Source organism: Panthera tigris, chromosome B2 (assembly GCF_018350195.1).
Source record: "Panthera tigris isolate Pti1 chromosome B2, P.tigris_Pti1_mat1.1, whole genome shotgun sequence".
Taxonomy (NCBI): domain Eukaryota; kingdom Metazoa; phylum Chordata; class Mammalia; order Carnivora; family Felidae; genus Panthera; species Panthera tigris.
This window is the reverse complement of record NC_056664.1, coordinates 82567089-82711267: the sequence shown is the minus strand read 5'-3', so window position 1 is coordinate 82711267 and position 144179 is coordinate 82567089. Positions and strand designations below refer to the sequence as shown.

Below are 144179 nucleotides of genomic sequence, written 5' to 3'. Positions count from 1 at the left end.
CTAAGAGTAAACCTGACCAAACTTACTCCCCAAAAGCATAAAAAAATGGCCTGTATGCTATTATTATTATTAAATGTTTTATTTATTTTTGAGAGATAGAGTGTGAGTGGGGGAGGAGCAGAAAGAGAGGGGGATAGAGGATCCAAAGTGGGCTTGTTCTGATAGCAGTGAACCTGATGTGGGGCTCAAACTCACAAACTATGAGATCATGACCTGAGCCGAAGTTGGATGCTCAACGAACTGAGCCACTCAGGTACCCCAAAATTCACCTATTTAAAAATGTTAGTAATGGGTTGTAACAAAAAGAGATCTCCTCTATGAACAGCACAACTCACATAACCTTACTATGGCCTCTAGCCTTCATTCATATGACTCCAAATTGCAAATCTTTTAATTTAGTTTAGAGCTAATTGTTCCTGTTAACTGATGCTGCCAGTGGATTTACAGAAATAAATCAAATCTTCTTTACAGAAATCTGCCTTCAAAAGCTTCTCAAATTATTTTGTTGGAGACTGTTACATGAAATACAAGGTCATAGTCAAAACTTACAAAATACAAAGGGAATGAGTTACCATGAGCTCTAGCCTGCAGAGGAATCAGAGAGAAAGGTCAGAACTGACCACTAATATCAGAAATAGCAAATATGTAATTGAATTATTTTGTTTAAGGAAATAAACACACTGAAAATATGAGCAAAAACAAAAAAACTGATTTAAATAACCAAGTATGTTTGAAGAAAAATGACGTAGACACTATTAATAAAATATAATCATTGAAATGAAAAATTGAGTTATGACATAGCTGCATAGTACCGTAGTGAGCTAAAAGATGTATCTGAAGAAATTTCCCTTTATGTAGTGGAGCAGAAGTATGATAAATGTGTAAGAGTTATTAACAGACAAAAGGATATAATGAGAAAGTCTAACTTACGTATATTTAAAATTCTATGATAAGAGGTGAAGGAGAATGAGGCAGAAGCAAATCTGAGGGGATAATGGATTATAATTATGAAGAAATTCATTTATTCATCCCATAAATATTTATTCAAGGTCTTCTATAGTACAGGGTGCATAGCAATGGGAATGAAACAGATACAAATCCCTCTCTACTATCTTGAAATTCATAATCTAGTCACCAGTAGAAGATAGGAGCCAATGGGCAAATGCTTTCCTCTTTTTTTTCTCTGCTAGATGATCCCGAGTTATATTTTATAAGACTTTTCAATAATGTCATAGCCTGTCGCTATAGCCAAATTGGTAATGCATCCTTTATATTATGCGTCAGTCGCTCTTTCCTTCATTCCCGTTCCCTGCAAGCATATTTCCATAGAAACTACTTGCACATGTAACTTTACCTATAAGCCCTGATTATAGGGAAAATCTAGGCTGATATAGTTTATATCAGAAGTGACCCTAAAAACTGGGCCCTCAAGACGGGACTTGGAACTGGTTCATTTACAAATTAAATGGCAGTAAGACCCAATACACTTAATAGTAAGTAAACTGCTAGGGAAAACAGTGTGGAGGTTCCTCAAAAAGTTAGAAACAGAGAGGGGGGTGCCTGGGTGGCTCAGTCAGTTAAACGTCCGACTCTTGATTTTGGCTCAGATCATGATCTCGCCGTTCGTGGGTTTGGGCCCCACATCAGGCTCTGCCAGAGCCTGCTTGGGATTTTCTCTCTCCCTCTCTCTCTCTATCTCTCTGTTTCTCTGTAGCTTGCTTTCTCTGTCTCTCTCTCAAAATAAATAAGTTAATTAGAAAAAAAAATTAAGTTAGAAACAGAGCTACAATGTGATCCAGCAATCTCACTCCTAAGTATTTTCCAAAAGAACTGATTGCAGAGATATCAGAATTCTTCTATTCATTGCAGCATTATTCACAACAGCAAAGATGTGGGAACAATCTAAATGCCTATTGACGGATGCATGGATAAAGAAAATGTGGTGTATACACACAACAGAATGTGTTTCAACCTTAAAAATTCTGCAATATGAAATAACATGGATGAGACTTGAGAACATTATGCTAAGTAAAATAAGCCCAATCATAGAAAAATAAATCCTGTATTATTCTACTTATATGACATATCTAAAATAGTCAAATTCATAGAATCAAAAAGTGGAATGTTGGCTCCTAGGGCTGGAAGGAGGGAGAAATGGGAAATTACTAATCAACAGGCATAAAAATTCAGTTAACCAGGATGAATAAGCTCTAGAGATCATTTGTACAATATTCTACCTGTAGTTAACAGTTCTGTATTTTACAGCTAAAAATTTGTTAACAGGGTTGATCTCATGTTTAAATGTTCTTACCACAATTAAATAAAAATTTTTTAAAAGCACAAAACCAAAAAGTGGACAAATTTAGGTTTTTCTGCCTTTCTTGATTAATGCTGGGAAAATTGATTAATCATATATAAAAACATTAAAGGAAATTCTTCACTCACACCATATACAAAAATATATAACAGGTACACCGAAATTTAAACAGATAAGAAAATTTTTGAAACCTTTAGAATACAATGTAGGGCAATATCTTCATATTCTTTGAGTAGAAAATTATTTATGAGACAGAAAACACACAGTCCATTAAGGAAAAATTGATAGAATGTACTTCATTAAATTAAGAAATTATGTTATCTAAAGGCATCATAAAATTAAAAATGTAAAATAAACTGAGAAGTTACATGTAACCTTTATAACTGACAAAGGATTAGCATGCAGAACTCTTCCCAATCAATATAATTAAAACAAACAACCCAGTAGAGAAAGTTTTGAAGTGTCATTTCACACAAGATGAAACTCAGCTAGCACGTAAGCCTATAAAAAGATGCTTGTCTTAATTAATATTTCGGAATCTTTAAAATGAACCTACAATGAGCTCTAGTTTCACTCTCAGTAGTTTTGCAAAAATATCATACCCTCAACAGTGTCAAAATTTGGGAAGAACGTAGAGCAATGATAATCTCTCATATGATACTTGTAAGGTATAAATTTGTACAAACCACTTTAGAAAATCATTGGCCATTACTTAATAAATGTGAACATCCATTCCCGACTATAGACCTGAAGAAATTCTTTCAATTGTGAACCAGAAGACATGAGTAACAAGGTTCATAGCAAAATGTTTAATATAAACATCAAAACATAACTGAAAACACAAGTCAATATTAATAGTAAAATGAAGAAAAAAAACCTCTTGGCATAGTCATGGAGTGGTTTGCTATTCAATATAAAAAATGCATTAATTTCAACTCCAAGAAACAAGGATGAAACCTTAGATCATAATGCTGAGCAGAAAAAAACAGTCACCAAATTCTATAAGCAGTACAACTCCATTTATGTTAAGTAAAAAGTTATATATAAGTAAATAGTATATATTAAGGAATACAAGTATAGATGATATAGTATAAAGAAAAGCACAGAAATAATTACAAAAACTCAAGAACATGCATACATACAGAAGGGAGATAAGTTACCTGGAGAAGGACACACAAACCACATAAAAATTAATGGTAATGTTTTTTTCTTTCTTAAACAGAGTGATAGGTCAATGGCTCTTTATGATGTTTGGTAATATATTCATATATCTACACACACTTACACATTTAAATACTTTTATTAATTCAGCAGTCAGTAACTGATTTTTGAAAGGAAACATTTTCTAGCTTCTAAATCATTCATCTCTCAGGATCTCATTTCATTGCTCCATAGTTATGACTCTTATGCATAAATTTCTTCTGACATAAAAAGCATTATGCCAATTTGGGACAATAAAACCACAGAGACCTTGGCAATAGAGTATAGACAGTTCAACACAATCAATAATGCTCTAGGTGTCTACGTGAACTAATTAAACTTTCTAAAGAGACTCAATCTAGAGAAAGGGTAATTTAAGTCTTAAAATGACAATATTCAAACTGGCGTATTCATTTTTAGGTCTTCCTTTTTAAAAAACTGATAAGGGCTGGAGTCAATGAATTAATACAGCACGGCAACAACTTCATTGGTACTTTCAAAGCAAGCTTGATTTCTCTCATCTCCTAGGTATCTATGATGAATCATAGATGATGGAGATCATTAAGTTTAAAATTATAAAGTAATTTTCAAATGATCTCCAACTGGATATAATAGACTGGATACACCAGAAATGCAATTGGGTCATGGTTAGAAAGAAGGGACCTTATTTTCTCTAATTTCTGAAACAGGCTACTCACCTGTTTAATTTTAACAGGAATCAATGACTTGACCTCTTCATGAATTCTAGAATGTGGAAAATTTATCTGACTTCAAAAGCATGGTGAAAATCAATTTTGAATTTTCCCTTAGATCAGGTAAATGTATTACATCGACACAGAAGACACATCTATCTGTCTTGTTTTCTGACTTAACCCAACCGAAAACAAGCAAGTAAATTGAATTCTGAGCTGGGCAGTGAGACAGGGGCCCCTGCGGTATCTAGAGTTATTTGAAGCTCTTTCTCTTTCTTTAGGGGCCTTGGGGCAGTGGAAGCCTTTCTCAGCAAGCTTTCCTTTAACTATTCCTTCCATTTCTTACGGGATCAACTCATTTATCCTTGAAGAGCATTTGATCTGGAACCATTTTTGCTGTGTGTCCATATGCATCTAATCACCCAAAATGTTTTAGTGCTGATAGCAATATTGGCATATTTAAAATTCTGCTGTTTAAATGCTCAACTTTTTCCTCTTTTTTTTTTTTTTTTACCCTCTAGCCTTGCAGGTTAATCAAGATTGAATCTCACTTTTAATAGATTGAATTTATAATTAGCCCCAGTAGGTATAGCTTTGCTTCATATTGTCACATATCATTGGGAAAAGATGGTGACAGTGAGGGGTTGGAGCACATGTTTTAGGGAAAGAAAAAAACAACAACTTGATTTGGAGACAGATGTTATAAAGTAAATATAAAGTGTGTAACAGGAAATAACTATTCTTATGTGGGTCACTAACTTTGTATCACCACTAACCTCCAGAAATATTTGGGCAGTGATAATGGAGAGTTGGAATTAGGAAAGGATTTTACTTTGCCCTTTGTATTCACTTAGGTTGTAGGGAAGAAGGTGCATCATTAGGATTGCAGCCAAAAAGCTACTCAGTCATTAACAATTTAAAATACTTTTCCTTGAAAATATTTCAAATTCTTTAAGATGCATTTTTAAGTTCTAGCCACATTGGCATTGTAGATTATGCTAATTTTTGTTTTGTTTCTTAAGATATTTTAAAAAGTTCTGAGATCTGAGAGCAAAGTAATGAGGAAAGCATGGCTTTTTTTTTTTTTTGGTTTGTGTTTGCTTTAGTTTCCTATAGCAAAACTGTGTCTATATGATTTTTAGGTGAAAATCCAAATTCAATGAATTAAGAAAAAAAAATGTCCTAATCATGTCATTAAAAACAGTTAAAGCTCTTTCTCCTCTCCAGTGAGAGTATGCCAAATTGCCTACAAGACTGAGCTTCCAGGTTTTCAAAGCTTGATTAAGCATATCCCATATTAAGAGTTGTGTTTGATTTGTTATATTTGTTTAATATGTTCACAGGTGTTAATTAAAATACGCATTAGTCATGCATGTGTTTACCACTGGAAAGAGTGATGTGAACTCCATAATCTTTCTCCTGTTCTATTTTAGTTAGATGATCTTCTGTGATTAGATTTAGATTTTGACTGAACCTGTTCTGTGAAGCACTCTAAGACTTGAAACCATCAGGTGAAAGTTAAAGAATGACTTTTAAACCTGATTAAGTGCTGACTGACCAGTGAACCACGCTCTGCAGTATATTCTGCCATACGAGTTTATGATTTTGAAATAGTTAAAAAATGTTTTATCATTTTGATTTTATCCTAACTCAGAGCCACAATCATTTAAAGACTCCCAGTTGGGAGCAGTTATAGTTAATGTTCAGCTCATGAGGATGTAAGCATGATTGCATATCTTGGGCTAATTTGTTTTGCTGGAAATGTGTCAGCTTAGTAATTGTTCTATACCATTTATCACATTTTTTAAATGTCAGGTAATGACTTGGATAATCGTTTAATTCTTCACATTTCTTGTGCAAGATATTTATCCATGATAACAGAAGAATTACATTGGTTCTTGGTTACTTGTAAGACATGACGCTTGGTGGCAATCACATAAGGAAAAAGAAGACAATTTAATCAAAGAAAATAGATGTTTCAGAGCTCTTAGAACTTTATATTATGTATAAGTACACACATAAAATTAAGTTTATTAACTAGTTATGCTTCCAAAAATGATGTATAACTACTGTATCCCATTTACACAAATATGTTCAACATTAAGCTATTCCTAAATCAATTAGGATATAAATAATAAAGCGTTAGAGAAAAGGTGATAAATTATGATGACTCTAATGCTATGATGTTTCTTCTATCTTAGTCTGCTATTCTAAATTTTTTGAAAACAATCACTTTTAAACCGTTCTCTTAGCTAAAACAGACGCTCCTAACTTTCTAAATTCCAAATATAAGGGTGTTCCTCACAGCAAGACTTTTCTCATTTAACCCATATACTAGGTCTTACTGTTTCTCTACTAAAAACTCATTTAAAAATTTTTTTTTAATGTTTATTTATTTATTTTGAGAGAGGGCACAAATGGGGGAGGAGCAGAGAGAGAAGGAGAGAGAACCTCAGCTGTCAGTGTGAGTCAGATGCGGGGGGGCTCGATCCCACAAACCAAACCCATGCGATGACAACAACCTGAGTCAAAATCAAGAGTCAAAATCAAGACGCTTAACCGACTGAGCCACCCAGGTGCCCCAGAACTCTTTTTAAATGGTTTGGCATTGTAGCACTTTTTACAATAGAACTATACTTGACAAGTTCCAAACTGTACATACTGTCTAAAGCTGCTCTTCTCAATAGGTTTCTTATTTCTGTGTGGAATTTCATATTTTGCAGTGTCCTGTAAATAAACATTAAAAAAAAAATCTGTTCTTCAGAGCGTGTTTAATGCACTGAAGATATTGTTAAAACAAGAACTTTAATGCAGATTCTTTTATCCAGAAGATTCTTTTTAGTTAGTAGAGTCCAACATATTGAAACAAAGTAAATGCATTAAAAGCTAGACAAAATATTGGAATTAATTTTGTCATTAAACTATTGTTGCCTGACATTGAAGGTACTATTTTAGTAGATAAGCAATCTCTTTTTCATTTTAATAACAGATGATTATATATTTCAGCAGATAAATCTAAGAACTCTAATAATTTTTGTTTGATAGATATAAAGAGTATTGGCACAAATTCTTTTGTTATGATTATTAACTGAGAAGTGCCTCTAAATGGCCTTTTATCTCTTTGTCACATTAAGATACATGTTAATATATGCATGGATACGTAAATGAATGACATTATATGAAAGTCAGTAAGTGGTTTTATAGTTCAAATCTTGCAAAAATATTCTGCTCATGGCATAGCTCAATGACAGGTAAAATCTTGGTTGCTCCCCAGAGACTAGCAAATTTTCATATAAACTGATGGCAGATCCTTCCTTCTTATGCCCTTACGTTCCTCAGAAACATTTTACATTGAAATACAAACTATAGAAGGATAATGCAGTATTAGTTAAAACAGTCACAGAATCTTGTAAGCCTTCGTGAAATTTATAGTCGAAATTTGTAATTTCCTGAAAGTATGGAGACTGGTATTCATACATGATTAAGGCAGCAGGAAGAACTGGCTGCATTCAAATGTCAGCTTTCACTTTCTTTACATTCCTGGTACACATGTTTTCAAGAAAGCCATGCCAATCCGTAAAGCATGAGAAAGACCACCAGATTCAAAATAAGGGTTTGGTTCTGATAATATTTAGCTGTACGTCATTAACACTGTTCTCTCACCTCCCAGGGAACATAGTTTTCTCCTCTGTAAAATCAGAAAACCATATTCAACATTTAAAAAAAAAAAAAAACAACTCTGCTGGGGGCACCTGGGTGGCTCAGTCAGTTGAGCTTCTGACTTCAGCTCAGGTCATGATATCGCTGTCTGTAAGTTCCAGCATCCGGCTCTGTGTTGACAGCTCGGAGCCTGGAGCCTGCTTCAGATTCTGTCTCCCTCTCTCTCGGCCCTCCCCCACTTACACTCTGTCCCTCCCTCTCTCAAAAATAAATAAACATAATTTTTTTTTAAATCTCTGCTGGCTGAAGTAATTATTTAATTCTAAATTTTGTGTTCTCAGATGGTAATGCCCAATTAGACCAAGAACTAGAAATTTTGCTTAATATATAATGATAATATCATAGTTTCATATGCCAGCATGAAATCTGACATCAACAAACAGTTACATGGATTCTAGCAGTTGACATTTTGAAAGGACAAGTGGAAATTACTAACCAAATAAGAGTGGATCTGATTGTGAGGCTGACTGGTTCACAGCATACATTTAATGAAGTTTGAACTAGAATTGCTGTTGTTGTTTCACAAAATTGAAAATTGTAAGTTTCTGGCTTTCAAGCCAGGGCCCTCAAGGTCAGCAGAGGGATTCCAGGGTCATCTTACCCAGTAAAGCTGAGAGTGGGCAATAAAGTCTGGGATGCTAGCCCAGATTCAACCAGCGACATCTTTAGTTGTTCCTCACAAGAGCATTTTACATTCAGTGTATGTGACAAGTGCTAAGGATCCTAAATAAAAAATAAAAAATTAAAAAAAATGTTTATAGATTACTGCAGTAGTCAATATTCCAGCCAGGTGAGTATTGCTGGAAGTATGTTGCTTCATGCATTGAAGACCACCATTGAAGATGCCACCCTATGTTGGCATCTTTGAACTAATATCAGTCAGCTTCTTATACATGACTTTAATGAAGATACCCAGGGCACTTCATGAACTGTGCAGCTGACATGACCGAAAGAAGGAAAATGCACAGGTTTGGGTTAGAGAATCAATATCCCAACAGCTCTCAGTCAGCTTAGCCTACATCTAATAAGATGAAGTTAAATGAAGCCATATTTAGAGGTTTGTTTTTCAGATTCAAAATGAAAGACTGAAAAATAAATTAATGAAAGAAACTAATAGTATCAATACAGAATGAAAAATGCTTAACGGCAGCAATTTAGTATTAAAACTAAGTGAAGTAAAAAGCAAAATAAAAATACTAGCAATTTTCATTGAATATATACTGTTTTAAAAAAAAAAGTGAATTGTGATGATTTATACCAAAAACAGGACCTTTGCCTACATCAATGGACATGCAGTATCTGAGCACAGACGTGGAGGAAAACTGATCAGATCACACCAAGAATATACTATATATAATATATATACTATACTATATATATATATATATACACATATATATATACTATATACTATACTGGACTGTGTTTAAATGTACATGACCAGGCTGATGAAGGGGTCAGACACCAAACCATAATAGGGACTAGGGGGTGTTTATTCGATCCCAGGGCAGAGGGTAGCTTTCTTTAATTATTTGCAGAAGTGACCTAAAGACAGAAAATTAGAATTGCTAGAAATAGGACTTCACCAAAAAGATTCAAATCATGCGTAAGGTGAAAGAACTGGCCCTGATATAAAGATATCGTTAATATTCAGAACTCAATGAAGATGGAACAAGTTTTCAGAAATCTCAGGTTCCCGTACCTTGAAATATTCAAAACTGGAGTTTGGGACACAAATTGGTGAGCTCAGGGAGTTATTGTACATAATATTTAAAGCACTTTATTATTACGGAATGTATGATAATATGACTGAAATATTTCATTTGGTTTCAAATTTTATGTATTTTTGCCTAACATATCAAAGAATTAGAAAACCTCTGCATTGTTTACTGAGCAAAATGACTTCAAAATTTAATGATTCAACAGAATTTTACAGAGCTTTACAGTAAACATTCATTGCCATTGAGAAATGTTTGAGAAACGAATGAGCATTTTATGTGAAGCTAAAGAATACTACTTTTTTAAATAATTTTTATTTAATTCCAGTCAGTTAACGTACAGTATAATATTAGTTTCAGGTATACAACAAAGTGATTCAACACTTCATACAACACCTGGTGCTCATCACAACAAGTGCACTCCTTAGTCCCCATCACCTATTTAACCCACTCTGCCACCCAATTTCCCTCTGGTAACCATCAGTTTGTTCTCTGTAGCTAAGAGTCTGTTTCCTGGTTTGCCCCGCTCTTTCTTCTCCCCTTGCTCAATTGTTTTGTTTCTTAAATTCCACATGGAGTGAAATCATATGGTATTATCTTTCTCTGACTGACTTATTTCACTTGGCATGATACTCTCTAGCTCCATCTGTGTCATTGAAAATGGTGAGAGTTCCCTCTTTCTTATGGCTGAGTAATATTCCATTGTGTATGTGTACCACAACCCCTTTACCCATTCATCAGTCGATGGACACTTGGGCTGTTTCCATAATTTGGTTATTGTAGATAACACTGCTGTAAACACTAGAGTACATGTCTCCCTTTGAATTAGTGTTTTTGTATTCTTTGGGTAAATACCTCATAGTGCAATTGCTGGGTCATGGAGAGTTTTATTTTTAATTTCCTGAGGAACCTCCATATTGTCTTCCACAGTGGCTGCACCAGTTTGCATTCCCACAATAGTGAAAAAGCGTTCCTCTTTCTCCACATCCTTGTCAGCACCTGTTGTTTCTTATATTGTTGATGTTAGTTGTTCTGACAGGTGTGAGGTGATATTTCATTGTAGTTTTGATTTGTATTTCCCTGGTAACCAGTGATGTTGAGCATCCTTTCATGTGTCTATTAGCCATCTGGATGTCTTCTTTAGAAAAATGTCTATTTATGTCTTCTGCCTATTTTTAATAGGATTATTCATTTTTGGGGTGTTAAGTTATATAAATTCTTCATATATTTTGGATACTAACCCTTTATCAGATATGTCATTTGTAAATATCTTCTCCCATTCCATAGGTTGCGTTTTAGTTTTGTTGTTGTTTTTTTTTCTTTTGCTGTGTAGAAACTTTTTATTTTGATGAAGTCTCAATAGTTGATTTTTGCGTTTGTTTCCCTTGCCTCCAGAGACATCTAGAAAGAAGTTGCTATGCCTCATACAAAGAGTTTACTGCTTGTGTTCTCCTCTAGGATTTTTATGGTTTCAGGTTTCACATTTAGGTCTTTAATCCATTTTGAGTTTATTTTTGTGTATGGTATAAGAAAGTGATTCAGTTTCATCCTTTTGCATGTTGCTGTCCAGTTTCCCCAAAGCCATTTGTTGAAGAGACTGTCTTTTTCCTATTGGATATTATTTTCTGCTTTGTCAAAGATTAATTGACCATATAGGTGTGGGTTTATTTCTGAGTTTTCTCTTCTGTTCTAATGATCTATGATCTACTTTGCCAGTACCATACTGTTTTGATCACTACAGCTTTGTAATATAACTTGAAGTCCAGAGTTGTGATGCCTCCAGCTTTGCTTTGCTTTTTCAAGGTTGCTTTGGCGATTTGGGGGTCTTCTGTGGTTCCATACAAATTTTAGGATTGTTTGTCCTAGCTCTGTGAAAGATGCTGGTGGTATTTTGATAGGGATTGCATTAAATGTGTAGATTGCTTTGGGTAGTATAGAGATTTTAACAACATTTGTTCTTCCAATCTATGAACATGGAATGTTTTTCCATTTCTTTGTGTCCTGCTTAATTTTTTTCTTCAGTGTTTTATAGTTTCCAGAGTTCAGGTCTTTCACCTCTTTGGATAGGTTTGTCCCTAGGTATCTTATTGTTTTTGGTGCAACTGTAAATGGGATTGATTCCTTAATTTGTCTTTCTGCTGCTTCATTGTCAGTATATGATAATGCAACAGGTTTCTGTAGGTTGATTTTGTATCCTGTGACTTTACTGAATCATTGATCAGTTCTAGTGGTTTTTGGGTGGAGTCTTTTGGGTTTTCTATATAGAGTATCATGTCATCTACAAGTAGTGGAAGTTTTACTTCTTCTTTACCATTTTGCATACCTTTTATTTCTTTTTGTTGTCTGATTGCTGTAGCTAGGACTTCCGGTTTTATGTTAAATAATAGTAGTGAGAGTGGACAGCCCTGTCTTATTCCTGACCATAGAGGAAGGACTCTCAGTTTTTCCCCATTGAGGATATTAGCTGGGGGTTTTTCATATATGGCCTTTATCATATTGAGGTATGTTCCCTGTAAAACTACGTTGTTGAGGGGTTTTATCATGAATGGATGTTTTACTTTGTCAGATGCTTTTTCTTCATCTATTGAAATGATCACATGGTCCTTATCCTTTCTGTTACTGATGTGTTGTATCATGTTGATTGATGTGTAAATATTGAACCATCCTGCAACCCAGGAATCAATCCCACTTGATCATGGTGAATGAATTTTTTAATGTATTTTTGGAATTGGTTTGCTAGCATTTTATTGAGAGTTGTTTTTGAATCTATGTCCATCAGGGACATTGGCCTGTTGTTCTCTTTTTTCGTGGAATCTTTATCTGGTTTTGGTCTTAGGGTAATGCTGGCCTCATAGAATGAATTTGGAAGTTTTCCTTCCTGTTCTATTTTTTGGAATAGCTTGAGAAGAAGATGTATTCACTCTTTTTTAAATGTTTGGTAACATTCACCTGTGAAGCCCTCTGGCCTGGACTTTTGTTTGTTGGGATTGTTTGAAGCCACCAGTCAGAGTAAGCAAGACCTCCAATCATGAGAAAGTCCAAAATTGTTGCCATGAAAGCAGAACTGGTGAAAACAGTGCCTCCTTCTTGGGAGCTATAGCAACCGGTAGGGCGAATGTTGTGAAGGAATGGGATCACCCATCATACCTAGTATTCTCTCCTGAGCACAAAATGTCCTTCTCACCTTGTGACTAAGGCTTATACAATCATGTCTTCCACACGTGAACCAATAACAGTTGTTTGAATAAAAGAGTTCAGAACGTCCACACCCTTGACATTAACTTTTGAAACTAGATTCTGGATTCTGTGATAAAGATGACTGACTATTAGAACTAAAAAAAAAAAAAAAAAAAAAAAAAAAAAATCGCACTCCACTCACCCAAAGAAGTGTGTTTCTGTGTGAAATATGAGTTTTATGTGACTCCATGAGGCAATATGGTGAGTGTGGTAGGCAGAATAATCATACCCTCCCCCCACGTCCCCAAATACGTCCATATCCTAATCCCTGGAAGCTAGGGATATGCATATGACATGGCAAGGAGGAATTAAGGTCCACAATCAGGTGACCTTAAAATAAAGAGATTATCCTTGGTTATTTGGATGGGCCACTCCGACAAGTAAGGAGAGGCAGATGAATCAGGGTCAGACTGATGTGGTGTGAGAAATACTCATTGATCACTGCTGGCTTTGAAGATGAAGGAAGAGAGCTGTGAGCCAAGGAACGTGGGAAGCCTTTAGAAGCTGGAAAAAACAAGGAAATGGATCCTGGTTTAGAGCCTCCAGAAATGAACACAGCCCTGCTGACACTGATTTTAGACCAGTGAGATCCGTGTCGGACTTCTGACCTCCAGCACCGTAAAACAATAAATCCGTGTTGTTTTAAGCCACTGAGCTTGTGGTAATTTGTTACAGGAGCTATGGGAAACTAATACAGTGGGTAATAAGAGCACAGTGACTTAGGGTTCTGTTCTGTTTTGTTTTGTTTTTCCACTTTGATTTCTTTTCTAAGAGACTCTCTTAAGTTTTTTTCTGTAGCCTTTTTACCAGTGATTCACTTGACAGCAAGAGAATGTTTTACAGCATGGATTGTCTACTAAACAACCTAATCAAAATATTATTAAACAATTACACTGCAGTAGGCTGTTTAATGAAGTGTTTTCAGTGTGGTTTGAACACTAATAGCAACAGTGTTAAGCTGCTTTGTGCTCTGTGTATCAAAGAGCTTGTAGTAATGTGAGTCGACTAAGAGCCAAATAAATCTTGAAGCACCTTTGACAGACAATATACTTGTGCCAGTCTAAATCTTGTCAGGTATTGTTATTGTGCATGAAAATGGGAAAAAACATAAGACTATCAAGAGCTTCCACATACTGTATATCATTTTAAACACCATGATAACTAGGTGCTTTCCAAGCTTCCTCCCATAGGATGACGTATCTATTGGTTTGATCTGAATTTGAATATATTTAAAAGAGCAACAATCTAACATTAGAACACATGCTCTTGAATACCTTCTGCTTCAGAACTTAATTTAGAAACAGTGGTACCCATAGTGGATTGAAAAAAAAAAAAACCTTTTCAAACTGAGGAAATAAAGTATAATGTAATTGATAAGTGAATTTAAATCAAACAAATGCAGATCTGCAGAAGTGATTGCAGTGTGCTTTGGTTTTTAATTGGAAAATATCCATTGACCAATGATATATATATATATATTTTTTTTTTTTCTTTTCTGCTTCTTTGTTTTTTTTTTTGTTTTTTTTTTTTGTTTTTTTTTTTTTAAATAAGTTCCTGGTCAGAAAGCATTATTATTGTATTTGCTCATCAAAAAGGCCAAATATGAATTTAAGGATAAACACAATATTGATAGTCGCAGAGAAGTGGAAAAAAGGGGTGAACTGAAAGTCCATGCAAATGGCTTTCAAATTATAAAGTTATCTCTGTATTTCTTTTTCCCTGATAGTTCTCTTTATGGACATGAGACTACAGTAGATTTGCTACCCTAAAGGCAAAAAACAAAAAGCCTTCTCTGAGGGAAAGGATCTTCTTCTCTTGTAATTGTTTGTAATGGCAGTGACTCCATCAGGAGATGATAGTTTAGGAGAATGGTTTGGAGGAGTAATTGGATTATAGACATCTGAGGTTGAATTCCAACCCAGCCATGGCTTGAACACCCTTCAAGAGGGATGCAGATTGGAGATGTCCCTTTCTCCTGTTGCCTCACTGCCTCACTACAGCCCAAGAAATCCGTGTAAACTGCTTACAGGTCCCGCATTCACTTGTTCTCCAACAGAACAGTGGCCAACACTCCCACTCCTTGCAGTTTATCTGCTCTGGAAAAGTAACAGGAAATTACTGCTTCGAAGACCGTCAGTTCCCTTTGTTTGGCCCTCTTGATCCCTCTCTTATGAGCTATTAGAGTCCACTTATCTGCTCTCACTGCTTCATCTCCACCTATCATTGCCTCTGTTTCTACTTCTTTCACTTGTCATCTTAATGCTGAGGTGTTTTGACAAGTGGGATGAATCCCGATTAGCTGTGATTATCAGAAGTGGACAAGAGAAGTTGAGGGCAGTGGATGACACACTCTTTCACATTGTAGTCTCATCTAATTCATATCTATCAAGCAGATCTGAGTGTTATCCACTCAGCATTCTCTAAATTGAGTCATTTTCCCTAATTGTATCAGTTCTGCTGATGTTTCTCTAAGTCTAGATGATTATTGAGAACCAGGCTTCAATTGTTAATGTGTAACATCTTTCTGCTTTGAGGCTAGTGGAGAAAACTTTTGTTGATTTTTTAAATCAGATAGCTATAGTTTTCCTATATTCTTCCATATCTGTCAGGCTCAACTTTGCTTTTTTAAGTAAATATTAAACTACTAATCCAATAACTTTTTAGTAATTTCTATGAGTAATAGGTATGGTTTTAGAAGAATCACAGATTATTCACTTATGCCTTTGATGTTTCATAACGAAAAAGAAAATGGCTGATTACTAAATGTGAGGGTACAAACTATCTACATAAACATGCCTAGTGGTATAATCTTTCGAGGAAAAAATGGAATGAAACCAGCAAATTTACTTTTCCAGAATACTAAACAAATATATATCATTACATCTTACCAGATGCTGAAGTCTGCGATATTTTTTTGAGGTTTAAAAATATTTACTATTGCTCTAAAGGATCCAATATTTACAAGTTGTTAAGATATATAATTTAAAACATAATTAAGGAATGCCAAAAACCAAATGTTTATTTTATGTATATATTAACTAAATACAATCAGGACTTGAGGTAATGCAATGTCTTTCAGCTTTGTCTTCTTTCCAGGCCTGGTACTCCATGAAATCTCAAAGGAAGAGCTTCTTCATTCCCAATCAAGTCTTTTATTTAAAGTTTTCCACATATACATATAATTTCCTCATGTTTGTTTGCAACTTTCTTGTGTGCTTGTTCCCTTGAAGCTCTGGTGTCCCAACCTTTTTTTTTTTTTTTTTTTTCACTCTCTTGGTTTTGGTTTTTGTTTTTTGGGTTTTTTTGTTTTTTTTGTTTTTTTTTTTTTTTGCACATATCCATCCCATGTTATGTTAGTAACAGTCATGCTTTTGTGCTGGTAGAACTAAAAGATAATTTAATTTTCCAATTGTCTTAAAAGGTTTCACTAGGCAAATACCAAATCCACTAGCTAAAATAAATGTTCTTGCTTTCTTATAGGTCGACGAGTTTGCACAGACCCTAAAGTGCCAATTTTAGAATGAATCTTTGCATGCTCAAAACACGTGCAGCCTAGTTTGTTCTTAAAAGCTATAAGCCCACACCTACTAGTTGCTGTCTGAATATTTGATATGTTCCAAAAATGGCACTCTGTGTGGAAATTGTGATTAGAAGCATTAATTCTTTTTAAAAAAAATTTAATGTTTATTTTTGAGAGAGAGAATGAGTGGGGGAGGGACAGAGAGAGGGGCAAACACAGAATCCAAGGCAGGCTTCAGGCTCTGAGCTGTCAGCACAGAGCCCGACGTGGGGCTCGAACCCACGCGCTGTGAGATCATGACCTGAGCCGAAGTCAGATGCTTAACTGACTGAGCCACCCAGGTGCCCCAGAAGCATTAATTCTTTACAAATGTCAGTAGCAAAGAGTATAGACCACAAAGGAGATGAAGCCAAAGTTCTTTACAGGTTTTGAAATATGTGTCTGGTTTGTATGTGGATAGTTTCTTCTCAAGCAGAAGTACTGTGGAAATTGCACAATCTATAGATTTGTTCAGGTCCTCAAGGACAAACATTAATTGTGGTATTTTAGAAGTAATTGAATTTTTTTTTCATAGTTTGATTTTAAGGATTTTTATTTTAGCAAAGAAGGAAATGGATATGTTCCATTTACTGTCATGATGATTTTGGGTGATAATATTTATTAGTTCCCTTGGTGCCTTAGTACGTTTGTGAACTTTTTGATTTAGATAACAGAATCCAAAATTAAAAATATAAATACAGGTACTTTTTCGAAAGTGGCTAAGACGTTATGAATCTATGTTGTATAAGTAATATTTTTATGCAAAGAAAAATGAGATCTATCAGCAGAACTACTCAGAACTAGAATTGGTGTCTGGCAAAATGTCCCACGTAGATTGGCATGCAGTGATTTTTGTTTAGTTTATGATCTTTAAAAAATTTTAAGCGTAAACTCTTGTGATATTGAAAATATTTTTTAATAATTTCACTAAAGCTTAAATGAAAAACTCCTTTAAACTTTGTCCTATTGATTTTCTGGTAGGTAAGAATAATTGTACTTGTGGCATAATTATTTACTTTAATGAAAATTAGAAGCATGAGCCCAAAGAGGTTGTTTTTCTAGAAGATGTATAATGTCATTGGTTGTTTCTTTTATTACCATGGTGGATCTGACATCATATAAACTAAATACAACCCTTAGTAAAAATATAATAGGATGCAGGCCCAGAGAAATGTGATTTCATTCCTGAAATTATTTTGGAGTTTATATCTATGTCTACAGGGTTTTGTTGCTGTTGTTGTTATTTTTTTTATAGACTGGGCACATTTTCTATTTCAAATATATTAATATTTATTTATTTATTTATTTGTTTGTTAAATGTTTATTTACTTATTTTGAGAGAGTGTGCAAGTGAGGGGTGGAGTGGTGGCAGAGAGAGAGAGAGAGAGAGAGAGAGAGAAAATCCCAAGCAGACTCCATGCTGCCAGCACAGAGCCCAACGTGGGGCTCAATCCCACAAACCATGAAATTATGATCTAAGCCGAAATCAAAATCAACAGTTGTAAGCTCAACTGACTGAGCCACCCAGACGCCCCTTAATGTTTATTTGTATCTTTATTGTTATCATTGGCAAAAGAGATTTTATTCAGAGTTTTTCTTATGGTCTGTTTTATATACTTGAAGATATACTCGTCCACTCAGAGTTATTGGTTTTCTTTTTTCTAAAAATATCTCACAGAATCCTAGATGTTAGAGAATAGCACATTCCATGGCCCTTATTAGCAAATGAGGCAGCCAGGGTTTGGAGATGATAATTTAATGGGCTCCCTTTGTATGGCTCTGGAAGAGCTGGACAGAGCTGGGACTAGAACCTCAGAATGTTAGCAAGGAATTCTTCCAACTACCGTCTTTCTCTAGGAACCGAGTCTCTTATTAAAGGCTGTTTCCAATGCCTTCATTTTGGTATCAGTGTTTTATATTAAATGTGCATTGTTGTTTCTATATGTATTGACCCCCCACACCCATTCCTCTCATTGGCACTCCAGTAGAGGTGATGAATTTTCTTATGAGTCTATACCTGATTCTCTATGTGAAATGTGGTATGACTACTTCTACAAAATCAATTGCCCAATATTAGCTGGTTTGGACTGAGTAAAAAACTTGCCTCTATATTTGTGTGAGTATATGCTTGATGAGGGGCCTCGCTTCGATTCCCCCTTTCACTTCTCCTGGAGACAGTCTCGTCTCTACCTTATCCGTACATTCGAGAAAGAATATAAATATTAGCAAATCCATTTACACCCCAGGACGTTTAGGTGAAAACAAAATAAGTGAGCCTCCAAAAGTTATTTGCATTTTGTGAAGAACTTAGCATAGTTTCCAAGTATCTGGAATCCAGAATGAGGGTTTTCACAATAAAGACTCCATCTACTACCTCAGGAGGTACACTGTGAATTAACTATGCTCTGTCTGGAGGGGTAGGCTCTGTTCTCCTGGATCTCCAGACTGCTCTTCTCTGAGATCTGGTTGACTACAATATGGAAGGAGGTAAATTAAAACAATTTTGAAATATCAACAATTTTTTAAAGAGAAAGATTCTGATGAATTTTGATTACTTTAAATCATTTTTCAGGCTCTGGCTCAAACCTATAACTTTCTGAAAGTTTTGTGTTTGGATAATTGTTACTGGTATTATTTAGTTATGTTTTCTTAGAGAAAATGCAATTCTTTCAGAATTAAGCAAAGTAAGTTATTAACTATATAGAAAATCTTAAATAAAGATTTATCATTGGGCAACTATATTAGGGTTTCTTTTTAAAATTCCATGTAATTCTTGATATTTCATCAGTGTGGTTGTTGGAAGAAGGGAATACATATGTGGATCTTCTATTATATATACTTTCTAGATTTAAAAAATTATAGAGTATCTAGTGACATCGAAATGCCATGATATATATTTGTCTTTGGTGCAGGAACAATTAATAACTTGAAATAATTGAAATTACAAATCTTTTAGGTGGATACTTAGAAAAGGAGGTGGTAGTCTCTATTTTGAATATGAGCTTTTAAAAATTTTGTTTAATGTTTGTTTATTTTTGAGAGGGGGGGGGGCAAGCAGAGGAGGAGCAGAGAGAGAGAGGCAAACACAGAATCCGAAGCAGGCTCCAGGCTCTGAGCTGTCAGCACAGAGCCCAACACAAACCCAGGAACCATGAGATCATGACCTAAGCCAAAGTTAGATACTTAACCGACTAAGCCACCCAGGCGCCCCTTGAATATGAGCTTTTAAAGCTTCACACAACTGAAAGGGAATACAAAAAATGGATTAAAATGATAAACTGAAGAAAGTCACCACTTAAAGTTTCTACAGGTTTTTTACCTCCAGAAAAGAAAAAAAAATAGAAAATGAAAGGTCATTAATCAGAAGAAAAGAAAAAAAAAGCATAAAAAAGTAGAGATAGAAAAATCAATAGGGCAATACTTAATACCTGTCTTGTACATTAAAAATTTTTTTCGTTCAGTTTTAGTAAGATCTAATTGACATACAGGACTGTAGAAGTTTAAGGTGTACAGCATAATGACTTGACTTACACATATTACAAAATGATTACAATAGATTTACTTAAAATCCACCATTCACATACTATACTTTTAGAGGGAGAGTGAGAGGTTTTTGTTTCCTTTTGATGAGAATTTTTAGGATTTTACTTTCTCAGCAACTTTCAAATACACCATAGAGCAGTGTTAACTATAGTCATCATGTCATATATTATATCCCCAGTAAATATTTATTTTATAACTGAAAGTTTGTGCCTTTGACCACTTTCATCCAATCCCTCTACCCCTCCTCACCTCTGCTAAGCACAAATCTGATCTCTGTATCTACAAGTTAATTATTTTTTTATTTCTATATGTGAGTGAGAGCATACAGTATTTGTCTTTTTCTGTCTGACTTATTTAGAAGTTAGCATAGTGCTCTCGAGTTTCATTCATGTTGCAAAAAGCAGGATTTCTTTCTTTTTTATGGCTGAATAGTATTCCAGTGTGTGTGTGTGTGTGTGTGTGTGTGTGTGTGTGTGTATACTACATTTTCTTTATCCATTTATCCACTGATGGACACTTAGGTTGTTTCCATTTCTTGGCTCTGTAAATAATGCTGCAATGAACATGGGGTGACAGATATTGTCACTGGCATGACACCCTGACTCCCTGAAGTCAGGAAACTCCTAGAAGCTTTGGCTAACATTTCAGTTTCATCTTTTAGAAACTAGCAAATTACTGGAATTGGAAAAGAAACATTTGAAGACAACCTCTGTGCAGATAAATCACAAAGTGCCCAACAGTTAACCAGTTTCATTATAATATTAAAATCCCCTCTGAATATTCATCCCAACCAGTAATAAGAGGATCCTGCTTACCCCTGTTCCAGGAGTCATGGCTTTGGAATTTATTTCCCGCATCTCTTTATTTGCTGCAGATAAAGATGATTTTATGAGGCAACTCCTTCTGGTACAGTCTCTGCCTATAACTCACCAAGTAGGGGAAAGGTAACAGTATCTCTTTGACATATGATTTCATTTTTTTTAGGATATATATATATATACACATATATATACACAGAATATATATATGTGTGTGTGTGTGTGTGTGTGTGTGTGTGTGTGTGTGTGTGTGTGAAATTGCTGGATCAAATGGAAATTGTTTTTATTTTTCTGAGGAACCTCCTTACTATTTTCCATAGTCAAAATGCAACAATTTACAATCCCAAAAACAGTGCAGGAGGGTTCCCTCTTCTCCACATCCTCACCAGCATTTGCTGTCTCTTGTCTTTTTGATGAATGCCGTTGTAACAGATATCAGGTGATACCTCACTGTGGTTTTGATTTGCATTTCCCTGATGTTTAGTGATATTGAGCACCTTTCTAGATACCTGTTGACCATTTACATATCTTTGGGAACATGTCTGTTCAGATCCTCTGCCCATTTTTTGGTCAGGTTAGGTTTCTTTGTTTTGCTTTTGTTTTTGCTATTGAGTTGTATGAGCTTTTCATATATTTTTTATATGAACGCCAGCAGAGACATGACTTGCAAATATTTTCTCTCATTCCACAGATTGTCTTTTCATTTTGATTATATTTTTTAATATTTTAATCGTGTACTTACTTCTCCCTTTAAACTGGATTGTCTATACTCTATGGCTTACTATTCTGCTTTATCACAGAAGAAAATAAAGTGGATAATAGTAATTCTGAAAAGAAATACAGAAATACTTGAGTATTTTTCTGTTAAGATGACTTATGCAAAACGTCTTTGCCCTGTTTTGGAGGAAGATGTAACAGTTCTGCTGGTCAGTACAGATTACCTTGCATCAGGGATTGGAGGTGATTCAGGGAGCTTTCCTTTGAAGTGAATTTGTGAATGGCTAATCTTTTTATTACACTTGCTAGGCTGGCACATTGAATATGAGATCTAGTGGAGAAATAAATGCATATAAACCGAACCCACAGATATTTTAATGTCATATCTTTAAAAGAATGAAAATAAACTTTTTTAGAAAAAAAATTAAAATGAAAAAAATTCTCTATTTATGAAGGCAAAGTAGCTAGGGAATTTCTCTTCACATTTTGTTCAATTATGTTTGGAATTTTTAAGTATATATTTTGGTATACTCTAAAATCACTTTTCTTATTTTCACCCACAGTCAACAAGTATTTTGTTATGTGGCTATTTGCCAGGAGGGGCAGAGAAATAATAATGATGATGGTATCTAGGAGGCAATGAACACTTAGCACGTGGCAGGCATTCTGCTCAGGATCCGCTGATGGAGTTTATTTAGAACAGACACCTGGATTGGTTACCTGTTAGGATTATCCCATTTTATGGATACATAATTGAGGCTTGGAGAAGTAAGATCTTTCACTCGTTGTCACACAGTCAGTCAGCATATGGGCTAGATTTGAAGACAGAATTCACCTCACTTTGTGGAAGTAACAGAGGTTTTGAAACTAAAGAAATTATCACACTGCAATGAGATTCCATGGCTCTCTCTTATGAGCTGGTTATGAGCTGAAAGTCTATGAAAATTTCAGTAAATGTATTTTACACATTTGAGACTTAGTTTCTTTATCTGTAAGATGATGAGGGTTTAGAATTGCCCATCTCTTGTGTCACTTCTATTTATAATATTCCAATACTTTTGTTAAAGAAATTTAGAGATACAGAAATAACATTTTAACTGTACTAACAAAAAAAGATAAGCTATTACCTAAAATACATAAATATTTTATTCTATCATTTTATGTGTAGTTATACCTTAAGTGGAGTACAGTCCAAATATATAAATCTGTAAATTCTAAAATTTTTGTATATAGTATATTGAGCTCTTTGTAATATACTCTAATGATATTTTGTAGCTAAAGAATAATTATTATCAAGACCACAGAATTAGTGGTAAATGCAACATTCTAGAAATGGCTTGGATTAACTTGATAATAAGGCTACTGTGCAATTAAAATCTTATTTTGGGCATCATAATCTTCTTATGTCCTTAACTTATATAGTGAAAATTTGTTTTAGGCTGCGGTGGTGAGAGTTAAATCTTTTTAAAATGTGTCCCACAAAATCAAGACATCTCAATTTTGTCTCTATGTATGTATCTATTGGCTTTTAGCATACAACTTTAGCAACGCTTAATTTACAGACCTTTTTGCGAAACCACAAGTTTTCTTAATGAATTTATAGATTTTCCTTCTCAGCTCTCTCTGGAATCACACAGCCTATTAATCTTAGGTGATTTTAGTATCCATATTGACAACGTTGAGGATGGGCTTGGTGTAAATGTTATTTCCCTCTTTAATTCTCTTGGCTTCATTTGGCTCATCTCTCAAATGACTCTATCAATGGAGGGACAGACCATTTCCAACATCACTTTCCACTCACATCTACTAGGGCTATTTGAAGATAAGGCTCTAACCAGCTACTCCACACACTCCCCTAGTTTTACACGTTTTATTTATCCTTGCAATTGAAGGCAGGTTTATTTCTTAGTACCAAATGTTTAATATTCATTCGATTTTGAAATAATCCATCTCTTTTATTGACATTTCAGTCCAAAATAATTGTTGGTTTTCTGTTATGTCCACCCCTAATTCGTCGATAATTCCCATGGTGCGTTCTAATAGGAATGCGGTATTTCTCATACTTTTGCTTTGGAAGAAAAGCTCAAGTCATTTCTGCTATTCCAGGCATTTATGTAACTATGTACTTCAGATTTGCCTGTTCTTTTTCCTGTCTTAGCCAAATAGTGAAAATATTTTGTTGGTGGACATTATACTGTTAAGAATTTACCATTTCAGTTTTCTAATAGAATAGTAAATGTGTCTTTACATTTTGTTTATCTTACGATTGTCAGGAGAAATCGGAACATTTTATGTTAAATTTCTTTATTATAATATACTCACTTTTATATAATAAAGCTTTTATTTTATTTTATTTTATTTTATCAGAGAGCGCACAAGCTGGGGAGAGGGGCAGAGGGAGATAGAATTTTAAGCAGGTTCCACACTCAGCACAGAGCCTCATGTGGTGCTCATACCCACAACCCTGGGATCATGACCTGAGCTGAAATCAAGAATCAGATGCCCATCTAAGCCCTACTCAGATGCCCCAGGAAGGTCTCTTATATATCAAGTTAGTTGTGTGTGTGTGTGTGTGTGTGTGTGTGACTCTGCATGCACACCAGTGTGTAATTTATTTGCAAAATGCAATTACATGCTCATAAGTTTAAAGAATTTTCAGTGGTTCTGTTCCATGTCCATAGTAGAAGAAGTCCAGATGGATGAGGACATAATTTATTGAGTGACTACCACTCATTTCTCAGGAAAAAATAAATCCTGATATTGATGTGTGTTAATCAACAGGGTAGAATTTTAATTCCATCCTCTAAGTACATAGGGAACAATTATTGTTAATCATTATTAAGTTAGTAACTTACCCCAATTCTAAAGTACCTTAATTAACATTTAGAGCCATTATTTTCCCATTACCCTCCTATTTATATTAAGATTTTTATTAAAACATAAAAAAAACAAAGATCACAAGTCACATTCCTTTATCAAATCATCTAAATATAACAAATAAAAAATTCAGGATATTCAGGTTCTAAGCTTCCTTTTCCTACCAGTGCAATTTCTACTGTGCTAATGCTATGAAAGTATTTGATTTTTATTTGATATGAAGTATTAGATCATTTATATGTATTTGAATAATGTGATACCATTTTCTATTTATATAGAATCACTTCCCCCTGGAGACTGCAGAACAAATTTCTAATGTTTTCTAATTTATCCTTACAACATCTCATTGATGTTAGGAACTAATTTTTATTATCTTTATTGATTGGGAAATGTAGCCTTATTATTACTAATATTGTGTTTAGAAGCAAAGTAACTGTCTAACTCTACATAGGCAGGTCTCCAGGATTGAAAAAGAGGAGTTTGGGTGATAATAGTTAACTAAGAATGTAAAACATGTGTATTAGTCAACTTATCCAAAGAGGCACAACCAACAGGAGATTATATATCGCCTATTATATGTATATATCTCCTATTCTGTGTCTGTTTATTTCCTTCTTTGTTTATTGATTTTAGGAATTGGCTCACATGATTGTGGAAGCTGCCAAGTCCGACATATGTAGGGCAGTCTGACAGGCCGGATACTCAGGCTGGATACTCTATGTTGAGGTCTTGAAAGGAATTCCTTCTTTGAGAAACCTCAGTCTTTGTTCTTTAAAGCCTTTAACTGATTGGGTAAGGCGCACTCACCTTATGGAGGGATCTTCTAATCTACTTTCTTCAAAGTCTACTGATTTAAATATTGATCACATCTAAAAAAACATCCCTTCACAGCATCCAATGAAGTTGATGCATAAAATAAACCATCACAACATGGTGTGTTATAGATTATCTTCTAAGCTTGGTGAAATGTTTGATATATTCAGAAAGCTTGTATGATTAGCTGAACAATGTTCTTACAATGTCAATAGCAGTATGCATCTTTACCTTTTGCTGTCTTACTGTGGATATATGTTTAAGGTCATATGTATTTGTGATTTTGTAAGCCCTAACTCATCCACAATAGTTCACGCAATTGCCATTTTCTCAGTCTAATTCATTTAACATATAGGTTTTGAATACCAGATAGGTGAAATCCCAGTTAGAAAAACAGGTGCAGTCCTGCACTCATTGGCCTTGCTGCTCAGCATTCGAGTTAGAGTAGTTACTTAGGTAAACACGTCTGTGCGTCACTCCTGGAAACTCTTTTTTTTTTTTCTCCTGGAAACTCTTTTAAAGATCGGTTACATTCTAGACACCAAGATGGTGATATGTTTAGGTATGACCAATGGAAATACTTTCAGTATGTTTTTTATGTTTTATGTTCAGTATGTTTCAGTATGTTTTTTAACTTTACTTTTTTAACTTTAAAAACTTTCAGTATGTTTTTAAAACACAGCACTGGGGCGCCTGGGTTGCTCAGTAAGTTGAGTGACCCACTTAGACTCAGGTCATGATCTCATGGTTTGTGAATTCAAGCCCTGTGTCGGGCTCTGTGCTGACAGCTCAGAGCCTGGAGCCTGCTTCGGATTCTTTGTCTCCCTCTCTCTCTGCCCCTGTGCCACTCATGCTCTGTCTCTCTCTGTCTCAGAAATAAATAAACATTAAAAAAAAAACCACAGCACTGAGGAGGAATAGGTGTGTTTATTTAACAATCAGAATGTGTGTAACATATTTGTGGAGCTCTTTAATCCTCAGACTTTCCTCTTGTCAGAAAATGTTTTCACCAGGAAACAAGGCATTTTTCTTGATTTTTTTTTAATTGTGCATCTTCTCCTGTATCTTAGCCCTAAGTTGTCTGTTTCTTGGAGCACACTGTGAGCCTTGCTGATTTACCACTGATACATCTGAGCTCCTGCATTCTTTGTGTCTGATTAACTGCCCTGGCCACAGAAAAGCACCAGCCTTGGTTGTTACTGTTGCATTTACTGCCCTTACTCTTTGCCTGGGCTTCTGTGCTACACTATTTACTACTCAGTTCTCCCCTTGGGTTTCCACTTGCTTTGCTTTGACTGGCTTTCAAGTCTGCACTTCACCGGCTAGACCTAGCTAAGCTTTCAAGTATGTGATCCTTTTCAGGAATCACCAATCTCAGCACTTGTGTTTATTATTCCAGTGAATAGTGACAGCACTCTTACTTATCATTACATCTCCCAGAATAACTGGCCTTTGTAGAGTATAGGTATATGGCACCTGTGACCATGCTAGTGTGCATCTCAGGACTTGCTTCTATTTTTTATGCCCAAAGAGACAGCCTTCAGGTAGAGAACATCACTCCTAACAACAGAGCCTCAGAACAAATCTAACAATAGATAATTCTGTGCATTGTCTTTTGCTGTTATGTTTTCAAAACTTTGCTAACTACTATACTCATAGTCAATAAATTATAGCATGTAATTCTGATAGGAGTATAGTTCTGGTTTTTGTCACATCAACTAGTGCTCTTGGCATCCTCTGTTTTCTTCTTTCCTGCCCCGTGCAACCAAAGAAATGGATTTTAATTAATGTTGTGGCAAAACAGAGTCACCTGTACACAAAAAGGTGCTCAGATTCCTTAACCGTCAAGAAATCAAACTTCCCTCCCTGACTAGGATGAGTGTAATGAACAAGGAGAGATGGGCACATACTGAAACCCACATACAATGCTGGTGGGGAAGGAAAGTGGTGCAGCTGCTTGGCTGAAGTCTAGGAGTCCCTCAAAAGGTTAAACAGAGTTGACATTTTATCTAGCAATTCTACTCGTAAATACATCCCAAGAGAAATGTGGACATTATATCCACATAAGAACAAAAAACAAACAAACAAAAAAACTGTATGCAAACATAGCAGCATCATTCGTAATCACCAAAAAATAGAACCAATCCAAATATCCACCAGCTGATGAATGGATAAATAAAATGTGGTATATCCATAGAATGGGCTATTTTTTATCAATAAAAAGGAGTATAGTCCTGATACGTAGAATACCATGAACAGACCTTGAAAAACAATGCTCTAAGTGAAAGAAACTAGTCACAAAAGGCCACATATTATAAGATTCCATGTATGTAAAATGTTCATAAAAGGCAAACCCATAGAGACAGAAGGTAGATTAGTGTTTGCTAGAGAAAGGAAGCAAGGGGGATGGAGAACAGCCAGTAATAGGTGTGGGATTTCTTTTCATGGTGATGGTTGTACAATTCTGTAAATATACTAAGCCCACTGAGATATTTTACCACTTCATAGGTAATATAATAACCTTCAATAGCTCAATAGTACACTTCCTTTTCTCTCATCCTGACCTTGTAATATTGTTGTCATTTATTTCATTTATGCATGTGTTGTTATAAATGCCATATTTTTTCAGTGAAAGATGTAAAAATAAATGAATAAATGAGATGCTATGTATGTAAACTGATTTAATTTTAATCCCCACCAATTTTTTGCCACCTGTCCTAACCCATTCAGGCTGTTATGAAAACATATTATAGACTGGATGGCTTATGAACCACAGCAATTTATTTCTCACAGTTCTGGAGGCTGGAAGTAGAAGACAGAGGTTCCAGCATTGTCGGGTGAGTGGCCTCTTCCAGGTGGTAGGTTTCTTCTCCACCTCTACCAAGGGTAGAGGCAGCCAGGGACTCTCTCATGCCTTTTTTTATAAGGGCACTAATTCCAGAGCAAATGCCTCATGACCTAATCACCTCCCAAAACCCCACCTCTTAATGCCTAACTTGGGCATTACTTGTCAACATATAAATTGAGGGTGCGCACAAACATTCCACCTATAGCATCACCAAGTAGACATTCCACACAGAGCACAAACTTAAAAGGCCTTTTAATTGTTTCTTCCTTCTTTTTTCTTCCATCATTGGGATTCAGATATATGATTAACTTTCATCGTCATTTATTAGGTGCCTACTGTCATAGGTACTGAGGATACAAGAGCAAAGTTATCTGTGTCTCCAAGAAGGGTAAATTGGTGAAGGATCACACAACTAATAGAGTTGGAAGCATATTATTGTAATAGCATTGGATGGGACTTAGGAGAGCTGACTATTTTCCACTCTCAATTCCAGTGCTTGACAACGTAATACTTGGGCAAGTCATTCAATGTCTATTGGCCTCTATTTCCAGATGACTGGACTAAGCAAGCTACGTAGTTTCTTGAGACCTAAAATTCTTTGTCATTTTTACATTGACATGTTTCTACACCCCAAAACTTGAATGACATTTATTCTTGAGTCATGGGTATAGTTATATTTTTATTTATTATCAATAACTATTGGGCATTACTAAATCTTATCATTGAGAAGAGTTCTTTCTACATTTTGTTTTAATGATGGTTGATGTACAGGGATGCACACACACACACACACACACACACACACTCCTTCAGGCCAATCCCAATCCACCAATTTCTCTTTATTCTCACTGCCAACATAGCAATATCACCACTACTATCCGTTACCTAGATAGAATGGCAACAATGATGAATTGTTCTATGTCATTGTTGTCCCACTGGCCATTAGCACATGTGGTCATGAGAACTTAAAATGTGTTCAGGGTGACTGAAATTCTGAATTTTTAAATTTTATTTGGTTTTAATGTACTTAAGTTTAAATGGAAATCGTCATGTGTGTATTGAACAGAGCAGGCCCAGATCCCACTCCTGGCACTCCATTCCACTATTTTTGTCACAATAGTCAAAACATGTTGTTAGTCATAGATTAAAATATATTGGTCATTTGTAAAATGCTACAGTGGCTTCACATTGAACTCAGAGCTGGCTGTTGTTTATGTCTTTAAATTCTGCCATACCGCCCTTCCCCTTTCTTTTTTCCAGCCATTCTGGATGTTATCTATTCCTCAAACACATTATGATCACTTCCATGTCAGGGCTTTTTCTTGCCTGGAATGCTCACCTCATATTTTCATGACTATTTTTATTTAGGCCTCATCTCTTATGTCCTTACTTTGAAGGTTCCCTGGGCCACCTCTTTATCAAAGCTCCTCTCCTTTCGGCCTCACAACCATAACTTATTTTTTTTATTTATCACCATTTGACATGGTTTGTTACATGTTTACTGTTTTTTACCCTCAGTAGAATATAAGCAGCAGAGACCTTTTATATGTTTTTCACTGGATCCCTAACATCAAGAAAGATATCTAGGATATGGGGCTCCTGTGTGGCTCAGTTGGTTAAGCGTCCGACTTAGACTCAGGTCATGATCTCATGGTTCATGAGTTTGAGTCCCACATGGGGCTCTCTGCTGACAGTGCGGAGCCTGCCTGGGATTCTCTCTATTTCCCTCTTTCTCTGTTCCTTCCCCACTTTTACAAACTCTCTTTCTCTCTCAAAAATAAATAAATAAACTTAAAAAAAAAAGATACCTAAGAGAGAGCTCAATAAATATTTCTTGATTGTGTAAACAGAGAATAATAGAAGGTAGATGTGTAAATATATACAATTTGATTCTCTGTAAAGTGTTAATCCCATTCTGAAGTTGACATTACTTATTTTGATTTTCTAACATTGGGAAGGATAAACTTCAATCCTCGACTTGTGCAGTAAACCTGGGGGAATCCTACCATTTTTAATTCAAATAAAATATATCTTTCTTAAGGCTCCATTGTAGCCTCACTTTTGGATCAGCTACAAACCTGAGCATAATAACCTTTTAATTCACAAAATAAAATTAAGCAAAAATAAAGTTAAACCCCTTAGATTATGCCCAGGACAAGTCCTGCATATAGTGATAACCATTGTCTTGTGAAACTCCTTACCTCTTCTCTCCCATCATTTGAATTGTCTTTCTCATTCATTTTTAATAATGAGATTGACTTAAATATTTAAAGTAGCTCTCAGAGAGCCAAGAAGGTAATTGTTTGCCAATTATAGATTTTGTCAAATTGTTACGGTCATGGTTTAAATTTGTCAGACAAATGCTTTTTCATTGAAGATGTGGAACAATAGCAGGGTGACTGGTTGCGTATGTCTTAAGGGAAGGACAGATTGCTGCCTGTTCTTCTATTGATGATCTGACACTGAGCAGACTGTCTGGCCGGCACTGGCTGCGACTCAGGTCAGCATCACCATGTCTGATGGCACTCACACTGACGAAGTGCATATTGTGAGGAAGGTATTGTGACAATATTTTCAGATCTATACGTAAATTAAGTGGTTCTCTGGCAAGCCTATATATAGTCTATAGATAATGTTGGCCAATGCTCCATATAAACAATCTATAAACCAATAAAAATTCGACTCATAATAATGCATATTTGTTTCTACTATCCATTTAATTTTGTCCCCAAAATGCCATAAAATTGATATATGGTTATCATAATGGTTATCTGTACAAGGGAAAACATTTTACATTTTTTCTTATTTTTCTGATGACAAGTAACGGTTGAAATAAAGATTTGTTTCCAATCAAGAGATCTAACCACAATGAGAATAGTATGTCAGAAGAAAGTAACTATGAATAGGACTCAAATCAGTACAAAAATACTTAAAAGTTTAGGCATTATAACGCATAGTGGTTATGAACCTGGACTCCTGAGTGAAAATGCTCTTGTTCAAACCTTTACTAATGATGTTTTCAAGGCAAGTTATTTAATTTCTCTAAGGCACAACTTTTGCATCTATAAAGTAGCATAACCACTTTTACAGTATTTTTTTCATCAAGCTGAATTCAGAGTCTATATATTAAAAGCCTTTGTACCTTGAACAAAATACATGCTGAATAAACATTAATGATTATATCTGTTGTTTTCAATGTTTTTTCCAAGACGCAAATATGGGACACCAAAAATATCACTTAATATAACAAAGCCAAGTATATTACAAGAGAGTATGTTTGTGGGCATATATGCCTACTACATAGTAATTGGTTAACATTTGCTGAATCAATTAGACAGGGTCTAAGACTATCTCGGATAATGTCTGGCCGATAGCAGGTACTAATTTTAGACTGATAATATTAACTTTGCCTTCAGATTATCAGTGATAAATGATATAATAACATTCTGAATTTGAACTTCTCAGAAGTATAATATGAGCTTTAAGGAGAAAAAAATAAATAAAACTAGTTTAAAAATAGAGCTAATGGCATAGCATTAATATTTTAAATGAATGTTGTCAGCTTTCCTCTAGTGCTATAAGGTAACATATTACTTTATCCATAAATGTACTTAATGAAATTTAGCTACATGACACCCTACTTTGTAGTATGAGTTAAAAAAAAAAAGTATTTTTTAGAACTCTAGACATGTGGCACAGAAGTAGTATGTTTTCCCATCTGAATTATAATTGCTTAGCTTCCTAGAATGGTGACTTCCTAATGGACAGAGGGAGAGATAATCGTATGAGGAACATCTCTATATTTTTGTAGTTAAGGAAATAGCTCGTTGTGTTACTCAGTGAACTTCTGCATGACATATCCTTTAAACACCTATGACATATCCATTTTTCCAGAGAAGCTCACACTTTTTATTTGTCAGATAAGGATCACAATACATCTTCTCCCCTTATTTCTAAACCTTAGGTTCTTGGAGAGTGCTGTGTATGCTATTGTGTCCCTTCTAAATTCATATGTTGAAGCCCTAAACTCCAATGTGAGCATGTATTTGGAGATTAGGCCCTTTGGGGAGGTAAAGTTAGATGAGGTCATAAGGGTGGGGCCTAAATCTGATAAGCCTCCATGCTTATGAGATGGACACCAGAACTCATTCTCTCCTGTTCACATGTTCTCTCTTTCTCCCTGCCCCTCTCTCTTTCTGTCTTCCTCTCTCCCTCCATGAACACACAGAAGAAAGGACATATGAAGACACAGAAAGAAGGAAGCTATCCACAGGACAGGAAGAGAGGCTTCACCAGAAAACTAACTGGTCGTCCCCCTTGACCTGGGACTTCTAGCCTCCACAGCTAATGAGAACATAAATTTCTGTTGTGTGAGTACAACATGCTTTTTTGTTATGGTCACCGGAGCTGACTAATACAGATGGGAGGTGTCACATGGTGTTTCGTTCCCACCTCTGATTGTTGGCACCACCATTTCCATGTTCTTTATCACATTTACATTTATCTTTTTTTACGTCCTTTTTGTTTATGTGTATTCGAATGGCATAAACCACATAGTAGGGGTGGCCAGGATAATGCGTGTGTTCCTGAATTTCCCTTGTCTTACCTGTGGGACTTATAACAGTCCTCCTGACATGGGGTGTTTGCAACACTTGAGATAATCACAAAACACACTTAGTGCCTAGGACATGATAAATATTACACGAGGTTGGTGTTTTATCAATTGTTATTTGGAAAAATAATTTAGTACCTCAAATTATCATCTTGCTAATTTAAGTGATTGATTTTATAAGATAAAGATATGGTATTGGGAAAAAAAAAACTATCCTGGATTTTGTTTGTTTTCTCTGATATCATATACCAAAAATCTTTTTATGAAGATATCAGTGTAGATGATACCCTTTGTCTTTCAAGTGCATGCACACACACACACACACACACACACACACACACATACATGTTAACACTTAAAAGGAAGGGTAACTTTACAGTTAAAATTATTATTATTATTATTTTTAGAGAAAGACAGAGCATGAGTGGGGAGGGGCAGTGAGAGAGGAAGACACAGAATTCAAAGCAGGCTCTAGGCTCTGAGCTGTCAGCACAGAGCCCAAAACGGGGCTCAAACCCACAAACTGGGAGATCATGACCTGAGCTGAAGTCGGATGCTTATCTGACTGAGGCACCCAGGTGCCCCTACAGTTAAAATTATTGACTTTGGAACCAGAATGCCTAGATTTGAAACACATCGCTGCTATTTTCTAGCTGGGTAACATTGGATTGCTTAATTTCTCCATCTAGGTTTTTTAAATCCATGAAACAGGGATAATAACAGTACTTAATCTCTTTGGGAGTATTAAATGAATTAATACATTTAACATACTTTGAATAGTACCTAGCACATAACAAGTGTAGTAAACATTAGCTACTCTTTGCAGGTAAAAGTCGCGACATCTTTTGATGTACCTGGCTTTGGAAGGCATTCAGTTAATTTACTTCTGACTAAATTTCATTAAACTTAGTGAATAACACACTACTTTAAAAAAGTGGCATTTCTCTTATGCAGGAGTTACTGACTAAATGCATTTTATTTATGAACTCAAAGGAGAAAATAATTTTATTCTAATGCATATCTGTGATGCCGCCAACTCGTAATGTTTGCTAATGAATTATTCCAGAATAATGGAAAATACACAGCAGGAGCCTCGGTCTTTGCCAAACTCCCAAGGAAAGCGTTTTGAGTTCTTCCTGTCTGTGCAAGTATTTGGTATAAGAGCATTTGCCTTGTCTAACCCCAATTGAGGCTCTGTTCAAGTGCTTTTTCTAAGTGTGATCTATGTTAGGCCTCCTTGATTATGTTAAATGAATTCCAGTCATCCCTCTAGCCTTAATGTTATTTACTAAAAAGCAAGTGACCTAATGGTCATAGTGAATTTTGTTTAATTGCACTTATTACAGCTTGGATGTAATTTGCAATTATTTAGGGGTTTTTATTGTTGTTATTGTTATCGTTGCTTAGGGCAATTTGAAGAACAGGCTCTGCTACGTGAAATGACATAAAATTATCCAGATGTTATTTTCAGTCCTGAGGTGCGGATGGTGGGGGGGGGGGAGAGACTAGAGGGAGGAAAATTCCACTGACTAGTAAGAACAAGCAAGTTGATTGGCAGAAAACTTTACTGTGGTTACCTGTGATAAAACAAAGCAGTTTGATAATGATCTTGGTTTGGGAGAAAGGCTACAGATAAAGCAATGAGTGCTCAGTAATAGGAAAGGATGACAGGATAAACAATCTAGTTGTTTTCTACCAACACGTGAATGTAGGAGAAAATCGCTAAGTATGATTCTCTGGTTTAAAACTGAAGTTTTTTAGAAGTTTTCCTTTCCTTTTTTAATCTTCTTTATATTATAACTACATAGCACCACCACTCTTGGTGAATTTACGATCTTACAGAAAGATGAAATGTTAAGCACACAGAACGATAGGGAGCAGGGTAAACCTAATGCCGCTGCTCACATAGAAATTCAGCTCTCAGGGATAGACATTTTCAGGTGAAGTGGCCAAGTGCCTTCAGAATATGACTGAGAGACAAAGGGAAGAAATTCTCGCCCACATATATCTTCCAACTTTTGAATTATTTTTGAAACTATAGGGTAGCAGGAGGTTTATTCTCTTGAACTGGAAGGTCAGAAATGCTGTAACTTGTTAGTTATTTAAAAACTGGTGCATTTCTGAAGGTCCATTCTTTCTAAAACATCTCTCGGGGACTCTTCCCAAATGCCAACAGTACGATGAAGTTGGGCATTGTACTTGTTTTGCTTGTGATCTGTAAATTTTTCAAAAAGATAGTAAATTCATCAGTGGTGGGGCAGGTCAACATATAGCACATAGAGCATGGACAAAAATAAATTTAGTATTAAACCACTGGCCAGGGTGCCTGAGTAGCTCAGTTGGTTAGGCATCTGATTTCAGCTCAGGTCATGATCTTGCAGTTCATGAGTTCGAGCCCCGCGTCGGGCTCTGTGCTGACAGCTCAGAACCTGGAGCCTGCTTCAGATTCTGTGTCTCCCTCTCTAGAGAGAAAGTCCCTCACCCACTTGTGCTCTCTCTTTCAAAAATAAATAAACATCAAAAAAAAATGTAAACTGGTGGCCAAATGTAATAAATGAGGGAACTAAAGTCTGACTACTGACCCACTGCCATATTGACGTGTGTCAATACATATTCTATAAAAAAGAGGTAATAATCATGGAAGTATATGTGAAATTTCAGAATAAAGAATATAAAAATGATTAATGTTTTATCTGATGCCAGTGGTCACTTAATATTTTTTGCAATTTTATTCTAATATATCATAGAAAATGTAATTCTATAAGTATGTAAGATACTGACAAAATTGGAATAATACTATAATGCATATACATACCCTGCTTTGACTTATACTCAATAATACATTGTAGTGCCTCATGTCCGTTATTTATTTACCCATATAACACGTTACAAGCTATAATAATTGATCATATAAATATCCTTTTCTTATTCAACTTTACATTTATTGTTAAATATCTATTTATGAATAATTTATTGCTATCACAAATAATGTTAGCTAAGCATTCTTACATACAGATGTTGGTTGTTTTCTTAGGGCAGATGTCTATGAGTGAAAATAGCTGTCTGGAGATAAATATATAATTAAGGACTTTGATACATACCTTAATGTTCCAACATAGTTCGGGAGATGAGTTCATGGATAAGGGGCTTTTAACTGAATCAGAGCTACATGGGCTCTTATAGCATAGACCCCATGGAGATCCTTGCTTGATATCTTATGATGGCAACTGATCTTCCATTATACATGTCTCAGGTCATAGTCTCTCAACTTCCATTCATAGTCATGCTGTGCTTCTAATGTGATATGCTTTGAAATGTCAAAGAATCCTCACCAACCCTAATTCTTCGCTAATCCCCATCTTCCATTTCCTCCCCTATTTCCTGGAAGTTGTCAGACTCAGTCTTTAGCTTAATTGTCTTGACGATTTATAGGTTTATACGCTTTCTTTGTTCCTCTGCTCTACCCACTTTTAAAGTTTTATCAGTTAATATGGGAAAAAAAGAAGTAAATATCAGAATGAAAGACTGTAGTTAAGTAAACCTCACAATTTTAGATCATATTAACTCAGGATAGATTAACGCAAAGCACTTGCGAACAATAGCATTTGTGATATTTTAATTTTCACTGTACAAAAGTACATAGAGGTGTCTGCCTTGCTGATTCTCATTGGCTCAGAACATGAGGTAACAGAACAAAAAATAAATACACATTAAGATTACACTACAAACAATGTATCTACACCTATTTATAGTTATATCCATCTATCTTTCTCCTTTTTAAAGAAAATGCTTTGGAAACAAGTTTACAAATTAACATCGTGAGGTCTAACATTAAACAGAGTATGCCTGCTTTGTCAAAATACTTTGCAACAACTTCTACCTTCACTCCTACAAACAATATGTAAGAGCTTATCCCACTGGGCTTTTGCAAGAATTACTTATTATAGTTTGTTTTGTTCTGTTAGTTTGCTTATTGGCAAAAAACAATAAAAATCAAAACAAGAAAGCATTCTTCTGATGAGTAGTGGTAGAGATTGAATATTTTTCATGCTTATTAGCTATTTGCACATCTTCATCTATGACTGGTGTATTTGTGTCTTGCTTTTTGGTTGCTTATGTTGTAATTAACATTTTAGTGAAGTGCGTGGTGTTAAACTGATCAAAAATTAAGGACGTTAACTCCATGATTATTTTCAAGTCTTGTTAAAATTTTTGTTCATAATATAATAATAAATGTTATAGATTGCTTTCTTAGTCAAATTTATAGAATTTTAATGATATTATAATGTATAAGGGCCTTACATAAGTGTGAGAATAAATACAGAATTACATAAACTTGCTTTTAGTATTTTTCTCATTTTTGAGGTGTAAGGGTCTGGCTCCCCACCATCCAAATAGTCAATGAGATGTTCTTCACATCTGATAGCTGGCGTTCAATACCAGCTTTGAGTTCTACACCATGCTACTTGTCTTTTTCTTTTTCCTCTTCTTCCTCTTTTTCCCTCCTCCTCCTCCTCCTCCTCCTCTGCCTCCTCCTCCTCTTCCTCCTCCTCCTCCTCCTCCTCCTTCAGGAATTCTTGAAGATAATAAAAAAAATATATGTCAAACATTTGTTATGAAAAAGCCAATGAATTGGATTACCAACTCTCCTGAAGTCTGAAAAATAGAAGGTATGGATGATTTTCTTAAGCAATTAAAAAATAGCAAATTTTAATGGTAATGACTCACTTGAACTCACTAATTTAATAATTCCTTTGTATTTGTTCCAAAATTTCTTTAAAAAAAGAAAAACAACTCTACTCCTCACATGGCTGTTGATTTCATATTCCACCCCCCCCTCACCTCCCATAGACTATCTTGAATTCTGTTAGATTCTTTGGTCATTAAATTCAAGCCTAGGTTCTGGCATGTAGGATTTGGACTAGAACCATAGAAAACTCCAATGAAATTACTTCTACCTAGACCCTATATTAAGAAATGTTGAACTATGCAAATAAATGAATTTAGAGACATTTAGAAATAGAAAACTAATCAGGACATTTGCCAATTACAAGCTAAAATCATTTTTATTATATTTCCTTTATAGTAGTAAGGAAATGTAAGTTTTCAGTTAAGATCTGACATCTGTATTAATGGAAATTTTGTGCTCAATTAATTAAATAAATGCATATTACTTCCTCTTCTATTTTTTTCATATATACATACACATACATACACACACAGATATGCATATACATATATATACACATATACATACAGTAAAACCTTGTATTGTGAGTAACTTGTTTTGTGAGTGTTCCACGAGATAAGCAAACATTTCCAATAAATTTTAATTTGATAAATGAGCAATGCCTTGCAATATGAGTAGTATGTGATACCGAATGTCACAGGATCACAAATGAGCCAATACTTCTCTCTCTCTCTCTCTCTCTCTCTCTCTCACTGTGGGATTGTGGGTGATCATCTCCCATACTCAAATGCTTAGTCTCAGGCCATGGTGTTGGCAGAAATCAGTGATTTTTTTTTCAGAACGTTGGAAAGTGTCCAAAACTGACACTAGTGTATCTTTTTGTCACTTCAAAGCACCAATGGACAGTCCTTTGCTTTTCCACACAAGAGTAAGCTTAGGAATGCTTTGCTTCATTCTAGGTGAGCCTGCCTGCAGATATAGAGCCTTTCTTCTGCTGCCTTATTGCCAGTTACATTAAACGCAGGATATGACAAGAGTTTAATACCATATTGTAGTCAACATCCATGAGAAAGTATACAATGTCCCCTAGGCAGAAAAAGATTCCACTGAGCCAATAGATAGCAGTGATTCCATTAGTGATAGTGAAAATCATCCTATACAATAACCTTCCCCTTTCTTGTTTCCCTCACACCAGCCACAAAGGTTTTCAAAGGTAAGTGCAGGGTAATTTGTTTATTTTTCTTTAAATTTTGTATTTTCTTTATTATTTTTATTATATTACAGTACTGTGATAATTTTTATAGGAATATTTTTGGGTTGTGGAACAAATCACCTGAGTTTCCATTATTTCTTCTGGGGATATTTGCTTTGATATACAAGTGCTTTGGGTTACAAGTGTGTTTCTGGAATGAATTATACTCACAAACCAAGGTTTTACTGTATGGAAATCTGGGTGCTGAGTGCCCTTAGTTCTGAAGAAAATAAACATACATTAAAAGAACTCTTCGCAGGTTAAAAGGTTGATCCCTACATTGAGTTCCGTAGCACAAAGAATGCTGATACTAATGAAAGAAAGGAGGCAACTCCAGATGCTTGTCGGAACAGGGGATTAGATAGATAGAAAGATAGATAGATAGATAGATAGATCTAAGATAGATAGAAGATAATAATCTGTCCATGAGAAGGGTAGTTGCCTTCAGCGTCATTTGACACAGGATTCTTTTTTCAACTTTCCAGTTGCATTTTGGATGGGGAGTTATCTAGCGGACGTGGGTATAACTTGAAGTAAGAGAAACATTGTAAACCAGATCATTCCACTCCATCACTGCTGGGATAGCCGCTCACGTGTCCCAGATTTATATGATGACATCAGTAGCAGCTCCTCACCTCACCTCTGTGGCCTTGTCTCCTGTTCCCAGATGGCCTTTAAACTAAAGCCTCCAAGATTCTGAGAAAGGTAAACCCCCTTGGGCCGCTGTAGCATCAGGTGATTGCTCTTTGTTTTGCAGTTTCTTCTAATTTGGGGCCCCTGGGACTTTTCTTCCTGAAAGCTCTTCCTTGTATTTTAAACCTGATTGTTGTATTTTACATAATTTTTCCAGGTTCTTTATTTTTGTCTTTTTATTTTATTTTTTTCTATCACAAAGATTTATAGGTCATCTTTTTTGCTGTGTCTCCAGAATATATGACCTTTTAGTCAATATTTCCTCAGCTATTCATTTAAATATAAGAAGTACTGATTGGATCACATCATTTCCATAAGAAATGTACCTCTAACTTATTGATTTATTTTTAAAGTTTACGGATCTGCCTTTGAGTATCAGCACAAAATGTCTGCAATCTAGGCTCTTGGGAGAGAATATAACCTAGAATTACTTTTGCCTGCTTGGAAGAAACAACATTCAAGGATGAATGCATGAGAAGTAGTACAGTATTCTCAAAATTCAAAACTTTAACCACAGTTTAAGTCAAATCATCAGGGAGTACAAATCTGAAACTCCTTCTTTCAGTTCTCAGTACATTTCATTTTGATATCGTTCTGTCCAATTGTACTGGTGGACACTATAAAAACAACTACATGGAATTCTTCCATTATTTTTTGTAATACAGGAAGGATGCCGAGGTTATTTTTCACAAGATCACTGGGTATGCCTCTTATGAATATTCAAAAGAAATGCATCTCAGAACTCTGTGCCAGGAAAGTCTTCACTTTTGCTGAGCAATTGGTTTTGTTGTCTCATGGACACCATGAATCTTAGAAGTGATCATGTTCTCCTTATTCTTTGCCCATAAAGAAGTCCAACTTCTTTAATTTTTAGGCCTTATAAATGCATTTATGCATTACCAAAATCTCATATTATCAATGCATCTTTTACTTATTGATTGTTAATGTTAATATTTAAAGATGTTTTATGATTATAAATAACTTCAAACACTGCATAAGATGGGGTAGTTATAAGTAAATTAAAATGGTGGCATCATATAACTCTCTTTTGTAACCGAGCAGATACAATCCATTACATACATGTTTTCAGGATAAACCAAACCTAGTGCTCAGTTAAGAGTGATGAGGGAGCCTGGGGCAAGCTGAGGGCAAAGTGTAGGCTAACAGCAACCCCCATCCCCCAGGTGGGACATGTATGATATTCCTGGGACACTCCAGACTACCCAAGAACAGGAAAGGACAAAAAAAAAATGGTTAAACTGGTAAGAGTCTCCACCAGTTTACCGGAAAAAGGCGATCCCATCATAGCCTAAAGTCCAGGAACCCCCTACTGTCTTAATGTGAATGTTTTTCTAGGGGGAAAACCACCTTAGCTTGACAATAGCTAGACCTCCAGTAAGTCTTTAGCATGTGAAAGTTTCTTTAGAAACTCCCTCTTGACTTTATCTCCCCAACTCCATGAATCTAAATTGGTCACCCCCACACACTGACAGTACACCTCTTCCTGCCCACGGGTCCTGTCCCTGTGCTTTCATAAAATCACCTTTTTGCACCAAAGATGTCTTCAAGAATTCTTTCTTGGCCATTGGCTCCGGGCCCCATGAGCCCCTCATCACCCCAAAACTTCATCAAGAGGAATTAACAGCACCATTTTCACCTATAGATCATCCTATCTTTCTCTGGTAACTAGAGTGATGAGCATGTGTTAGCCAACTGGTTTTATCCAGAGGAAAAACAAATTCCATATATATTGACAGGAGGTAGTTTTGCAAGTTGGAGCAAGAAGGCCACCAAAGTTAAGGTTCATACATCCATCAGAAACTGGGAGATAGGGGCACCATCTTCCTTGATGCTTACATTTCAGAGAGATGGCTCCCAGATCCTTGAGACATTACTGGGTCATTAAGTCGACAAAAGACCTATCACTTCTTCAACAGGATACACACATTTCAAAGAGAGGAGGAAGTAGTTTTGAGTCTTCTAAGGTAACTGTTCTAAGAAAAAGAAGGGAGGGAAATATCTTCCCTTATTTTCAACACAGAAAATTAAGCTTCTTATTTTTAACTTGTATTTACCCTTACAAATTCTTAATGAATACATTAAAATAAATAAATAAGTAAATATATGTATTTCAGTTAATATGTCACAACATAAGAGATTATTGATAGTTTCACTATATCATGACTTCAAAGGAAAGCAGTAAAACATAATCCTAAAATTGTCTGGAACACTGGACCCATATTTTACTTACAAATAAGAACATAATCAGTTGATTGGACCCCAGGCAAACCCAAAGATGGTCTAAGCTATAGCTTGAATGAATTATATTAACAGCCCAAATATTCTGGTTCCTAATAGTAGAGACAAATGCTACCGTGGCCAAGTGATAAGGAAAGAAAGCTCCCTTTTTCCTGGACATAAGACTGAACCTGAAAGTGTGACAAACAGAAGTTTGTCACTGGTGAAAAAGACAAACTGAGGCATATTAATATTTTAAAAATGTATTTGAGCAAAAATAAATTCAAATCAGACAGTACCAAACTGGAAGCAGTTAGAAGTGCCCTATTGAGGAGAACAGGGAAAAATCTTTCATAGAGGACATGCAGACACATAGTAAGGAAATTTTTGATTGGCTGTAGCTTAAATCCTAGTTGGCTCTTTGTGATTGGCTGTCCTTAGGTTTCAGTTTCCTAACCTTGGGGTATTTACAGCCTTAGATTTTGGTTTGCTTAAGCAGGTGCCCCGGCTTTAGAGACACATCAGTCTAATGGCCTCCTATTTTAATTAATTTAACAACTTTGCATGCCTCATTTCAGTACCTTGTTTCTTGTGGCCCTAGGCCGAATTCTGTGAAACTCAATTTGTGTCCTACCATCCTCCTTTTAGTCAGTGTCCGTAATAGCTAAATTTACCTGCTACCCTTCTCTATGTTAAATCTTTCCCACTTTGTTCCGTACCTCCATCTCAGCTACCTTTTAGAAGGAATGCAACTTCATTGGACAAATTCAAATACACGTGTGAAGAAGGATCTAGACTCCTCCCAGACATATTTTTATTTTCAACACAGCGTTTGTTACAACAAATGAATTCTTAAGCCTTGAAAAATAGCAGTGTATGAAAGGGATGCAGATGATTCAAACCGTAGGTCAGAAGGTGCCTTCTCCCGGTGGTGTTACTACGCAGACTACTGACTCAATTTGGTGACTTGTCTTGGGGTAAGTTTGTCTACATTATTCTTGGCTTTGTAGTTTGTGGGCATGTGCCTCTTCCCTCCCCATGTCCCTGAAAACACAGATTTGCTCAGGGTTTTACATGTTTGTTTATTAGTTTCATTGTCCCTCCAATGGAGTGGGAGCAAGGCTTGTACAGCCAGAGAATCGGGCAGAGCAAAAGTGACTGTACAAGAGCATTCTTGGTTAAGTGTAAGTAAATGGCTCCTCAAACACATACCCAAGAAAATGAGTTTTTCTACCAAAACATGAGGAAATGCTGGGAGGTCGTTTTTTTCCCCCAGAAAAATTAAATATAGTTTGTCTTCTGTCAAAATTAATTTCACTGAAGAATAGAAAACACTACCCTTCAATTCCACTTTAGAGTACAAAAAATGGTAACTGCTTTCCTTTGTAATTGTCTTTATCACTCATGTTGCAATTAGGTTAGCCTAATCCACCTCTCCCTTATTAAGAGTGGATATATTACAAAGCGGAGAGAAAAGTGCGCTCATGTGTTGAAAAAATTATTATGTATGAAATTAACTGTCTAAATCCAAATTCTTTTGTTTTAATGAAAAAAGGTTAGGTTTCCCTTATTTCCAAAGAAAGAGAAAGATGCTGCTGAGCTTTTTGAAGGTATATCAAGAGGCAAGACTTCATTTCCTTGAACAATTATAAATATTGTTGTGGTGGATGGAAAGCCATGCTAATATAGTTCTTCCCTTGAGGCAAGAGAATGGAAAAAATTAGTGCAAGCTAACGAAGGGTAAAATTCTCACCAATAGAGTTTTTTGTATGTATTAGATACCATATAATGAAAATTGAATTAGAACACACTTTCACTGGTTTAAATTGATAGTGTTTTATTATTTATAGATTTCCTGGAAGTCCACATATTGAGGCTTTTTCATCTGCAGGGGAACTAGCTCATTTTGGTATAGAAAACCTGGATTGAGGTAATGGTTTTCTACTTCTTACCTCGTTTGAATTCTTTTTTAGGGTCCTTTAAAAAAATAGACCTGAAAAAAAGTATCAGAAGAAGGAAATTTTTCATATATGGGTACTAATCTGTGTCTTTTCCAGACACATTTTATATGAAATTAAAGATTTTATTTTAAAATACACAGTGATTTTTGTGTTCTCTGATACGTGGCATAGGCAACTCAGTGAAAATAGTTCCATGCTTTCCTTCTTCCCCTAGAATGTCTTTTATATTCATTAATGATGATGATGATGACAAAAAGAATAAGAGGAGCTCTTAAAATTAAGATCTTCTGATGAGCCAGGTATGTCATTAGACCTTTTTTCCCCATCTCCTCATAGGCAATCCATAGAGGTGGATGTCATCTGTGTCCATAGATGAGAAAACTGAGACTAGGGACATGGTCACCTGAGCAAGGCGACACAACTAGAAAGGAGCAAAGTCTGAACTTGACCTGTCAGTTCTGTTTCCAAGGGACTAGAGCAACCAACAGGCACCTGCGATATTTTTCTTCGAAATTGGAAGAACACAGGTAGCAGTGGGTTCGTTGGTAAACTAAGAAGGAGGGCTTGAATTTTACAGACCATACTGTCATGATCTATAGAACAAATTCATGTTATTTTATTATTTACTTAAAGGGAAAGACAGAACATTTGAATAGACCAACATTTATGTGTCCTTCTTTCATTCACTCAGACGGAGTGACCTATCCATCCAAGGCACTGCAACCCAGGGGACTGGAGAGATGAAGGTGAATTTAGCCCCATTGCCAAGGCCTCACAGTCTACGGCAGAGTGTCTGGACAATGGCAGCATGCAGGCGGCACCGGGCTCCAAAGGCCAGGATAGCCTGACCTCCCGGTTCAGATGTGAGCACACAAGTGCAAGCCAATACTGAGTGTTTCATAGTTTGAACTTCTAGCAAGTTCTTGACCGGCATACATGATAGCTTTGCTTTCTGGGGTGAGTGAGAAACAAATCAGTGAATAGAAGAAATGTGGAGCCTTTAAAAAGATTTTTAAGAGATAGTAAACATTTCTCTGAATTCAAAGAAAATAAATTTCTCTGCAAATTATTTTCTTTTGGAATTACATTGCCCTGTCAGAAAATGTAGCCTTTAGGATGAAAGGGGAGGGAGCTGTAAGAGTACAAACTAATATTAAAGTAAATTTTTAAGCATATAAGTCATGAGGGAATTCCCGATGGAAATGATCAATATATTTGATGTTATAAGAGCATTAAGGTGACATAAATAAAAACAGCACTTACGTATAGCTTACTATATGCCAAGCAGTGTCCTGAGGACTTTACATCTATTAGGTCATTTAATTTTCAAAACAATATTATGAACAAAGAACTGTTATTAACGTCATTTCGCAGATGAAAAAACTGATGCAAAGAAGCATCAAAAAGTATCAAATAACTTGCCCGAGGCCAGCAGTTATTAAATGGTGGAGGTGGGATACAACAGGGGAAGTATGGCTCTTGGTAATGAAAGAGATAAAAACTAAAGCAATAATAATTAATAATAATCTTTGATATTGCTGAAAATATAGGGACAAGAGCACTCAAACTCTGAAAAAAATGAGCTCAAAAACTCAAACTCAAACAAATACATTGACTTAAGTTTCCTGACATGATTCACATTATGATTCACATATGATAGATATTGTACAGCTGTCATAATTACCAATTCCCAAGGTAAAATGTTAATAAAAAAGATTAAAAACTGTGTCTTTAGGGGCACCGGGTGTCTCAGTTGGTTAAGCGTCCAACTCCAGCTCAGGTCAGGATCTCATGGTTCGTGAGTTCAAGCCCCGTGTCAGGCTCTGTGCTGACAGCTCAGAGCCTGGAGCCTGCTTTGGATTCCGTGTCTCCCTTTTTCTCTCTGCCCCTCCCCCACTTGCACTCTGTCTCTGTCTCTCAAAAATAAATAAACATTAAAAAAAAAACTGTGTCTTTAGTACACTCCCAATTTGGACAAAAATATCAAACTTGGGAATATATGTATGTATGTATTTATATACATTTATATGTATAAAACCACAAGAGAATATAGAAGAAAATAATACAATTATCTATTATAGAATTAAAATTTATTTTTTAAAACACTCCCCTTTTGTCTACTATTCCAATCATAGGTAAGGATTGCTTATCAGCAAAAAATAAATTAAATGTAATTTTAAAATAAATCTATTGAAATACTGATTTTATAGCATTACTTGGACTTCTTTTAATATTTTTTATTGGAAAATACAATTTAAGTTTATAAATAGCTATAAGAAAGTCGTTTTAAAATGTTCACTAGGTGAAATTTGGGGTTTGGGGTGCCTGGTGGCTCAATCAGTTAAGTGTCTCTTGATTTTAGCTCAGGTCAGGATCTCACAGTCAGGAAAACGAGCCCCACACTGGGCTCTTTAATGACAACACAGAGCCTGCTTGGCATTCTCTTCCTCCCTCTCTCTCTGCCCTGCCCCTGCTGGCATGCTCTCTTTCTGTCTCAAAATAAATGCATAAATATTTCTAAAATTTTCACTAAGCTATTAAATAAAGCTACTTCTACCTACTATGTGCAAATTACTGTGCAAGATGCAGGGCTTACTTAATAAGCTTATAGAAGGATCTTGCACCTGAATAGTACCCATAGCAAAGCCACATTCAGAAAGTAATGGATAGAGGGCTGGGTGAAGATGGGGGCAGATGGAAAGAAGAGAGAAAGGGGAGAGGCAGAGGGGAGTCGGGGATCAAGGACATCCTGAAAAAAACAGAGATTACATTCACGTAGTCCTATGGAAAAGACAGTGGCTCTGTCTATAGACAAAGACAAAGATTACAGGAGAACGAGCCAGTTTAGTTTATGAAGATGATGACTGTTTTTGACTTTTTAGGTCAAAACTGAGATTCTGGCAGATAATCCAGTTAGAGATATCCACAGGTGTTTGGAATTAGGAGGCAGAGACTCAGGAAAGTGGGTAAATTTGAAAACAATTGGATACTGAGCACTGAACAAGTGAAATGCCCCTAAAGGTACTTCTGTAGTTTAATATGACTTTATTAGATTTCAAGAAACACTTACTTACTGGTTTGTATATAACTATAGGCTTATAATATTTCTGATCCAGTTGACTGACTCTGTACATTCTATGTGTTAATGTGTGTATATGTAAAAACATCACTCTTTTAAAATTATTTTTTGCATTTGCTTTGGCAGGAATTTGGGGGAAGCTGAAATGTTTACGTTAGCTATTCCTAAAAACTTGGATTTGAGTTACAGGATTTGGTTTAATGCCCGCATATCATCTTTCTCATTCCCATTTGCCAATCTACGGATAAATGAGTCACTGTTCAAAACTGCTCAAAAGCTGAAAGCAGCACTTGCCAAAGAGATATAAAAAGATGAACGACGAAAGATGCTATGTTATGCGTTAGTTACAAGGAAAGGGCATATGTTAATAGTAAAATGAGTGAAATGTGGGCTCTATTAGGGGCTAATTGAGGTCAAAACAGCGTGCTTCAGCGTGCTTCGTGGTAAGACCTGAGACTTCCTGCTCCTTCCTGAAGAAACATCAGATTCAGGAAGAAGATTCTCTGCATTTTGAATGTTCTTACAATTCAGCAAAGTCCATATTGTTGTGTAGTGTAGATCTCCACCTCGTTGAAAAAAACTAAGATAGAATGACCCAGAAAGAGCAGTTTAAGGAGGAAATTACAACAGAAAAGGGAAGAGCAAAGGATTTGGCACTCATGAAAGACCACCTCTCTCCTGGGTAATCCGATTTGCACCAGCTTTGTCGAAACTGAATATGCCATATGTGATTGGTAGGTACAGGGTTGGGAGTGCTATTTGTGTGGGTCTTCTAACATAAAACTAATTTTTGTGGAGCCAGGTGCTGTAGGGCACCTGCTCACATTTATTAATAACATGTAACTCATTTGGACTTGGGTAAAATGACATTTTTCTCTCCTTTCTTGTTAGACTTATTAATTCAGGTCTAAAAGAATGTCTTGTTTACATTCTGTGCTTGCTGATATGCATGAACCGACCATGTGCGGCATTTTTCCTCTACCTTTTTTTTTTTTTACAACCCAAACTTAGTTAAGTAAATGTGGTTTGTTTGCCCTTTCTTATTACTGTGAAGTCCTTTCTGCCCCTGAGTCTGTTAAAATATTTTTCTCTTAATGACTCTTCCCTATTGTAACTAGCGTATCTCTCCTGTGTACCTGATACTTTCATTTTTTCCCCTTTGAACTCACAACTCTAAGGGTTGGAATGCAACGGAACTGCACTAAAGGCCATATTTTCTTCACCCTTTCCATGCATTACATCTGACAGTTACTCCATGAGGCAATATGAAAGCACCTTGTAAGCTATTTAAGCTCAACCCTGGGATAAGATATAGACATCAGTTTTCTTTTGCTCTATTATTCCTTGTTTCTTTCTTCTCTATACTTAGATCTTTATTTTCTTATCTTACTTTTCTTGGAAATTAAGCCTACTCCATTTTCTTACTTTTCTTAGAGATTAAAACCTTTGGATTCTTTTTTTTTTTTTCTTCAACATTATGTTCTTAACTCACATTGTCCAAGCATTCAAATCGAGGCATATTTTATTCTAGCCAACTCATGAAAGCGGGCAAACAGAAAATGTGCATCTTGGTTTGGATGGTTGGTTTATATTTAGAAATATAAATACAGTGGGGGGGGGGCACCTGGGTGGTTCAGTTGGTTAAGCGGTTAAGCATCCAACTTTGACTCAGGTCATGATCTCGGTGTCTGTGAGTTCGAGCCCTGCCACAGGCTTTGTGCTGACAGCTCAGAGCCTGGAGCCTGCTTCGGATTCTGTGTCTCCCTGTCTCTCTGCCCCTCCCCGACTCATGCACTGTCTCTCTCTCTCTCTCTCTCTCAAAACATAAACATTAAAGAAAAAAGATATATACACTTGGATAATATATGGATCAATAGATGTCTTTTGGAGAATTTGACCTAATGCACTTAACTAAATTTTCTATACTTGTATAGCCCAGTTTTATCCCTCAGTGAATAAATTCTAAGTCATCTTCAATAGAAACTTGAAAATCTCGTGAATTCCGTATTTGCTTTGTGCAGAAACCGCGGGCTCAGGCTTTAGAACTTCTCCTGAGGCTAATAGCCCCAGTGGGTTTCATATTGTTATTATATTTTAATAAATGTTCTGTCATCTTCATCATTTTTCAATTCAATTTTTTTTCCACAACTGTTCTGCTTTCTCACCATTTTACTGTCACATTATTTTTCCACCGTTAACTTCCTGGACAAATACATGTAGTGGATTTATGCAACTGTGCTTTGGAGCAAGACTGGCCGTTTTGGCCATGACTTGTACTCACTCCTCATTCTGTGAGAAATGGCGTATTCTTTGGCAAGGGTTTCTGAAGCTTTTGTGATTCATCACTCTGACTCAGTATGGTCTCCATCATCCTGATGGTTTTCTGATGATATAGAATGTTGAAATGGAGAAAGAAACAGATAACTAGGAAAAAATGTCAAATTAGAGAACCCTGTACAAAAGTCCTATGCTTATGGCACTTTCGTATTTATTATCATTTAATTAAGAATATTTTACTAATAAAAATCTTTTAAATGCAGTCTCAGATGGAAAATGCTTTCAGCAAGCATTTTAGGAAATCTTTGGCATTATCATTACTTAAAGAAAAACTAACCAGGCCATGGATTTAGGAGATAGAATGTATTCCATTTACATGGTCTAAAGATAAAACATCTGCAAGGTCATTTTCAAGTTTTCTTGAATGTCATTACTTGAGACCCTGCCAAGCCTTAATGTAAATTTCTTAAGACAGAGGGCCCTTAGCTCTACCTCAGAAAGACGTGAATTGGGCTACATCATTTTAAAAGAATCAAACAATATTTTTCTGTTCAGATCTATTATCCATTGCCGTGGATTTGTTTTGATTTTTATCGAGTAAGAAAAAGACAGTCTACCCATGAAGCCAGACAGATTTCAAAACCTTGCAGTGGTTCTTCATCCTTAATGTGGACCTGGGAACATGTGTCGCTGGAGCCCTGATGGTGACAGTTTGCACTGTAGGAAAAGATTAATGACACTGGAACCAGCCAGCATGGTGCTTGCCGTGCGTTTTCTGTATTAAGGGACAAACTGTTTGTTCTCCCTTTTGCATTACTCTCTGCTTCCTGGTTTAGTCAGCAGCATAAGGAAAACAGGATTTTAAATAGCTGATGTGACTACCATTTTTCCTTCATGACCGATGTCCGGTAAACACAGTATTTTCCCTTGAAGGGAGGAGAACAATTTCTATTCCCTAGGAATTTTTAAGAACATGTTTTCTTATCTTCACTTACAAACTAGATCATTAGTAATCTCTAAAGTTACCTGTGAAATCAGAGGAATGATAAGGCTAGCCCTACATGAAAATGCTAGACCCATTCTATCCTTCAATCGATGTAACCAAATGGGTTTGTATCCCTAGGAGAGCTCCTATGAGAATTGGTTTTGCTTCATTTTGGGATGTGTTTTGTGTTTGTGCTGCACTGAAAATGAGGTAAGATACAGAGGGGTTAAGGGGAGCAGATGATCATTGGAAAGATATGTGGAATGTTGAGTTGTGTTCAGTAAAGCTATAGGAGACTTTCTTTAACACATTCTGGTTACTGGCTGCACTCACGTCTAAAACAAACACTGGCCCATTTAGCCACATATTTGCACTTGTAATGGATTTGGTGAGCGGAACAGCATTCCATCTGTATAAACTCAATGGTTTGACAAAACACTGCACACTTGTCACTAACCACCCTTCAGAATTGTAATTGGGAGGGAAGGTTGTAAAACCAACATGACTTTAGATGTCGTAACAGCCAGAGGATGACTGTGACATACTTTATAATAAAGTGTCATCTTCCAAGATACATAAAAATCAGTTGTATTTACTGTGCACCAAATCTTTTTTTAGAACCAACTAAATGACAGTGTCATGCCTGTACTGCTGCATGCATAATTCACATCATTTTTCACAACGTGTTACTCTAGTCAGCCCGAGGTGGGTGGTCCCTCGGGGAGCGCTGCTCTCTCTTTGACCTTGGTCACGAATTACCTATCAAAGGTGAGCCTTGATATTTTAGCAGAGATTGCACAAGGTTTTCCACAAATAAGATCTGGAGAAATCGAAACCATGCCTTTGCATTTCTAAAGCTTTCTGTAAATTGAATTTGGAATTAATCAAAAGGATCATCAGAGCTCCTAGAGATAAACAGGAGAATGCTGTGCTCTGGGGAATTTTTAATACATATATGAATCACACCAAATATCAGTGGCCTGTACAACTGTAGAAAAGAAAATTGGAAAGGAGCGTAACTTACTTTAACACAATTCTGCTCATTTCCTTGCCCTTCTCATTAGTCATACACGAGACTGTTAAGTGAAAGTAAGCAATGTTAAATGACCAACCCAATGCGAATTATGTACCTCTGGTATAAAAAGTCTACTGCATAAAAACAAAAGGTTCTTGTTAATTTTCTTTATTACATGTTTTGGCTTTTAAAAATTATGCCTGTGTTTTTAAGAATTTAATATTTTTTTTTTTTAAGTTCTGGAGTGTTTGAATGATGACATGTAAATACTTGGTACCAAAATCCTACAGATAAGTGGTCCCAAGGTAACTGTACCTTCAGACAGGTATCTACCTGCTATGTACTACTAATTCAAACTATGTTTCTTAAAATGTAAGAACAGGAGTTTAGGGGGACTTGGGTGGTTCAGTCAGTTGAGCATCCAACTTTGGCGCAGGTCATGATCTCACGGTTTGTGAGTTCGAGCTCCGCAAGGGGCTCTGTGCTGACAGCTCAGAGCCTGGAGCCTGCTCCGGATTCTATGTCTCATTCTTTCTCTGCCCCTCCCCAACTTGTGCTCTGTCTCTCTCTGTCTCTCAAAAATAAATAGATGTAAAAAAAATGTTTTTTTAAATATTTTTAAGTTCTATGAGATCACGCTAATAAAAGGATTAGGACTCATTTATATATATACTCATTGTTCAATATGTAATTACCTGACGACTGATACATGTCTTAGTATATATTCATGTTAATATTATTCCATTGTTAATAACTTTATTGGCTGGAAAATATCCATATGGATTAATTAGTAGAATATTCACACCTCTGTGTTTAACAAATTAGGTTACAATGAGGTAGTGTTTAAAAATTCCGGTTTGTACAGAAAAAGACACCATGTGCAAAAATTACTCAACCCACAGGTTATAAAGGAAACATAAATGAAATTAAAGCAATGCTTTCACCCATACTTGAAAAATATAAAAAGTATGTATGATAGCACCAGCTTTAGATGACTAGGAAGAGAGGATTTTTCGCAGTGCTGGTGGAAGTATCAATTAGAACTGTAACTTTGGAGCGCAACTTGTGAAATTCATCAAGTTAAAATTTCACATTCACCACTCAACAGATCACCATTCTAGTTGTCAATGTTTAATATTATTGATTTCCAATACTGCCCAATATGATAGATGAAAAGTGATTTTACAGACTGAATGTTTATATTGACGCCCAAATTCATGTGTTGAGACGCTACCCCTCCAATATGATGGTATTAGGAGGTAGTAAGGATTAGATAAGGTCATGGAGATAGAGCCCTTATGAATAGGATTGATGTCCTTTTAAGAGTCATAAGAGAGCTTACTTTTTTTCTGTCTCTGTCATGTTAGGATACAGCAAGTAAGCCTTCTACCACCTAGAAGATGAGTTTCACCAGAACCTGACTGTGCTGGAATGATGATCTCAGACGTTTAGCCTCCAGAACTGTAAGAATATCATGATTCTGTTTTAGATTTCTTAGTCTTAAGAATATTAATCTTTACACATTTATTATGTGTTAGCATTTACTCTTATTTTTTTACCCATTTTTATATTGAATTTTGCTTATAAGTTCTTAATCTTTTTGAACATTTCTTTCCATAAAACAGCTAGAAACAACCTGTCAGATATACACATTTTCTTGTAATCACTTTCTCAACTTGGTTACATTGTCTTTGTCATTCAGTATCTTTATTTTTTAAAGAAATTTTTTATTATAGAAACATTTCAAGCATGAAAAAAGTGATGTATTATCTAGAATTTTACATTAATAGAAGCATACTCTATTTTCTCTCTTTTTGCCTGATTTCTTTTAGTCGGCATAACTACTTTCAGATTTATCCATCGGAGCATGCGGCAATAATTCATTCCTTTTTATTGCTGAGAAATATTCCATGGCATGGATGTGCCACTCTTTGTTTGCTTGTTCAGGTGTTATGGAGCATTTGGGTTGAATCTGGTTTCAGGCCATTACAAATAAAGCTGCTATCAACATTATGTACAAGTCTTTGTATGGACATATACTTTTATTTCTCTTGGATAAATACCTAGCAGTGAAACGACTGTATCAGATGAAAGGTGAATGCTTAACTTTTAAAGAAATTACCAAACTATTCCAAAGTGATTGTACCATGTGATTAGCAGTGTATGAAGGCTTTAGTTCCTCTAAATCCTTGCCCACACTTGTTACGATCCTTATTTATCTGTAAGCATGCTGAAAAATGTGCATTATAAAACAGTTTTAATTTGCATCTTTTAAAATATTGAGCATCTTTTCATTTGCTCTCTTGCCATGTATTTGTCTTCTTTGGTGAAATGTCTTTTCAAATATTTTGCTCATTTGATTTATTGGTTATATGCTTTCTTATTATTGAGTTTTAAAGTTCTTTATATATCCACAATACAATACAGACTTGTGATAAAAGTGAGTGGCTTGTCCTTTTAGTCTCATAATAGTGTCCTTTAAAGAGCAAATAATTTGGGGGGCTCCTGGGTGGCTCAGTTGGCTAAGTGTCCAACTTCGGCTCAGGTCATGATCTCAAGGTTTGTGGGTTCGAGCCCTGCGTCAGGTTCTGTGCTGAATGCTTGCTGGAAAACTGGAGCCTGCTTCAGATTCTGTATCTCCTTCTCTCTCCACCCCTCCCCCACTCATGCTCTGTCTCATCCTATGTCTCGAAAATAAATAAATGTAATAATTTTTTTTTAAAAAGAGCAGATAATTTTTAATTTTGATGAGATAAAACACACAACTTTTTTTTTTATGGATAGGAGTTTTGATGTCCTATGTAAGAAATGTCTCTTTAAGGGCACCTGTGTGGCTCAGTCAGTTGGGTGTCATGCTCTTGATTTGGCTCAGGTCATGATCTCATGGTTCATGAGGTGAAGCCCTGCATCAGACTCCCTGCTGGGGGTGCAGAGCCTGCTTGGGATTCTGTCCCTCCCTCTGCCTCTCTCTATCTTGCGTGCACTCACACACGCACTGTTTCTCTCTCTCTCCCAAAATAAATAAAACTTTTTTAAAAAAAAAAAGAACTGTTTTTTAAATTTATTTTTAAGACAGAGAGAGAGACAGAGCATGAGTAGGGGTGGGGCAGAGAGAGAGACACACACAGAATCTGAAGCAGGCTCCAGGCTCTGAGCAGTCACCACACAGCCTGACGCAGGACTCGAACTCATGAACTGTAAGATCATGACCTGAGCCGAAGTTAGATGCTTAACCAACTGAGCCACCCAGGCGCTCCTAAAAAAGAACTGTTATCCAACCCATAATCACAAAAAATTTATCCTAATTTTTCTTTTAATAATTTTATAGTTATAGGTTTTACACTTAGGCTATGACTCATTTTAAGTTAATTTATGAATATAACATGAGTATGGATTAAAATGCATTCATTTTTACATGGAGATCAAATTATTTTAACACAATTTCTATGCTCTCTCCACTGAATTGTCTTTGCACCTTTGCTGAAAATGTTATGTATAAATGTATTGAGCCGATTTCTGAACCTTCTATTCTCTTCCATTAATCCATTTATCCAGCTTATCTCTTATACCACAGTGTCTTGATTATTGCACTTTTATAATAACAAAACCAATCCAACAGTACATTAAAGTGATCATACACCATGACCGAGTAGGTCTTATCCATGGGGTGCACAGAGGTTCAACATACGAAGATCTCAAAACCAAGCAATATTAATTCCTCAGCATTATTATTTTTCAAAATTGTTAGGCTATTCCAGGTCCTTTACATTTCCATAAGAATTTTTGAATCAGTTTTCCAATTCTAAAAAAAAGAAAGCCTGCTTGGGTTTTTATTTGAATTGTATTGACTCTATAAATCAACTTGTAAAGAACTGCCACTAATAATATTGAATCTTCTGACTCATGGTCATGATATACCTCCCCATTTATATAAATCTTCTATAATTATTTTCAGCAATGTTTTATAGGTTTCAGGGAACAGTATTTGCACAACTTTTGTCAGGTTTCTCTCTAAGGATAGTGAAAAGAAGTTAAAGAAGAGACATTATAAATGATGCCTCAGAACTAAAAAAGGGTGAGAAGAAATGGCGATGAATAAATATACGCCAGTAAACTAAATAACCTAGAAGAATCGATGCATTTCTAAAAAAAAAATACAACATACTAAGACTAAATCATGAAGAAAAAGAAAGTCTGACAGACATATAACATGGATATTGAATCAGTAATCAGAAACCTTCCAACAAAGAAAAGCCCAGGAAAGGATGGCTTCCTTTGTGAACTTTATCAAACATTTAAAGAAGGATTAATACCAATCCTTATCAAAATATTCCCAAAAATCAAAACCAGAGGCCACATCTTCAAATTAATTTTATGAGGCCAACATTATTCTGCTACCAAAGCCTTGAAACAAAGACATTACAAGGAAAGGAAACTACAGACCATTATCCCTTATGAACATTGATGTAAACACCTCAACAAAATACAAAATTAATCCAACAGCACATGAAAAGGACCATAGACCATGACCAACTAAGTTTTATTCATGGGATGCAAGATGGTTCAACATATAAATATTGATTAATGTGATACACCACATTAACAGAATAAAGGATAAAATGGCATAATTATTTCAATAGATTCAACCAAAGCGTCTAACAAAATTCAACGCTCTTTCTTATCATGCCTTTTCAGATATTTATCCAACAGACTTAAAATCAAGATCTCTAAGAGATGTTAGCACTCCTATGTTTATTAAACCACTATTCGCAGTAGCCAAGATGTGAAAACAACCTCAATATCCACTGACAGATGAATGCATAAGAAAATGTGGTATATACATATAGTGGGATATTGTTCAGCCTTTAGAAAGAAGGAAATCCTGAAATATGCAGCAACATGGTTGAAACTTGAGGACATTATGCTAAGTGAAATAAGCCAGTACAGAAAGACACATATTGCATGATTCCACTCATATAATTTATCTAGAGTAGTCAAGTTCATCGAATCAGAATGGAACTGGGGTTTCTGTGGGCTAGAAAGGGATAGATGGGGAATTACTATTCAATGGGCACAAAGTTTCATTTAAACAAAATGAGTAAGTTCTAGAATTCTGCACATTTTTCCTATAGTCAACAGTACTGTATTTACTCTTGAAAATTTGTTAAGGTAGATTTTATGTTAAATGATCTTACCACAATAAATAAAATTATATAAAAATAATTCAATGATGCTTTTAAAAGAAGTATAGACATTGAATCATATATTATGTGACATTATAAGGTTGGCTCTTTTCACTTGTACAAAGCACTAAAGATTCATCTAAGTTGTGGTGTATATTGATAGTTTGTTCTTTTTTACTGCTGAAGAGTATCCTATGGTACGAACATATTGTGGGTTTTGTGTGTGTGTGTGTGTGTGTGTGTGTGTGTGTGTGCGCGCGCGCGTGAGTGTATGTGTTTGCCATTTACCTGTTGAGAGCCATTTAATTTTTTCCAGTTTGTTATTACAATTAAACAGCTGTGAATAATCATGTACACATTTTTGTTTAGTTGTAAGTTCTTGATCCTCTGGAGTGAATATCCAGGCAGATATTATGCTAAGTACAGTTTTATTTTTCTAAAAAATTGCCAAACTACATTTTAGAGTCACTATGCCACTTCGCATTCCCACCAACAATGTATCAAAGATCCAGTTTATCCACATCTTTTGGTATTGGACAGCATTGGGTGTTGTCACTATTTTTTATTTTAGCTCTATCAGGTTTTGGTGTCAGTATAATATTGAGTTTACAAAATGTTTTGGGCAATATTACTTTTTATCTGTTTTCTGGAACAGATCATAAGAGTGTAGAATTGGTGTTAATTCTTTACATACTTGGTAGAATTCTCCAGTGAAATCATTGGGGTCTGAAGGAACTGAATTCACTATTTAAAAAAATCCAGAAAAAATACTTTTTGACCAGATGACTATTCACATCTCCTGTTCTTCTATTTCATGTTGAGTGAGTTGTGTAGTTTTTACTTTTCAAGATTTTGGTCCTTTTTAACTAAGTTGTCAAATTCATGTGCATAGAGTTATTCACAGTATTCTCTTATTATGTTTTGATGTCTACAGAGTTTACAGAGATATCTGCTATTTTGTTCCTGATATTGGTTATTTATGTCTTCCTCGTCACTACTGGATAGGGTTGGGAGGCCCTTTTTCCCATTAGGACTCTGGATACCACCCTGTCTGGGAAGGACACGGGTGACTCATAATTGTTCCCACATGGCCCTCATTGACAAAGTTTTGGGGCGAGGGGGAACCTTGTTACTACTCAACAGTGATGCATGTTCTGATTGTCTACTGGGCTTCTTCTGACATTCTCCTCCTCCAGTGGGGAGGAAGAAGGGTACCTTATTATTACCGGGTTGGAGTAGAAGTCCAGGTTCTCCACATGGTCTCCAATGACATCATGGTGTGCAAGTAGGGGACCTCATTACAACCTTAGTGGTGATATTGTACTCAACCTTCTCTGACACCACCTTGGAAGGAGGGTTTGGGTACCTGGTTACAGCGTGGTGAAGGAGGGAATCATCCTTTTCTGGGCAGAAGGATCACAATCTCTTCTGTGGTGGTTTGCTGATACAGAATGGTTATTATCTAAAACTCTTGTTAGGTTCTTCCTTTCTTAATCCTTTAACTACCTGGAGTGAGGAGAATTTTCTTGGGGATTCTTTATCTGCTGCTGTTAGCATTTCAGTATTTCTATTTTTATTAGCACCTACTCTGGCATAAAAAAGGCAAAAGGAAAATCCAGGTACATTATCACTATGTCTTTCCTCTGGTCCCAAGGTCCCGAGACAATCTTCTTTCTTCTCTCTCCTATAGAGTCTTCTTATGCTTGTTTTGTGTATAATGTTTAAGGCTTTTAGAAGAACTGAGAGATAAAATTTGGAAATGTATATCTACTCCATATTTCCCAAGTGAAATTCTTCTTTATTTTTTTTATTTTGTCAGTGTTTTATTTTGGGTAATTTCTATAGCTATGTCTTCAAGTTCACTAATCTTTTCTTCTGCAATGTCAAATCTGCTGTTATTCTCAACCAGTGTATTTTTCAACTCCTGCATTGTAGTTTTTATCTCTTGAAGCTTGATCTGGGTCTTTGTAAAATATTTTTCATGTCGCTACTTGGTGCTTTTTTAAAAAATGTTTTGTAATGTTTGTAGATTTTTTAGAGAGAGAGAGAGACAGAACACAAGTGGGGGAAGGGCAGAGAGAAAGGCAGAATCCGAAGCAGTCTCCAGGCTCTGAGCTGTCAGCACAAGCCCATTCTGGGGCTGGAACCCACAAACTGTGATATCATGACCTGAGCCAAAGTTGGACACTTAGCCAACTGAGCCATCCAGGAACCCCTCTACTTGGCTTTTTAAAAATGACATAGAGTTATAATAAGTTCTTTATTATTTTTGTCTGCTGTTTTTAACATATGTAATAATTAGTTATGTTTCAATTAATTTGTTTTTTCTCCTGATTATGGGTAATATATTCCTGTTCCTTTAAATAGGTAGTGATTTTCATTAGATGCTAGACGCTGTGAATTTTACTTTGTTGGATGCTGAATACTTTTGTGTTCCCACAAATATTCTTGAGGTTTTTCTGGAATTCATTTCTGTTACTTGGAAACAATTTGATCATTTTGGGTCTTATTCCTAATAATAGAACCAGAGCCATGTCTAATCTTCAGCTGTTTGTTCTCTACTACTAAGGCAAAACCCTGTAGAGTACTCTATCCAGTTATGACTACTGGGGACAGGCACTGTTCTATGTCCTTGTTGATTTGTATAATTTTGAGAGCAGGTATGGTGATATTTGGATTTAGGTGGAATCATTGTGTTATAGAAATATGGATATTATTTTGTGGTGAATATTGATTTACAATATTTTTTGTAACAGGGATATTTGTACAATGGGATGCTGTAACTTGTAGTTTCTAATAGTTGCAATTGTAGTAGTTTAAGGATATACAGATGGGGTGCCTGGGTGGCTCAGTTGGTTAAGTGTCTGACTTCGGCTCAGGTCATGATCTCACAGTTTGTGAGTTCCAGCCCTGCATCGGGCTCTGTGCTGACAGCTCAGAGGTTGGAGCCTGCTTTGGATTCTGTGTTTCCCTCTCTCTCTGCTCTTCTGCTCATGCTCTGTCTCTCTTTCCTTCAAAAATAAATAAAAAGCACTTAAATTTTTAAAAGGATATATAGATTGTCTTTAAAATATATGTATATCATATATATATGTGTGTTTGTGTGTGTGTGTGTGTGTGTATAATGATATGTATAGTTGGCCCTTAAATAAATTTGAATTGTGTGAGTTTATTATATGCAAACTTTTTCAATAATTACAGTGTAGCTCTGTAAATATTTTTCTCATCCTTAAGATTTTCTTAACATTTTCTTTTCTCTAGCTTATTTTATTGCATGAATACTGTATTTAATACACATAACATATAAAATATTTGTTAATCTACTGCTTTTGTTATCAGTAAGTCTTTTTGTCAACAGTGAGTTGTTCAAGAGTCAAATGCATATGTATATTTTTAAATGCTTGTACGTTCTGGTGTAAATATTAGGGGATACCTCCCTTCTGAAAATGGGAGGCATATAGTTTTATGAGCCCAGGCAATTTTTTTCCAAGTCTTTTGTAACATTAAAAAAAAAGTATTTGATCTTAAAAGTCATTATTATGTAAAGTTCTCAGGTGGTAAAGATCCCACCAATTTATTTGGGAGATTACTGCATTTTGTTGAGACCATTTCTGATATCCAGCTTAATTTTATCTTAATTTCTTTTCCAGAACATTATGCTACCTCTGCTATCATAAATCATTCTGCTCCCTGCTGAGCACTTAATGCTTCCAATATAGGTAGAAAATTATATCTCTTCTTAGTTTTAGCAAAGTAGTATGTAGTTCTTTTTCACTTAACTGTCAAGTCTGGTGCCTTAATCTATATCACATGGTGGCAGTCTAGGTGATTATTTACATGCCATCTGCTTATATTTTTATGTCTCTACTCTTAAAAGGTGAAATACTATTTTAATAAATGTTTTTATTCACTTATAATTCCCAACTTTTGTTTTTATAAGTAATCCACACATATATGAAGATTTCTATTTTTTATGTGAAATTGAATTTACTGATTAGATTACCAACTGGCATGGATATATTAATCTCTGGCTTATTGCTAGTTGTTCTAAATTGTTTACCATAATTAAATTATGCTTTTATTTTAATGCCAGTCAGCAAATTTTAAAGGTCTATAATAAAATAGTTGTATTAGTTTTCTAACATTGCTTTAACAAATAACTGCAAATTCAGTGGCTTAAAAGAACACAAATGTGTTATTTTACAGTTTTATATGTTATAAATCCAATACTTACTGGACCAAAATTATGTGTCAGAAGAGGTGCCTTATTTCTAGAACTCTAGAATAAACTGGTTTCCTTACCATTTCTGTTAGAAGCTGTCCACATTCCTTTAATCATAGCATCCCTCCTCCATCTTCAAAACCAGTCATATTGACTCTCTCTGACCCAGTTTCTGTCATCATATCTCTTTGACCCTCTCCTGCCTCAGTCTTCCACTTCTTAGGACCCTTGTGATTTTACTGGGCCCATGTGGGTGAACTAGAATAACTTCTCTATTTTTAGGTCAGCCGATTAGCAGCCTTAATTCCATCTACAACCTAATGCCCCTTTGCCACGAAATGTAACTTATTCACAGGTTCTGATGATTAGGACATGGCTGTCTTAGGGGGGTGTTATTTTGCCTACCAAAATAATTAAATAGAAAACCATTATTTGAAGAGTATTGGTGAATCAGGGAGCAACCCATAAGTAGCAACTCAGGAGAGATTAACCCTTTGGGAATTTCTTTTATCTTTCAGTGTATTTAGTTCTGTGCTTTTGTTTTTGTTTTTGATTTTTTAGTTTGATTATGAATGAACTTGGTAGTTTAGTGTTTTAGGATTAAACTGTATCAGATCAATTCTAAATATTAGAAAAAAGTCTCAGTCAAGTTAAAAATGAAATTTCCGGAGGCGGAGCTTAGCTTTTTTAAGTGATTCACATTTGCAGCCAGGGTTAGGAATTGGACTGGAGAGTAGCTAATATGGTGGTGCTTCTCTATTTATTCAGCCTTACCCATTGCATTAAAGGGTAAAAGAATAAGTATACAAATGAAATGCATTATGATCCCCAAACGTATGGAGTAAAGATAAAACTTTGCTTACGACTGCTATGTCTACCTCTATACATGATTCATGAAACTGTACAATTTTCCTCTGGATTTCATGACAATGCCATGAGATGTTTTGATATTTTGGGGAGATAAGATGAAGAAAATCACAGTTGAAGCCAAAAGACCTAGAGGAAAGAGAGTCACTGTTTTGTGCTTTTGTTTTTGTTTTGAATCACTGAATGTCAGTAGAAATGTCAGCCTTACCTATATTACTTTCCTTATGCAGGAGTCTTTGCTTCCTCCTTTAGGAAAATTTTACCTACCAGTATATCTCTTTCCTTCCTTGTTTGACAAACAATAAGAAATTACACATGCAAATGTGAATCTATTGTGATTAGACACCTCTGGATGCTTTCAGAAATCAAACATGCAGGATAGGGTATATGTGGTGCAAGACAAAACAGGCAGCCTACAAATCTGGGGCCAAGATAGCTGGCAGTCTAAATGCTCTATTGAATGGAGCGCAGTGAGAGGGAATCTTGCCTGTGGTAGACAACTGAATGGTTGGCAGATAAAACCAGAACAGCATTATGTGATGTGATGAGGAAAGTATGTTGGCCATGAGGACAGCGATTCTTGTTTCCCCTTCCTTTTAAAAATTTCTTATAATGTTGAGGGTTTTTCCATTTCCTATACATAGAGGGAACCAGGAATGGAAATTTATTTCTGAAATATGTACCTTTAACCATCTCCATCATCTGAGTATTTGTATGCTTCTACGATTTTTTTGTTCAGTTATTTTGGTTTGCTTTATAGCCTGAGGAATATATGAAATCATTTATGAAAAATACTTTTTTTTTTATTTTTAAACTTTTATATAGCTGTGTGAATGCTTGTACCTTTCCTCTGATTTCCTTGGTTTTAAAAATGTTATTGAGTCTCTTGGGAGTAAGTCAGATTTTAATATGTTTACTTCTCCTACAACCTTATTTGTGTGTAGCAAGCACAGAAGTTATTTCTACAATGTAGGGGAGAGTTTTTCCCATGAGGTTTATGACAGCGGTACTCACCAGAAGAAAGGTAGTTTTTCTTGAAAATTTCTACAAAATAAATGGATATATGTTAGCGTTTTGTACGTGTCTTTTCTTGGTGTTAAGAAGCCTACAGGGATGATGAAAAAATCAAGAAGGAAAGGAAATGTGGTGGACCTTGACACATAGACACAGAGGTCAAAAAGAGGGGAAAAAAGCCCAACCAACCAAACCAGCAAAAACTCCCTGTGTGTGTGTGTGTGTGTGTGTGTGTGTGTATACATATAGATGATATAGATATGACTAATCATTTCCTAGATGAATATTTCTTATTGTTTATGGGTAATCATACTTGTTTACAAGTTACAGAATAAAAAAATCAAAAATTAATGTTCCACCCTTATTATATATGACCCCTTGCTTGACTTTAGATCCTATCTCATGGTGTCTTTGCTTACCTGATGTGAAATACTTTAGTTCTTTCCTTTCCTTTTATATCCACATTTTTTGACCTTGGCACTCAGGAAGGACCCAAGACTATCCCAGTCTCCTGATCCTTTTTCTTGCTTCAGTAACATCTCAGAGAGTGGGGTGAGGAATGGCAGTTCTCCACTGCACTGCGACTCCTGCTAATTTCATATCCCTAAAATCGGCAGTATTGTGCAAAGATGCAGATTCACTTAGAATGCCTGCAGCTATGGGTCAGGTAGGGTTATTACATTAATATTAATACAGATTGAAGAAGTAGATAGAAAGCTTGCAGCTGAAATGTCAAAGAAAATCTATCTGAGCATAATTCTAATCATCACTTTTTACTCATTGCAAGGAGAACATGGTTTCTTTAGGATTACAGGCACAGTCAGTAATGGAATTCTGAATGTCACATATATCTTCATAATGCTAGCTTTGTGAAATCTCTTTAATGGACAGATGAATGGATGGACAGAGGATAGATAGATACATGGATCGATAGGTATTAGTTATGGCTAGATAAATTGAAAGTTAGGGCTTGTATAATATGAACATATCTTAATATATTCTTTAGCTTTAAAAAAGTTAATTAGGTTACAAGTTTTTCTCTACCCTATTCCACATATGATAGCTTTATACTGTCAATGATCAGAAAAACTTTAATCTCATTGCTCTCTAATAATAATATAATATATAATATTATATACAATATATTATATGTTATAATATGTCATAATATAATAACTATATAATAATAACATAAAACTTTGAAGAAGTTCAGGTTTACCTGTGGCTCAATTCTCCAACTGTCAGTTAATCAGTTTCAGGACTGACTTAAATTCACACATTATGAATGCACAGCTTTGGTGTTTTGAATAGATGAGTTGGAGAATGATCCTCCCCTCTGCCTGAGATGTGAGCATCTTCTGTCCCTTTCATTGGGCCCTGGCCTCTCAAAACGCTTCATGTACTGTGAGAAGGAAGGGCCAGGTCTACTTTCTTAGGTACCCTTCCATCAGCTGATGTGCTCAAGTGAGGAGAAAATTGACTAACCTCTAACACCATGCATTACATCATTATCAAGGAGGATAGAGAAACCTGCAAAATCTCAGTAATACAATCTTACAGTTTTCCAGGAAAACAAAACAAAACAAAACAAAACAAAACAAAACAAAACTGAAGTTTCTCCCAAGTATTTCACTACTGTTTTGTAGTCTGGTCTAATCTTCAGACACTAATCATATTTAAAATTATGGTATTTTAACCTGTGGGTTCCAAGTAAGAATGAATTCTGAGTGAAATAAATAAGGACAAGAAAATGAAAAACACTTTTTAAGTAACTATGGCTTACAGACTGTCTATATTCAATGTAGTCTTCTAAAGGTTTTGGTTCTCAGTTTAAAGCTATAAATAGCCTATATATGGAAAATTGACTTTAATGGGAAAGTAGTAAACATCTTCTATGTGTGTATTTCCATTATAACTATATTATGAATAAAATTTTAAGCTATGCTTTTGTTGGATCTGAGATTTCTAGAATATAGGATATTGTGTCACTTTTAGAACTATTTATGATATTCGTGGCATGGGGAGACATACAACAAGGTCAGCATGGCTGATGGGAAAAATCGCTTTTGTATCTTCAACGAACTCATTTGTCAAGAAAATGTTCATTGTTTGTGGCCCTATATGCTAGGAACATTACAGCATGTCTAAGAATTTGAAATACCACATTTTTAGATTTAATTAGGAGCCAATGCCATTTCCTTTCTTTACTATTTATATGAAGTGTCCTTCTCAATTTTGTATTATGTTCTATTCACACATCACACGTATATTCTTCCAATATGTCTTAACCATGTCCTAAGCTCTAATAATTTTCATTTCATTTATTTATTTTTCACTAGTCCTTTTAAATATTCCCGGGATAGTCATCCCTAAGGGAACCAGTTTCACCAGTAAGCAAACCAGTATGCTCCAATAGTGTGGGGATTTCATGTCGCAAGAATATATCAACCAGCCTTTGTCCTGAATGCTTGGGAGAAATTGTGATTAAGGAAAAATGTCGCCAAGAAGAAGATAGCAATCACCAAGCTCAGGGCGAGTTGCTTAACAAATCAGCATAATTAAATATTTTGTGTTTTATTGGTGAAGAAAAAAATATATATTTAAATGTCAATGAGTACCTCTTAGTGCCCAGATCCCTCTACTGGAAGAAAAATTTGTTTAACAAATGTTTATCACCTGAAGCCAAACAAGTATTTCATTAGTGAATATCATTACTCACACACAGAATATGTATAAACACTAACTGCATATTTTACTGAGTCATTTTATCTTTATAGATGAAGGCTCTCCTGTTTATCATTTTGTGGACCGTCTTAGCATTCTACTCAAGAGTTAGAATTCCAGGCAAAGGTTTATCCTAATATGATTATTCCAGAGGATTTACTACATTGTGCTTTAGAATTTTTTATCATTTGACTTAATTCTGAAAGGAATCCAGTTGTGTTACCTTGTGCTAATTCAAGCTTGCAGACAAATTCAAAGTTTACATAATTATTTGTCAGGGATTTTCAAAAAAATTCTTATTAGAAATCATTGGCTAATATTTTCTCATTTAGTTTTTATTTCTGTTTTTTGAACAACATCTTTGAACAGTTTTCTTTCTTTCATGTGCATTGATTAAGATGTATAAATGTGAATACCTCTCAATATTATTGCTGTTTCTAAACAAAATATATGTTAATGGTAAACCTATGCTGCAAAATGTCAATGGCCTCATCATATACTTTTTGATAACATTTAATGTGAAAGAAAGAAAGCCCTATTTATTTTTGTCCTAGGAAAAAATGCATTAATTCATGTCATATATATTTATAAGACATTCAGCATGCCGGGCATCATGCTAGGTGCTGTGGTGATGATTTATTTCATCCAAAAACTTGAAATCAAATAGAGGTCTTAAGATATATATGCAAATAATTATAAAGCAGACTAATATGTTATAAATGATATATTAGTTGTACCGAAATAAGTTCTAAAGCAGCTCAAAGAAAACAATCTGTAAGGGCTTCAGACAGGGGGAGGCACTTAGGCTGGACTTTGAAAGATGGGTGGAATTTACATTTGACTATTGTATGTGGAGTGTTGAAAAAATAAAAAAATAAATGAGTGTGAGAAAAGTCATGGAGGTAAAAAAGCACAAGTCTGATGGAGGCTGGCAGAGAGCTTGTTTGAAATGGTGAACTACTGGCAAAAAAAAAAAAAAAAGGCTAAAAATTAGACCTGCTTCGCTTGTCCTTGAATGTCAAATACAATCGTTCTATTCCTCCTGAAAGTCATGGTGAATCACAAAAGTTTTTGAGGAGGAGAAGAAAATAATCAAATCAGTATTTTAGGACAACCAAGCAGGAGCATCGTGAAGTATTGACTGTATAGGATGGAAGCTTTGGTCAGAGAGGCCAGCCACGGTGACACTGTAATAGCCCAGATATTAAGCAATAACACCCAAACCTAAGATAGTAGTAAGGAAGAATAGAAGGGCATATCTAAGAAAATCATTATGAGAGTTGTTTGTTTGTTTGTTTGGGTATTTTTGAAAACAAAGAGGCTGGGAAAGGGCATTGATGCTTCATAAATCTATAATCTGGTTGCAGAATTAATTTAGAAATCATGTTATACTTCACTGAATTAAATTCTCTCATTTTCCCTTTTCAATAACTGAAAAGGAAGAAACTGAATAGCATGCTAGGGTCACACAACTTATGCTAGATTTGAACACAATTTTATTTTTTTAGCATAATTTTTTGATTCTCACTTTCAGGTTAATTCCATTACACTACAACATTTCCCAGTGGTAATAGTACATTAAAAGCAAAAAATTCAAGTGGAACTATGAAGGAGGCAGATGGAAATATTGAACCCGAACTTAGGAGACATCAGGGATGAAAATAAAGATTTTTGTGAAGACTCACAGGAGGTGAAACTTGACAGCTTAAAATTAATGAGAGCTCTAAAAGACTGAGCATAGCAATATATTAATAATAGCTAGCATTTACACACCAAACAATATGTGTCAGTTATTATCTTAAACCCTTTATATGCATCTCTTTCAACTCAGAAGAACACTGCAAGCTATCAGCATACCCATTTTAAAGATAAACAAACGTTTGGGGTGCCTGGGTGGTTCAGTCATTTGAGTGAGCCACTCTTGATTTCGGCTCAGGTCATGATTCCCGCATCATAGGATCAAGCCCTGTGTAGCGCTCCACGCTGAATGTGGAGCCTACTTGAGATTCTTTCCCTCTCTTCTTCTGCCCTTCTCTTCTGCGCTCTCTCTCTCTTTCTCTCTCAAATTAAAAAAATAATAATAACAATGAACAAATGTAGATTTTTGGATCAGTATATAACAGGGGCAAAGAGCCTGGACTCTGGAGTCAGTTGGAAATGCATTCACACTTGGTATGGGCTTCCTCAGGCATATGGTCTGAGTTCTTATGTATTGGCTCGATCTTCTTGGAAATTGTTCCGCCTTAACCTTTAACCCTTTTCTTCAGCAATTATTTTTAGTTTTTTTCAGACTATTTTTGTTCTGTTTCTTTTTTCATGGTATTCCAATTCTTCTTTTATAGATCTTTTTTTGCCTCAAATGATCTGTTTTACTCCTGTTGTAGAATTTCTGCTTACCTCCATCTTTCTCTTTATGTGTACCCTGACCACACTATGTAAGTCACACACACAACACACACACACACACACACACACACACACACACACACACACACAACCTTAACCTCCTTAACTTTTTCCTCATAGTATTTATCTCTACTTGACATTAGTTTGTGTGTGTGTGTGTGTGTGTATGTGTGTGTCAGTGTGTGTGTGGACATTTCCACTAGAACGTCAGCTTCAGGAGAAAAGAAACTTGGTATCAATGTTGTATTTCTGGCAACCAAATGAGAGATTGGTAGAGAGTAGATATGCTGTAAATATTTGTTGAATGAATGAAAGTCTCCTGAAAGCTCTACTTTTCTATTGTCAGTTTGATCAGTATTTTAGAGAAGAATCCTTAGGATTTTTCTCAGGGTAGAAATGCTTGGAGCTTGATCTCGCTGCATGTTTGGGTAGGGCAAGAGAATGGGCCAGGCTACCTGATGAAGAAGCCCTGTCCTCCGTAGATATTCTCTGTTTCCATTCCCACTTGTTATGTCTGAGTCTGAGTCATTCCAGGATTTCATTTCAGGTACTTGGTCACATATTCCCAATTTCTATTTCCTACACTCTCTATCTCCTGTCATCACCCTTTCATCTATATTCTATCCTTAAAATATCTGTTGAATCCTCTCATTGCTATTTGCCTATTTCTTTCTTGTTAGAGGTTACTCCCTTTATATTGATGTCTTGTGGGGAAGAGGAGTAAATGTGTCCAATCTGACATCTTGCATCAACACTTCCTTAAATACTTAAAATATATAGCATCTTTTTTTGTTTTGGTTTTTTTTTTTTTTGAGTATAAGATAGCTAATGTAAAACCCAAGAAATTAATCTTGAAGAATAACTCCAATGATATAGAGAAGTGATCTAGCAAAACAGGTAGAGACGGGATGGATAGAAATGTATGAGAGAGGAATAAGGATCATAGAATCCTGAAACAATGGATTGAGAGTGTTCATGAGGCAGTGATGGCGAGGTCAAAAGTTACACCAAGCTCTAAAGAAAGAGGGCTGGTAACATGCACTGTAACTCGTTGATCAGAATGCTGACTTCCTAACTTTAAGCCAGAAATAAAAGTAGGCACAAAGAAACTAGGTTTAATTGGTATAGAACATTCCATAGGTAACTTTTGTACTGAAAGAAAGGGAATGACAATATAATAAGTAATGAAAATGAAAAAAGGTATTTCTGAGGTTCAGTTTCTTAGAAATTTGACAAAATAGGAGGAGAGGTAGAATGCAGAGTTTTAAATTATAATAAAGCATATCATATGGTAAGCTACAGATCCTGACACTTTTCTTAATAATTATTTTAAACTGCAATATATTGCCTAGGTTCCTTTTTTTCCTTCTATAATTGCTTTAGCAGCCTGTTTCCACTTACTCTGAGGTTAAAACAAAAAGTGAAATAATAATTTGCCTCAGTGTTCCTTTTAGCAGTCAACATTTACTTCTCCTTTAATAAAAGATATAAACAAGGGAACCAAAATTATAAAAGTCTACCCAATTTCTTGTTAGGATAGCCAACCTATCTATAATTTTTCAAATCCATCTGTTTTCCAACCTTCCACAAACCAGAAAATTAACACCATATACCCAAAAATGAGTACTAAAAGGTATGATAGACCTTATGAGAAAAAAACAAACAAACAAAAAAAACACTAAATCATGCTTAGGTATATTTCTTTCTTTTTTTTTTCCCCTATCACCTTTTATACACAAAATTAACAGATAAAATTTTCTGTTATTCAAAAATCCAGATCAGACCTCGATCTAATTTTGTGTAAAATATAAGACTCGTTGAATTTAATGACTAATACACAGTTTTGTTTTCTAGGATAAGTATTGTCCGTTTATTATATTTTTCAATTTCCATTATTTGTAATGCAGTGGTAGTCCCTAAAATAAGTACAATAAGTGAATTTTAAAAAGTTTAATATAAGAAGTGATTTTCTTTAATAGATGAATAATGAATTCTCTTCTTGTAGTTATTTTACTTGAGTTGAATACTTCATTCTGGGCCCCAAATAGGTTAATTTAACTTGTTTATATTTTAGAGTGTGAAAAAATTTTATATTCTTGTATTTGCAAGGAGATTTATGTTAGAAAAAATAATTTATCTTATGGGTCTAGAAAAAATTCTATTTTACATTGCTAGTCAATTTAAATATTGAGTGAAGTTTTGATGCCTACATTGTAAAAGATCCTGAAAAAAATGATTTCAATCTATTATTCAATTAATATTTAGCTTTGTAGTAGATACATATAGAGCTACAGAGCTTAACCATATAAACTGAGTCTATAATGTTATAATAAAATCACAACACAGTTGGGCTTATTTGGTCTCATTTGAATAAAACAAAAAAGGTGCAGAAAGATATAAACTAGTAATTGTTCATAGTAGGCATAGAAATCAGATTCCTGGGTTTTCAAAAAATATTTTGAATTATAAAGTAAGACATGAACACATTTTTATTTTTTAAATTTTAAAGTAATAAGGAAGCATATTGAGAAAAAAAGTAAAAGCCCCTTGTAACGCCCCCATTTTTTAGTATATAACACACACACACAAATACACAACACATATAACTTATTCCTCGTGTAGCTCATCCTTCTCTCCCCATCAACACAGCCCCTAAAGGCAATAGCTGTTGTTACTTTAGTATGTATCTTTCCTCTGCTTTTACAGGCATTTACATAATGGAAAGGGTGGATTTACAGATGACTTCTAGATTGTCTTGATAGGAATAGGATGGGAGTATGTGGTAGGGATTCAATAGTTCTATTTGAACATATTATGTTTGGAAAAGTTTTCAGATATCCACGTTACAATTGACCAAAATATTTGGAGACATACTTCCAGCTTTCAGTGTGGAGATGAAGGCCAGGGATATAATTTATGTCTTCAACATTTAGATGATATATAATGCCATGGTCTCACATGAGATTACTTAGAGAAAGAATGTAGATACAATCAAGAATGAGGTTTATAACAAGGCCCCAGTGAGTTTTAATGTTAGCAAATCAAGCAGTGTGCTAGAACCTACCACAGAGGTTTGAGAGAGACTGGCCACTGGGAAAATAAGGCAATCAGTGTTTGTGGGATAACCGAAACCAAGAGGAACATATGTTTCTAAAAGGAGGAAGTGTTCAACTGCTAATGAAAGCTCTTCAAATGTGAATATAATAAAAATTGGGGACTGGAGATTTGATTTGGCAACATAACTGTCACTTATAGTTTGGACAGATTATTTAACCCCCTTGTCTCATTTTAGTTTGGAAGTAATAACATTCTGTGTTATGACAAAATATGTTGCTGCCCTCCTATGGACCTCATAACATTCATATAAGTTAATTCATGTAAATCACTTATACCGTTCCTTTCATATAGCATTCACTAAATGTTAGTGAAGTGAAAGGGTCCAGGGGAGGTCAGGAGTGTTGTGACCATGGATATTCCTATATATGGCAGGAATCATGAGAAGAGAGAAATGAGTATTATTGAACATTCCCACCTTTGTATTCTGTTATCAACTTGGATTTCACCATTACGTCTCGCAAAAATGACAGGTATGTTTCCTCTTCCTAAAAAAAGAGAAAATCAACAATGAGTAGAGAGATACCTTCTCCTACCTTCATGAAGCACTTCCCTAATACCAACTATTTTAATCAATATTGAGGTGATATATATTTAAATCATAAGAGGCTCCAAAGTGGGTCAAAAATATAGGGTTAATTAAATTATCCGAGGCTGAAAATCCATTCCCTGTTATATGTTTCATCACAAATTGTATCCAACCAAGTTATCCAATATAGCCTCTCAGAGATACTAAAATTAAATTAAATGACAACATTATGATACTCCAAATGCATAAAGGCTCTGTGATAATAAAATGACAACAATGTAAATGGCTTCAAATTCAAATACAATATCCTCAGATTAATTCCAGGAAGAAAAAAAATTAGAAATTATCTTGTGAGTTAAAATTCAAAAACATTAGAGTGAAAGGAATTAAAGTCTAAAATCATAATACTCTCATTCTTATGAGATCAAATTCAAAGATATTAAAGACCCAAAGTCTGTATCCCAATTTCTTATTTCCCTATTTTTCATGAAATTGGTTTGGGATGCCTGTGTCAAGTATTTCTTTACAGGAATACGCACGGTTCCTTCAGGGCTCTTAGAAGTATACTGACTCAATACCAAGTTATAAATGAATGAGGCATATCCAGGACCACAAGAGAGGAAAGTAAGTGGTATAGTTAGATGTCATGAACTTTGAAAATTGGGATTTTTTTTTGAGGAAATGTCTTGTTGGGAAAGTGGTTTGAAGGTAGTGGAGAACATCTACCTTCTACTGCAGGTCCTGAGATTCTCTACATGGGAGGTGAGGGGTATCAAAGCCATTGCTCCAGGAGACTTCAAGGAAATTGTCTCATCGGAAGACAGCACATTTAAGCATGACAACAATGTGAAACAAACAAAAGATTTCCACTGTAAATTTCAAAGAGCACAGAGTAATAGTTTTGGGGAATAAAGTATGGAAGATTGAATCACCTTTAGGTGATAAATATGCAAATACAATATAAGAAAAAGAGTTCAAGGACCAGTGATAACTGGTGACTGGGAAAGCAGGGATGGATGGTAAAATGTGTTTATATAAAATATGTCTTAGAGGAAGATCAGTAATTACTTAAACCAGAAGCTTTGTGGGCATTGGATAGAGTGAACATTAGATCTCATTTTCCCAGGACAGTCTCATTTTATACTTACTGTCAATTTTTCTTATACATTTTGGCATCTACCTAGACTTTCCACTTTTAAAAACATATTAATGGTTTTATAGAAGTATATCAAAATTGCTGTGATATTTTATATTTTCAATTTTTGCCACGATTTCTTCCATTAGCATGTGCAATACACATGCAGGGGACAGAGTGCTTGCTTTAACACAGGATTAAATGTGAAAGGCATCTCTTATTCACCTGTCTCTCTACAATACTTTCCGGATGCAACTTATGTAATTTGTCCCTTCAAGGACAATATTGTAAGGTGTTCACCAATAAAGTGAGTGACGCTTGAACACAAATAGTTAAAGAGAGTCAACTCTGTTCTCAGGTGATGATGGAGAAACATTAGACATTGCTGTTTCTGCCAGTTCTTTGGTATACCAACCAACGGTGCCATGACCCAGGCCATACTGGAGAGATGCAAGAAACTTGGAAGCAGGGTCAGTTGTAAATCCCTGGTTAGAGGTATGTGTGAAGTTGAGGCTGAGCAGACTTCCAGCAAGAGCGTATTGATATCATTGTCTGTGAGCACATAATACTCAGAAAACAAAACTCTGATATAGCAGCATCATTACTTTAAAAATCAAAAAGCTGGTAGTTATTTGAGGGCTGTGCCCCCCCCCAAAACAATAAAAAAATGTGAAGAATGACTTTTTATTTAGATCAAATGACTTCTTAAAATTAATTTTGTCCATGGGGCGCCTGGGTGGCTCAGTCGGTTAAGCATCCAACTTCGGCTCAGGTCATGATCTCGCGGTCCGTGAGTTCGAGCCCCGCATCGGGCTCTGTGCTGACAGCTCAGAGCCTGGAGCCCGTTTCAGATTCTGTGTCTCCCTCTCTCTCTGACCTTCCCCTGTTCATGCTCTGTCTCTCTCTGTCTCAAAAATAAATAAATGTTAAAAAAAATTTAAAAAAAATTTAATTTTGTCCATTTTCAATTCCATGTTTTCTTACGCATGTATAAAAAGTGAGACAATAACTGTGAGTATATTGTCTTCCTTAGCAGAAGAACTTCATAGTTAAATATGCCAGTTCTTTATTTGGCATCAGAAACTGAAACAGAAAATAAGCTACATTGATGCTGATAATAATTTGATCTTTGTAACTCAAATAAGAGAATTATAGTGAGGTTTTTCCAAATTCATTCTCTTGAAAGTAAATGTTGAAATTTTTTATTCCTATTATTCTTTGCTCTGGAACAACGCTCTGAGTGAAACAATCTTATATCTTTTCTTTCCATTTTAGTAATTAGATCCCTTTATATGGAAACATCTAAGGGTACCTTGGTGGGGCTCAGTCGGTTAAGTGTCAGATTTTGGCTCAGGTTATGAACTCATGGTTCATGAGTTTGGATCCCACATTGGGCTCTCTGTTGTCTGCTCGGAGCCTGCTTCAGATTCCCTGTCCCCTTTTTCTCTCTCCCCCACTCGATTTCTCTCTCTCTCTCTCTCTCTCTCTCTCTCTGTCTCTTTTTCTCAAAATAAGTAAATATAAAAATATTTATATATGGAAACATCTCTCATAATAAAATCTATACTATTATGGAAATAAAGATCACAGACACAATTTAAGAATTTTTTTTTTTACCTCTGATTGTAAGTAAGGAGAACAAAAGAGAAAGCAAACATGTAGGAATCGCTTGGCTCCCCCAATCTCATTGGTGACTTGAAGTTAAATACTTTACACAGATGGAGATTAGTAGTTTGAACAGAGGAGTCAGGGTCTCTTTGAGAGTTTTCTCTATGGTCAGAAACCTCTTTTTCTGACAATTAGCATTTCCTTTTCTCCTTCAGTTGGGGAAATGTTGAGACAGCATTAGACTCATATAGCCTGGGTACTAGAGGGCACAAACATTTCTGGAAGCAGAGAGTTGAAAGAGTCATCACCCATGTTCATTACCATTATTGCGGTGTCCCATTTACCTTCACTATTAATATGTTTGTTTTGGTCTCAAGCCAAGAACATAACTCTAAGGAATAATTTAATACTGGATAAAAGTTTCGGAGAAATATTCCATTTGTATTTATCGTATGTTGATACAGAATGTCAGGTTATTGTTTTAGAATTTATAGACATAAGTTACCTGTCTCTTCAACATAAAAATATTAACTTATTCCTGTGCAATATAGATAAACAAGTCCATCAAAATGATTGAGTTACATTTGTCTACTTGACAGATCTACACAACTGAACCCTGAAAACTCTGATTTTTTTTTCTACAGTGATATAAACTGGTTAAATATTGTTGTTCCTCCAATTCCTTACAACTGTTCATCAAAACTCAATTTGTGAGCCAATTCCAAGTTAGTTGTAACTTAAAGGACTTCTGCATAACACGAATAGAATACATTTATGCTATATTCAATGAAAATAAATGTGTAAGCAATAGGATTTTGTGCATAAGCCACAAAGTGGGCTTTTAATATCATCCAGAAGAAGCCTTTTTGGTGCCCTAAATCTAAAGAGCATATTGAATATTTTGTACAAGGAAATCAATTGTATTCAATATTTCACCTTAATTATTTTCATGCTCAGGTATTTAGAGTTCAGGGAACTATTCCAAAACAAAGTATAGCAGCAGATTTCAAACAATTATGTTACACTTATTGAGCGATCAGCTAGTGTGAGATATAAAAGAACATAACCAAATTAGACACAGCCTGGAAAACACAAGGTAATACACTCGGGGAAAACTAACCTAAAGGAAAGAGCTCGACTGGGGGTTGAAGCTGGGAGATATATAATGATATAGATGAGGCAGTTAAAACAGTAGATGGTGAATTTGATACAAACTTGATCCATGGTAGCAATAAAGGCAGTGCAATTTGGAGCAACAAAAGGCAGATATATTCTACCAAGATTTAAAGGTAATAGCTTTCTTTACCCAGCATCTGGAATGTTGGACTGAATTAAGTCTCAGCCAATAACCAGAGACAAGTATCTAAGTGTGTGGAACCCAGGGAGGTAGAACAATGGTTGTGTAGGGCTCGGGGTATCTGGGTGGCTTGGTCTGTTAAGTGTCAAACTCTTGATCTTGCTCAGGTCATGATCTCACAGTTCATGAGTTCGAGCCCTACATTGGATTCTGCGCTGCTGCAAAGCCTGCTTTGGATTCTGTCTACCTTCTCTCTGCCGCCCCCCCTCCCCCCCGCCCCCCCCCCCCCCCGCTGTGCTCTCTCCATCTCTCTCTCCCTCTCTCAAAATAAATAAACTTAAAAAAATAGTTGTTTAGGGCTTGATCTAGCTATGAGTAAATTGGCTATGGTGATGGGATTTAATCAGATGGCATACACTAAATGTTTGCATTTTACCCCCCATGGCATTCTTCTGCACCAACTCTATTGACCTGTTTATGGTCAGATTTGATCATAGCCCCTCACTATTATCCTCTGAACTACTACAACATCCAGATTTTCATGTCCACTGTATACCTAGGAGAGACTTGAACGCTTTGTAAATAGTAATTGAAATATATTGTTCAATAAATTAATTTTTGTGCTGGATATTTCATTTGTACTTTTGGACCTAGGATTTTTGCTTCTGAGAATTTATAGTAAGGAACTAATTTAACAGAAGCAAAGACTGGAAGATGTTCTTTGCAGTATTTGAGGTTACAAAATAAACTGGAATAATTTGGATAGCAAATGAAAGAAAGAAAAGCTTAGCATGGTACAACAGTATGGAAATGGATTAAAAATCTGAAGTCACGTATTCATTTAAAGTGGGAAAATACATGATGCTAAAAATGATATTGTGCTTAAATTGTATGTTTATGAATACCTGATTTAAAAATTGTATGATATTATTAGATTGCTTCTTTTGAAATATGCCTGATTAGTATAAAAATACTCTATGTTTAATTTAGAACTAGAAAATATAAGAATAAAAAAATACACAAAATAAATTCCTTACTCAGTGAAAACAGAAGCATAACCTGAATCACTTTATATCCTGCTTTATAACCAGCTTATCACTTAATGTTTTAATTTTAAGATTGAAGTAGCCAGAAAATGCTGTCTGAATGCATCAATTCAAATGGCTTTGCACTCTGTCAATCCATGCCATGATATATTTATTTAATCCCTACATAATTAGTTTATAATGTCTAGATATAGAAATAAAACTGTGTGAAATATTCTTTTACATACAGATATTTTCATATCTCCGATTATTACTATAGGAAAAAGTCCTGGAAATTGTGTTATTTGATAAGAGGGCATCTGTTTTTTAAGCTTTACTAGATAATATCCAACTGTTTCCAGAAAATCTACATCAATTTCCATTCTATTAGGTGACATAAAATATTTCCCGCTTCACTGCTAACTATGAATATTGTCCTGAAAAAAAAAAAAAGGTCAATTTGATAGCTGGAAAATTGTATTGTAGTGAATGTTTTTCCTTTTATTAAATTGAAATATGCCAAATCACATACTTTGAGGTCCTTGAGTTTTACAGTGAATACACCTATGTAACCACTATCCACATCAAAAAATAAAACACTACTAGCATCATAGATGTCACTTTATGCCACCTCCCAGTCACTTTCCTCCAAACTGATGGCCATTCTGATTTCTAGCTCCATTAGTTTCGATCGTTGCCGAACCTAGAGTTATATGAAACTTGTGTGTCATGCTTCTTTCACTCCACATTGTAGACTCATTTGTGTTGTTAAATGTAGTAATAGTATGTCCCTTCTTGGTACTCTAGAGAATTGCATTGCATGAAAAAATATTATTTATCTTCTCCACTGTTAATAGACATTTGCGTTATTTCTCAACTTTGTAAAGAATTGTGATTGTATGAATAATCTCACATATGCCATTTGACGAACATATATATATACATTCCAAGTGTATGTATACATAACTTAGAGTAGAATTGATAGGTTACATGTATGTTCAGACAAATCAGACAATTCCTAACAGTTTCCCAAAGTCCTACATGGAGTGTATGTAAATTCTGTATGTTCCACATCCTTGTCAACCCTTAGTATTTTCTGCTGCTTTCATTATAGACATTCTGGTGGGTCTGATGTGGGTTTTAATGAGGATATCCTTATAACTAATGAAGCTGAGCTTCTTTTCAATATGCTTACTGGACATTTGCATATCATTTTGTATGAAGCATCTGTTCAAAGCCATTTCTCTATTGTACTGCCTGCCTTTTTAGGTTGATTTATAGGAATTTATTGTACATTCTAGGTATGAGTCACAGGTCACATACGTTCATTGCAAATATCCATTTCATGGCTTGATTTTTATTCTTATCCATGACCTTTAATGAATGGAAGTCTTCAATTTTAGAGTTCAATATATCATTCTTATTTTATCCTTTGTAGTTAGCATTATGTTGTCCTTAATAAATTTTAATTTATGTCTGTTACATGAAGATAATTGTTTTCCTCCAAAATCTTATTGTTATATTGTTGACATTAGATTTAATCCATATAGAATTTATTTTGTGTACTGTGTGGGTAGGTTAAGAGTCATTTTTTCTTTTTTTTTTTTTATGAAGAAGAAATTATGGTGATTAAAATTTTAACATCGGCCCAGCACAATTTATAGAAAACTTTATCCTCTTTGGTTGGTTTGTTTGTTTTGTTTTGTCTCGTTTTTATTTACAGCATTACAGCCTTACTTAATAAAAAAAAAAAAAAAAAAAAGACAACAAAGAAACCCATGTGACTGTATACATGAACCTTTTTCTGTTTTTCTTCACTGGCCTATATTTTCCCTCCTTGCACCAATTCTACATTCTCTTAATATATCTTTGAAATTCATCTTAATACCTGGAAACATAAATTGTTAAGTTTTATTCTTTTTTTTTTTAACCGTTATTTATTTTTGAGACAGAGAGAGACAGAGCACGAACGGGGGGAGGTGTCAGAGAGAGAGGGAGACACAGAATCTGAAACAGGCTCCAGGCTCTGAGCTGTCAATACAGAGCCCTAAGCGGGGCTCAAACTCACAGACTGCGAGATCATGACCTGAGCCGAAGTTGGACTCTCAACCGACTGAGCCACCCAGGCGCCCCTCTTTTTCTTTAAGATTGGCTTGGTAGTTGTTGCCTCTTTGCATTTCCATATAAATTCTAGAATCTTCTTGTTAATTTATGAATTTCATTGTTTACCTGAGAACCAGCTGTTACTCCTGTTGCTACTAATTTGCTATTAATGTGCCCCTCACTTCTCGTCTCCCCTCCTGTCTTAAAAATCTTCATTCTGACTTTGGTTTTCAGCAGTTTACAATGACAGACCTAGCTTTTTACATCTTCGATTCTTTGATTACTAGAAAAGCAAGCATTTTAAAACATTACTGATCTTTTGGATAGCCTTTATTTGAATTATCTGTTGGAACATTTAATTTTTTGATACATAGGAGCATTCTATGATGATTAAAATGTATCATATCTAACATATCAGTATGTAAGAAAACTTCCAATTGGATTTGGTTAGGTTTTGTCTAAGCTAAAAACTTATTTATAAAAATAATTTATGCTTCATATAAAATGACTCAACCATCCAGGAAAATATAAGGGAAAGAATAACAACAATGAAAAAATCCGCAACCCCACCATCCAGAGGTAATTATTATTAACTCATGTGAACGTTATTCCAAGCATCCCTTTGTATATAAAAACTGAGAGAACAAAATACAGAAAGAGGTCCTGGGGCTGAATAGTGTTATCCATTAGTTCCTACTGAAAAAGAAAGCCAAGGACTCCATAAACATGATTGAGCATCTGTGTAGGGCTTTTGCATTTTCAATTGCCTTCAGAACTGCCATTCCATTTGAATTTTACCATGACATGCAGAATATGCAGGGGACTTATTATCATAAATCAGAGATGATGAAACTGATACATAGAGAGGTTGGCGGCTGGTCTATGGGCGTGCAGCAGGGCAGGGCTGATCTGGTATCAGAGTCCTGTGTTTGGGTTTATGAATCATGCTTCATTACTTACAGCACATTCTTATAAGTGTAAAGGGTAGCAGGATTTGCCACCTTAAAATATGCCACTTTGGCGTATTGATTATTTTGAAAACAGTAAATGAAGGCAGAGAACTTCTCTGAATTCTGCCCTAAATAGACAGATCCTCCAAAAGGGAATCAGTCCGCATACATCCCCGCCCCTCCCCAGGGTAGTTTCATCAGCCAGGTAAGATTGGCTTATCACAGAAGAGACTAGAAGTCAACACCGGGACAAACTTTATTACCAACTATCCTGACTCCTATCTATTCTTCTAAGAGCCCATTGTCTTTTATTCTCCCCTAAGAGGACTTTATCCCCCTCACTTTCCCTCTTAAAATGATATTTACTCCTGAATTCTAAACTTTCTCAGGGAGTTACTCATTTTTCCATGTTTCTCATGCATAATAAGTAAGTAAACTTCTGTTTGTTTTCTCTTCTTAATCTGTCCTTTATTCCAGAGGTGTCAGGAATTCAAAAGGGAAAATTATTTTTTCTCCCTTACAAATGGCATTACATGTTTTATCTGGGGTCACTAATTTTGTTATTGGCATTCAATCTCCTGACAGTTTTATGAAGTTAAAATAAAAATTAGACATCTGCGTATTTAGCCATCTGAACTGTATTTCTATATATTTTTAAAGTTTATTTGTTTATTTTGAGAGAGAGCACGCATACAGGCTTGTGCAGGGGAGGGACAGAGAGAGAATCCTAAAACTCTTCCAAAATCGAGTCAGATGCTTAACCGACTGAGCCACCCAGGTGCCTCTAACTGTATTTATATTTTGTGTATTTCATTTTTTTAGGTTCATGGGGGGAGAAAAAGGGAGAATATGGCATTGAAAAGGTCTTTGTAAATACTCTGGTTATATAGTTTTCTGACCCTGGAAAATCATCCCTGCACATGAAATAAAAGTGACGTGTTTCAGTTAGCAGTCATTGTCATTTGATGCAGCTGAAATAATCTTATTTTGGGGTCCATTGGCATAATTTATCCAAATATCTGTGCTAGTTATAAAAAAACTACTCTTTGCCAAACAAAATCTACAATTTTAGGAAGAATTATACTAAAGAAAAATTTTATGTAATTTGATTTATAATACTACTTTTCAAAGAAAATATAATAAGACTTTCTCCCAATAACATTTCTGGTCTAGCAGTATTTATGTGTATCATTATTTATTAATATGTACATATATGCATAGAGACCTTTGTACTTACTTACATAATGCAGAATTTTATTCATTTACCTTTCCCATTTCTAACATAATCTCAGGCAAGTTGATATTCATCACCAGGTCATAGGAGATAGTTTCCTCTTCACTTCATGCTTCCAAACAAAAGAAAACAAACTCTCTATACACATATGTCTTTTTAATATCCAGTTAGAGAATGAAGAGTAAATTGTAAAAGGGGGGGGGGTGCTTTCTAGCTGCCTATAGTGACAAAAATGAGTTTATTTTAAAGGAATCACATTGCATTTCATCAAAGGCCATTGACTTCAAGAATATTTTTGCTGATTCTTAATTAATCTGGAGATTTCCTAGTAGATATGAAATTTTTTCGATAAAAGAATAGGTGACTGTCATAGAAAATAAAGCTAAGACTTAAAAACTAAAGGAACCCAAATCATTCTGAATCATGTCTATATTAAGAAGCACTGAGATTATTTTTGTGAAGTTTTGACTTTTCACCCTTCACACTTATTTAAGAAACACTTGAGGGTAAAGTATCTGTAAATATAAATTGGGATGTTACAGTTTTGTCTTTGTGACGTACATTTTAAATCAGTATACTATGCATTTAAACACAAGAAAATGTGGACTTTTCTTCCCTGAGGTAAACAGATGGTGCCAGAAACACTGAGAATACTTTGCAAATGAATTACTGCTGAAAGTGTCAAATTTTATATTGTAAAGTAACCACATTTATACAATTTTAAATTTAAATGATTGCAGTTCTAGTGCTATCCATTTTCTTTTTGTATTAACGTATTTGTCAAACTCTCTATGGCAAAAAAAATGTTTTTGTAACAGGTTACTTTCACATTAAAGTTGGAAGTTATACAGGTTGGTGAAACGTGAAATGAGAGAATAAAAAGATGATGTTTTAAAATACTTTCTCCTGCGAGACTGCCCGGATATAGGAGCTCGGTGCAGAATCTGAATAATGATAGAACACAAATACAGTTTGTTTGGATTCACCTCAAAAGGAAATACCTGATCCTGAGCGGAAACATCAGGAACAGATTTGAGACTCAATGGAACAGCAGCAACTACTAGGAAGTAAAAAATATAGAACAAAACTCCCTCCACCCTTCCCCAACACAAACTCAATGAATGTTAAATTATTCAAGGCTAGTAGGACAATAGATGATGAGCCTCATCCAACCAAGATATGGTTGAGGCACCTTCAGCAAAAGAGCTGGTGGTAAGCATCAACTAATGTTTAATTGATGACCTAAGACTAAACTAAATGTGGGCATACAGATGGGAAAGTAACATGCTATTTTTTCTATGGTGCAACAAAAGAAAATATTACAACAAAAAAGAGAATGGGAGGAAGAGGGAGAGAAGAAGGGATAAGCAGAATTAGGTACATTTGATTGTTCCTGAGATAAAAGATGGAAATAATGGAAATACTTTAAAGCTTAGAAAACAAGTGGAAGAGTAAGTAAAGAGGTCTAGAAGCACTAAGTAAAGATATTAGCATAAAGGTAACTACTAGAGCAAGAATATTAGCCTTCCTAAATATCAGGAGAAATTCAAACAGAACCAAACACATTTAGGAGAGAGGGGTTGGGGAAAGAAAACAAACCATATAGTAAAATATAGTAAATGTTATTATTATTTAAAATAAATAATATTTAATTAAATTAATTAATTTAATTTAATTAATTAAAAATTAATTAAAATTTAATTAAATTAAAATAAATTAAATGTTTATTTATTTTTGAGAGAGAGAGAGAGAAACAGAGTATGAGCAGGGAAGGGGCAGAGAGAGAGAGAGGGAGACACAGAATCTGAAGCAGGCTCCAGGCTTTGAGCTGTCAGCACAGAGCCCAACACAGGGCTTGAACTCGTAAACTGCAAGATCATGACCTGAGCCGAAGTCAGATGCTTAACTGACCCAGGTGCCTCAAACATAGTAGGTATTAAGTGGAAAAACAAAACAAAACTAGAGGTCAGGGATATATACATCCTATAAATAAATGTAATTGGCTTAACACACCTAAGAGAAGAAGGATTTCAGATAGGTTCAAAAAGTGAAATACAGGGGCCCCTGGGTGGCTCAGCTGGTTAAGAGTCTGACGTCAGCTCAGGTCGTGATCTCATGGTTAGTGAGTTCCAGCCCTGCATTGGGATCTTTGGATCCTCTGTCCCCCTCTCTTTGTCCCTCCCCTGCTTGCTCTCTCTCTCTCAAATAAATAAATAAAAACAAAAAAAAAACACAGCTATATGCTTTATAAAATAAATACTTAGCTATAAGAGATTTCAGAAGCTTAATAATAAAGAGATAAACCAAGGTCACCTGATAAACAAAATGAAACCAGGGCTTGTGATCTTCATGTCTGACCTGACAGAATTCAGCACAAAGAGCAATAAACAAGATAAAAGATCCTTTATAATGCACAAAAAGGCTACATTTCCAATGAGGATATAAAATTTATGAATCTATGCATCAAATAACATAGTGGCCATTTGATAAGATTGAAACCAAAAGAGGTGCAAGGAAATATAAAAACAAACTAAATAAAACAGACTTTAAAATATCTCTCTCAACCTAAGATAAAAAAGTATATAAAAATAACTGAGCATGTAGACCTAAATAGTATAATCAGAAAGGGAGATTATATATATATATATACACATATATATACACATATATATGTATATATGTGTGTATATATGTATATATGTGTATATATATGCATATACGTATATGTACACATATATATACATATATATGTACATATATATACATATATACACACATATATACATATATGTGTGTATATACATATATATACATATACATGTATATGTGTGTACATGTATATACATGTACACACATGTATATATATGTATATATATGTATATATACGTGTATATATATGTATATATACATGTATATACATGTATATATATGTATATATACATGTATATACATGTATATATACATACACATACTACACACACACATCATTGGGGAACACATATGTAAATATGTGATATGTAAATAATGAATATACCTTCCTTCAAGTGCTCATGGAATATTTGTAAAAATAAAAATCCCAGTTAATTTCCTATGTACCTATCTATGTTATAGCACAAAGAAAACTTGAGTAAGGTCTGCAATATTGAAATCACACAAACAGTGTTCTGATGCCAATGCAATAAAAACTAGAAATTAATAATAAAAATTAAAAAGATACTTTCATCGGGAAATTAAAAAAAAATTAACGTCTGTTATATATTTCTTAGGTCAAGAAAAAATATTACTTGGATCAAAACAATGCAAACCAAACTTACAAAATTTCTAGAAAATAATTATCATGCCCTTATTATTTATATATAAAAATTTGGGGGACAGTTAAAGCAACGCTTATAGGAAACTGTATGGATTTAAGTAACTATATTAATAAAGATGAAAGACTGAATATACACAGATTAAATACATAATTCAAAAAGTTAGAAAAAAAAAACGTAAGCAGAAGTCAGGGTTTAAAATCAGAGATCAAGGAGGTTGAAAATGTGGAAACAACAAACTAACACACAGAATAAAAAGCCGATTGTTTGAAAAGATAAGTAAAATAAAATAAACTACTATTGATTAGCTAATCAATAAAAAATAGAGTACAAAAAAATGAGAAAAAAAGACACCATTTGAAATAGAACAACTAAAAATCACAAAAGTCAGCTTTAAACAGTTTTATGCAAATAAATATTAAAACCTAAAGGAAATGAATAACACCAAGATGGTGGTAAAATAGATGGCACATTGGAAATGGGTAAAAAATATAGTGATTAAGTAAGAGTTCTTGGAGTAAATTTTAGGAACTTCTACTTTTTACCTAGAGTAATGTTTCACATGAGAAAACATGAAAATATTACCATCTGTAATAATCAATTATAGCTGTCTCTAAAACACTGAATAAATAAAACTACAAGTCTTAGGAGAAATTCCAAAAAAGAAGAAATAAAAAGAGATATCAAAAGAACACTTGAGCCAGTTAGGCTTGAAGACAGATGTCCTTCCCTGTACTTTTAATTGTGTGACCTATTGTTTTCCATTTTTCGTCTTGAGCACATTTGCATTCTTTTTTAATGCAACTTAGAGTTGGGGCGCCTGGGTGGCTCAGTCGGTTGAGTGCCGACTTCGGCTCAGGTCACGATCTCGCGGTCCGTGAGTTCGAGCACCGCATCGGGCCCCTGTGCTGACAGCTCAGAGCCTGGAGCCTGTTTCCATTCTGTGTCTCCCTCTCTCTGACCCTCCCCCATTCATGCTCTGTCTCTCTCTGTCTCAAAAATAAATAAACGTTAAAAAAAAAAATTTTAATGCAACTTAGAGTTTAGTTTAATATGAGGACTTATTTCGGTAAATAGAGAATTGTATTTACATCTCTCATTTTCATGTATCATGTGTATACATATAGAAAAAATGATTGTCAAGGTAAACATTTATTCTCACAGTGAACTATATTCTTAAAGGAGGAATATTGAAGTATTATGTACATATATGTACAGACATATAGAAAACTGTTCTGGAACATTATATTTTGTACCCAGCTTTTCACAAGGGAGAGATTTTCACGAGTACCATGCAATTGCCTGCAATTTCAACCTATACCTGCTCTGAGTCGCTTGAAGTGTTTGAAGGTATTTCATAGTTGACATTTAAAGGCAGCTGATAGTGTAAGAGACATCAGCAGACATGTGGTCAATACCAGACGATTTTTAGAAGATAGATTTCCCCAAGGTATACCTTGTGATTTTCATGTCATATCAAAACTAACTCTAGATCCAAATTGCTATTTCTATAGAAGTGTCTCCACAACTATCACTAAGAAGTTAGAGCAGGGATCCTGCTACGGAAAGAGAGTTTGAAGTTTCAGCAATAAGTGTTGTAAAATATATGGTTGCCTGAGTAGGGAAAAACCAGCTGTGTACTTCAGAACAGTTAACACTAACCACTCTGGGTACAGGTAATAACAAGGGCACTAGGACGAAAACTCTCAGACACTTGCTACCTAAACCTCTTCTTCAAGATAGAGTTAAATAGTGGGTAGTAAACAAAATTTCCCTTTTTTTCTTCTCGTATCTTAAATCAATTAATTACTTAGCCAATGGAGCTGTTTTTGCTCCATTTCCCTCTCGAAGAACGCTTTGCCTGCAATACTCCAGGCAATTGCAGCCCTGAATTTCTCCTGAGAATAGAGTTCATGCTGAGAAATGCTGCACTGTCGGCATGTTCAGTAATATAGAAAAATAGATACCAGAGTCATACAGAATCATTGGATCAATATATAATATAAATTTAAATTGCAGAAGAGCCAAAACTTTAATATAAAGCGCCAATATGAAGCTGCCTTCATAAATACAAAACAGAATAACACAAGTAAAACTCAAAGGTGCCATTGGCAGTCCCCCAACCTCCATTACAAATGTAGTGAGGTCACTGGGGTATTTTCTCATGAACTTTGTACCCATAATAGAAAGGAAGAAGGAACGGTAAAAGAATGGAAAGCAGGAAGGAAGGCAGAAAGGCAGGAAGGAAGAAAAAAAAAAATAACAGGGAGGCACAAAGGAAGAAAAAGAGATGGAAAACCAAAAGTATTTTGAAGTTCTTGAATGATCTGTATTCTTTCTTTAGCTTAGGAATACACAAAGTGAAATTGTTGAACAATCTCACTTTAGGAAAACATTTAAAACAATATGATTTTAATTTTAATGTTAAAATCATTTAGGAAATAATAGCTCGTATGTTAGAAAATGTATTTTGTGGCAATAAACCTTGAATGGGTTATTTAGTTCCTATAATATATGGTAACGTGCGTAATGTCATCGCTGAAAGTTTTAGACTAGAATAATCACTTAACTCAGAATTTACAGCTGTAGTGAAAATCCCCTATCACATGATTTTTATCATTCAGCTGTGCTTGAAGTGCATTTCAGTTCCTTGAAGTCATAATTCCAGGATGTTCTGAATAGCCAAGGAACATTCAAACACAGGCATTCTATGCTTTTAAAAAAACTTGATGCTCGTGTACTCCAAAGTGAGTTTTGTTGCCAGCAAGACTTCCTTTTCCTAAAAGAACAGGATTCCTTCTTGAAGGCAAAACAGTACAAATTGAACACATAGCTACAAAAACCATCCAATTTGATTCTTCATGCTACTGCAGACAGGTTTTTTGAGGATACGACATAAATTAGAGACACATAGCTCCTTTGCAATTGACTGGCTGAAAGATGATAGTTGTATTTGTGATTTAATCTACAAGGAATATGGTGGCTTGCATTTTTTCAGAGACCTGAAGGATTATTTACTATTCAGATAACACCGTCAGTAATGCATTTTTGCAGAGTTTCCCTGTAAATTGATAAATTGTTCGTGTCAGATTTACAGCGTTGTTAATGTCAGATATTTGAGTATTTGATGTTGTAGAATTCTCCACTGTCTTTTCACTGTCTAAGAGAATTCTGTTGTAAACTATTACACTCCAAATAAGTGACGTTCTCTGGCATGGTAAAGAGCAACAGAATATTAACCTGATTAAACATTTATAAGCGCATGACTGTTTTCTTACTGTATAGAGTCATCTTCCCTGAGCAACCAGGCTGTAACAACTACTTTGTACAGACACATTCTATGATGTTCCTAATAGAGTATATTTCTACACTTGAAAATGTCATTATTACCCATCCATCAACCCTAGTGAAGTTATGAAACTTCATTTCACTAGAGGCCTTGACATTACATTGCTCACTGTTTGTTCTGCTTGTCAGCACTTTATGTCACTAATGGACAGGCGGTCGAATCCAAAATCTCAATTTTTTTCTTAATGGAGATTTTTTTTCCCATTCAATCATCTGCTCATGTGGTTCATAATATGCCTGAGGGTACACAGCCAAATCCAGGTAATAAGGTCTGTTGAGCTTGACTGAAGAATGGTCTTGGCTGATAGGGCTAATTTCTGTGCCCCTGATAATGCAATATTCTGTTATATGTATGCTGGGCAGTTACTAAAAAAAGAGGAATCTGGATATGTGCTGATGTATTTGAATCTAGTGTACAATAAGTAGTTATATAATCAAAATGATTATTTTGTGTAAAGGATTTGGATACAATTGAGGGATAGATATTTTATTACTGTAAGTAAATGAATATTTAGAATAACGGAAAAAATCTCCAAGACTCCTGATACAATAAAGACAAATAATATTTAATAAACTTTTTCTTTTTTTTAAAATTTTTTTAACGTTTATTTATTTTTGAGACAGAGAGAGACAGAGCATGAACAGGGGAGGGGCAGAGAGAGAGGGAGACACAGAATCTGAAACGGGCTCCAGGCTCTGAGCTGTCAGCACAGAGCCCGACACGGGGCTCGAACTCAGGGACCGTGAGATCATGACCTGAGCCGAAGTCGGACACCAACTGAGCCACCCAGGCGCCCCAATAAACTTTTTCTTAAACAATTGTTTAACATTTGAGCTATTTTATGGCAAAATAACACTTGTATTATAACAAGAAATGAAGAGGGAGGGGCGCCTGGTGGCTTACTTGGTTGTGTCTGACTCTTGGTTTCGGCTCAGGTCATGGTCTCAGGGTTTGTGAGTTCAAGCCCCACATTGGACTCCGTGGTGTCAGCACAGAGCCTGCCTGGGATTCCCTCTCTCCTTCTCTCCCTCTCTCTCTGTCCCTCCCCTGCTCATGTACACACTCTCTTTCTCTCCAAGTAAACAAACAAACAAACAAACTTAAGAAGAAATGAAGAGTATGGTATGTATACTCATGAGGTATTCCATCTGAGCATCTGAATATGATTTTGATTTTATGCAACTAAAATTCCATGTCCATCCAGATTTCCTTTTAAGACTGATTCTCAAGTATTTTCTTTTGTATTCTCAGTTAAGAAATAAGGCATATATTTTGAATGCAAAAAGTATATGAGGGAATAGTATTAAAATGATGTATTAAAAAATAGTGACTTAAATGATTTATGTTTTTAAAAACTCTATTTTAAAGGAAAAAAATAAAGTTTCTGCATCAGGGCTCAAACTCACGAACTGTGAGATCATGACTTGAGCTAAAATCAAGGGTCTGACGATGAACCAACTGAACAACCCAGGCGCCCCAACATACTTTTCTTAAAACATTTATTATCCTGAAAAGACACTGGATCTAGGCTCAGCTTGTAAATTATACTGGCATAAGGGGAAAATGGACTCTGAGAAACGGTGTAATGCTACTACAAGAATCTTAGCCTGAAGGTTTATCAGGAAACCTTCAGAGGACAGAAGCACAAACAGAAAGTGTATGCCTTTCATTCTGATAGCATACTGCTTCTCGATAAGTGCAAGGCATTACTAATGAAAACTCAGACACTATCTTATAAAAACCAAAATAAATACACCAAAATGTTGATGAGTAGAAAAAAGTAAACGATTCTGTCAAATTAATGACGGGAAAAAGAAGGCAGTCAATATGACAAGAAAGTCAAGGTAAACTGGCCATCCTCTCTCAATTTCTGCCCTCAGTGGCCACTGCTGAGAGCCTGGGTAAAGAAGCTAACAACAGTTGCCACTTGCTCAGTAAACACACGAGGAAACAAGCCAGTTGGTGTTGAATAACAAAGGTCAAATGCATTGCTCAGAGGCATGAAACAGAACTGGTGGAGCCAGGAATGTAAGTGATATTTTCACCATTGAAGGGAGTAACTAGTTGTTCTGTAACTTCCTTCTCACTTCACTTACTGCATGAGACTTAGAACTTTTTTCTTGTTTAACAGGATAGCTGGGGGAAAAAATTAGATGACGTCTGCCAAGTGATGGTTGCCCAAGTTGGGTATCGTTGCACAGTAGAAAGACCTCAGAAGACTGGGGTTGGATCCCAGATGTGCTTTCTTTTGCTGTGAAAACTGGAACAAATAATTAAATATCTCTGAGGTTCAATTTTCCTATTTAGAAAATAGAGTAGTATAAATACCTATCCTATAATATTGTGAGAATTATGAAATGAGTTTCGTGCCATTCCTGGCATGTGCCTTAAAGCTCTCTCTAGTTAATATCAACTATACAGTACATGCTCAACTTCTCTAAACAATAAGTGGACATTTGAACATCCTCCAACTTACTTTTGGGATTTATTAGTAATCATTATCATGATAGGAATTTAACACTCTACGTATTTCTGTATACATCCCAATCCCCCAAAGAGATCTATTTGACTACTTTTATGTGGACTTTTTCCTGCTTGATCAATTAGCCGTAATTCCCTTCTGTGTTCAGAAGTGAAAGATGATACTATCTTTGATATTGAAGAAACTATTTTTAGAATATTTTTAAAACATATGTTTAAGAAAGAATTGTTTGGCATTAGAATCCCAAGTCCAGGTTCATATTCTGACCCAAAAGCAAGTTAGATATTTCATTCCTGCCATTAGCTTTGGGTGAAAACACTTGTTTCAGCAGAAAGTATTTTGGTCAATTTTTCAACTATAGTGATTGGTAAACTTTGGTGTTTAAGTAATAAGTGTGAAGTATTAAATTAATGAGCACAATTCACTGAAACTTTGCAGTTGCTTTTACTTTTCACAGAGTCATACTATTTCTTGTTTAGATGTTTATTTGTTTGTTTTAGTTAATGAAAACTTGTTTGATGATGACTTCATATTACTACAAAGTATTAGGGTTAAATTGAGCATTTTATGGTTACAAGGTTCACCTTTGCTTTCCCCTCTACTGATGAACACCATTAGCTTGTCACCTTCCTTCTATTTATTCAGATACATCTTCAGTCCACCCAAAAATGAAAGCCAATAGTTGCCGAATGTTGTAATTCACCTTTGCTCACAGATGGGTACAAAAATGATGCCAGATATTTCTGTTGAATTTGACATTTTTTTTCAGGAGTAGATACAATTTAATATATGCATTTAATGTACTATTTAATTATAAAAGTATGTGCAACCATTAGGGTGAACTCTTTATTAGAAAATAAGATATTTCAAATAAAGTTGTTTAAAAGGTTTAAATAGCTTCAGTTAAAATTTTGGTATAAAATTGTACTGAAGTTTAATGCTCTTTTATTAGAGAAAAGAACAAACTATATTTTATACATTACTCAATTAAACCAATGAAGTATTTCCATTGTTCATCTATTTAAATTGAAAAACTATCAAGTATGAATAATTATTCCATTTTTCTCCTCTACCAGCCTTTTAGGTATCATTTTTATTATTCCTTTAATGGTTACCCTAGAGATTACAATATGCCTCCTTGACTTATTACAGTCTACCTGAAATTAGTTCTTTAACTACTTTCACAAATTGCAACCCCCTGAGAAGATTAAGTACATTTTACCTTTCCCACCTTTGTGCTTTCGTCATCTATTTTATTTCACATGTATTATAATCTCCTCTGGACATGATTATTGTTGTTTTAAACATCAATATTCATTTATTTCACCTGCATCATTACCTTTCTTCATATTCTGAATTCTTTCCAGTGACTCCTGGCTTCTATTCAGTATCATTTTCCTTCTGTGTGTAGAACAAGCTTTGGTATTCTTTGTACTGCTGGCAATGAATTACAGCAGACTGTATGTGCCTAAAAATATCCCTATGTCTACATTAGTTCTGAAGGATATTTGCTAGGTATTGAATTCTAAGTGAGATAAAGAGTTTTGTTTCTTTAAACATTTTAAAGATATCAGTTCTTGTCTTTTGGTTTTTGTAGTTTGCATTGTAAAGTCAGTGATCAATTTATTCTTGCTCCTTTGAAGATAATATGTTTTTAAAAAATCTTCTGGCATATCTTCATTGCCTCTTTTCCCCCCAGAAGTTCAATACCAAGTGGCAAGATACACTTATCTTTATCTATTTCCTGCTTCAAGTTCACAGTTTAACTCAGTGAATTGATAGATCTCATTAATGTAGCAAGATTCTTAGCTATTATCTCTTCAGATATTGCTTTCTCCCATTCTCTCTTCCTCTTTAGTCTAATGGGACTAAATGGGTCTCATTATTTTAGAATTATTAACTGTGTTCCACATATTTATTTTGTTATTTTCATTCTCTTCTATGTACTACAGTTTTTATATTTCCTTTAAAATTTGTTTCCTGTTCACTAATCCTCTCTTTTACTGTGTTCAGTTTGTTGTTAAGTTCATCCAATGTATTATTAATTTCAGATATTTTATTTTTCAGTTGTAGAATATTGATTCTTTTTTATACAATTAAATTTACCATTGAAATTTTCTTTTATCTACTTAAGTTTCCCCTCCATTTTCTCAAATATATTAATCATGATTAAAATCTGTCAACTGAGATATCTATTTCCAATGCCTATTTTATTTCATTTTAGTTCGTGGTCATGTGTTTCTGATATTTAGCATGTCTCTCACATTTGTATTCATTATTGGACATTGTAGATAAAGATTAAAGAGGTTCTTGATGATGGTTAAGTTTTCTTTTGGCTAGAAGATAAAACATTAATGGAATCACTTGATCTTGTTAAGGGTTGGTTTTAGGCTCTGTTTCTTAATTTCAGTTTCGCCCATATTCCTATGGCATATCCCTTTCTCTGGATTCTGGTTCTTACTTCTAGATTGTAGCCTTTATTCTTAATGCTTAACCCACTGAAATTGCAACTGGAAGCCTAAGGTATTTATCAAGGTCATTCCATCTTGTTGGAATTCAAATTCCAGAATTTATGTTCAATATGCATAGCTGCTGAAGTCATTGATCAGCAAACTAACTTTACAAATTTTTTCTATTTAGTTGTGGAGTGATGCCTCATGAGTACAATTTAGGATCTCACCAATGATTTTAGGAACATTATATGTGGATTTGTGGACTACTTCTCTGCTGTTCTTTCTATCAGATATATTGCCTCTCATTTTCTATCATATATATTGCCTCTCATGTCCTGCCCTTTGCCATCCCTGAACATAGTCCTCTCTCAGCTGAGACTGCTGATTACACTCAGGCTTTATTTTCTTGATCTATGATATGGAAAATGTCCTCGGGGGTGGGGGGAGAGGCTGTGCTCTAAGCATGTACTTCTTTTCCTTAAAAAAAGTACAGCTTATCTAATCCTTCCTATATAGGGTGTTCTCCAGTGCCATATATCTATATATCTATATATCTATATATCTATATCTATATCTATATCTATATCTGTATCTGTATCTGTATCTATATCTATATCTATATCTATATATTTATATCACCTATATATATCCCCTTTTCAGTGATTAGTCTGAAGTGATAGTCTGATGCAAGCTACACTATAATAGATGGGACAAAAATTGCTCAGGTATGAATAATTTATGTACTAATAAATAATTATTTTCAATGCATTTTATACATTTCCTACTACATTTATTCTGATAAATTCTGTGTTCATAAATATTTTGCTCTTATAGAATAGAATTAGATATATTTTTGCTTCTGTCTTACACACTAGAATCTACAGAAATTTATACTTAATTTCATGTTTTAAAGGTGAGAGCAGTGTGTTCAGATTTGTCTACTTAAGGCTTAAAGACCAATATAAATAAAGTTGAGGAGATCATGGGCAAAATTGTACTTCCAGTGCCACATAAGTACTTACCCTCTTGAATTGGAACAAAATGAAGTACAATTCTGCATGAGAATTCCAAAAAAACAAAAATCAGTAGTGCCTGCCCTAAGACAACTCTTCACGTAGGTTATGAAACATACCTGCTGAGGAGTGAATTCACCTTTGCAATAGATTGTTCTGCCCTTGTTTTTTTGTAAATTAGGTTGTACATCATGTATCCCTTTCAAAATCATTTGTACAATATTTGCTTATCGATGAGATTTAAAGTACACAGAAAACACTTTCACCCAGGATTGTAGATGGTGTACTTTTTTATTCCACAATGGATTTTATGTGTTATTGGAATTTATTAGCATAGTGAGTGTTGTTGGTTATTGAAATGCTAACTGATTTTTAATTAAAAAACATACACACTGTATGATTCCAACTATATGACATTTTGGAAAAGGCAAACTGTGGAGATGTAAAAAGACTAGTGGTTATTAGGGGTCAGGAAAAGAAGGGTAAATGGGAAGAGCATGGAGGAATTTTAGGGCAATGAGTTTTCAGTATGATTCTGCATGACAACAATGTTAGATACATGTCATGACACATTTGCTAAAACTCAGAATGTACAACACCAAGAGTGAATCCTTAACATCAACTATGGACTTTAAGGGATAATGATGCGTGAGTGTAAGTTCATTGATTATAATAAATGTTCCATAATATGTCGATAGTGGGGGAAGTTGTTAGTATGTGAAAGCTAAGGATATATGGAACTCTGTTGTGTTTTTTGCTCAACTTCTTTGAAAAGTAAAATTTATTAAATTATTTTTTAAAAAACTCCCTATACATTTAGAATATTATGTAACTTAATCAAATAGCCAAGATAATATTTTGTAATCAAATTCTAGAGCCAGTCAAATTCTAGACTGAAAAATGACAAAACCTCACTAAAAGCAACATCAATCAAAAAATCGATATTTTTACATAAAGGAAGATGCTATCATTTTACCCTTCTGTCTCTTAAGAAAACTAAGATGGTAAATAAACCACGTGATGAAGTTTTGCAATGGTTATGTGATGCATTACTTTTATAGAAATGCCCTATAGAACAACTGAACATGGGAAAATAGTCTTTTTCTTTTAAAGGCTGATAATTTTGTGGTAAATAAAACTGAGGCTTTGTAAGTCAAATGGGGACAAGTGAAAGTCTAAATTTTGTTTCTCAGGTTGGTAAAAGTTTAAGAAAAAACATATAATTAACTTAACCCTTAACTTTTAGAGTTGAATTTGTACATTTTACGCAAAATAAAATTTAGGAATTTTTGATCCATCCATATTTAAGTGACAATGGAAAATCAGTAAAAATTTATTGATAAAATGTGAATATTAAAAGCTCAGTATCCTGACTCACATATTTTACCCACAGACCATGCCTGAAACATCTGAATTTTTCAATGATTATAAAAGAGTCTCATGAATGTTATCTGTTATTTGGAACATGTTAGGTTCAAGTGAAGCTGAAGTATTGGCAACAAATAATTGTGTCACATTTAATATATTCAATTAAATTTTTTCAGTATTCATTAAAGGTTTGCTCATCTAAAATTTACCTCAAAATTGATATTTGTGAGCATTTAATAATTTGTTTTTCAGCCATTTGTTAAACTTTTGGACATAATGATTATTAGTTTTCATGAATAAGCCAAAACTATGAGCATACTATATCTAAATTTTTAAAAATGAATGTTGCTTTTTTTCCTGAAAATCAGACAGATTTGATGATAAAACTGGTAGTGGAATGTAAAATACACTACCAGAAACCAAAAGAAAAATTCTGATGCTTAATTTGTTGTAAGCATATTTACTTTTGTTCCAACAAATAATGAACTAAAGCAGAGGAGTTGATGCATTGCCAAATACAGCTTTTCCCCAAGATGAAAATAATTTTTTTACAAAAAGAAATTACATATTCAAGGCCACTCAGCTCTATCTGTGATAATATCAGTTACCCATAGGGAGTAGACCAGAAAGAAATGTGTTTTGTCTGTGTTGTTGTTGTGCCTAATTTGAAAGGTAAAAGTTCACTCATAACATGCAAAGGCATATACCACTCTGGAAAAGCCCAGGCTCTGACTTTTCAATGCCAAAGCAATTGGATGAAAATGAATGATATAGCCAATTACCTAGTTGTCTCATCCGTATGAGCCCAAACTACCTGTCTAATTGGTTGACTCAACTTACTGCTTTTATTTTCACTCTGTAAGTAAGGCTTGTGGGGGGGAAAAAAAGAATTGGTAGATGTCATAATGAAGATAGTTTGACAGCCCCTGGCATGACTAAATTTAAAGAAGGCATAGGGGTGTGTTTCTATAGCCAGTCAAGCTCCCCAGGAGTAATGTTTTTTTGTTAACCCACGCGTAAGTTTCCCTAAGAAACTTAGTGAATTCGTTCCCAATTCTTCTGTTATGTATTAACCATAAGAAACTTAGATAGTGAAGCTAAGAGAGAGAGAGAGAGAGAGAGAGAGAGAGAGAGAGAGAGAGAGAGAAGGAGCAGGAATATGGAAGTAAAATACAAAGCTCTTTGTTTCTTCTCGGATCTTTCCACTAATATTTTGATTTCTAGTTGTTAGCATTGTTAAAGTTGGTCTTCAAATTAAAGCAGTAGTCCCAAGTAGAATGTGAGAGGCGACACTTGATGAATTGGTGTATGGTTCATATACACATGACTGACAGCAAGGTAGTCATATATTTGAAATGAAAAAATCCCTTTAAAATACAGAATTAGAAACAATTACGGATGCCTGGGTAGCTCAGTCAGTTGGGTGTCCAACTTTAGCTCAGGTCATGATCTCACCGTCCGTGGGTTCGAGCCGTGCATTGGGCTCTGTGCTATCAGCTCAGAGCCTGGACTCTGCTTCAGATTCTGTGTTTCCCTCTGTCTCTGTCCCTCCCCTGTTTATGCTGTGTCTCTCTCTCAAAAATAAACAATTTTAAAAAGCCAATTATATTAATTAATGAGATTATTCACTTCTAAGAAGCTACCATAAAAGATGTTATATGTAGGGGTTTAAATAATACCAAGATTCAGTGATTTGGGAATCTTCTCATAAGAGAATATGAGTAACTTGTGGTGTTAACAGCGATTCCCTGTAATCTGACTGCCTGGGCTCAAACCTGCTTTGCCTCTCACTAAATGTGAAACTTTGGAAAACTATTATGATCTGTCTGAGACTCCTCAGTTTATTTATCTATTGGAAGGAAACCATAATAGAAACACCTAACATGCAAGATGGTGAGAAGTTTAAATGACCTATTGTCTGTACAATGCCTGGCAAATAGAAAGTACTTACTGAATATCAGTGACTAAGGTTATATCAGCCTGTCTGAAGGTATAGTTTAGTACATCCCAATGTAGTCCCTTGGCCATTCATTAAACTGGGGACTCTCTCAACAAAGTTTAAAAACAAATCACACTAACATCTATGTTTTTCTTAATATCAACCTCGAAATAGAAACACTACTTATTTTCTCCTAGCAAATCTGAGAATAAAACTAGGCTTTTGATCAGATTTTCTGAATTCCAACTATTTGTAGCCTAAATCTGAAAGAGTATACTCCCAACTAATTTTCATTGCGTTTGTATCTTTATCCAATAAATGTAATTATTTTTAACAAATGCCATTCTATTTTTCCTTATTTATAATAACTAACTCCAAACTCACCTTAAATTGCTTCAATCCTCATTACTGGTCCTCTATACTGTGACTCACCTATTCTCAATGCCTTTATTTTGATTCTGACTAAAATAACCACTTTTGTTTTGGGAAACCTGTGTGGTTAAAGTTTACTTCCTTCACCCCTTGGACACCTACCACTATCTTTCTTTGCTCTCCTACATGAATGTGTTATATAACCCATCAATCTCAAACTTTTTCATTTAAATGAAAGAAAAGTCAGTCTAATTTCTGTACTTTTCTAAATGACTTGATTAAAACATTTCACTCTGGTGTGTCTGAATTCCTATCTCATTTAATTTCATTTGATGTTCTATAATGGAGAATTTGTAACTGATCACTCAATTTCCTTTCATTTCAGGAGAGATTTTTCCTATAATATTCTTGATTATCATTTCTGTTCTGTGTGTTTTTGTTAAGAACAATTATACTAATGTTGATTGATCTCTGTTTATTCTCCTCTTCATCTATGATTTTTTTCCAACTTTTTCCCATCTCTTTTATCCTGGAGCATCCTCCCAGCTCTCTTCATGTGTTTGAGTTTATGCGTGCCAGTTCCGATTTAACAATTTCTAATGCAGTTGACAATTCGATAATCAAGTTTTTTTTTTCTCTATGTCCCGTACTCCCATATTTTCACCTTCATTTTTCTTGCCTCCTTCTTCAGCTCTCATTTTCTGTTTGTCTTTTTTTTCTTATCATCTTTTATTTTTTATTTCAGATTTATTTTTTTTATTTCCTTTGAGACAAGAAAATGAAAGTTGTATATTATTTTCTTCTCTTTTATATATTAAATCATTTTTTCAAAGTTAAATGTCATAATTAAAAGTGTGACTCCAGAAACTTTATATCTACTGAATAGCAACTTCCCATTTCTTGCACCTTCTAGTCCCTGGCAACTATTACTGTATTCTCTGTTTCTGTGATTTTGACTATTTTAGATACCTCATATAATATGGAATCATGCAGTGTTTGTCTTTCTGTGACTAGATTATTTCACTTAGCATAGTGTCCTCCAGGTTTATCCATGTTGTTGCAAATGGCAGGATTTCCTTTTTTGAAAACAGTGAATAATATTCCATTGTATGTATATATCACATTTTCTTTATTCATCTGTCAGTGGATACTTGGGATGTTTCCATAGCTTGGCTGCAAGGAACATGAGAGTGAGGATGTCCCTTCATGACATTTTCATTTCCTTTGCATGTATACCCAAAAGTGGGATCGCTGGATCATACAATAGCTCTTTTAATTTTGGAGCCAACTCCATACTGCTTCCCAAAGTAATTATACTGATTTACATTCCTGCTAATGGTACCCAGGGGTTTCCTTTTCTCCACACCTTCCCCAACATTTATCTCTTGATTTTTCAATGATAGCCCTCTAACGAGGGAGGTGATAACTCATTGTGGTTTCGGTTTGCAGTCTCCTGATAATAAATAATGTTGAGCATCTTTTCATATATTTGTTTACTATTTGATGTCTTTTTGAAGAAATGATTGTTTAAGTTTTTTGCTCATTTTTACATCAGGTTGGTTGGTTGGTTTGCTATTGAGTTGCAGGAGTTTCTTCTATATTTTGGAAATTAACCCATTATCAGATATATATTTTGCAAGTATTTTCTCCCATTCTCTAGACTACTTTTAAAAAAATTAATGTTTATTTATTTTTGAGAGAGAGAGAACACGATCAGGGGACAGGCAGAGAGAGAGGGAGACACAGAACCCAAAGCAGGCTCCAGGCTCTGAGCTGTCAGCACAGAGCCCAACGATGGGCTCCAACTCATGAACTGAGAAATCATTACCTGAGCCGAAGTGGGACGCTTAACTGACTGAGCCACCCAGGCGCCCCTCTCTAGACTACCTTTTATTCTGCTGGTTGTTTCCTTTGCTGTGCAGAAGATTATAAGTTTGATGTCGTCCCTCTTCTCTATTTTTACTTTTGTTGCCTGTGCTTTTGGAGTCATATCCGTGAGATCGGTATGAAGACCAATGTCAAGAAGACTTTCCTTTATGCTTTCTTCTAGGAGTTTCACAGTTCAGAGCTTATGTTTAAATTGTTAATACGTTTTGAGACGATGTTTGTATGTAATTTTGTAAGTCATTAATATGTTCTGAGGTGATTTTTTGCATGTGGATAGCCAGTTTTCCCAATACTCTAATACCTATAGCTCACAATATGGTATTGTGCACTTCAAAATTTGTGAAAAGAGTAGATGTCATGCTAAGTGTTGTTACTAAACACAGAGGAAATAAATGATACAGGAAACTCTGGGGGGTATTACATATATTTATTACCTTGATTGTGGTGACAGTATTACAGATGTTTACAGATGTTTTGGATGTGTTACATCCAAATGTACACAAGAATTTTTTGAAATTCTTTGTATATTATGCCTCAGTAAGGCTGTGGTTTTTTTTAACAGTTTGAGTTGTAAAGTCAGACTATTTAATTTTTTTAATGTTTATTTATTTTTGAGAGAGAGAGAGAGAGCGTGCAAGCACATAAGTGGAGGAGGGGCAGAGAGAGAGAGAGAGGGAGAGAGGGAGACACGGAATCTGAAACAGGCTCCAAGCTCTGAGCTGTCAGCACAGAGCCCGACCCCGGCCTCGAACTCTGAATGGCCAGATCATGACTTGAGCTGAAGTCAGACGCAGAACCAAATGAGCCACCCCGGCACCCCCATGACTGTTTATTTTTAAATCCTCGTTTTGTCACTCACTGTGTGATGCTGGACTGTTCACTTAATCCCTCTGTATTTATTTACTCGTGTGTATAATAAATGGAGTGGTAATAATTAAGTTAATTATCACAAGTCAAAATGTTGAAGCCAACCCGGGCAGACAGCATGTGCTCCATGACGTTAGCTCCTTGGATACTGACGGTCATGCTGATAATACTGATGCTATTCTATACCCTTCTTCTACACACCTTACTGGGTCCCCAAGTCTCTCAGAGGCCTTATGTTGTTCCTGGATTTTCTGTTGTTGGCCTTTATTTCCTGTTGATTCATTCTTAAACATTGAAAATCTAACCAGTTTTTTTATCTTTTTTGTATTTTTCCCAATCCAGGGTGACCTCCAACCCCACTTCCTGAGAAAGCAATGATGGCATACTGGAAATTAAATAGAATAGGACTTGATCTCACTAAACTGATTGAAAAATTGTAAGATGTGAGGGCCAGGAAGGGATAGATGGGAAGTATTGTACTTGCAGCATGTTACTATTACAGACTGGAAAAAAAAAAAAAAAAAAAAAAGCAAGAAAGAAAGAAAGAAAAAGAAAAATGGCTGAGAACTCCATTGTCAGAGTTACTACCCCAAACAAATGGGTGGCAGGTATGGGTATTTGCTAGCTGTGTGGACCTGGAAGTTTCCACTAAATGCTTGTAGTTAGCTTGATGGTTCTCAGAGTAGGTGGAACACATAAACATATTATCCTACGTCATTAGTATATTCCCTGTATATGCGATTAGGTTCTCCTAAAAATGTTCTCTCCCTTCTATATAAGGTTTTAACTTTGAATCTATTTTCTAATCTCTGCAGCTATTTTTGCTTGTCTTGCTTATGTAGCATTTTAGTCACCCTTGCTTTGAGTCTGGTTTTTGATATCTGTCAAATTCCAAGGACTGGAAAATACTAGACTCTCTATATTTTCCTGGGACTGCTTTAATCAGACTCCAAACTTCATCTAGATTTTGCTGTATGATTCTCTTTTGCTGATGGCTACAACCAAAGGACAAAGCCACTCTGTCTCCCGAACACAGCATCACCCAGGGAGATCAAAGCAGAGGCCGGAGTGTATCTCACTCCTCGAGAAAGGAAATGTGAACCCTTTCAGTCAAGTTTATTTTTGCCCAGGGTGACATGGGTTATAGGGCTATGCTGTTTTCAAATATCTGAAAAGTTATTATATAAAATAATCACCCAAGAGAACAAGAATAAGATAATGGGGAAATGTTACTTGGAAGTTGAATACAAGGGAAATTTTTTATTTTATAATGATTGACGCATTTTTCAAAAAAAAGAAAGGGCCCCTCTCATAAAGCACCGTGTTTCCTGTCCCTGGAAAAGTATTACAGAAGGGGCAGTGTGATTATCTGTCAAAAACTGTTTTAGAAAAGATCCTGAGCAGATTGGGCAGATCAGTCATTATCAGATTGTTGCATCAGAGTTCTGCTGCAGGAGGTGAGGATGAGATTGAGCTTACTTCCTCCTCTTCAGCGGGAGCCGCCACACTTTCCATATGTTTCATATTTTGGGGTTCCATATACAATGTTATTTGGAAAAAAGGGTTTTGCTGGTATAATAAAGTTATAACTCTGGGTTAGATGACTTTTAAATGCCCTTCCATTCTAGTGGTTCTGTGATAGGATTTTTAAAAAAAAAAATTTTAATGTTTATTTTTGAGAGAGAGAGATAAAGAGCACGAGCAGGGGAGGGGCAGAGAGAGAGGGAGACACAGAGTCTGAAGCAGGCTCCAGGCTCTGAGCTGTCAGCACAGAGCCCAACACAGGGCTCGAACTCACAAACAGTGAGATCGTGACCTGAGCCGAAGTCAGACGCCCAACCGACTGAGCCACCCAGGCACCCCATGATAGGATTTTTTTAATGTTTATTTATTTATTTTTGAGAGAGGGAGGGAGGAGGGGAGAGAGAGAAAGGACACACAGAATTCGAAGCAGGCTCCAGGCTCTGAGCTGTCAGCACAGAGCCTGACACGGGGCTCAAACCCATGAACTGTGAGGTCGTGACCTGAGCCAAAGAAAACCCCTTAACCACTGAGCCACCCAGGCTCCCCTCTGTGATAGGATTTTAAGTGTGTATGACTCAATGTGCTATGTGAAAATATAAAGCTAAGAAACAACTGCGAAAGTAGGCTTGCTATTCATCATTTCTTAACACCTCGTTTCAATAGTATAATATAATAAAAATAGTTTAAAGTTTTGAGACAGTGTGGCAAATGCACTATCCAAAGTAAAGGCTTACCCCAAAGTTTGCTTATATGCCATCAGATAAATAAAGAAGATTAGTAAGAACTCACCAAATCTATACAGCACAAAAATTGTTCCTAAATAATGATCTATATCCAATAGGCAATCAAAATATTGCTTAAGACATCCTTTATAAGTATTTAGATCCATTTCGTTTCAATTTCAAAATAATTGTCTCATTTTTAAAGGAACCATCATATTAGTGGTAAATAAATTTCCTTATAATCTGAAACGCTTGTGAACGATGCCTTACACATTCTGTAACAGCAAGATCTGGTGTCCCTTTAGTAAGTTCGAAGTAATAAAAGTGAGACTCTTATGCTGGTATACTTGAGGAATAGAAATTTCCATATGAAAAGCTATGATTGTGGATTTCAATATGAGTAAAATTCCCAGTTCCATAAAATGGAAACATCCAATGACTTAAATATATTTGTCATAAGGAAAAAATAAAACAAGAATTTGACTGAGTATTTATTGAGTACAGATGATTTAGAGGAAGTATGGATGCTGGTTTCCATTTTCCTATTTTCTGTTGGTAACAGGAAACATTCTCAGTGGCATTTCAGCTTCTGTGGGCTACAGAATTTATACCTCTCTGCTACCAAATAAGTATGGGATTCATATAGGGATGAATAGCCTGTTCTCTTGCCTGGTCTTCGTTCATTGATAATCTCCATTACGGTTCTGGTACTGCTTTTGCATACTTGGATGGAAAGAAGAGTGGATTAAGAAAGTAGCTATTAGCGATCAAACAGGATAAAATATTTCCATTTGTAATAACGTGGATGGATCTAGAGTGTATTATGCTAAGCGAAATAAGTCAGGCAGAGAAAAACAAATATTATGTGATTTCACTCATATGTAGAATTTAAGAAACAAAACAGATGAACATAAAGGAAGGGAAGGAAAAATAAGATAAAAACAGGGAGAGAGGCAAACCGTAAAAGACTCTTAAACACAGAGAATAAGCTGGGGGTTGCTAAAGGGGAGATGGGCAGGGGGATGGGCTAAATGGGTGATGGGCATTAAGGAGGGCACTTGTTGGGATGAGCACTGGGTGTCATTTGTAAGTGCTGAATCACTGGGTTCTACTCCTGAAACCAACACTATATTGTATGTTGACTAACTTAATTTAAGTAAGTAAATTTAAAATAAAAATAAATAAATAAAAAGAAAGTAGCCATGTGTCCATTGAAATAAAATTCTGTTCTGTGATTCCATATGATTAAACTATTACTGATTACTGTAGTAATGAAAGACCATGTCCAAAGTAGGAATCTCAATATCCCATTTCAATGCAATTTCTGAATACTTAATGTTGAAATTTCTATGTTTTCATGGAAGTTTAAAGTGGATTATCTCTTGCTACAGATCCTTAACTTCCAGTAAGTACTAGCATTTATTTAAAAAATAATTCTGATATTTCACATGCATGTTTTCTGGGTTTTTTTCCCCATTTCTCTTTATGTGAAACCTTTGGAATTTTTGGATCAGGCCACGGAGTATACAAAACATAAGAGCAAAAATAAGATTTGTTTGATGACCACTTAGTTTGTCATAAGTTGTTTTTCACAAAAAAAATATGTTTGCAACAAAACAAAAACATGCAGTAAACTTGGCAAGACTCGATGTTAATATTGATCATGTTTGCCCCTCTTAAGCCAGCTGAACCTTTAAGTGAACAACTATGAATAAGAAGATGAAATAGTGATAATAATTTTATCAGTTTCAATGATCAAATTAGATAACTACCCAGCTGACCTTGTCATCAATAGGAAATTGTTAGTACTGTAACTGATTGTGTAAGTACCTACATGCATGTGTGAAATTAGCTTTTGTTATTAACTCATTATTACATATTATGATAATATTTTATTCAGGCAGCATTTCCAGGATATGTATTTATTAAGTACCTTATATATGCAAAGTACCAGAGCATTACCTGTCCCTGAACATCCCAAAGAGAGATGATAACATTATAAGGCACTCCAATGGTTTCTGTGAGAGTAACAGGTGCTCTAAGAGGGGGTAGGGGGGAATTCTTATGAATAATTAAAATAAATATATATGACTGAAGTATTCAAAGAAGTTTTCATGAAAGAGATGGCATTGGAATTTGGCTTGAAAGAATAAAAGAATTTGGAGAATGGGAGAGAAATGACAGGGAAGAAGTGGAATAAAACACGGTAGGTAAAAGGTACAACACACAAAAAGCAGTAGATACATGGTAGAAGCTGTTCTCCAAAAAAACCTCTAAGGTGACAACAGCAAATGCTTCAGGGTATCATCCACAAAAGCAAATCCAGTAAGAGGCAGATAGGGAGTTTTTAATATACAACTTTCAGATAGAGCTCCTTTCCAGGACCATTTCCTGACCTTCGAAAAGAGCTTATGTACAATGCCTCCAGGAGCTAGTCTACTTTCGAAACACACCGCCCTAAATAGGGACCCAATGAACGCCACACTCCAAATCGGACAAAAGGATACAAATATAAATCTATTTTAATTGCATGTTTATATGGAATTTGCAAAATAAAACAACACATGTTTGAGAGAGAGATTTCATAAAAATAAGGCTAGAAGCAAAAAAAGAAAGCACGCTTTCTGTGGGATAGCTGTAAGCCATTTTAACAACTGTATTTGCAATTGCTCTAAATTCTTATGGGGCAAACATATTTGTGAACATAAGGATTAACTTACCCAAAAGTCATCTTGATTATTCTTGGTAGGGGAAGAAAGCAGTTAAGTGATGACATAGGCTGCTCATTTGAGCGGACTTTTGTTTGATTTGTATTTGCAATTGCTATTTTCATTCAAACATAAACAGCTGAATTCTATGTTCAGGTAGCCCTATGACTCACATGCTTTATTCCTATTCAGTTTTTGCTTGTTCTAAAAGTACTTTAGACAATCAATCTTAAACTTTAAGATGAAGGTCACCTTATCAACATATCTGTGCTTTCACTTATATAGTTATAATCAAAACCTGTTCTGACACATGAAAGATGTTCTCATTATGCCAAAAAAATATGGACTGGCATATTAATTTGAAAGGTACTCAAAAATCTTATTTTCATGAGAAGCACTGCAGCATGGCCTCCCCCCCCCCACTGACTCGGTGTACCCTGAAATGTGGTATACACCTCACAATTCTCTCTTCTCTCTTTGCTGCTTTCCTCACCAAATATCCACCAGGCATTCGTCAGTAGCCAGATCAACACAGAGCATTCGTTATAAAGAATTTTATTTCTCTAACAGAAAAATGAACATAAAAGTCATTAAAATAACGTGGTAAACATTTATCTCTTAATAGTTCTCAAATCATTGTTAAGATGGCAATTGTGGAGCTCTGAGGATTAACAAAAGAAAGGAATAAATAAGATGTAAGAATAAAAGAATGTAGAGGAAAAAAAGAATGAAGGAAAAGATGTTAGAGGGGAAAAAAATCATAAAATGGTGCCTACATATACATATACGCTTTTCCTTGCAGTCTCCAGTGACTCATTGTGATTTACTAAATTCCTTGATTTGTCTCTTTTAATATTGAAATATTTATTACATTACATATTTATAGCATCAGAAACATTAGTCGATCTTTATAATTGCACTCAAATAGCCATGAAATGATGATTCAAAGCAGTTCATTTACTTCTGAATTTTGACATATTCTGACATTATAATACCATCTCCATGAATTTGGTAGATTACAGACTCAATGACCACTTTGCATGATACAATTGCTTTTCTAAACAATAATGAAGGTAAGAGGAGAGAGAAAATTTCTATACATAATGGCTTTCTGAGAACGATTTTTAAAATTATATAAGACTTAAGTCAGTAAATTCTTTGTGACTGCTCTTGAATGACCTAATCCAAACACAATCAGAATTAGTCAACTACAGTCAAATTACAGCTGTTCTACACAATAGTAAACACATGTTTATGCATTTTAAAAAATACCAGACAGCCTCTGATTTAAGCTTATGTTTCCCTTTAGTGAAAAAAAAAAAAAAAAAAGAAAAAAGAAAAGAGGCATGTTTCATCTTTGGAAGGAAATACATAAAAATTAACAATATTTTTTAAAACATTCCCACACTGTAATTATCCTGAGGTTGAATAATGACTCAGGCCATTGTTTCTCAAGTCACATCATAGCACAAAACCTAAAAGCATCATGTACCTAGATCACTGGCTGAAGAACAAGGTCAGGAGGGAATACAATGTAGAGGAGAACCACTGAGGTAGGGTTTTTAATGCTACTAGAAAAAGATGTTAGCTGCAGTTTGAGAACATACTCTTTGCTAGACAGAGTACTAAGCATTTTATATCTATGGCATTATGGAGAGATATGAAATGGTATCAGAGCCAGTGGGTGGCAAAATGAGGACAAGACCCACACACATCATTTGTTGGCTCAGAACTAACTGGCTTTGTTCGCTCAGCCCAGCACTTCCTGAGTAGAATCCCAGAGGGACAAGAGGGTAGATTGTTGGGACAAATTGCTTCCCAGACAAGTTGGCCCTTGTAGCAGGCCCTGCCTTTTTTAGAATATCTGGGATGGAGGGAAGGGAGTAGACATAAGGAGATGGAATCAATTTATACTCCTAGGCTAATCATTTTAGTGCTCAAGTAAGTGTCCCAGAGGACATGGCTGGGATGACGGAAGCCTAACTTCCAACATACTCAGAGCCCACGGTCCCCATTCCCAGCTCTACCCAAAATAGAGTTTCCCTGCCAGATAAGCAAGGCTTCCTCTTTGACCAGAGATTCAAAGGTATGTTCAACATTCTGACTACTCAACGACATAGTCTATATACACTGACAGTATTAGACTGATTGACCATCTTGCAATCATCTTCCCTTCTATGTTCAATGGAGAAAAAGTATTTCCCCCTAAAGTTTAACTGGCATGATTTCCACTTGATCACATCAGCTACCATGTACACAGGCTGCCGGTTGCCACAAGATATCTCTGCCTCTGAATATTCCAGCCAATGGGTAGGTAGTATGTATTTAAAAGACTTTCACGAATATCTGAGTTTATACTTGTTTAATCCTTGAAAATTAGCTTAGAATTTTCACGCTAAGCATAAATGTTTTGAATTCAGTTAAAATAATTAATATCATCATTTTTGCTGATGAATCTGGGAAAAACCCTGACATAAGACAGAATCTGCTTATACCATCCAACACTTTTATTCAGCTGCAGTTTGAAATGAGATGTTTCTTTCTGAAGAATGCGTTTCATTCCATGCCATTTTACTGGGGGAGGCCATTAAAGAAGAGGGATTAAGGGATTTTTTTTAACAAAATCATAATTTATCTCAGCTTCCTTTTTGAAGTCTGAATGTTGAACATGTGATTGAAGTAACTCTTGGCAGTGGGGAGAGATGGCCATTGCTACTACGAGCGGGTTGGGATTGATGAAATAGTGCCCTGGAAGTGAACCCCAAAGTGACAGTAGGAACTTGAATTGTCAAGCACAATACTGACCTGCAGATTCTTTTTATTTATTCCCTTTTCTACATAACTAACCTTTAAATATTCCAGTTTTATTTAAACAATGAAATGGGAAATGAAGAGGATAGCCACATTTCTATGCTTGGGCTGGGAAGTGCTGACATGCAGCCAACAGTGGTGGGATGTAATTGATCATCAAAAGGTGTCAAAAGAAGTTGAAGCTCAGGAGATGAGAGTTGACATTCTCAGCCCCGGCCACAACTCTTGCGAAGGAGTGTGTCTTACAGGGAAATATTTGAATTCTGTTTTATTATGAGAAACAGCTGTGGGGAGCAAGAGTCAGACTTTTTGTATCCCATGAAGCAATGGAAATTAAACCTGGAAATGCAAGGACTTCCTTATATGGAAATAAGGCTAACCCTGAATGCTGGAGCTGTCTACTCCAGCCTAGTGGCAGTCAGTTAAATGGATCTCTGTTCCTCATAGCTGTGGATGGACAACTGAACTCAAAACTTCCTTCATAAGAAATAAAAGGACACCGGGCATGGGACTATTTGTATATTCTCAATTTGGGATATAGCACTTGAACAAGCATAGAGAAAATTTGAGTGAAACCAACCAAAAACTGGATCAGAATCATCATTCTTGCTAATAGTCGAAACAGACACCACCCTTTGTGGTCTTTCTTAGCTGATCAGCAGTTTCTTTTCAACTCCTATTTGAGGGGCCTGGATTCTATCCAAGTTCAGTATTTTATTATCTCACCACTATTTTGGCACTAATCTCTTGGCTTCTGATCTGACTATAAATCACTTTAGTTCATACCTGAGTCTTAGTCACAAGAAAATTTTTTTTCACTTGGGAATTATGCAGAGACAAAACAAAACAAACCTTAGTCTGGAGGAAGAGAGGCAATATTTCTTTATTCATTAAAGCATCAGTTTATACTCAGTCCTGCTTATGACGCTATCATTTATTACCAATACTTGAAGTCTCTGTGACTCTATCCATATACACACCATCAATAATCTCCTAAAGGGAAGAATGCCATGCTACTTTGAGGCTTCTTTGTGACATTTTTCTATAGTTGCAGACCACCTGGAATGCTACTTTTCTAATTACATGAGAGGCAGCAGAGTTATAAACTTGTGTCATTTGCTATTCCAACAGAATTAAATCCAAGTAATTCATGAAGGAATGAATATATTTTATTTCACCTGTTACCATAGCCAAAGCTTGAAAATCCAAAGATTATTTTGATTTAGGATTTAAGGGTAAACGTGGAGTAAAATTGGACTTGATCTTAAGTGAGCCAAGTGTTACTTACCTTAAGCCAACATTTGAGAGCAATCAGGCAGCATTTCATCAATTCCTGCCTAAATCCCGTGGGATTTCAATTTAATACTAAAGTGGATGTCCTCTCAAATTGAAGTTTTTTCAGCATTAGATTTAGACTGAGAAACAAAAATTTATTTTATGGCTGTAACTGAGTTTAGAATTATGAAGGACCGGCTAATAACTCAGCCCAATAGCACATTTGGTGAGGATGTTTTATTCATTCATTTCCACCTATACGTTCAAAGCTAAATAGTGATGGGAGCTCTTGATAAGCAAACGAGGAGCACATAATTCTTAACTTTGATCCTCAATAGCAGTTAAACCATTTTGAGATAAACTGAATGAACCACCTGACAGAAGCTTGTCTTTGCCATAATGAACAATTTCATCTACTCTTCAACCATATTGGAAAACTTTTATTTTTCTATTGAAGTACAGATAATATTTTTAAAAAATATTATATCTTATTGAAAGTGCACAAAAAATTTTCCTACCCAGTTTCTCCATTATATGTCTGCTACCTCATTAGTGAAAGCCTTGACACAGATCTTTATCTCTTCTTCTTTGTCTAACACGATCTTTAATTTGGTATTTTATAGGATCATCATTGCTCTCTCTTCCCCATATTATAACCTAAACTTTGGCAAAGTCGTGGTGAAAAAATTAGTAAGAATTCAGGACTCAACTGTTTGATATGACACTTGTTTCCATGGCTTGAGAGAAAGCCAGTTTGAAGTTCAGCATAGTTACTTTTTTTCTTTTAAAAATAATACCAAGACAAAGAAGCATAGCTTTTAATCCAACTCTAACCTTCTTACATGAGTTGGGGAAGTAGTAGATAGACAGAATTCATAGAGACTTAAGAAATCAGCAGCAGCAAAGTATGCACAAAATACGCACATTCCAAGACGTGTGGAAACTGTACAAGGCACAAAAGAGGAAAGAGGGACATTCTTCCTCACCTGCAACCTTCCCGGCTACTCAGGGGAAATGACAAAAACAAAGGGAAGGTGAAAATAGCAGTCACTTGTCTTTTATATTGAAAGAAGTTGGTGGTGAATTAACTGATATCTTTTTTTTTTTAATTAAAAAAGTGGTTTTTGCTGCTACAGACACAGCAAAAACTTGTAAGACAATTTTCCCTGTAGCCCATAGGCAGGATAGTTAGGTCTCTTTGTTTTGAGTTGTCCAATTGCTGGCCCTCTGTAGAGTGGACTTCTGACTGGATTTGCAGGGCGGGGCACACGGCAGATACCACAATCCCACAGTGACTGAGAGAAGGCAGGATGTCAGAGGAGACAATTGCTGGGTATGGTACATGAGGCAGCCCTGCCAGGCATGGTAAAGGACCAGCAGAGATATGGCTCTGTGAGGGAGAAGGAGGCATGGGGGCCGCACAGGCCACGGCAGATGGCCAAGACAGGCTGGGAGCAGGTGGGGAAGGAGTGGGAAAAGGGCAACAATCAGAACTCATATCAGAATTCTCCCTAAGTCTCCCAAGTAGAAACCGAGAGCCAGATTTAAGCTGATTTTGGAAAAACAAAACAAAATAAAATATGGCCTTATACCAAGTGTTCTGGAGCACTTGATACGGTTACACTGAGCATACCTCATTAAACCCAGGCAACTCTCCTAATTCAGAAAGCAGACCTATTTTTCCCTTACTTCTGAGTGCCATCCAAAGGGTACCATGTTTTTTCGAATATTTGTTAAGAACTCCAAATATCTTAGGAAGAGCTTCCAGACATCAGAGTTTCTACTGACGTAAATGTCTCTAAGTGACGTTTGCCAATTCAGAAGAGAAGAGCCTTCTGCCATAGAAACTGAAGGAGTGGGGGCAACATTTATGTTCTATAACCTCCTCTGTCTTTCTTTTCCTCCATACCTCATTAATTCACTGTTCCTGGAGCCCTTTAAGTTTGTAACAGTTTTATTTTAACTGCAAAAGCTTGGTAAAATTATTTTTGAAGAAAAAATGTGTGTATTTTCCAACAGTGGGAATGATAGGTCCGCTGTATCAATGATCATAAACCAAATAAAAAGCGGTTATACTTGTTAAAATGTCAGGTAAAGATCCAGGACAAAAGAAATGATGCTATGAAAACAAAGTCCAGCTTCACACTAGTGACAAAAACCCTCCAATAATGGCATTTATTACATAAGATGTATAACTATACAATGCTATCAGTGTGAATTCTGAGCCATGCACACAGTTCTTTCCTTAATCTACCAGTTGGGATGTAGATCTATTGAAATCTGTGAATGGTCAACCAATTTTGTCTTGAAATACTCATGAGCTATATCCAAGGCAGCAAATGGCCAGGATAGAGAGTACTTTTCACTACACCAAATCCGGCAATGATTGTTCCATGCAAGTGTAAGAAGCTACATGGTTTTTCATTTTACTTATTCCTCTCTCCCTTGAAAAACATACTTTATTATCATAAAACAATTACCAGAGATTACTCTGCATTACACAAAGCATTGCCAATTTATGTTTATTTAGGAGTAACTATTCTCTTATTCGATATTAAAACAGAACTCAATGTCTTTAAGGGGATAACTGTTTACAAAAATCTTTCTGTACATTTAAAAATTACTCTAAAATAAACACTTTCTTTAGCTATTCTTAATTACACAATAACCAGGAGAATAGAGGGCATTGATAAACATGATCTAATAAAAACGTGTTTTTTAAAGATTTTTTTCTAAAACTACAATAACAATTATTCAATCTGTCTCATTCAACAGAATGAAATCATGTATAAAAGGACGTTGTTTTTCCTTGTGCATAGCATTCATCTACGTAAAATCCTGACCTAATGTCTGACTTTTAGCAGTTATTTATAAATTAACTGTATTCACGGAGAAGTCGTGCACACCTGGTAAATTATGAAGTCAATTGTTCTCTTTGCCCCCTTATTGAGTGTTGCATGATTGCTGAGCAAGCAATTCAATTATGCTTCGGGGCTGCAGGTGAAAATAAAGGTCCACTTGAGGTGGTTTCCAGGCTTTGGCCCAGTGACAAAAAATAATCAAGATCTGATATTCAACCTTTTCCCACTCAAACCGTAGTTTTGAATTGAAATTGAATGTACAAATGTGAAACTATGTTGCCTTTTAAACTTCAGGAAAAATATCATATTGCTGCCTATACAAACACAGCATTGCTTGCTGGGTGGCGTTATGTTGGGATCCTATATGTGAAGTGACAAGCAGAGAAACCTGACTCCGCCGCATGTTACTACGTCCTATAAAATGTGACGCACTAATTGAAAAACATAGTTATTTTCAATCTCCATTCAAGTACTCACTGAAAAAAGTCATACCCACCTTCTGTTTTTTTCTAAATAAACTTGACGATATTGGGTAACATACACAATTAAGGCGTATTTTAACTTTACATAAATCCTGAATCATATATATGATGATGTCAGGGAAAAAGAAAACTAAGCTAGAACTTCCTGGGAAACCACTTCAACATTTTCTCAGGCAGGAATCACTGAATTTTATATTCTTTAGAAAAAATATATATTTTTCATTCCCCTAAAGCTTTCCCATCTTCGGTAATAAGTGTATTCATGAACAATGGAGAAGCAAGGATCTGATGCTAACTTCTGGCAGGTAGGGTTCAAAATGGAAAGCGTGGCTCGACTGAGAAGAGAAAGCATTTACCCTTCTTGCTAGAGACCCCTAGCAAAGTAAGCAAAACTAATCCTGGGATGGTACTGACATCCAGTAAGTGCTGTTAGAGAAACCATTTAAACCCTGAGCTATTTGCTAGGAGCTCGGGTCCACGATGTAAGTGTACATGAGTATAATGCAAATACTTTTAATTATTATTTTTTTTAAATTTAAAACTCTTTTAGCTATAATGTTTCTTGACATCGCAATGTAAAATAAAGCATATGTTTCTTATAACGATATCATATCCGATTTTGCAACTCAAAGATTCACTTCTAATACTGACAGAAATCTTTAAAAAACTAACATAATTTCAAAAAAGCCCTAAGTTTTAGATCTGATGTTAACACGTAACTGCCCAATGGATCACTCTCCATAGTTGTCCTGAGGTTACCTCAAAATGCCAAGTCTAATAGTGAATTTTTATTCTTTTTCCCCAAATTTATGTATTTATTAGCAGAACTTCTTGCATCCTATGCTCCATCCCTATACTCCTCCTATCCACCCCTCTTCCCCACCCTACCCCCAAGTCTATCAGTCATTTCCTACATATTTTTCATCAAGGAAAGCATTCAGTTTCATATATTTCTCTCTGTTTTCATTGTGCTGAGTACTTTATATATATATACTTTTTTGTGAAAAACTGCACTCTTTAAAATTATTATTAAATTAGTACCTATTCATTATGAAAACTTGAACCATGCAGAAATTCATAGGGATAAAAATAAAATCTGGTGCAAGCTCATTACTGAAAGATAAACATTGTTCATTATATATATATATATATATATATATATATATATACACACACACACACACACACACACACACACATATATATTTTAGACCCTGTATAACACAGTTCTGAATCCTACATTCTTAGTATAATGTTTTCCGTGTCATTTGAAGTTATTATTAAACATCATTTAATAGCTGGCTAAAATTCTATCTTGGGGATGTACCACCGTTTTTTAAACTGTTACCTTCTTCTAAATCAAGCCTGGTTTAGGTTTGGTTATGAATAACTTTATGAGAAATTTTAACACAAATTTGTTTGAATTTCTGATTATTTATTTAGATTTGCTTCCTAGAAATGAAATCACAGGGCTGGAAACTATGAATGTGACCAGGGTATATAATTAGTACAGTAGCATATTTTTTATTTGTATTTATTTTGTTATTATTGTTTTAATGTTTATTTTTGACAGAGAGAGAGAGAGACAGAGAGAGAGAGAGAGAGAGAGACAGCATGAGCAGGGGAGAGGCAGAGAGAGAGGGAGACAGACACAGAATCCGGAGCAGGCTCCAGGTTCCGAGCTGTCAGCACAGAGCCTGATGCGGGGCTCCAACCCACCAACTGTGAGATCATGACCTGAGCTGAAGTCCGACCCTTAACCGACTGAGCCACCCAGGTGCCCCAAGTAGCAAGTTTTTTAACGTTACCGGTGTTAAGTGAGGAGTTTGATTATTAGACCCTTTGCAGAGGAAAAATGACAACAAGAATACTCACCATAAATAAGATTAAGCTGAAGAAAACAGTTGCTTATCAAATCCATAGCTTTTTCAAATAGTGGGTCCAGAATGGAATGGTCATTACTCAAATGCAGGATACTAGGATTTAGTGACTAGTGTTCCCAAAAAATCTGTCCAATGTAAGTGAAACAGTTAAATGCAAGGTTTGTTTCTTTGAACTTCCATCAATGTAGTAAAATTAACTCCAAAAGGGTCATAAACAGAGAAGCAAGTCTTTCCGTGCTATGGGTTTGTTATAATCCAGAGAAGTACTAGACTCGAGCAAGTCCTCAAGCAGTTCTCCCTAAATTTCAGCTTCGTAACCAGGCTTCCGCAGGGAACGAACGGCAGCGACTTCTGACGGTAGCAATAAGGAATGTACACAGTCTGGACTATTACCAGCTACATGGAGAATTGTGTGAGCAGCCCCTGTGGCTCTCTAACCCAGGGCTGTCTCTAGCTCACGAAACTCCAGGCGAAAGACAAGGGGATAGTAAAAAGCCTCCAAGCCATGGCTTCTGCGCAGGTTACTACTCTCAAATCGGCTGGTGGCAAAGTACCCAGGAAGCAACTAGCTGCCAAAAGCTGCTTGCAAGAGCGCGCCCCCTACTGGAGGAGGGAAGAAACCTCATTTTATGTGTCTACTACTGAGGCACTCCCAGAGATGTGTTCAGAAGTACAATGCCATGGCAAACTTCCCTTGCACAGTCTGGTGTGAAACCTTGCTCAAGGACTTCAAAACAGATCTGCGCTTCCGGAGTGCAGCTCTTGGTACTTTGCCAGAGACAAGTGAGGTCTATCTCGTTGCCCTTTTTGAAAACACCAATTTGTTTGCATTCCATACCAAATGTGTAACAAGTATACCCAAAGACACCCAGCTAACAGCTGCATACGTGGAAAACGTGCTTAAGGATTCATTAGGAAACATTTCATTATTTAAAAAATTCTTTTCTTCCTGTTATTGGATTTTTTCCCCCATGAGGTCAAAAGGTACCTAAGTATATAATTGCAAGTGGGAAAATAAGGGAGAGAAATCAAGTATTGGCAGTTTTTCCATTTTTCTTTGTGTCTGGATTTTTAATATAAATGTGGTGATGTAAAGCATTAATACAAGTCAAAATATTTCGGTAAACAAGTTTTAGCGGTTCAACTCTATAATAACTATAAATTAACCTGGTAAATTTTTCTGGACAATTCCGGTGTTTAGGTTTTTTTCAAAACAAGTGTATTTCTTATTGAGAGCAACTAAATGATGTTTGTAGCATTTTTATCGCACAAATTCTATCCATTTATTATACTTTTCTAAATGAGTTGTCTTACATTCCAGTACATGTTTCTAATGTCTGTCTTCTGTATTCTTCCTGTAATTGTTCTATTAAAATACATTAAACTATTTTTAAAAACAGCTGAATGGAGAGGAAGGTTAATGGTCTCTTGAAAAAAGTGTAGTACTTAACCATAGTGCATTTTATAGGATGACCATCTCACCTGTACAAAGAGGCAGCACAAGCTAGTACACACAGGGAAGAATAAAACTTCTAGAAAATCTACTCTAGATCCACACCAGAATAGGGAAGACAAATGTTCTAAGTTTGTATGTCATTAGAAAATCCATAATAATTACAGTCTGGAAAATTATGAAACTATGTTAACTGCAGCCATAGAAAAATTTCAGTTTAGTACCCATAGTATTTTTTACTTAACCAATGTCTCTTTTGTTAAATGCTGTAAGATTTGTTCTCCTAGGAAACTAAGTGATTGGACCAGTTCAATAGCATACGCTAAACATAATTTTAGATTAAAGAGTAGTTTTTCTCAATCCAGTACGCAAGAGTTCAATTCAGTAAAAGCAATTTGATAAGGGACCTCAGTCGAAGAATCTATAGCTCTCTGATGGTTTAGGTTTGACTCTAGTTAGAATACATTTGAGGATTCTGCTGGTGCCCAATAATGAAATCATATCCCCCATGAACAAAACTTTTATGCTTTTGTTTTTAAATTCAGGAAAGAAGGTCTCAAGAGCAGTATGAAACCAGGCCCTTGGTTCCCTGAGAGTTTTGTTTCTAATGTTCTCCACTGCGTCCCCTATGTCCTGAATAGTCCCAGAAGCATAGTAGTTTCTGTTTTTGTATTTGTCTTTTTAAGTAATATTTTAACATAACACTCTGGCTGAAAAATACTAGAGAATCCAAAAGTACTCCTGTGTCAATTGTTATGTGACCATTCCTACTAGACTTTACTCTTTTGCTAGTATATTAAACCCAGTTCCTTATAACCATCAGGAGACACTCGTTAGAACTGAGCCAATGTGCATAACCAAAGCATGCCCACAGTGTTGAGATCCTCAGAAAGATCACCACCTTCTCCAAATATTTTGGGATGATTTTAAGACTATTTGTGCAAGGTTTTGGAAAACATGGGAATTGTTAGATGAGAGATACTCTGGCTTTATTTTGCCTGCTCTTCGAGTGAAATCCTGATCAAGATACATGAATAAGAATTTGTAAGAAGCAAGCAGGCTCAGACTCAGATGTAAATAAAAATAAATGAATAGGATTTTTTTTTATCTAGAAAGAAAATTTACTCCATTAAATTACTCAACCAGTCAGGATTATATATTTCCTAAAATTGGGGGTCATAAGGACCCTGTTTCCCTTTATATTCTCAATGCATAATGACCCTTTAAAACATAGTAGGCATTTGGGGGCCCCTGGGTAGCTCAGTTGGTGAAGTGTCTGACTTCAGCTCAGGTCACGATCTCATGTTCATGGGTTCAAGCCTCATGTCAGGCTCTGTACTGACAGCTAAGAGCCCGGCACCCTGCTTCAGATTCTGTGTCACCCTCTCTCTCTGTCCTTCCCCCACTCATGCTCGCTCTCTCTCTCTCGCTCTCTCTCTCTCAAATAAACATTAAAAACATTTTAAAAATTTAAAAAAAACATAATGGGCATTCAACAAATATGTGCTTAAAAAAATGACAAAATAAATGTACATACCTTAATGTTTACGAAGATTGATAAATTGATGAGAATGAGAAGACTTCACAATTTAGAACTGCCTTAATGAAACTGGTAACAGAACATTTTACTCTGACTTTTAGAAACAATGTATTATCTTGAATTGAAGTTGCATATCTGGTCAGTGGTGTGGGTAAGTGGTGGTGTGGATAAGCTTTCTGGGTATTAGTAGTTTGTGTTCTTTTTTGAGGAGTTGTGATTTTGCTAGTTTTTCTTAAGAAGTTCTTGGTATTCTTATGAATTTTTATGTTATTTTTACATAATTAAAAGTTTAATTTTATTTTACTTTTATATCAGGCCTTTCCCCAGCTTTGAGAAACTGATAGTAATTGTGATATTAGCTTGGTTTAAATATTTTTACATGAATGTGTGTGTGCATTTTTTTTGGCCAAATGTATCTATACTCAAGATTCTTTTACACACGTGTACTTAGAAACTCTTTTAATTCCAGATAGAAGTTAAATATTTACCTATATTTTCTTTTAATCATTTTTTGTTGTTTATTTGGTTGTAAGTATTTAGTCTATCTTGTGTTTATTTTGTTTTGCTTCATCACCCCTTGCCTGGATTATTAAAATAGCAATTTATCCAGTATATCTCCTTTGATTCTGCTGCCCTTAAATCTATCACCTGTCCTGCTGACAGCATGAACTTCCTAGGTTTATAGGGCTGAACATTTCTCTCATTCTGTAATGCGTTTTCCTGAAGATCCAAGTTTAAGTGTCTTAGGATATAAGGCAAGCCCATTCTCAATATGGACTTCCTAACAACCCAGTCAGATTTTCCTCAGCCCCCTTCACTGAATATCTTTCAACAACAGGGAGGGTTAATTATTAAACATATAATGTAGTTTCAAACTTTCACATTTCCTCATATTGCGACAAATTCAATGCTTCAGCTTTTTTTTTTAATGCTTAATCTGGTCTCAGCTAAAATTCAGCAGCAATTCTACAGAGATACAAATAATTTGTCACTTTTTGGACACTTTGATTGCACTTAGAGTAAAATCTGCCTTAATGTATCTGAAAAAGAAAGATTTTATTTTGAGGACATGATCTTATATTTTTTCATAGTTTTGTTATATTTAACTTGTTCAAAGCATCTTTTACCAGATAAATTTCATTAGTTGGGGGAATTAAAATACAAATTTTCTGGCTAAAGAGAAAACATGCATTCAATGCTACATCTCAAGGATGTTGACTTGCAGAATGAATTCAGATTGACCCGGATCTGAGCACTGTCACATGAAGAGTGAGTTGGCTAAACAAGTATAAACATAAGATAATGATAAATGGCAACATATCAAGATAAAAAGGGCTCCATGTTGAACTACCATAGGGATTGGCTTTAAAGAGTTTTTTTTTTCTTTTTTTTAAGTTTATTTATTTATTTTGAGAGCGAGAGAAAGTACAAATAGGGAAGGAGCAGAGAGAGAGAGGGAGAGAGAGAGAATCCCAAGCAGGTTCCATACTGTCAGCGCAGAGACCAATGTGGGGCGCCAACTCACGAACCATGAGATCGTGACCTGAGCTGAAGTTGGACTCTTAACTGACTGAGCCACCCAGGCGCCCCAGCTTTAGAGAGTTCTTAAATGAATTTAGGGCAGTTTAATGAGGTTCAAAGTGGATACATATTTTGATAAACAAATTTCACACCTTGGTGTATAAATTGGAATAAAATCTGTTAAGGAGATGCCTAGGGAGAAAAAAAAAAAAAAAAAAATATATATATATATATATATATGTATGTATGTGTGTGTGTTTGTGTGTTTGTAGGTATAACTATGACAGAAATCTTAAAAGAATAGACCCTAAATAAGATCTAATATAATAATTCTCCTTGTCAGTCATTTATGCAAACTATTTAAATACCAAGTATAAATTTAATTAAATATATTAAATATTGGGTCCATAAAAATTGGAAAAAAAAACTTTAATGTCATAATTCAGACCACAAAAGCATTCAAGATAAAAATTAATTCTATAAGTAGCATACCGATATAAGCCCCACATTTCTTAATAATTTTATTTATATAATATCAATTATAATATTAGTTGCTAATTCATTATTGAAATACATTATATTTCAATGATTAAATGTGTAAAATGTACTCTTATGTGTTGTATAAAAATTGTCATCTCTTTATGTTAAATTTAAGTGCAGTAGAAGATTTAATACTTAAATTACATCATAGCAAAATCCTTTGCTAAGAGAAGTCATTTAACTTATTTGTTTACAGATGAATTTTTAAAATTTTCTTTTTTGAACAATCTACTGAGTGGGAAAAGATATTTCCAAATGACATGTCTGATAAAGGGTTAGTATCCAAAATATATAAAGAACTTCTACAACTCAACATCAAAAACACAAATAATCCAATTTAAAAATCGGCAGAGACATGAACAGACATTTCTTCAAGGAAGACATGCAGATGGCCAGCAGACACATGAAAAGACATCAACATCACTCATCTTCAGGGAAATGCAAATCAAAACCACAATGAGACACCGCCTCACACCTGTCACAAATGGCTAAAATCAAAATAACAAGAAATAATATGTGTTGGAGAGGATACAGAGAGAAAGGAACTCTTGTGCTCTGTTGATGGAAATATAAAATGGTGCAGCCACTGTGGAAAACAGTATGGAGCATCCTCAAAAAATTAAAAATAGAACTACCATATGATCCAGTAATTCTACTACTGAGTATTTACCTAAAGAATATGAAAGCACTAATATAAAAATATATGTTTATTGAGGCATTATTTACAATAGCCAAATTATGGAAGTAGCCCAAGTGTCCATCCATAGATGAATGGACAAAGAAGATGTAATGTACACACAGTCACACACATACACACACACACACACACACACACACACACACACACTAGAATATGACTCAACCTTGAAAAATAATGAAATCTTGCCAGCTTTTACAACATGGATGGATATAGAGAGTATAATATTAAGTAGATAAGTCAGAGAAAGACAAATACCATATGATTTCACTAATATGTGGAATTTAAGAAAGAAAACAAAGGGGAAAAGAAACAAACCAAGAAACAGGCTTTTAAAAAATATTTTAAAGGTTTTATTTATTTTCAAGAGGGAGAGAGGGAGAGAGAGAGAGAAGATCTGAAGCAGGCTCCAGGCTCTTAGCTGTCATCACGGAGCCTGATATGGGGCTCAAGCCATAAACTGTGAGACGATGACCTTAGCCAAAGTTGGACACTTAATAGGCTGAGCCACGCAGGCATCAGAAAACAAACTGATGGTTACCAGAGGGGAGATGGGTGGGGGAATGGTGAAATAGGTAATGGGCATTATAAGTATACTTATCATGATAATCTCTCAGAATGGGTGAGTCGAGTTCCCCAGTAGAGGCAACACACTACCCTCATTATTCTTTAAAAGGGTAATCTTTCAGATTAGCTCAACAGAACCACAGAAAATCAAAACATGACTCTAAAGCTACAACCTAATGTGCTTTGCTAGGGACTGTGGGCAAGACAACCTGCATCCATTTTGCAGTCAGCAGAACTGACTCATGTCACATTATTTTAAACTAGCAAAAAGTGACAACATTTCATAATGGTTTCCATTGTCATCTTCTTGCTACAAAAGTGAGAGATTGTCACTGTGATAGTATTCATTGGTATCTAAATGGTCGTAGACTCATGACAAGGTTCAAAGAATCATTCCCCTTCAGTATAGACAATGATATTTCTCAAACTGGTATTATATTTATTAATCAAAATAATGAATCATAGTACCTGAAATCAGAAATGGAACAAGGGTCATATATGTGTGCACATCAAGACATAGACAAACCAATAAACAAAAGGAATCTAGTACCAAGAACAGGAAAAGATGTTTCATGGAAAATCAGGACCGCAGAAAACTAGCAGTTAAGTATCTATAACGGAATGTAAAATTTAATAGTCAATAGAAAATAAAGAATGGCATATCTAGCTTTGCAATACTATTTACAGATATACTTGCAAACACAAGTTTCAAAATGCATATACGTTGATTCTAATAATGCATTTTAAGTGAGTAACTAAAATGAAACTAAACTAAAATTCCATTTTAGACTTACATTGCCATTTATTTTAAATTATGGACATTTAAGAAAATACCAAGTACCCTTTAGTGAAAGTAAAAGTAAAACGAATCAAAACTTCAAACATTGATTATGATGTAACATATTTACATAACCAAAAAAGACAATAAAGGGATTTGATCTAAGCACATTTGCAAAGTTAAGAGAAAATTCAGTCACATATTATACAATTAGAAGTTGCGGCTGAGGGGCGCCTGTGTGGCTCAGTAGGTTAAGTGTCAACTTCAGCTCGGATCATGATCTCCTGGTCCGTGGGGTCCAGCCCCTTGTCCCGCTCTGTGCTGACAGTTCAGCCTAGAGCCTGCTTTGGATTCTGTGTCTCCCTCTCTCTCTGCCCCTCCTCCACTCACACTCTGTCTCTCTCTGTGTCTCAAAAATGAAAAAATGTTAAAAAAAAATTTTTTTAAAGTGCTGCTGGATATAAATACCCAAACTATTATTTAGTTTTGGAAACTGTTAGGATCCCAATACTGTTTTACAAAATCAAATCATTTAAAGAAGAAAAATTACCACTAGCTGAGTACCCTTAAATGCTGTCAGTTTATGAAACAGTCTCTGATAAACCACTTATCTCTGCCAATGACAAATCTTATTTATGTACTTTCAAAATATAGCTCAGTTCACTTCTGAATGTAAGCTCTTCATAATGGAATTCAGTCTTGATTAAGCACACAATTAATAAATAAATTTAATTCTAAAGCATTGATATTTTTTCTGTTTTTTTTTTCAGTGAGTTATCTTTTTTCAATTGAGAAATGTGAATTTAAAATCACCTGTCACTTGTTCTCAGAAAAAAATTGATAAATGATTTACAACTTGTGGTTAAAACTTGAGTTTTCTAACAGAAGGATTCCTTCCCCTTCATGAAAAATAAATTTATTTTACAATTACATGTACAATACATACATTATATATACCATGTATTGTATATGTAATATATATAGGTATATAGGTACATACACACAAATACTTTTTCAAAGACTATATTTTTTAGATCAGTTTTAGGTTCACACCAAAATGGAGAGGGAAGTCCTGAGACCTCCTTTACCTTCTGCCCCACACTTGCATAGCCTCCCTCATTATGAAAATCACTCACCACAGTGGTACCTTTGTGCAATTGCTGAAACTACGTTGGCGCATCATAATCACCCAAAGTCCATAGCTTACCTTAGGTTTCGGTTTTGGTGTTGGACTTTCCATGGGTTTGGACCAATATATAATGACATACATCCATCATTATACTGTCATACAGAGTATTTTCACTGCCCTAACAATCCTGCCTGTTCACCACCCCACTTCTAAACGTATTCCTGGCAACCATCGATGTTCTCACTTCTATAATGTTGCCTTTACTGGAATGTCATACAGTTGTATTCATATCAAGTGTAGTCTTTCACATTGACTTCTTTCATTTAGTCATATGAATTTAAGGTTCCTCCTTGTCTATTCATGTCTTGATACTTCTTTTCTGTTTTTGTTTTCTCCTCCTTTTCCTCCTACTCCTCCTCCTCCTCGTCCTCTCCTCCTCCTTCTCCCCTCTCCCTCCCTCTCTCTCTCTCTCTCTCTCTCTCTCTCTCAGCACCAAATACTATTCATCTATCTGGATGTGCCACAGTTTATTTATCCATTCACCTACTGAAGGACATCTTGGTTGCTTCCAAGTTTCGGCATTTATGAATAAAGCTGCTATAAATGTGGATTATCTTTTCATATGGTTATATGCCATCCATATATATTCTTTGGTGAAGCCATCTGTTAAGATCTTTGGGCCATTTTTAAAATTGAGTTCTTTTGTTTTCTTATTCTTGAGTTTTAAGAGTTCTTTGTATATTCAGATAGCAGTCACTTATCAGATGTGGCTTTTGCAAATATTTTCTCCCAGTTTGTGTTTGTCTTCTAATTCTCTTGGCATTGTCTTTTAATTGTACTGACGTTCAGCTTATCAATTCTTTCTTTCATGTGTCTTTCATGGATTATGTCTTTGGTGTTGTTTCTAAAAGGAATTATCATAACCTGTGATTTCCTCCTATGTTATCTTCTAGAAGTTTTAGTTTGCAGTGTTCATTTAGAACTAATAGTTAATTTTGAGTTAATTTTTGTGGAAAGTGTAAGGTCTGTGTCTATAGTCATTTTTGGTTTTTTGTACATATATGTCCAATGTTTCTAGCACCATTTTTTGAAGAGACTCTCATTGCCCCATTACTCATACTTTTTGTTGTTATAAAGTGATTTATTTCAGCCTTACCAAAATCAGTGTTCATAAAGACATCTAAAAATACCTTTATCTATTATAGCAACAGTGTTCAGGAAGAGTAGTTGATTTTAGCGTTCAGCTTTTTTTTTTAATTTTTCTCCATCAATAGTAGATAATCAATTCGAACCGATTTTCTTCTTTTCTAATGCATTTATTTTCCAGTGATTTATGTGCTCATTCCAAACAATTGGACCAAAGAAACCTCCACCCTGAGCATTAAACATTTGATCAATATAAGAGTTTCATTGTAGAAAGTAGTGTTAAAAGTTTATTCATTCAGTGCACTCTTTAGAGATGATTAACTGTCTTTATTATATTAAAGCAAACCCAAAGCCATCTGCCAAAGGCGATTGTGTCCAAGCACTGAAACCATTTCATGTGAAAACTCATTTTCAGGCTCCTAATTATTTTTCATTATAGTGGCAGTGTGGAATAGATTGGAATTGGACAGTAATTGCCAGGTCTGAGCAGTGTGGACCGTTGCAATGTATCAGTTTAGATGAAGTGTGACAAGGATACATCTAGCTACTATATAACTTCCATTAACCAACTTCCCTGTCCCTGATCATGTAACACTTCATAGAATGTGGTCAGCACAAGGTCATAATAATGGCTTCCTGACTGACTTCAAGTATTTTGTATAAGTGCAAGCTGTTAACCCCCTGTGTTAGCATTGTTCTAGTAATGTCCACTTATTGCACTTGTCAAAAATATCTATTTCTTCAAGAGGGACAAATAAACTTCTTTAAAATACAAACTTCAGACTCAAGTTTGACTGCTTTCTGTAATGTTCCAAAGGGAAAGCATGGCTAAAATATAAACTATAATATCATATAATATAATTTTAAGTGATCAATATTATTCAGTCAATCCAGTACGGTGATCATAAAAATGCTATCCAAGCAGAAAATAGTTCCACATTATGTCTACCTAGGCAACCAAATAGCTCATTTTTAAGCAAACTGACTAGTAAGTAACAAACACAGCCATACGTGCTGATAAACCCTTTCCATAAACCAGTTTTCTCTACAGTAGTGACACTAACGGAATATACGCGTGATTCTCAACCAAGTGATCTTGCTGCCTTTCCCCCACCAAGGGACGTTTGACAATGTCTGAAGACATTTTGGCTTGTTGAAGCAGGGTTCAGGGTGCTATTGGCATCCAGTGGATAGAGTGGAGGGATGCTATTAAACATCCTACAATGCACAGGAGAGCCTTCCCACAACATAAACAACCTAGGATTATCTGGCCGAAAATGTCAATAGTGTCAAGATCAAAAAACCCTGGGATATGTGTATTAACTTCCAATTTGTTTCCCTATTCCTCAAAATGTAAAAATCATTCTTTCTTTAATGACTGACTTTTCTTAAATATTTGCCCTCTGTGGAACATTAAGTTCTTTGTCATTTATCATTAAGTTCAATTTCAGTTAGTAATAGATTTTCCCCTCTGTGTAATATTTTATTTTACTGAACATAGGTTCACACATACTACAAATTTGGATTTTCAACTCATGAGCACTTTTTGCCCCTCAGTTTCATTTAGAGATAATTGACATGCATCACTGTATTAGTTTAAAGTATAGACTAGGATGGTTTGATTCACACATATTGTGAAATGATTGCCACAGTAAGTTTAGCTAACATGCGTCTTCTTATATAGATACAAAGAAAAAAAAAAAGGAAAAAAAATTCCTTGGGATGAGACCTTCTACTTTACTCTCTTAACAACTATCCTATGCATCATATAGCAATTTTAGCTACAGTCATCATGTTATATATTATATTCCTGGTATTAATTCATCTTGTACCTGGAAGTTTGTACCTTTGAGTATCTTCCCTCTAATTCCCCTCCCCCTACTCTTCACCCCCGGTAACCAGAAGTCTGATCTCTTTTTATAGGAGTTTGGGTTTTCTGTTTTTGTTTTGTTTTGTTTTTTTTAGATTTAAGTGAGATTAAACTGTCTTTCTCTGATTTATTTCGCTTAGCATAATGCCTTCAAGGTCCATCCATGTTGTCACAAATGGTAGGATTTCTTCATTTTTTATGGCTGAATGAGATTTCATTGTGTATGTACAACACAACTTCTTTATCTGTTCATCCATGGATAGACACTTATTTCTATGTCTTGGTTATTGTAAATGATGCCTCCAAACATGGAGGTACAGATATCATTTCAAGTTATTTTCACTTATTCCCAGAAGTGGAATTACTGGATCATCCAGTAGTTCTGTTTTCCATTTTTTGAAGATTTCCCATACTGACTTTCATAGTGACTATACCAGTGTATAATACCATTGAACAGTGCATAAGGATTCTCTTTTTTCCACATCCACTCCAGCATTTGTTATCTCTTGTCTTTCTGATGATGGCCATTCTAACACGTGTGAGGTGATATCTCATTACAGTTTTAATTTGCATTTTCCTAATGACTAATGAAGTTTAACATATTTTCATGTACTTATTGGTCTATTGTATATCTTCTTTAGAGAAATGTCTATTTAGGTCCTTTGACATTCTTAAAAAAAATGACTATTTTTTATTTTTGAGAGAGAAAGAGAGGCAGAGAGAGAGGTAGGGAGAGATGGAGACAGAGAATCCCAAACAGGCTCCACACTGTCAGCACAGAGGCCGACATGGGGCTCGAACCTGGGAACCGTGAGATCATGACCTGAGCTGAAATCAGAAGTCACCCAGGAGCCCCACCTTTGCCCATTTTTTAATTGGCTCTTTTTTCTCCTCCTCCTCCTCCTCCTCCTCCTCCTCCTCCTCCTCCTCCTCCTCCTCCTCCTTCTCCTCCTCCTCCTTCTCCTTCTCCTCCTCCTCCTCCTTCTCCTCCTCCTCCTTATTCCTTTTCTTCTTCTTCTGCTATTGAGTTGTTTGAGGTCTTTACATATTTTGGGTATTAATCTCTTATCAGGAATATGGACTGCAATTAATTTTCCTCATTTCATAGGATTTCTTTTCACTTTGTTGGTGATTGATTGATTGATTGATTGATTGATGTCTGTGTGGAACCTTTTTAGTTTGAGGTAGTCCCACTTGTTTATATTTGATTTTGTTGCTCGTGCATTAGGTGTCATGTCCAAAAAATTATTACCAAGACTCATGTCAAGGAGCCTTATTTTTATATTTTCTTCTAAAAGCCTTATGGCATTAAATCTTACATTTAAATCTTTAATCCATATTGAGTTAATTTTTGTGGATGATGTAAGATATAGGCCCAGTTTCATTCTTTTACATATGAAAATCCAATTATCCCATTTATTGAAGACTGTCTTTTCTCTATTAAGTAGCCTTCACTCTCTTGTCAAATATTAGTTGATCATATATGCTTGGATTTATTTCTGAGCTCTTGATCCTGTTCTGTTGGTCTATTTGTCTGTTTTCCTGCCAGTATCAGACTGTTTTGATAACTATAGGTTTATAGACCTTTGATTCCTGATTCAATCTCTATTTCTTCCTGATTCAGTCTTCATAAGTTGTATTTTTCTTTTTCTTTTTTTGTAATGTTTATTTATTTATTTATTTATTTATTTATTTATTTTTTAATGCAAACGAGCGAGAGAGAGAGAGAGAGAGAGAGAGAGAGACAGCGCACTCAAGGCAGGAGGGGCAGAGAGAGGGAGACACAGAATCCAAAGCAGGCTCCAGGTTCTGAGCTGTCAGCACAGAACCAGATGCAGGGCTCAAACTCATGAACTGTGAGATCATGACCTAAGTTGAAGTCAGATGCTTAAATGATTGAGCCACCCAGGGGTCCAATCAGTGGTATTTTTAAAGAACATTTCCATTTCCTTTAGGTTGTCAAGTTTGTCTGGCATATAGTTGTTCATAATAGGTTCTTATGATCCTGTGAATTTTTGTCATATCTGTTGTAATGTCTTCTTTTCATGTATAATTTTGTTGATTTGGGTCATTTCTCTGTTTTCCTTGGTTAGTCTGGTAATGGTTTGTTAATTTTGTTTATCTTTTTCTGAGAACCAACTCTTGGTTAATCTTTTCTATTGTTTCTCTGTTCTCTATTTCATTTATTTCTGTTGTAATCTTTATTATTTCTTTTCTTCTACTAACTTGTAGTCAGTCTGTTCTTTTTTTAACTTCTTTAAGGCATAGTTAGGTTGTTTATTTGGGATCTTTCTTGTTTCTTTTTTTTTAAGTTTATTTATTTATTTTGAGAAAGATAGTGAGAGAGAGCATAAGGAGGGGCAGAGACAGAGAGAGAGGGAGAAAATCCAAAGCAGACTCTTCACTTCTGTAAGGGGCCTGAAGTGGGGCTTGAACTCACAAACTGTGAAATCATAACCTGAGCTGAAATCTAGAGTCTGATGCTTAACCAACTGAGCCACCCAGGTGCCCCCTTTCTTGTTACTTAATGTGTATGTGTATTGCCATAAATTTTTCTCTTTGAACTGCTTTTGCTGTGTCCCTGAAGTTCTGGTATGTGGTGTTTCCATTTTTGTTTGTCTCAAGAAACTCTATTTATTTCACCTTTAATTTCTTCTTTGATCCATTGATTGTTTAGGAGACTGTTGTTTAGTTTCCCGGTATTCATGGATTTTCCAATTTTGATCTTGTTATTTATTTCTAGTTTCATGCCACTGTGGTCAGAGATGATACTTGGTATCATTGCAATCTTCTTGGATTTGCTAAGCTTTAATTTGAGGCCAAACACATGGTCTATCTTAGAAAATGTTCCATGTGTGCTTGAGAAGAATGTGTATCCTGTTGTTGGATAGAATGGTCCGTGCATGCCTGTTAGATCCAAGAAGTTTTTACTGTTGTTCAAATGCACTGTTGCCTTAGTAATTCTCTGTCTGGATGGTCTATCCATTGTTGAGAGTAGGATATAAAAGTCTCCAACTGTTACTGTAATGTAATACAGCTTATTTGTCCTTTTAGCTCTTTTGTTTTTGCTTTATGTATTTAGGTGCTACAATGTTGGGTGCATAAATATTTACAACTGTTATATCTTCTTGACTTATTGACTCTTTTATCATTATATAATGACCTTCTTTGTCTCTTTTCCCCATGTTTAGTTTAAAGTTTATTGTCTAAGTATAGATATCCTTGCTTTTTTTAATTTTTTTTTTTTTTTTTTTGGTTACTATTACTTGAAATGTCTTTTTCCATTCTTCATTCTCAGTCTGTATGTGTCTTTAAGGATAAAGTGAGTCTCTTATAGACAGCATACTGTTGGATCTTGTTTAATTCTTTTTATCCATTCAGTGATTCTATGCTTTTTAATAAATGAATTTAATCTTCTTATGTTTAAAACAATTATTGGTAAGTAAAGACTGACTATTGCCATTTTGTTAATTGTTTTTTGGTTGCTTTGATTTGTTGTTCATTGTTTTTTATCCTACACCCTTTTCTGATGTTGTGATATCTCTTTGGTATCACTATGCATTGGCTTCTTTATTGTGTTCTTTTGTATAATTACCATAGGATTTTCCTTTGTGGCTATCATAAGGCTAACAGAAAATATCTTACACTTGTAACAGCCTATTTTAAACTGATAACATCTTTACCTCAGTGAAATTTGTAAACTTTACACTTTTATTTTTTTCTCCCCCTCACATTTTATGTTCTTGCTGTTACAACTTACATGTTTTAATATTATGTAACTAATTGCTGATTATTGTAGTTAATGGTTATTTTTATTACATTTATTTTTTTAACTTTTAAATTGAAGTTGTATGTGAGTGATGCACTACTATTTCCACATTGCTGAATCTAACTATGTCTATACATTTACCCTTACCAGTGAGATTTACACTGTTTTTATTATGTTAATTAGTGTTCTTTTACTTCTACTCAAATAACTCCCTTTAGCATTTCTTGTAAGACATGTCTGATAGTAATGAACTTCCTCGGCTTTTGTTTCCTCTTCTTCATTTCTAACTTCACAGGGTACAATATTCTTGGTCAACTATTATTTTCTTTCAGTATTTTGAATATGTTATCCCACTCTCTCCTGGCCCAAAAAGTTTCTGTTGAAAAATCCACTGATAATCTTATGGGGGTTCCCTTCTATATAATTTCTCTCTTTCCTCTTGCTGTTCTTAAAATTCTTCCTTTGTCTTTTGACAATTTAATTATAATGTGTCTCAATGTAGTCCTATACAGGTTCAGTCTATTTGGAATCCTTTGGTTATCATAGATCTGGATGTCTATTTCTCTCCCTACGTTTGAAAAGTTCTCAGCCATTGTAGCTTTAAATATACTTTCTATATCTTTCTCTTTCTCCTTCTTTCCTCCTTCTGGAATTCCCACGATGTCAAAATTGGTTTGTTCATTTGTTTGTTTTCCATTGTTACCTGTGATTCCCATAGGCTTTCTCTACTCTTTTTCATTATTTTATCTTTTGCTCTGCTGACTGGGTAATTTCCAACATATTATTTTCCAGGTCATTGATTGTTTCTTCTGCATGTTTGAGTCCGCTTTTGAAACTCTATTGAATTCCTCAGTTCAGTTATATTTTTCAATTCTTGGATTTCTGTTTTTCCTAGGACAGGGCCCAGGGCCTATACAGCTCATTGTTAGGAGATCCAAATCAAATCAGTGTGTGTACTGAGTTCTCTGGTCGGGTGAGGCCACTGGTTTTGCTCTGCAGATGGGAGAAGCCACAAGCTCTACTTGCAGTTCAAGTACCACTGTAGGCAGGGCTATTGGATGGGCTATGCAGCTTCCTGCAGGTACTGGTTAGGTTCTATGAACAGACAGACTGAAGGTTATCTTCAGTAATGAGCAGGGCTGCAAATTAGATCCCCTCCCAGGCACAGCCAGAAAAGCAGCTCTAAAGCTAGGAGAGTTCTTTCTTGACTTAATTCAAGCAATCACATCCTAAGTTCCCTAACTGAACAGGGCCACTGGCTTTGCTCTGCCAACTATTAGCTCTGCCTTCCCACCTCTTGGCTTAAGAACCACTGGGCTGCATGCATATCTTCTGAGAGTTGTGGCCAGTCCTTCTGGTCATATGGGGCACAAAGATACCCTCTGCTGCAGATGGGGCTATGTCTTCACCTCCTTTCCTGGGGATAAAGAAGAAAGGACACTCCAGGCTACTATTAATTTTCCAAACAGTCTCTCTAGTTGGGAGTGGCTGGAGCTAGCCTTAGTCTTGATCTAAATTAATTTTCCTGACTATGGGTAGTACAAGAATGCTCCACACCCAGTACTGGATTTGATCCGAATGCAATGGTTCCTCCCACCTGTCTCTTAGCTTGAGTGCAGCGGGGCCGCACTGCTTCCAGGAGTTGTCACCAGCCCTTGTGGTCAAATGGAGCTGGAAGACACTTTCCACAGTGGGTGGGGCTGAGCTTCAGCTCTTCACCTGCTCATAGGCTCTGGGCTAGGGCCAGCGAAACTCCTTGTTTGAGGACTCAAGTCAGGCAGATCTGCAAGCCATCAAGTCTCCTGGTGAGAGTGCAACACTGACTTTGTTCTGTGGGTGAGCAGAACCACTGGCTGGGATTACTACTTAGGCACTGTGGGTGTGAATTTGGTCTGCCAAGATCCCTGTGCTGGTTGTTGCAAGTCCCGCCCTGCTTTCCTGTCACAATCAGATTTCCAGGGGTTGAGCCCTGGGGATTCCTCTGCGGTCCCTGTGGTGCGAGATCAGAGTAGGAGCTCCCACAAAGCAACGTACAATGCTGAAGGGAATGCTGGTGTCCTAGCGGTTCTCTTTCCCCACTGGAGGAACTGCAAGTTCAGTGAGCCTTCTCTGCATGTTGCTGTACTGGCCTGGGGAAGGCTCAATATAATCAATGTGTAGCCACTTCTTTTTTCTGTTACTCTCCTCACACAAACTCTCTTGGTCTCCGTGGTGCAGAGAGGGAGGATTCCTTCTCACCCCGTGTGTTCTAAGATTCTCTCAGTTGTAATGCTTTTCTTAAATAGCTGTTAGTTGTTCTCATGTGGGGGAGCAAAGTCAGGAACAACTTATGTCAACATCTTGGTGGCATGGCTTTCATCAGGGTCCTTTAATTGTCTTTCTCCGCTAATCATTTCCCATGATGCTATATGTGTGCCAGCAAGAGCCTCCTAATGAATGCTTTCTTTTCCAAGCAAAGTTGAATCATATGTATCTGAGAGAAGCAGTCTTTCTAATTTCAAGTGGGTCTTTAAGATGCTGTATAAGTGATGGCCTGGAATAATCTGCATTTAGGTTCTGGATGTGGCCATGGAAACAATCTTGTAATTTAGGTATCTTTTTGTAGTTTTTCTTTTTATATATTTCTGTAATAGTCGAATAGCCATGCACATAGTTATCCAGCAGTACAAATATCTTTTATGTGCTTGATGTCTTAGTTATTTTATAAGTGAAAAAATATTTTGTCAGTTATTCTATACCCTTTACAATGACCAACATCTTTGTAAGTATCTCACAGGGTGTTTACATTTATAGTCTCCCCCACCATGCTCCAAGTTCTTTTAAAATGTTCAAGGCATCTAGATATAATTATCTTAAAATCTATTTAAAAAAATAGCATGTCCCATATAGGTTTATAACTTAAGACATGCTAAAATTTGAGAAATGTCTTCACAAATAAAAAATGAAACTGTTCTTCCTTTGCAAACAAGCTTAAGAAAATGCTTGAATTTACGTAACTTCAACCTTTAAATAATTCAGTGAGAAGTGAACTATTTGAACCACTAATTGAGGAGACTAGTTTTGATGAACAGAATTGCCCAAGTTGGAGAGCCATAAATCCCCAGTTTCATTTAGTATTTCCAACTCTCTTCTTGACCTTGTGCTCTGTTCTGGGCAGTCTATTATGAGTTTAATCATAGGTTATAAATATATGTCACAACTGAGCTGATTAACACGTGGATCTACCTATGTATAGCACAAAGGAACATGACCAGATGACCCAGCTAGAGTGCTGTAGTCCACAAAATGCATACTGTGGACCCTGCACACTCTTCAGTCACATTTAATTCCATTTTATTCAAATAAATCTAGTCATACTTCTTATGTGATGTAAACTATATTTATCTTGTTAATGTATAGCCTATGGATTCATCATCTCTTTCATACACACGAGATGCGCATGTGTGTGCATGCACACACACACACACACACACACACCCCAAGTAACTATTTGTGTTTGGTACTATGTTAAACAGTTTAAAAAGACAGTGTCAGACCTTTAATATTCCCAATCTAAAAGATAGAAGTAATGCTGTTAGGAAAGCTATGACTAACAATAATAAGGTGAGTAAAAAGAGAATAATAACTTAAAACAAAAAAGGAGTTGATATCAATATACTTAATCGACATATTTACTCTTACATATAAACAGAAACGAAAAAACAGTAAATAGGAACATTGGTGTGTAATATGAACTGTGATTTCTAAGTAAAATAGATATGCATGGCAAATAAAAACATGAAAATAATTTATATCACACTAGTAACCAGTAAATTGCAAATCAGAATTAAGAAATAATCATTTTTATTCATTAGAGTGGCATCATTTAAAAGATAGATATAAGTAATGTTTGATAGACTACAGGGGTGTAAATTGGTAAAATAGTGGAAGTAAAGTAACTTGATGATATATCTATCAAGCTTGAGATATCTATATTTGATCTATAGTTCAAATAGTATATTTTAAAGAATGCTTACCCATTTGCAGAGACTCATCAAATTATATTTAATGCTGCATTATTTAGTAGCAAAATAACAACCTCAAAAACAGAGACAACCTAAAATGTCTTTCAGTTAGATAAAAGTCAGATAAATTACATTATATCTGTCTAATGGAATGCTGTGTAGAAATTTTAAAACTAAGTATATTTATATTTCAGCAAAACTGTTAGTGTTTTTTATGGTGAGGAAAGGAATATAGAGTGAGAAAATGATAATAAAGAGGAATGTTCACTTTATTGTTTCTCAGCTCTCACTTTTAGTTTCTTTTTTCACAATGAGATTGTTTTGTGTGCTACATGATATGATTTAAAATGATAGATGAAAAGGGAGGAATGATGTGATTCTTACACTTGTAAATGTGACTTTAATGATCATCCAAGTGAAAGGGGCAGATTGTTCCCCTGCAGGTTTTGGGGCTTCCTTTAATCCTTTAAAAAGCAGCGTCTTGACAAAAGAGTAAAATCCCACGTTCTTCCCATGCCTGCTTCCTAAAGCAGCCATTTCTCTCTGACAGGAAATTCAGCCTGCCTTCCCATCCCAATATTTCTTTGCCTCAACAGTTCAACATAACTCTTCCCATGTAAAACTACAAGCAGTATTGAAAGACTATATACCTAGATATACAACTCGTTTTCCCCCCATTTTAAGTGTTATTATCAAGCGAAAATTTATCTAGACTTGAGTAGAATGCTTCTTGGTAATTTATCCTAAATCTTAATTTAACATTCAAAGCTCTCTCTGAATCTAGAGCTTTACTTATAAATAAAGCTGCCATTGACCATGGTATTAAATCAGAACACAATGTCCCCTTGGCAACAGTACTTTGATGGCAGTCTTATGTTACACTTTGACTTTTTAAGACACCATTTTCTTTTTAACTCAAACCACTAAAAATAAATAAATAAATAAATAAATAAATAAATAAATAAATAAATAAAAGGATGGAAGAATGATAGAAATAAGCCCATCAACCTAATCAAGGGAGGAACATGGAGATTCAGAGCACAGTGAAATGAGGTTGTAATCAACATTCTTGCAAAAGGGGGTGTCTGATGGGCAGGCACACTCTGGGAAGTTACAGCAGACAATTTATCTCCTAGCATGCAAGTCCCTCCCCTGGGTTCTCATTGGCTGAGTACTACAGAGGTTACAGCCTTACCCAGGCATTGCCTATGCCCATGTAAAGCAAAAAGTAGTCTGACTGGAACAAATATACATTCCCTGAGGTGATGCAGACACTTTCGGTCCTTCCGTTCTTTGTTTATGGTGCATGCTCATTGCAAAGCCACAGAAATAAGCCCACGAAAATAAGCCCACAAGTCAGAGTGGGGAAGAAGAACCAGGAAGTGAATTGTCTAAGGGTTTGGGAATCCATTTTGTGTGTGTGGGCGTGGGTGGGGGGGTGTTGTGCATATTTCCAAAAGGTTGTAAACCTATTGTTAATTAGCAAAGCTTTTATTTGGTATTTCTGAAAATGAATCCTCTCCCTTACTTCCCACAAAGAAGTAACTAAAAAGGAACGCATTATTATAAGGAATATCTCCTAGCTCTCAAAGTTTCAGAAACGGAAAATAAATGGAATTTCAGGGGATAGTTTGGCATTGAGTTGAGCTGCTGAGTAGCACATCATAAACATGGTGCTTGTAAGTAACTGTAATGCCTGAAAAACTGAGTTTTAAGTTCAGAGAGTCCCTGTGTCAGAACCTTGGTTCATAGATTGCCCCAGTCCTGGGATAATTGTTTGATTTTGACCAAGAGAGTGTCTAAGACTCGCTTCTCCACTTGTCACATGTAGGTGACACCAGTAGGTGCTTCCAGGATTAAAGTCGGAATTGTGAGCACAATTTAATAAATATCATTATTATTACAATGACCCTAAAAAAGTTTAAAGCTAGAGTTAAATACTTTTTCAAATGCAAATTTCACTTAAAGCAACGGGGAAAAATCTGGGAAAATATAGTCTGTTTCCAGGGTACTCTTGTAGAAACGGATGGTTTTGTATCATAGAACAAGCCATATGAAAGAACCGCAGAAGTTTTATCAAAGTTGTTTTTCAGGACTCGAGTTCAACATAGTTACTTTAGCTACTCTACTCGACAAAGAAAAAAATTACATTTTAAAATCAATGAAACTCATGACTAAGTGCCCAAGTATTGAATGTTTACAAACTTCCTAGAAAGCATTGTAATCATTGGATAAAAATAATCTCAAACTTGAGCAATATACCTTTTGGGAGATTAAAACAACAAACCACTACCACCAACAACAGCAGCAGCAGCAAAGCTTAAACCCTACTCTCACATCCGCAGTGTGGACTTGAAACGTGTAGTAGTATTTGATGCTAATGTAATTAAGAACAGGTGCTAGTGTACTTCTGAATTCATGTGACTATATCACACTAACAGCGTCTGTCTCCTCACTGTTTTTGTAAATTATTGTCTTCCTAATACGAACATGACAGATGTTGTCTGTAAATAATCCTACAGATCCAAGCCATGTCTTTGGTGACATGGTTAAGGAGGGGAGTCAGGGTAGAGCCTGACTATCATACTCACTATCTACAGGACCCTTTTCAGGGTGGAAATGGGTTCTGACAGGAGGGAAAGTGAAAAATAAAGAAAACATTTGAAGGTAGAGCAGGGAAGCAGGAGACCAGAGCAAAAAAGTGCCTGTCAGAAGCTCATTCTAGGTCTATGATCATTAAAAGGTGATTTGTAGAATCAGCAAAGAAATAATTTGGACTGTTTTCTGGATTTCTTGTTTGCTCATGATTGTCTTTCTAGAAATAGATTCTAACTGTAGACTCTCTGAGAGAGTGAGCATAATAAAGAGATTAGATCGTTTAAATGAAACAATAGAATAGTTATTAACTGAAACATCTTAAAATTTTAGTCCCGAGAGAACTTAATTATTGAATGATTATTTTCTCTGTTTTTTTTTTTTTTTTTTTAATCTTTACTCCTTTTGGAATGATACAAATCAAAGGATTGGGTAGGTGAATTTAGATAAGTATTTACGTTTTACACACAGAAGCTGTTCTTCCAGAAATAAAAAGGGTACACTACAAAGCTAGTATGATCTCACTCTGCTACGTAGCACATAACAGCACAAAAGCAATTGGTGATAAAGAGAATAATCTAGCTGTGATTTTTGGGTCCAGTTTACTCTGTTCTCTAAACCTTACTTTGTCCATAAAACAAGATAAAGATACAATTTACAGGTTTGTTACAAAGGAAGAGAAAGAATAATGTGTGTATGTATTGATATGCACCTGTGGGTATATATATGACATTTTTGATATACAGCATGTTGCTGAGTCACCTGGCAGATAAAAGAATGTCAATAAACTTTAACTTATTCCCAATTCCTCTCCTAAAACAATGATCAATTTGTCTTTAACTACCTGACATTGCATAGTATTCTCCTTTGGAACTGATCTCTATGAGCATGAGAATGTGAGCCTTACCATGTTCTTATTTGAAGAAAGTATTTTTAAGAAGAATTTTCCTTTAATTCTGGTAAATACCAATAGAAAAAATATAGACTGTACATTCAATTGCCAATATATACATTTTTTTAATGTTGAACACTGCAAAAAGTGATCCCCAAAATACAGTTAATGGAATAATCAGTTATCACTGATCCTGCAAAATGTTCACAGATGTGCACGATAGCTTGTGAATTCATTAAGGTATTTTAAATCTACGATCAATTTTCTCTACAGTTAACCACTGTAGCACTTTCAGAAAGCCCTTTTTTAATAGATAATTTCATTAGTAAACGTTTACAAAAAACTTACTTAAATGAATCAGAATACAATTATAATAGTGTACCTATTATTAAATCATTTCTGAAAAGCAGTATTTTCTAACTTATCCATTATAAGAATAGTAGAGAAATATCATTTTATCTGTTTAAGCGATTAGTGATTACATATTCATTAGAAGAATATAGACGTACTCTAAATATGATAATGAATGCAGCATCATTCTTGAAAAAAATGAGTTTCCTTATTTAAGAGATGTCTGCTGCAAAAATTAAAATTTAGACAACAATCAGCATATGGAGATGTAATATTTTTCTGTTTCTCTTAATAAACACAAATTTACAAAACTGACAAAAAATGTTTCCAAAGTTTCTAAGAAATTATAGATTCAGCCAGTGCTATTCTCCATAAAGTTCCAAAGCCATGATATAATTTCAGGGTTTCAATTAATTCAAATGTAAATATGGAGAAAGAAAAATATGTTCTGTTGTGACCTTTATGCTCAAGGGGCTTATTCAGCCCACAAATAACCTAGACTTAGAATACTGTTATTCTTTAATACATTCACACCTAAGAAATGAACGCAACGATATAGAACACAGTCCTGTAATAATTACAGTTCCAAAGTGCTGAATAATGGTAATAGCTGTCAACGCCACCACCTTTGCCTAAGAAAGTCAACCACTGAGGGCATTCCATCTCTGTTTTTAACCTTGGAAGTAAAATGTTATTTTGGGTCAGCATTAAGCCTTTTTATTCTTGACTTGCTTCTCTTAGAACTTACTCTGTATTTCTTCATCAAAACTGTTAGTATAGCAGAGGTCAGTACAAAATTTATATAGAGAGAAATAGTAATTTTTATCATTTTATTCCACCCAAAGTATTGTCAGCATGACTCTTTCATTTTCCTGTGACCTAATTGTTCTATAACCTTGAAAATTCCCCTGTGTTCTTGGCTATATTAAAATTGATTGTCTGTGCCCATCAGCAAGGTGTTATGGTTTACATGCAAAATAAAATCCAGTTTCCTACTTTTAAAATTGGCTTTAAGGGAAGTTAAGTAAAAAATATATACGTATATATGCATATGTATCATTTATCAAAGTCAATAAATCTGGTCTCCATAGGGATTTGCCACAGTCATAATCCAGACAGCTGTATATACAATGTATATGTTGAAATTTCTATTAATTGTTATTCTCAGCATGCATTGAGAACTAAATGTTTTTCCTCTAGGAGTTCTTCAAAGTCCTGCAAGTTTTCCAAATGAAAAATGAAGACCATATATTTGAGTTGATTAAATTCTATATCTATATAAACAGGGCAAGCCAAAACAAATATTGATCTTCCCCAAACCAAAAAGTTAACTCCTTGATAATGAAAATGATCTTTCCAAAAAAAAAATACAAAGTTTGCATAAGGCAGAAAAAAATAAAAGACTAACTTTAAAAGGAAACATAATATCAAAAGTCACAATAAAACATTAAGACAAAAGTTTATGGAAAGGGGAAGAAAAATATAGGTGCGTTCGAAAATTATTTCCTATGTAAGAAAATCATCACATGTTAAAAGCTTAATATTTTCCATAAAAAATATTTCTGAAGCAAAAATAGTCTGCTGCTCAGAATTACCTAAAAGTTTAATTTTTGTTTCATAAGCACATGTATGTCAAATTTATTAGAAAATCTCAAATCTCATGTGAAATATGAGATTTCAATATCATGAAATATATTGTGCTTTTAAGTGCTAAGATATAAAACAAAATATAGTATATTTAACAGCAGCTTTCTATTCGTTTATAGTTACCTTTAGAATGAAGGGAAAAATGCCAAATATGTTTGTTTTATACTGAGCTCTGAGCTTCATTACTGGAACATACTGTAATATCTCTTCACTTTACGTGTATTAGTGAACTTTCATGGCTATAATGGCCACCACTTGCACACATTTTTCAAACTGTCTCCCAATTGACATTGTACTCTTATGATCTGCATTCATTTATTTAGTATGGTAAGGAACTACTCCAGTGCAACATCTTGCATGTACCCCAGACTCAACAGTTTGCGACCCATCTCTTCAAATCCCTCTTAAAACTAGTTGCTACATTCTTTATTTTTGTGATTGCGCAGATTCGCTAAATCACAAAGCCTACATAAATTCGTTAATAAGTAAGTAAATATATATATGTTTTATATATATATATACACATATACATATATATGTGTATATATATGTACATATATGTATATATGTATATATACATATATGTATACACATGTATACATATGTATACACATATGTACACACATGTATGTGTATATGTATATGTATACACATGTATATGTATACACATATGTATACATATGTATATGTATACACATATGTATACATATATGTATGCATACATATATGTGTATATGTATATACACATGTAACCGAATGTAACCGGTTCAATGTAACCGAAACCCAAGTATACACAACATATGTAGTGTCTGCTATGTCTTCGTGTTGTGTCAGTTTGGCTAAGCTGGATCCCGATACTAGGGGAACAGACTTATATAGATTGTTTAACCAGCAATAAGTGTCGCCAACTATCCCAGAATTCTCTCCCTGAATGGTTCTTAGCTAAAGTTGGTTGTAAGAGACATTTGCACAGGATTTGGAAAGTGGAAGTGGAGTGGCCAACATATTTATGCTCAGAAGGTCTTTGTCAACTCAGGCATTGTTGCAGTGTACCCACCTCGAGGTGAATGTGCTCATTCATCCTGCCGGCAGGCAGCAGCCACATCTGCAGGTCCTGCAGCTCCAGCCAAATCACCTACTTCAGCCTTACTGGATCACAGGCCAGGAGCAGGTGGAGCTCTGTAATGGCTACGCCAGCCCTACCACAGTTCACCTTCCTCATCTAAGATGGAGGCTTAGAAGCTGGGACAGATGGATATAGGCTTCAGTTTGTCCTCCTAAGTTCCAGTTCATCCTCGTAGGTTCTGGTATGTCCATACTATCTTCCGTTTCACATTCAAGTGTAGGGGCAACAGACTTCCATAGATTGCCTAACCAGCTTCCAGGATCTTGTAAAAATGAATCTCTGGATAAATCCCTCCTATCACTCGTGATGTTCTTCCTTCTCTGATTGGATTATAACTGATACATGCTCAAAAATGTTAGTAATAGATGTAGACAATTTGGATTTTAAAATCACTGTTCTATATAGTTTTGAGTATATCCCTTCCCAGTCATTCCCATGAAAAACCACCTTAGATTCTGATCATCTTTTCACCTAGATGACTGTGGCAGCTTCTTAACAGAGCTCTCTGTCTTCATGCTTGAAGATCAGGAAAAGATACACAGTCTCATTAGATATTCTTGGAGGCTTATAAGTCACAAATGGGCATAAGGTCACAATATAGGCACAATCACAATGGACCAACCATGAACAAGTAGGTAATGAGACTTATCTGTTGAAACATTAAACATCTTTTTGTTTTCTGTCGTGTTGTAGCAAAAAGAAACAGGAAGACTAATGCTTTAGTGAGAGACACACTTCCTGCTTGGGATCCAGGAGCAAATCAGATGTTTTATCCTCAAGAGCTTTGTATACTTGTCTAATAATTTCATATCTATAGTGTGTGATGTCATCAAGATATCCTCAAGAGCTTTGTATACTTGTCTAATCATTTCATATCTATAGTTTGTGATGGTCATGCTGTGCTATTTCTGATTCAATGCTCAATAAACTGTTCTTTCATCACCAGACATCCATAAACATCCATGTTCTTCTCTATCATCTAACCTCAGATTAACCTAAAAAATTTTGTCAGAGGGGAGAGGGGTGGGAAGATGGGTGAAATAGGTGAGAGGGATTAAGAGGTATGAGCTCCCGGTTATAAAAAATGAATTAGTCACAGGGATGTAAAGTATGGTATATGGAATATAGTCAATATTATTTTAATAGCTTTGTAGGGTGACAGGTGGTAACTATACTTATCATGGTGATCATTTTGTAAATGTCGAATCACTATGTTGTATACCTGTAACTAATAGGATATGGTATGTTAGCTATAGTCCAATAAAAAACCAATATAAAACAAAACAAAAAACAAATATTTTCCATACCTATTTAAAAAATATTTAAACACCCACTAACGTCATTAGCCAGGTAGATTGATATGTTTGCTTTCTTTCCATTCACTTGCACATGTTATTTCTTACACAGGCAATGTCCTCTGCTCTTTTCTTGCCAAAACATGGCTCAAAGCTTTCATGACAAATCATTGATGATTGACCCAAATATGAGCAAGAGCTGACACAAATGAATGGGCATATGAGTTTATGTTAAGGAATATGAAGAGTGATGAGAAAAGAAAGAGAAAAATTAGTCATGTTATGTCCTACTTCATTAATCTTTATATAAGCCTAAGTTTATAATCTTTGTGATATGCATTTAAGTGGCTAAATTACACAGATTTTAAATTAAGGAACTAGCACTAGGAACTAAAATTAGTATTAATAAAAATAATTTTTAAAATATGCAGAGAAGAAAATCGTAGAAAACGTGAGTACTAATGAAGCAATTTCTTGGGAAAATAATAATGTTCAGATGTACATTTATTGTTTTCTGTATAACTCCCTTTCCCAGGATGGATTGTGACAAAAGATATATGTTCAATAACCACTGGCTGACTGAATGACTGAATGGGTAAATCAAGTAGAGCTAAGTATAAATTAATCTTATAACTAAAATTAATGAAATGACAATTACTTAAACTCAGGCCGCAAATATAAGCATCAAGAGTTCCTTTGTATGGTGATTTTCCACTGCCTGTAAAATATATCCAATGCCTCCCATTCCATGGATCTAATTTTATATGAATCTTTCCTTACTCTCTTGGTTAGTATTTAAGGGCAACTTTCTCTCACTTGGTCATGTTTTGTGTTACTCAGCCTTTAAACATGCACTCATTCTGACTGCTTTGCTCCCATCCTCCTTTGACTCCTACTCATTATGTAAGAAAAGCTTAAATTATATGTGTGTGTGTGTGTGTGTGTGTGTGTGTGTGTGTGTGTGTGTGTGTATGCATGCCCATGTGTATTTGTATGTTTACGTATATATAGGCTTGATTGTATTTATACTGTGTACTTAAAGGAATCAATGGTCAGAAGCAATTGAATATATATAGGAGAAAGAGAAGGAAACAATTGATGAATAATTTTTGAGGGTTTAGGACAAAATGAGATCAAAAGTATAAAAGGGATAATTAGCTCTGAAGGGTGGAAATATTCCATTCAACTGAGACTAATAGGCAATGATGGGGGTTGGGGAAGATATGGAGATCATTAGCTTGGGAATAGGATTTTTCCTATATTAACTCTGAGAAAATGAGTTTTTGTTTTCTCTATGAGTTATGGGGAATGTCATCTCTTCAGAGTGAGGGAAACATAGAAGGGCTTAGACATTATATTGCCATTGAGAAGTATCTGGAAAATATTAGATAATGTCCTAAAGGCACTAGAAACTACATATATTAGAAATAAATGAGAAATTTCCCCTAAAAATTTTATATTCTGATTAATAGCCCCAGTTTCCATTCAATCAAATCAGAAAATTATCACAGGCCATTTCTTTTTTCTTATCTCTGCATTGAAAAAAAAAATAATGACATTGAAAAAAATAAGCCAATCTGTCAATTGGCTGAGGGTGGCTAAACTAGGCAGGGTATGCATGGATAGTGTTGCTGGTCTTGGTACAATCACTCATGTGTCTGCAGCTTCATGGGCTCAGCTGACCCTCGCTGGTTGGATTTGTTTCATGTGTTTTTCATTCTCTCCTGAACCTTTCTCATGGTACTGGCAGAGGTGCAAGAGGATAAGCCTAGTCATGCAAGTATTTCCAAGCCCATGCCTATTAATATCCCATTGGTCAAAGCAAGTTCCATGGCTGAGACAAGAGTTGAGATAGATAGGTTACCCTTTGTCTACTAGGTTGCTTCCATATCTTGGCTATTCTGAATAAAGCTGCAATAAACATGGGGATGCAGATATCTCTTTGAGACCCTATTTTCATTTCCTTTAGATAAATACCCAAACGTAGAATTGCCACATCATATAGCAGTTCTATTTTTAATTTTTTGAGGAACTTCTATAATATTTTCTGTCATGGCTATACCATTTTACGTTCCCACCAACAGGGCACAGGGGTTCTCTTTTCTCCACAATCTCTCCATCACTTGTTATCTTTTGACTTTTTGATGATAGACCTTTAACAAGTGTGAGGTGATATTTCTTTGTGGTTTTTATTTGCACTTCCCTGGTTATTAGTGGTGTTGAGCATCTTTTCATGTACCTGATGGCCATTTATATGTCTTCTTTAAAATTTTTTTTTGACATTTATTTATTTTTGAGACAGAGAGAGACAGAGCATGAACAGGGGAGGGGCAGAGAGAGAGGGAGACACAGAATCGGAAGCAGGCTCCAGGCTCTGAGCCATTAGCCCAGAGCCTGACGCGGGGCTCGAACTCACAGACCGCGAGATCGTGACCTGAGCCGAAGTCAGACGCTCAACCGACTGAGCCACCCAGGCACCCCTATATGTCTTCTTTAAAAAAAAATGTCTATTCAGTTCCTCCTGCCCATTTTTAAATATATATATATTTTTTTCTATTGAGTTGTATGAGGTCTCTATATATTTTGATAATTAATCCTTTATTAGATACATGATTTACAAATATTTTCTCCCATTCCATAGGTTGCTTTTCATTTTCATTTTGGTGATGGCTTTTTTTTTCTGTGTAGAAGCATTTAGTTTGAAGTAGTTCTACTTACTTATTTTTGCTTTTGTTGTGTATGCTTTTGACAATACCAATGTCAAGGAGATTTTTCTGTTTTCATCTAGGAATTTCATGGAGTAAGGTCTTATGTTTAAGTCTCTAAACAATTTTGAGTTAACTTGTAAATGGTGTAGGAAAGGTGTTCAGTTTAATCTTTCTGCATGTGGCTATCCAGTTTTCTCAACACCATTTATTTAAGAGACTATCCTTTCCCACTGTATATTCTTGGTTCCTTTGTCATAAATTAATTGACTGTATATGCATGGGTTTATTTCTCATTCTCTATTTTTTTCTATTGGCCTATGTATCTATTTTTAAGACATTACCATACTGTTTTGATTACAATACCTTTGTAATATAGCTCAAAATCAAGCAGTGTAATGTCTCCAGCTTTATTCTTTCTCAAGATTGCTTTGGCTATTCAGGATCTTTTGTGGATCCATACTAATTTTAGGATTGTTTTTCTATTTCTGTGAAAAAATGCCATTGGATTTTTTTTAATGGGAATTGCATTGAATCTATAGATTGCTTTGGGTAGTACAGACATTTTAACAATATTCCTTCTTTCAATCCATGAACAAATTATCTTTTCCTTTGTATTTTCTTCAGTTTCTCTCATCAAAGTCTTGGTCGTATAATTTTCAGTGTACAGATCTTTCACCTCCTTGGTTAAATTTATTCCTGGGTATTTTACTGTTCTTAATGCTACTGTGAGTGAGACTGATTTCTTTGTTTCTTTTTCAATTATCTTGTTATTAGTGTATAGAAAGGCAACATATTTTTTGCCTGTTGATTTTGTATTCTGTAAGTTCACAAAATGTGTTGATTAGTTCTAACCATTTTTTAGTGTAGTCTTTAGGATTTCCTATATATAAGATTATGTAACAGTTTGCCTTCTTCCTTTTCAATTTAATGCATTTTATTTCTTTGTTTTCCTGATTGGTCTGACTAGGACTT

The 144179-nt window shown here is 35.3% G+C and overlaps 1 long non-coding RNA gene across 1 annotated transcript; it reads right to left on the bottom strand.

Moving 5' to 3' along the window:
• Window positions 1-41206: 41206 nt before the first annotated feature.
• LOC122238686 lies at window positions 41207-139734 on the bottom strand. Its single transcript, XR_006217748.1, has 3 exons — window positions 139136-139734; window positions 70810-70879; window positions 41207-41300 (listed from the first exon to the last, which is right to left on the bottom strand). It is a non-coding gene; the product is annotated as an uncharacterized LOC122238686 (long non-coding RNA).
• Between the last annotated feature and the right edge of the window lie 4445 nt (window positions 139735-144179).